Source organism: Chelonoidis abingdonii, chromosome 1 (genome assembly GCF_003597395.2).
Source record: "Chelonoidis abingdonii isolate Lonesome George chromosome 1, CheloAbing_2.0, whole genome shotgun sequence".
In the NCBI taxonomy this organism is placed as follows: domain Eukaryota; kingdom Metazoa; phylum Chordata; order Testudines; family Testudinidae; genus Chelonoidis; species Chelonoidis abingdonii.
The window spans coordinates 99,801,042-99,938,017 of record NC_133769.1 but is presented as its reverse complement, the minus strand read 5'-3'; the positions used below and the strand labels follow the sequence as shown (position 1 = coordinate 99,938,017).

At 48.4% G+C, this 136,976-nt stretch overlaps 6 protein-coding genes across 13 annotated transcripts; 3 read left to right on the top strand and 3 right to left on the bottom strand.

Moving 5' to 3' along the window:
- Positions 1–15,355: 15,355 nt before the first annotated feature.
- Positions 15,356–24,048, bottom strand: ANKRD54 (ankyrin repeat domain 54). Its single transcript, XM_032792113.2, is given in 11 exon segments — positions 15,356–17,138; positions 17,613–17,720; positions 18,628–18,752; positions 18,869–18,916; positions 19,371–19,442; positions 19,685–19,783; positions 22,054–22,101; positions 23,791–23,849; positions 23,851–23,887; positions 23,890–24,022; positions 24,025–24,048. Coding segments are annotated over 11 exon segments (828 nt in total). The 3' UTR covers positions 15,356–17,063.
- A 573-nt stretch (positions 24,049–24,621) lies between these two features.
- EIF3L (eukaryotic translation initiation factor 3 subunit L) lies at positions 24,622–38,663 on the top strand. Of its 2 annotated transcripts, XM_032791644.2 has the most exons (13): positions 24,622–24,746; positions 24,981–25,020; positions 26,091–26,301; positions 26,953–27,032; positions 28,109–28,170; positions 29,834–29,903; positions 30,394–30,467; positions 31,552–31,723; positions 32,524–32,678; positions 33,811–33,981; positions 35,892–36,389; positions 37,648–37,728; positions 38,431–38,663. In XM_032791644.2, the coding sequence occupies exons 1-13, from the start codon at positions 24,714–24,716 to the stop codon at positions 38,467–38,469; spliced, it is 1,686 nt and encodes a 561-aa protein (XP_032647535.1). In that variant the 5' UTR covers positions 24,622–24,713; the 3' UTR covers positions 38,470–38,663. The 2 variants fall into 2 exon arrangements, with proteins under 2 accessions (XP_032647535.1, XP_032647544.1); XM_032791653.2 differs by lacking the exons at positions 24,622–24,746; positions 24,981–25,020; positions 26,953–27,032 and having other exon boundaries at positions 26,140–26,301; positions 38,431–38,569.
- A 6,816-nt stretch (positions 38,664–45,479) lies between these two features.
- On the top strand, positions 45,480–72,991 carry MICALL1 (MICAL like 1). Its single transcript, XM_032791663.2, has 16 exons — positions 45,480–45,692; positions 52,943–52,991; positions 56,941–57,082; positions 58,262–58,365; positions 59,308–59,444; positions 61,438–62,036; positions 62,579–62,642; positions 64,623–64,999; positions 65,313–65,791; positions 67,276–67,410; positions 68,202–68,328; positions 68,782–68,872; positions 69,382–69,455; positions 69,858–69,972; positions 70,362–70,408; positions 71,071–72,991. Exons 1-16 carry the CDS (start codon positions 45,547–45,549, stop codon positions 71,184–71,186), a joined length of 2,802 nt encoding a protein of 933 aa, XP_032647554.1. The 5' UTR covers positions 45,480–45,546; the 3' UTR covers positions 71,187–72,991.
- Positions 72,992–73,540: 549 nt separating this feature from the next.
- Positions 73,541–80,130, bottom strand: C1H22orf23 (chromosome 1 C22orf23 homolog). Of its 6 annotated transcripts, none has more exons than XM_032791715.2 (7): positions 80,063–80,130; positions 78,113–78,233; positions 76,819–76,881; positions 76,174–76,362; positions 75,514–75,645; positions 74,640–74,740; positions 73,541–74,317 (listed from the first exon to the last, which is right to left on the bottom strand). In XM_032791715.2, exons 2-7 carry the CDS (start codon positions 78,222–78,224, stop codon positions 74,213–74,215), a joined length of 702 nt encoding a protein of 233 aa, XP_032647606.1. In that variant the 5' UTR covers positions 78,225–78,233; positions 80,063–80,130; the 3' UTR covers positions 73,541–74,212. The 6 variants fall into 6 exon arrangements, with proteins under 6 accessions (XP_032647606.1, XP_032647580.1, XP_032647571.1 ...); XM_032791689.2 differs by lacking the exon at positions 80,063–80,130 and adding an exon at positions 79,808–80,056 and having other exon boundaries at positions 75,514–75,636; XM_032791680.2 differs by lacking the exon at positions 80,063–80,130 and adding an exon at positions 79,808–80,055.
- On the top strand, positions 80,127–86,634 carry POLR2F (RNA polymerase II, I and III subunit F). 2 transcript variants are annotated; one of them, XM_032791731.2, is made up of 5 exons: positions 80,127–80,274; positions 80,917–80,986; positions 81,812–81,942; positions 84,071–84,142; positions 86,456–86,634. In XM_032791731.2, the coding sequence occupies exons 1-5, from the start codon at positions 80,255–80,257 to the stop codon at positions 86,544–86,546; spliced, it is 384 nt and encodes a 127-aa protein (XP_032647622.1). In that variant the 5' UTR covers positions 80,127–80,254; the 3' UTR covers positions 86,547–86,634. The 2 variants fall into 2 exon arrangements, with proteins under 2 accessions (XP_032647622.1, XP_032647631.1); XM_032791740.2 differs by having other exon boundaries at positions 84,521–86,634.
- Positions 86,635–91,076: 4,442 nt separating this feature from the next.
- Positions 91,077–102,508, bottom strand: SOX10 (SRY-box transcription factor 10). Its single transcript, XM_032791752.2, has 4 exons — positions 102,362–102,508; positions 100,801–101,259; positions 92,705–92,970; positions 91,077–92,206 (listed from the first exon to the last, which is right to left on the bottom strand). Exons 2-4 carry the CDS (start codon positions 101,208–101,210, stop codon positions 91,491–91,493), a joined length of 1,392 nt encoding a protein of 463 aa, XP_032647643.1. The 5' UTR covers positions 101,211–101,259; positions 102,362–102,508; the 3' UTR covers positions 91,077–91,490.
- Positions 102,509–136,976: the final 34,468 nt, after the last annotated feature.

The following is a 136,976-nucleotide window of genomic DNA, read 5'->3' as shown; positions in this document are numbered from 1 at the left end:
CACTTCTCGTCCCTTTCAGGACCTCCTCTCCGAGAATCCTCTGCAAGAGGTTGCAACGCTCCTTGACAAGGGAGCCGTGGAGGGTGCCGGAGGACGAGACGGGAAAGGGTTACTTCCGTTACTTTCTGATCCCAAGCCAAGGGAGGTCTCCGACCCATTCTCCGATTCCGCGGACTCAACAGATACTACTCAAGTTGAAGTTCCGCATGGTTTCCTTGGGACCATATCCCTTCCTTGGATCCCGGAGACTGGTACGCCGCCCTCGACATGCAGGGACGCCTATTTCCATATCTCCATCTTTCCGCCCCATCGCAGATTCCTCCGCTTCATTGTCGGCGGCAGGCACTATCATTCACGGTCCTTCCGTTCGGACTCTCCACGGCCCCGAGAGTGTTCACCAAGTACATGGCCGTAGTCGTCGCCTTCCTCCGTCGCAGTCGGGTGCACGTATTCCCCTACCTTGACGACTGGCTTATCCGGGGGCCTTCGCAGGGATCGAGTCCAGGAACACGTCCGGGTGGTCAGCCACCTTTTTTCCCACCTCGGGTACGACTCAATGTGGAGAAGTCCACTCTATCCCTACTCAGAGGATAGAGTTCATCGAGCCGTTCTGGACTCCACCATAGCCCGGGCGGTCCTCCTCCAGCACGGTTCCAGACGCTGTCAGCCATCATCCGTGGGCTACAGTCGGCACCTCTGACCTCCCTGTGCACTTGCCTGACGCTGTTGGGGCACATGGCAGCCTGCACTTTCGTCACGGGCACGCCGACTCCGCCTTCGGCCCCTACAATCCTGGCTCATCCTTCAGCTCCGTTCGGCGAGGCGCACCTTGGACAAGGTGGTCACGATTCCACAAGGCGTCCTCCTTTCTCTCCAATGGTGGCTAGATCAGTCCGTCGTATGTGCGGGGCTTCCATTTCATCAGCCCCAGCCCTCGCTGTCCCTGACGACAGACGCGTCCGATTTGGGATGGGGGCTCTCACCTGGGGACCCTCCGGACCAGGGGCGCTGGTCTCCTCCGAGCTCGCCCTGCATATCAACGTCCGGGAGTTGAGAGCTGTCCGCCTGGCTTGTCGCGTTTCGTCGTCAGATCCAGGGCCGCTGTGTCTCAGTCTTTATCGACAACACGACAGCAGTTTACTACGTGAACAAGCAAGGCAGAACGAAATCTCCTCTTCTCTCTCGGGAAGCAACGATACTGTGGGAATTTTGCATAGCCCACTCGATTCACTGATTGCTTCTACTTGCCCGGGGCTCGCATACCCCTGGCGGACCGTCTCAGCCGGTCCTTCAGCTCCCACGAATGGTCCCTTCGCCCGACGTCGCCTCTTGCTCTTCCAGCAGTGGGGACATCCCGCGTGGACCTCTTTGCACACGCAGGAACAGGAAGTGCCCGATGTTCTGCTCTTCCAGGGCCGCGAGCCGGGCTCAATAGCGGACGCCTTTCTAATCCTGGACAACGCACCTCTTCTATGCGTTCCCCGTCCCTTCCGTTGGTCCACAAGTCCTTCTGAAGGCACGCAGGGACAGGGCCCGCTTGATTTTGATCGCTCCGGCATGGGCCCGCCAGCACTGGTACTCTCTGTTGCTGACCTGTCGGTAGTCGACCCAGTTCCCTGCCTCTCCACCTGGACCTGATCTCACAGGACCACGGCCGCCTTTGTCACCCGACCTCCAGTCGCTGCACCTCTCGGCGTGGTCCTGAGTGGCTAACTCGGTCGAATTACATTGCTCTTCCCCAGTGAGACAGGTCCTTCTGGGAAGTAGAAAACCATCCACCAGGGCGACATACGTAGCCAAGTTGGAAGCGGTTTACGTGCTGGTGCGCGGAAAAGCGCTTTCATCCCACCGATGTCTCCATACGGTCATTCTAGATTACCTTTGGTCGCTCAAGGAGCAGGGCCTGGCACTGTCTCTCTCCGCGTTCACTTAGCGGCCATCTCCACTTTTCACCCAGGGAGTGAAGACAGCTCGGTCTTCTCACACCCAATGGTTTCCAGATTCCTCAAAGGCTGGAACGCCTTTACCCGCAGGTCCGCCCCCCAGCCCCTCCTGGGATCTCAACCTGGTGCTATCCCGTCTCATGTCTCTCCCGTTTGAGCCGCTGGCTACGTGTTCCCTTCTTTATTGTCTTGGAAGACGGCATTCCTAGTGGCGACACTTCTGCTCGGCGGCGTGTCGGAGCTGCGCGCCTCGTTGTGGATCCCCCGTATACCGGTGTTCCATCGGGACAGGTGCAACTGAGGCCGCACCCGCATTTCTTCCCAAGGTCGTCTCGGCCTTCATGTCACCAAGACATATTCCTGCCTGTCTTCTTCCCAAAACCGCACTTGTCTCATAAGGACCAGCAGTTACACTCCTTAGACGTGCGCAGAGCACTCGCCTTTTACATACAGCGAACCAAACCTTCCGTAAGTCCGCCAACTCTTTGTTGCCGTCGCGAACGAGTTAGAGGTTACCAGTTTCCTCAGAGGATTTCCTCATGGGTAACGTCCTGTATACGGACTGTTACGACCTGGCCCATCTTCCCTCCGGCAGAAGTAACGGCGCACTCTACCAGAGCCCAGGCTCATCGGCAGCATTCCTCGCACGAGTGCCTATCCAGGAGATCTGCAGGGCAGCGACCTCGTCCTGAGTGCACACCTTTGCTACCCATTATGCCCTCGTCCAGCAGTCAGGGATGATGCAGCCTTCGGCTCTGCTGTGTTGCGCACAGTGACCTCTGACTCCGACCCCACCGCCTAGGTAAGGCTTGGGAATCACCTACTGGAATGGATATGAGCAAGCACCTGAAGAAGAAACACAGTTACTCACCTTTGTAACTGTTGTTCTTCGAGATGTGTTGCTCATATCCATTCCACACCCGCCCTCCTTCCCCACTGTCGGAGTCGCCGGCAAGAAGGAACTGAGGAGCGGGCGGGCCGGCAGGGGTATATATCACCCGCCATGGCGGCGCACTCTAGGGGGCGCCTGCGGCCCGCTGGAGTTGCTAGGGTAAAGTTCTCCAGACGAACGTGCACGCGCGGCGCGTAAAACACACTACGCCTACTGGAATGGATATGAGCAACACATCTCGAAGAACAACAGTTACAAAGGTGAGTAACCGTGTTTTTTGCACTGCCCTGAAATGTTCAGTTTTTTAGCAGGCTGCAGATTTTTGTAGTGTTAATGCATAAATTAATCCTAGATGTTCTCAGGTTGGAAGCAAGAGGTTTTGGCAGCTTGGCAGGGGGCAGTTAGGCCTGTAGGCTCCCTGGGAGGCCTGGGGAGCAGTTGGATAAAGGTATCAGTTAGATGTTTTTGCTGAAATGATCCATTGATTGCTATTGTTCCAGGCTATCTGCAGCATGCACTGCCCTGCTTTATACTCAGTGCATATTTGGCCAGTTTTCTTTCCTCCTATAAGGCCTGGAGACTGAATCTGTTTGAAACAAAGGTTTAAATCCTGGTGCAAGGGGTGGATTCTGCAGTGGATGCCACAGCTGCAGAATTGCAGAGTACAGAGTGTCTTGTCTCATATGGTTAGGGTGACCAGATATCCCAGTTTTATAGGGACCGTACCGATATTTGGGACTTTGTGTTATATAGGCGCCTATTGCCCCCCCACTCCTGTCCCGATTTTTCATACTTGCTGTCTGGTCACCCTCCATTTGGTCAACGTGACCCCGGAGCACAGGAGAGCACACACGTAAACAAACAGGCTGGTCCTAGTGTCACACAAAGCAGTGTGGAATAGCAGTTGGCAGACTGCCAATCTAGTATGAAGGGGCAGTGTGTTCGCATGAGCATTAGTGCACACTAAATAACTGATGTGCTTAATATACCGTCAAAGTGATTATGGAATAGGTTTTACCTAGCCAGTTAGTACACTCTGAAGCATGGCATGATGCATCGTGCAGATGGAGGTCATTGGACTGCATACTAATTCAAGTTAATGCAGATGAATCCCGCTATGTAGACAACACCTAAATGAAACACTAATGGGTTAGTTAGTTAACTCTGATAAACACCTTTCAGAGGAGAAAAGTATTAGCATCAGGCACGCTGGGGTGGATGCTGCAGAAACAGACACCTGTGGTCTGGGGAATGGAGCATTGGACTGGCACTCAGAGCTCTTCTATTCCAAGCCCTGCACTGACCCACTTGAGCTTTCTGTGCTTCTAATTCCTCACCTATAAAAGTTAAATACTGATACCTCCCCACCTGCATAAAGCCCTTTTAGTCTTTGGAAGAGAAGCAATTTGCAAATGCTGAATATTCTTAGTAGCGAACGTCACTGGGAGCGAGCAGGAGGCAGAGGGACACAGAGATGAAGAATGTCAGAACAAGAAGAGCGAGAAAAGCAAATGAGAGAAACTAGTTTATGATTCATGGGCACCACCAGTTCGGGGATCATTCCACCTCACCTCATCATTGTGTGTCCACATGAACAAGCAAAGGGGACAATTAGAAAGAGATTCCCTGGGGAAGCTGGAGTGAGTGGCTCCCCAGGCAGAATGCCATCTACAAGGAGAGAATCATTAGTGGCTGGCCAAAGAGGAACCAGGGTGGATCTGGGATATGCTCTTACAGCCTGTGTGTCACCCACCAAGGGGTGTGACTCTTGTGTTGTCCCACTGAATCACTCCCACTGTGCCAGGTGCAGGGTCTAAGGGGGGTGGGAGTAGGAGTGGCTCACTGGGAGTAGCTATACTGAGGTTTGTGCTGCTTTTGAGTTACCAACATCAAGCCACATCACAGATGGGGTGTGTTTATATGCTAGCTGTGGTGATGATGGGCTGCAGGCTGAACCTGTTCACAATGGGCATGGAAATCCAGGGCTGGCTCTTCCCAGAGGGTGTAGCCAGCTTCCCTTATAGGGGCACAGGGATCCAGCTCCATCTCTGCAATGGTGAATGAGAACATCTTCAGAGTGTGCTGCAATATTAACCCCTTGGGTGCCTCTCTGGGATTGGGTAAGGATTGTTATCTCCATTGCACAGACGGATAAGGGCTTTGTGTCTTAGTCCCTGTGCCCACTGAAAGAAGGAAGGGCAGCAATGGGACTAAAACATAGATTCTCCTGGTTACTAACCCTGTGGTCAGTCCATTGAACCACATGACTTACCCTTTGAGGAGGACTGCTCCTGTGGGCTGTGCCAAGAGGGCACAAAAATAAATTGGCCCTTTCCTGCTGGGCTTCACTCTGAGGAAGTGTTAATTTTTTCTAAGCTATAACAGACACAACCATGATGCTGGATCATGGCATTGGGGTGAAAAAGACCACATGAACACTGGTAACCCTGATCTCCTTTCCTCTGTCCTGTCTTGCCAGACTTGTGACTGAGAGTTCCTTCTGATAAGGTGTCTGGCTTACTCCTCCCAAATCCCACCCCCACCCAGCTGGGTTGTGTTAAAGACACCCAGCCAATACCATCCCCAGCATCCTCTTCCTGGACAAACAGCTTAACATGCAGGAAAGAGTTCAACAGCTAGCAGAGAGCAGGGAATCCTTTCCTGCTGCCTCTCCAATCCCAGCTCAGCTGAGGGAACAGAGGTGGCCTATGGTTCCCCCTTGTCAAGGTGAAACTGCTCATTAAATTCAGGAAAGGGGGGGAAGTGATCTTTTGTGATTGAAATATGTTGTGGTACCTTCAAGAAAGGAGAGTTGATGACCTGCCACACCTGCTATTTACATGTAAGTTAATGAAGGGGCTCTGAAGAGCATATAGTCAGTCCAATAGTTACCTAGGGGGAGAAGGACTGGAGTAGTCTCTATTAACAACTAACAGAGCTGGTTGGACAAAGCTAAAAAGGAAACCCCTAGGCCAGGTGGTCCATTCCTCACCTCTGACTTGTGTGTTGTTGTCCTGATTGCATGTTTTAAGATCAGGCAGGAAAAAGCATGAACAAACTCCCAAACAATGCGGCATTCATAGCCCCTTGCGGGCTCTTCCACAGCCTAGTAGAACTGTCTTAGAAAGCTCTCTTCCTTGTTTCCAGCCAACCAAATTAATGGCTGTTTGGGATTATTTTTTTATTTGGATGTTTAATTGTGCACTTCCCCCCTGACCTTATGCCTCTGTTTATGATCTCTGGAGGTCCCTTGGTATTAATCCTCTGTCCTCACTAATGTCTGCAGCTTGTCTGAATTCAATAGCCACTGTAAATGCCATTAACACACTGCTTATACCCTCCCTCTGCCCACTAACAGAGATGGGATGCAGTTCCAAACCCCATCCAGTTTGCTATTTATTCCCATTATCCTTTGTTCAGGGCTACTTAGACAGTCATCAGTACATGTGGTCATGGTGATCTCCAAAGTGACTTGAATTAATTTTGAGTAAGGACCAGGCTCATCAGCCAGATGACTATGGGGGGAGGGGTCAAGTTATAACGTCCCAATTGTATTATAGCATAATAATACATAGCTCTTATACATAGAGCCCTTCAAAACCATTTTTGCAGATCAGATGCGGATCCAAATTTTGTATCCATTAGGGCTCTACTTATACAGCACTTTTCAACCCTAGATCTCACAGCATTTTACAAAGGAGTTCAGAATCCTCATCCCCAGATGGGGAACCTGAGGTGCAGAGGCACCCTGACTTGCCCAAGATGGGCCAGCAGGTCAGTGGCAGGGCTGGGAATAGAACTCCTGCGTCCCAGCCCAGTGGCTTGGTCATTCTTCCCTGTGTATACAAGGCCAGCCTATGTTTAAACATGTTTCCGATTTGTGTTACTTTACAGTAATCTGTGCAGGTTTGTAACTGTATTCTTGTTTGTCTAGATCCCTGTTTTCAGCCTGGAGTGCAGGGCTGGGTTTTCTAGCAGTCCTTCACGGTGCCACGGAAAGACAAGTGAAATGCATTGGCAGAGCTATTTGTGTTAGGAAACTCCCAGGTTTGGATTACAAAGCAGTGTTGCAGATCAACAGGGAAGGCTGTGGGAGGCAGGGGGTGCCACAGACTGGAAGGTTCCACACACCCCTGCACCTGTCCTCTAGCTCTGGCCAGCTGTACTCAGCCCTATCAGCTCCTTGCTTTCATGAACACTTGATTAAGAAAAGCAGGGAGTTTGGATGTTACATCCCTGTTGAAAGCAACAGATGCTCCAAATCTGGGGGATATAAGATGGTTGTGCAGACACAACTAGTGCCTGAACAGCATGGAAAATTCATACAGTCCTAAGAACAGCAATGATAAAAGATCAGCTTGGTGAAACAAGAAAACAGTGGAACTGGACAGAGAAGACCATGTCACTAAGACACAGCAGGGTTTAATTTAAGTAGAGCAAGACTGATTGCCACAAAACCAACTTTCCAATCAATTTGGTGCAGTCCCTCTGCAAAGCCCAGCCTCATCTACAGACAGGTTTGACATTCTGATATCTCTGCTCCCAGCTGCTCGTTGATATTAAAATCAGCTTGCTCTTTCACTTTGGTCATTTGTTCTGATTAACCCTTGGAAAACTGGCTTGACTGGGTGAATTTGGCATTAGGTACAGAGGGGAGATAGAATAGGTTTTGCAGGAAAGATCAGAAGCTGGGTTGGGAGGGTGTGTCAGCATTGTGTTGCTGTGGAGGGCTGGCTGAGGAACCCAGGCTGGCCTGGCTCTGCGAGGGGGTGGAGGTGGTTACAGGGGGGGTTAACACAGGAAGTGAGGATGGAACATTTGGCAGGGGAATTAGACAGCTGCTGACTTGTTTGGTGGGGAGCAGGGTTAGGCAGCTGTGAGGGGCTGCAGTGCATTTAAGGGGAAGGAGATGTAGTCAGCTGGCATGTTCCAGGAATTAAAGGGGCAGTTTTGCTGGTTTTACAAAGCCTTGAAAATTCAGCCAATATCATCTGAGGGTCTGGGTGGCCTGGAGTATGTGCTGGCAGGCAGGGAGATGAACTCTCTCTCCCCATCTTACTCTTGAGGACAGGTGCTGGCTAGAGACTAGGGTGACCAGACAGCAAGTGTGAAAAATCAGGACGAGGGGTAATAGGAGCCTATATAAGAAAAGGACCCAAAAATCAGGACTGTCCCTATAAAATCAGGACATCTGGTCACCCTACTAGAAACTGAAGTCCCCTCTGTGTTCCCTTAAGGGATCATGCACAGGCAGCAACTTCACAAGCTCTCTCACACCCTGCAAGAAGGTGCCTCTCTGCACAGCTCAGGGAGTGGGAGGCACTATCTTTAGGGGAAGAGGGGAGTTAAACCTCCATGGCCCACTTCTTCCTTGCCCACCTTTGCTGGTACTGCCATCAAGCAGGAAGAAAGGTGTTAGCACCACAGCTGGTGGTAGGGTTGCCAACTTTCTAATCACAGAAAATCAAACATCCTTGCTCTGTCACCTTCCCCCAGGCCCCGCCCCTGTTCACTCCACCCCCCTCCCTCCATCACTCGCTTTCCCCCACACTCGCTCATTTTCACTGTGCTAGGGTTGAGGTGCTGGAGAGGATGGGGGCTCTGGTTGGAGGTATGGACTCTGGGGTGGGGCTGGGGGATGAGGAGTTTGGGGTGTGGGAAAGGGCTCTGGGCTGGGCAGAGGGTTGGGGTGCGGGAGGGGGTGAGGGCTCTGGCTGGAGGTACAGGCCCTGGGCCTGGGATGAGGGGTTTGGGGTGTGAGAGAGGGCTCGGGGCTGGCGGATGGAGTACAGGGGGAAGGGAGGAGTGCTGGGGGAGGGGGGGCTGAGGGCTCTGGCTGGGGGAGCAGGCTCTAGGGTGGGGCCAGGGATGAGAGGTTTGGGGTGTGGGAGGGAGATGGGGCATGGGGCTGATGGGTTTGGAGTGTGGGAGGGGGCTCTGGCCTGGGACAGGGGTTTGGGATGCAGGAGGGGGTAAGGGCTCCGGCCAGGGCCGCCCAGAGGAAGAGTCCTTCACTTGTTCCAGGGGCCCCAGAAAACTCTCACAGGGCCAGGGCCCCCGGAGCTTCTTCCGCTCTGGGTCTTGGGCAGCGGGGGGTCCTTCTGCTCCCAGATGAGATCTGTACCCCATTAGTTTGTACTGCAGGGCCTGTGATAAGAGCCCTGACCCCAAACTGCTTACAATCTAGACAGACAAGATGAAGGAAGATTCCCATTTTACAGCTGGGGAGCCAAGTCACAGAATGGCAGTGCCTTGCCCCGGGCTATACCAGCAGTCTGCAAGCTGAACTCAGATCTTCTGGGGCCTAGTTCAGCATTTGGAACCACAAGACTAACCTTTTTAATAGCTCTTCTTCTTGTCTATTGACTTACTGTGACCATGGGTAAGCCCCGCTCTCTCTCTGCCTCTGCTTACTGTCTATAAATGAGGGTAGCATTGCCCTACCATGTGTGTTTGAGAGGCGCCTGCTTCAGTAAGGACTGTAAAATGCTTTGCTTTGAGATCCCTGGATGGAAAGTACTATAAAAATTCAGTATTGCTAGTTTGCGCAGAGACAGGGCTTTGTCTACATGAGAAAGTTATACTGCATAAGTGAAGGGGTGGATATAAACCTAGGTTGTTATACCAGTATCACTCCCAATGGGAGCACTTAGTCCAACATAAGTGCCTTTCTTGGCTATCTGCCTAAACCTTAGGGATTCCCCCTCGTCTAGCATCTTGGCAGAGCAAAGTTGGGATTTCTTGTTGGGCTGTAATGAAGAGGACCCGCCATGTTGTTAAATAGACAAGAGCACCGCAGCTGCTGCCCGCTCACTGAGAGGGAGACAACGATCTAGTCCCAGGTTCCCATTTATGAACCTGCTTGAGCCGATCACAGGAATCACGCTGGCTGTGTCCAGGGACTGTGTGACTGTACAGACTGCAGAAATATGCCTTGCCAGCCCCACCTTGCTATTGTACAAGTGCTTCGTCATTTGAATAAATTGCAGGCCTCAGAACATGCCCCAGGGGAGCCAGCAGTGTGTCTGTTGAGGGGATGGCATAAATGCCTGCGTCTCGTCAAAAAGAACAAGCACACCAAGGAAGAGAAGGACTTGTATTTATTCTGGGAGAAGTTCAAGAGTGACCCAGCCTTTGCAGGGGAAAGGATAGCTGTGCGGCTCCACCAAGGGCAGGGGAGTCACAAAGGTTTGTGTGGGGTGGATTTTAATGTTCATGAAAGGAAAGTCTAATAGCTGTGGACTAGAAGCAGGAATAATGCTAGCTTAACTCTGCTACTCTCTGCTGATCCACCTCAGTTCTGTTCTGTACCTCCCCGGGCAGGTGCATGTGCACACTGTGACGAAGTGGGGCTGTTCTTAATGTTTCCTCTGAACACTGTGTGGGTGCCTCAGTGTCTGGCTGACACTCTGTCTCCGTGGCAACTAATGGCCCGGGCCCTTCCCCCCTGCAAGAGGATGCTAAAGGTGTGGGAAAACAAAGTGACCTCCTGGCCCGGGAAAGAAACAAAGCCCAGAGGAGGAGGGGCTGGAGGGGGTTTCAGTTTGGAGCTGGCTGGGAAATGGAGAGGGGCGCGCCAACGGGGCTGCGACCTCCCTGGGGCCCCCAGATGGACCTAACTAAAGGGGACCTGTTGTCTGTACTGGCAAGACCTGTCTTGGACTGTGTTCCTGTCGTCTAAATAAACCTGTTTTACTGGCTGACTGAGAGTCATGGTGAATTGCAGGAAGTTGGGGTGGGGGGGGAAAGGCCTTGATTCCCCCACACTCTGTGACACACACACCTAGGCACCAGGTTTTTGTAGAGCTGTTCACAACCCTAGTTCTATTTCCTGCTTGGTTCCAGTTAATTTTGACCCCAGCAATGGGTATGAGTAGTCCCAATTGCTCTATGCATTCTGCATGGCTTTGCACTGATCTACCTTATTACCTGCTGTCGCCTAGCTCTGTCAGGTCCCTGTGGTGGACTTCCTCAGTCTTCTCTAGCCTTGCCTAACCTAATTAATGTTGTGTCCTCTGCAAATGTTGCCCCCTCACCTTTTTTTGGGATCACTGATAAATATATTGTTATTCTGAAAGGTGACAGTGGCGGCCAGCAGGTGGGTATTGGGATCCAAGACCCATTCATAGGCCTCCTTAAGCCAATGTCAACAGAAGCACCAACAAAGCCCTTTTATGTGGTTAAAAACAGCTGGAGGCTTTGTGGCTACAACCTGGGGAACTAGGCTGCATGACAGGTAAGAGCTAAGTGCATGGCCTGAGGGGTGGTCCTGGTTGCAAACGCAGGGACTAGAATATGGGTTGCAAGCTGTGTGTGTTGGAGGCAAAATGCTGGGTGAAGCTGATATGAGAGTGATCCTGAGAGGAAGCAGGAAGACCAGGCTTCTTGGGCACAGAGCCTGGTGGAGGGTTAGATTTGGGGATTTCTGAGCAATGAAATTGTCTGGAAGCAAACAACAACACTATCTTGAGGGAAACAGGACTTTGTGTACATATTTTTGTAACCAAGAATATACAGTAATTCCTCACTTAAAGTTGTCCCAGTTAACGTTGTTTCATTGCTGATCAATTAGGGAACATGACTGTTTAAAGCTGTCCAATGCTCCCTTCTAACATTGTTCGGCAGCCGCCTGCTTTGTCCACTGCTTGCAGGAAAAGCAGCCCTTTCGAGCTACCTGGTGGGGGCTTGGAACCAGGGTGGACCGGCAACCCCCCTATCAACTCCCCACTCCCCTAAGTTCCTTGTGCTGCAGCCGCCCAGCAGGCTATCAATCGGCAGTTCAGCTGTCCCTCCCCCCACTGCTATGTGCTCCTCCTGCCCTCTTCCCTGAAGCTGCTCTCAGAGACTCCTGCTTGCTGTGCAGGGGGCTGTCAGGGTGTCCCCCTGCTCCTGCACCCTGCTTACCCCTTCTCCATATAGAGCAGGGAGGGGTCACGGACAGAGAGAACTTGGGGCAGCAGCAGCTGTCTCAATTTCCTGATCCACTTAAAATGACAATGCACTTAAGAGCGGGTCAGCTTACTTAAAGGGGCAGTGTGCATCTCTCTCTCTCTCCCCGCCCAACACAAGGTGTGTGTCTGTCTCTGTCTGCTATGCTGTCTCCCCTCCCTCATGTTCCTGCTGCCTTGTGTGAGAGGCTACATTAACAATAATGTGTTAACCCTTGAGAGCTCAGCCGAATGCCGGTTCATCATTTAGCAATAAGGCATTCCCTGTGACAGGGCCGGCTCTAGCCATTTCGTAGCCTCAAGCACGGCGGCACGCCACGAGGGGCGCTCTGCCACTCGCCAGTCCCGCGGCTCCGGTGGACCTCCCGCAGGCGTCCCTGCAGAGGCTCTGCTGGTCCCGTGGCTCCAGCAGAGCCTGTGGGAGGTCCACCAGAGCCTGTGGGAGGTCCCACGGCCTGTGGGAGGTCCACCAGAGCCGCCTCCTGCCCTCCCGGCAACCGGCAGAGCGCCCCCTGCCGCATGCCACCCCAAGCACGCGCTTGGCACGCTGGGGCCTGGAGCCAGCCCTGCCCTGAGAAATATCCCTCCTTCTTCCAGCCTCTAACCTCACCACCTCAAGCAAGCTTCACAATCATCATAGCTGTGAACAGTATTAAATTGTTCGTTTATAACATATACTGTGTATATCTATATAATATATAGATTTTTGTCTGGTGAAAAAAATGTCCCTGGAACCTAACCCCCCATTTACATTAACTCTTATGGGGAAATTGGATTCGCTTAACATTGTTTTGCTTAAAGTCACATTTTTCAGGAACATAACTACACATTAAGTGAGGAGTTACTGTACCTGACACATAACGGATTTCCCATCCTAACAGAAAAAATCCTGCAAGGGCCTGAATACTGGCTAACTGCTTGAGCCAAATGGGCAACCCTATTTAAATACTGAAGCTCTGGGACAGCCTATTGTTAGCCGTAAACCACAATTAAAATTGTCCATAAGTTCCTAGCCTTTATTTTCTGTCTCTTAACCAGTTCCTGATCATGGTTTGTATCTCAATTGCCTACTTTATTTACGGACTCTCTCAGAAGCATTCAGACAAATCCAAATAAACTCTTTATCTGCCAGTTCTCCTTTATCCGCTTGCTAATCAAATTCTGGCTCCTCACTGATTCATCAGTGGGCTCAGAGCTGCCAAGGCTGCTCTCCCACGCTGGCCTGGCTCTATGAAGAGAAATTATGCTTGTTCTGCACAGATCTTTCTGTAGCAAGGAGGATAAAAGATCAGATGCAAGTACTGAGTGAGCAGGCAGAGGTAGATGAAAGGTTGGGTGGGGGGCAGCTGGAGATGATGGAGGATGGGAGTAATATAGTTTTCTCTCCTGAAGAGAGTTGTCCTGATACCCTAGAGTTTAATTATTTCAGCAGCTGAAGACTGAGAGGTATTTCTGTGTGGGTATGCACCTGCACGTGCTGGAGTGTATGTTTCCCATTCATCTGTAATCATACATGGGGAGCAGCTGCTTTGGAGTAAGTCCTTTTGTTCTTTGGCATCTAATATAATTTCTCCATAGTATCTGTACGTAGTCACAGATGTGCTCCAGTGCCTCAGTGCAATGCAGCCACATATTGGTCCTGTACATTGGATGTGCCTTGATAAACCCATTCCTCAAACTGGCTGGCACTATCCATGAGGTTATATGGCTTGTGTCCCAGGCACATTGGCATGGCCTTCAGTGTCGAGGCCAGTCCCCAAGGCTAGGTTCTGTGTGTTCAGTCACTGTGGAATTCACTCCTTGCTGAAGAATCTAAGCTGAAATTGAAAAATATCTTAGGCCTCATGATTGTGAGGAAAAGCTTGAAAATGGGAATGGTACGTAACATGCTGCCTGCCTGAGTGTGCAGCTGGCCTAGTCCAATAGCTCTGAATGGTGTCAACTGTGCCATTTGTTAATGAGTTAATTCTGAAACCTGCTGATGACAATTTGTGTGAGACCAATGTGAAGCTGAGTTCAATATCAAAGTAAACCGCACAGGGGAGATTGTATTGACTGGATTATTCATGTTCATCTTTAATTCAGTAAAAACCTAGATTTGTAAAATGTACCTGAAGCTGCCACAGAAGAATGCTACAAAAGCCTGCAGTAGAGCACATGGGGCCTTCCACCAAGGGAAAGCTCTGGGATCCTATTAGGTGATGTATAACAGGCAACGTGGGCAGGACAGCTAAAGGAAATCAGGTACTGCAGGCATGATGAAGATACGATTTCTACATTCATAGCCACCACTTCACTTTAATAGTAAACTAGAGTAACGGAGATCGGCTTCAGATGAGGACTGCCGAACTGAGCAGGATGGTAGGTTTGACTGTTTCCAGCCCAGGATTATGCATCACTGGATGATAGAAATGTGGTAAGTACTGCTCTCTGGCCAGAGGGAAACAGCCCTGTGGAATGTCACTGTGAGCCCTGGTGCCAGCTTGGTCTGTGGGTGTCTCATCCCATTGGACTGGCAGTAGAAAAGCAGAACTGCGAAGGGCAACTTGTACCATGTGATCGGTCTGCTCACCAGTTAAAAAGGATCTAATTCCCCTAAGGCATTTCATCTGCAACCAAGTGCTCTTACTAACCAGCAGCAGTGGCAATTTTCCCCCCAAACCCATCATCCTTCAGATGACATACAGCTGATGGCCCAGCCCATGGGTTGTTGAGGGAGAAACATAAAAAGATGCCCTCTAAGAGAGGTAGACATTAGTGGGTAGTTGCAGGGACTCGGAGCAGGCAACCACCATCATCCACACCCAGACATCACCCTTTATGACTCCCACCCTGTTTAGGGAGGAGGTGTAAAAGCTCAGCAGCTAACCTCACACTGTAGGGCCACGACACGCTGCATGCAGCAACTTCTCATGCTCCTAGCCAAAAGGGCTCTGATCTCAGGTGTGAACTGCAACAAAAGCAAACCGCAGTCAGTTCCAGCTTCAATACAAGCATCAGCGACAGCAACTGTGGCATTAAAGACAACCCTAGCTGCTCTTTCTTTAGCTCTTTTAATGGTCCCTTCTGTCTCACTTGGGGGATGCTCTTTCCCCTGTAATCTTTAGAATCTAGCCAATACCAGTCTGAGCCCCAGCACATTGTCGCATTCTTCATTTGGCAAACTGTGATTATTTTACCATGTTTTCTCCCCTCCTGCTACACACCAATGCTTGCTCTCAGACAAGTTGTGGTCAGACAGCATTGCTTTCCTCTCTGCAGAGTGCATGATAGCTCCTCGCCTGCAGTCCTAAAACACACTGTGATTTGTGTAGGTTCTATAGCAAATTCATGTATCTATGGTTTGGATTCGTCAGCAATGGGATTTAAGATCAGAAGGTGAATCAGCAGCAGGGTCCAGGGGTCTGCAAAGAGGCCAGCGTTTGTGCTCAAGGCAACTCGACATTGTCATCTTTAATTCAAGCACTGCTTTTTAAGAGAAGTTGTTACTGAGGCCAGTGTCAGGCCCCAGGCACAGGAGATAGAGGGAGAGATGTGAGTCTTGAGACGAAAGAACTGGTGGAGGACTCCAAAAAAGCTGACAGTATTTTAATGAATGTAAAATGTAGGAGTTCAGATTGTTGTCCACCCCCTTTCGTGTGTCTTTTAGCCAGCATGTCAGAACAACCTCTTAATATTCACAGTGACAGCTCCAGCAAAATCAAAACAGAGTCAGTCCCAGACTTCCCTCCCCAGAAGATCATACAGACCACTCTAAGCCGCACGCACCAGGGTGAAATCCAAGCTCTGGATACATGCGTCTAGTCAGTCTCCTCTCAGACAAGGGATACACCTAAACAGCATCCAATCCTATTGTCCTCTGGATCTAAAAGAACAACTTGGAATGTTCATGATTCAGGGAAAGTACTGGCTGCTCCTGAGAATCAGTACCTTAAACAGAATCCACCCAGCTCTTATGAATGACCACACCCCAACAGATGGCAAAGAACATGCTGTTCTGTGGCAACTCCCTGCATCCTTTCCATGTTCCCCATTTCAGGCCTCTTGTGGGCATCACAACTCATCCAATCCATTGAACTTACTTAAGATTCCTTCTCCTCACATGAATTTAGCACTGATAAAAATGTGTCCAATTGATAGGCCTTCAGACTGGCATTTATTTTAGACCCGGGATTAGTGATACGTGGGCAGAAACAACATAAGTTTGCCCCCATCCTAGCAACATGGCTCAGGTCTAAGTTACATGTCAGCCATGCTGAGGTGGAAAGATGAGCTGTTCTAATAGCTCAAATCAAGGCCTGATCTCCTGGCTGAGACTGCTAATAAAAGGGAAGATCGAAGTCAGCCATGGTGCTGTCTTGTGAGACATACATCTCTGTCCCCTTAGAACTGGGCTAGGAGTGGGGGGGTGTCCCCCAACTCTAACTGGGCAGCCATAATCTGGTGGTAACTTTATCTATATATTTATTTTTAACAAACCCATTGCTGTGGTCTCTGAGCACAAAGTTTTAGTGATTCCTTGAGGTGGGATCACATTGGAAGCAGCAAACTTGTGCTGAAAAGCTTTGTATCCCAGTCCCACAGTGACAGACTCTTTGCCCTTTGAGAGCAGACCCCTGTGGGAGTTGAGGATGAAGGCCCAGGCTCTGTTTTTTTTTTATCTTTTATTTTTTCCTCTTCCTGGTTCCACCTACTCCAACCAATGCTCAGTGAGCTCTGCTGAATTTCCATCTTCACTTCCTGTGACTGCAAGAAGTCAGAGTCTCCCACCATCTGAACAAGCCTACTCACCCTGTGTAACTAGATACGGTGACCATGTCCAGTCGTGCCTAGTACAGGCAGATCTGTACAAAGGCATGTCTGAGAGCTGTCCCTGCCTGAATGCACCTGGGTGTGGCTGGTGACCAGGGGCACACTGAGTGCCAACCACTCTGAGCTTGGGATGCTTTGAGGAAGGCTGCATGTTCAAAAGAGGGACATGCCACACAAGGCCAGCACATTCGTTAAACTATCTGATCTAGAGCAGGATGATATAAGAGGGACCCTTTGCTCCAAAAGTCAGGAGCTCCAGCATTCAATTGTCCTCCTAGGCGCCTCAGAAGGAAGTGGTGATGGCAGCACTGGAGGGGATAGTCTGAGAGTTGAGTGCTACACTAGGGGGGAGGGTCCAGCAACAGGGTATCTGGCAGTGGCAGCAATGTTTATAATCTATGCAATGCACTCCAGCTGCCCCTCCCCTGCGGCCTCTCCTGTTGAGCAGGGGAATGATCTGAAATCCTGTTACCTCTTCTCCATCTTCTGCATCTGTAGACTGAGTGAGGTGAAGCTGGCCAGGAGGTCAGTGACCTCATCCACCTGCCGTAGAAACAATGCAGTTTGTTATCATAAGACAAGCACAGGCTGCAAGGGAAGGAAGACTGAGCTTAATGGGGGATGTAGCTCTTCCTTGCCTGGAAGGGCTCACATATGTAGATGAGTGGGGAAATTCAATGTTCTCAGTCCATCTGGTCTTTGACCTCTCTGCTGAGTCTGCCGTTAAGGGTACCCTGGGCACTGGCAATGTTTTCTGTGTTGTGAATATCTACACACCAGAATACAGACATACTTTTCACTACCCACTCCCACCAAATGAGTTACTACAACACCTAGCTACTGTGAATTTTTCCGTCATTACATCTGGGCTCTAATGTGAACCAGTGACATGGAGGGGAATGTGTTTGTATCTTGTTCCCAGTCTTGGATGTTACCTTACTGAAGCTATCTATTCTCTCTTGGATGTATGTGTGAAGCCAGCAACGCAGTATGGGAGTCACTCTGGCTGCCTCTCACCTGCTCCTTAGTACTGGTCATCTGTAACCTGGAGCAGAGATCATCCAAATGCTCCCGCTGCTCATGCTGCCCAAGGTGCTCCAGGTATTCCCGCAACATCTGGATAATCTGAAACAGGCAATATGGTGAGATGCAAGCACAGGACAGCTGTAACCAAGGCAGGGCATCGGTGGTACAAGGACAGAGGGACAACCGCAACAGGCAGGCTATTAGCAGTACTGCCACAAGCACAGTGTCGCTTCTGAGACCTGGGGATAGGCACTCACACAGGAGATCAGAGCCATGCTCCAAAACAGCTGGACTGTGCCATTTGTAAAGGAGCAGTCCAGTGTGTCACCAGAAGACAGGCCACATATTAATCAGATACTGAGTTTTTTCAGAGGGGCTGGCCATTCAATTGATTCCTATCCATAGCTATTAGAACATAGTGATGAGACCAAAGTCCTCAAAAGGGCCAGCCTCACATCCAGTGGTTCCCTGGGTAAAAAATTCTTGTTGCTTTCTCCCCCTCAGGTCTGCGTTACCCAAATCTCCTCCCTTTCCTATCCCCTGTTCCCTGACTTGTGAACCTGGACAGGTGGGGGTTCAGGGCCTGCCAACCAGTACTCCAGGAAAGTGCATGGCTGTTCCTATTAGTCAGCTAGCCTGACCTAATGCCAGCAGTGGGAGAACACATAAGGGGATTTCTTAGGGGTCCCTCCTATAGCCATTTCTTAGTTCTCACTAGCTGCCATTCAGTGCATTTTAGGGCCCACAAGGCCTGGAGAGATCCTGCAACAATTCCAAGTAGTGTTTAGGGAGATGGTCTCCAGAGGGAGAGAGAGGTGGGTTATCAAAGTCTGGGAGGGAGACGGTCAGGAGTCCAGCAATTGCTAGCACGCTGGAGCAGCTGAGGTCCTCAAGCGAGGCACTTAAAGCAGTTACTAAACCTCATGTGTCCTACAGAGTGCACCGAAGAAAGGCAGTGCTTGGAGAGCAGATGCACACGGTATCAGAGAGCAGGAATGTTTCTCACCTGCTTCACTTCAAGGCGCACGGCCTCCAGGCTCTGAGAGAGTCCTTCCTGCAGGATGTTCAGCTTGGACTTGGCGAGGTGCAGAGGAGTTCTCCCGGCTCGATCCAAAGCATCGACTCTGGCTCCTGAAAGGTGCACATGCACAGGGAGAGAGAGGTTGGTTTAAAAGTGGCGGTGGCCCTGGGGGAAGGTCAAAGAGGTGGTGGTGGTAGCTTTATAATTTGTAAAGAGGAAATGTTACCTCCACGCAGCAGCAGGGTGATGACAGGAACATGGTTCGTGCAGGCAGCTGGGAAGGGAAAACACGAGACACACAACTCAGAGTAGAGCTACAGTCCAGGGAAAGGGATCCTGCTCAAGTCCTAAGCCCCCTGGGCAACACAGCACAGGCAACCAGCTCCCTACAGGGTTCTCTGTCAGAGGGTACAGCAGCACTCCCCTTTGAAGCCTGCTCACCGATCAGGGTTTACAGCCTCTGCCAGCAAGCTGGATAGTCTCTAAAACAGGCCTCGTGTTTCTCAGGGCCAGTAGGAGGAAGGAGATGTACTTCCTTCAGCTCTGACCCTTACGCCTTCAATTAAAGAACAAAGCTGATGGAATCCCAAGAGTCCAGAACAGGGATTGGTTGCCACAATACAGGGGAGGGAAGGAAGGAAGGAAGGAAACTAATGGAGATCTTCACAACTCTGGGCACAAAGATCATCAGGTTACAGAAGCCCTGATTTCAAGCTCCTGGCGCTTACCCAAGTGTAACGCAGTGTTCCCCAGTCCATCTCTCTGGTTCGGGTCTGCCCCATGGTCCAAAAGCAACTGCACTAGAAACAATTAAATGGACCTATTTCAGTCTCTTCCCTTTGCCCAGCGGATCTAAGAGGGAAGAGCCAGCATTGCCCACAATGAACGGTTTAGAGGATCTTGAGAGGCAGCACATGCACATGCTAGGGATTGAAGGGGAAATGCTGCTTTTAGCAAGGTGTGCAATTAAAGAAATGCAGAGATTCCTCCAAAACCCCTCCCACAAGGAAACTGGATCATGGAACAATCCCTTCTCACTCACCGATGCGATCATTGCCATTGCAGGAGGCGAAGTGCAGGGCCGTACGGCCTTTGTCATCTGCAGCACAGGGGTCAACCCCATCTTCTAAGAGTTGCTGCACTAACATCGCCGAGAAAGAGAGAAGGGGAGACGATGTTAATCGGGAGGGAAAGCTGATCAGAAGAGCAGCTATGAGACATGCAACCAGATGAGTGCTAGAGCCCAGATATGAGAATGATAGAGACTGATGATGGAAAGGGATCCCCTTGTCCCACGTTACTTGTTCCTCTCTGCTCCCATCCATCCAACTACCCCTCCAACGCCAATGGAAGGGAGACCCTGGTGCAACTTAGACTGCCTCCGTTCCTCAGCAGAGAAGGAAATGTTTCTTTATGGGGAGAATGAGTAACAAGTACAACTCACAGTCATAGGACATTATTGGAGCAAACAGAATTCATGGATTCCAAGGCCCAAAGGGACCACTGTGGTCGTCTAGTCTGACCTCCTGCATAACACAGGCTATAGAGCTTTTTTTTTTTTTTTTTTCTCCAAATCCACCCTTGATTTAACAATGGTCAGTGATGGAGAATCCACCATGACCCTTGGTAAATTGTTCCACTGCTTAATTACCCTCACTGTTGACATCTTATTTCCAGACTGAATTTGTCTAGCTTCCACTTCCACCCACTGGATTGTGTTATGCCTTTGTGTGCCAGAACGAAAAGCCCATTATCAAACATTTGTTCCACATGTAGATACTTACGGACTGTAATCAAATCACAGCTTAACCGCCTCTTTGTTAAACTATCTAGAGTCAGCTCTTTGAATCTATCACTGTAAAGCATCTTTTCTAATCCCTTAAGCATTCTCATGGCTCTTCTTCAAGGTCAGTGACCTTTGTATACTAGGAGAAGCAGTGAAAGGAGCGAGGTTAAGATTACAAGAGTTATCAATCCTCATTCTTTGGGGTATAAATTAATCCCCAGCTCAGAAGGAATCTCCCCCTGCATGGTTATTCAATTAGGGGGTTTTAAGTCTTGCTCTAAAGCATTCATTACTGGCCAGTGTTGGAGGCAGGACACTGGAGCGATCCAGCTATTGGTCTGTTCTAGTATGGTGGTTCTAACATTACCTTCCTCCTGGGTTCTGGGATTGGAACCCTTATTACAACTGAGATTCCTTCCCCTGCCCCTCCTGGATTGTTTCTAAATTTGGTGGGGAAAAATGGTTCAGGGTTAAAATTGGAAGTAACACCTGAAAAGATGACTTTGCCCTTAAAATAAGTGCAATTCCACTATCTTAGCCAGGGGACAAGGAGAAAGACAGACAGGCCAACTAGGAGGAAACATTAATGTAAAGTCCCACCTAATCATCTCCCAAGACCAGCCGGAAACAATTTAACCTTTCGCATTCTGACCATGTTTTGAGACGAGTGAAGATTTGGTGCAACGACAGAAAAGATCTAAGATTATTTCCAAGCTGAGTAACTGATTCAATAGCAATCACTTCACTGGCATGACAGGATATAAAACATTGCAAGATTTAATACAGGGATCTGCATATAGATTTAGAACACGTTTTACAACTATAATACAGTGGGACACATGGCTTTTAATACATAAGTCATACTGTAGAAGTCATTTCTGACTCAGTACCTCAAGCCGAGACGTGTTCATTAGCGCGCTGCATCAACAGATTTCAAAGCCCTTCACAAAAATGAGCAAGTGGCATCTCCCTGCCTTACAGATGGGAAAATGGGCACTCAGTGACTTGCCTAAAGTCAAAGAGTGACTCAATACTCAATATTGTTGCTTTGTTCTCCCCCATCTGTCTGTATCCATGGGCTGTCTCTTGTCTTCTACTTAGCTTGTAAACTCTTTTTGGGCAGGGATCATCTTTTTGTTCTGTGTACAGCACCTAGCACAGTGGAGTCCTGGTCTGTGACTGGGATGCCTAGGTGATATGGTCATACAAATAACAGTAGCAAAGGCAGGAACAGAATCTGCATTGCCTGAGTCTTGTTCTCTTATCTGGTGTGTCATGCTGCCTGACAACAGACTGGGGCTGTTTGTCCAACAGTGACTTGTCTTTCTTTCAAAAAGAGCTTTGCTCTCCTGTCCTGCTGCAGAGTGACATGTTACTATTGTTGGTACCCTGGCTGAAGTCTCTGTCACATAGAAAAAAAACCATGAACTGGAGAGGGTAGAAATGCTAGATTGAACGTTACACCCAGCTCTGTCCTAGCAGAACAAAACTATTTCTGCATGTGCAATGTCTGAACTGCTGGTTCTACAAACCACCTGCATTTCCCTTTCCTCCCCTCCAAAGCCAATTGCAAAACTGCCCTTCCAGGGAAAGGTTCTGAGTCGACCTGGCCAGTGCAGGCTCACCTGTTTCTAAGTCGTTAGCATTGGCGGATTCTCTCAACCGTTTCAAAGCTGTGGAAAAGACAAAGGATTACTGCAAAAAACATAGAGAACGGGGTAGTTCCATTATTAGAACCCTCTCTTCAGGTCAAGTCCCAAATTCAGGAGCTAAACCACACTGGAAGGATTGGCTTGTCCCTAGAGGAAGGGATATGTGAGATCAGGGCCCCAGGTAGCAGGAGACTTCATGCTTTTCTTCTAAAGGTGGTCATTAGCCTTTCCTGCCAGACAGCACTTCCCAAGGAGTCTCTTTGTAGTGTAACACCGACAGATCCTGGTCCTCAACCTCGGACCTCTGGAGCTAAGTGCATGAGCCTCTACTGCATGAGCTAAAAGTCATATGGCTGTTAGCTACGGCTGTAGAGCAGACTCATTAACCTCTCGAAGTGGTCTTGGTGCCCCAAGAGGGGACAGAACACCACACCCAGGAAGTGTGTGGGTTACAGTAGCTCAAATCTGAAAGTGAATGAGAACCTTTTCCCAACTCTCCCATGCAGCTAATCTTAGGCCTGGTCTACACTGGGGGAGGAATCAATCTAACTTACACAACTTCAGCTACATGAATAACATAGCTGAAGTTGATATACTTAGATCTACTTAACATGGTATCTTCACTGCAGTAAATCAATAGCTGACACTCTCCTGTTGAATCCACCTGCGCCTCTTGCCATGGTGGAGTCCAAGGGAGAGCGCTCGGTGGTCGATTTATCGTGTCTAGTCTAGACACGATAAATTGACACCCGCTGGATCACTGCCTGTTGATCCAGAGGGTAATGTAGACAAGCCCTTAGATTCTGCCATCTCCTCTCTACTCCACCAATGAAGGGTGTATGCATTCTAATAAAACATCTTTATTGGAAGGGTAGGTTATACAAGGGCTTCCACCTAGACTCGGAGAACTTAGCTATGTGTCTGTACCTGGTTACCCATCTCATGTCCCATTGCCAGCATTGACTCAGAGTCAGGTTGCTGCAATGCCATGCTATTACTACCATCCTTTTTCCTTCCCAGAGTGTTTCTTCCTTATATATTAATGGAAAGTATTGTGCTCCTTTGTATTCTTAGCAGCAGAGTGGGAAATGGCTCTTGATGGGGTTTGACTGGCACCAACTGAGTGACCTGTATTCCTCTTTGGTGGTTGCCATCCTGTGCACCAGAATAAGTCTCCAGCCCTTATGGTTGCAGAGGGCACGCTGTAAACAAAATATATGCCAGGACATCTGTCAGCACCTACAGCCAACTTGACCCAACAGTTTGGCAGAGTTTTAGTTACGAAGCCTAGTGATATGACTTATGCTAGCCATTTCATTGCTAATCAATTGTTTAGCGCAGCTCGATTTACGGTGAATGGACTCTCATAATAACGTATTAGAGGCCAGAGTTGGGCTGGGGCCTGACTGGAGGAGGGTACCACCATTAACTGTTTTCCAATCAGACGTATGGTCTTCGGGGGGACGGGGCAGGGGCCCAGGCTGGAGCAGAGTCCTAGATTGCATTTCCTGCTCCCCTGCATCAGCTGGACCCAGCAAGGCCCCTCCAACCGAGGGGAAGAGGTCACAGAGTGGGGCCCCCGCCTCTCCCCTTGGCCGGGAGGGGAGGGGGCTCCCTCCTCGCGCTCGAGCCTCACGCCAGCAGGGGGCTGGGTCCGGGCCCTCCCCTGCGGGGATTGCGCCCATATCCCCCCCCGCGCTCGCCCCTCACCGTGGATCTCTTTGCCCGTGGGCCCCAGGGCGCGGTGCAGCCGGGCGGCCCTGCGCGGCGGCGGCGGGGATCTTGCCCGCCGGCGGGTCGCGCTGCACAGGACGTGCAGGAAGCCGGCGAGGCCGGCCCAGCGGCTTCGGGGGCCTCGCAGCGCGGCCCCGAACTCCGCCAGCGCGAACCCGCCCCCCGGGGGTCTCGGCGCCTCGTCCGAGGCCGCCACGGCCCGCCAGCGCCAGCGCCAGCGCCAGCGCCGTCCATCCCCGCCGCCCCCGCGCGGCCTCCCGGCTTCCGTGGGCCGGGCCCAGACGCGCTGACAGAAGGCGGGGAGAACTGGTAACTATAGTAACGAGGGCGGGGAGTCAGAGGCGTGACTGCCTTCCCCAATCACAGAATCCGGCCCCACGCAGCCAATCAGAAAGCGGGGAAGGGGGGCGGAGGGGGGAAGGAGGGAAGAGCCGGGGAAGGAAATGAATGACAGACAAGTGCTTCATCCACCTGGAGGAGAAGCTCCAGGCAGCAGCCAATGAGAGACAGCCTGAGGATGACAGATCGGTATTTCACCCAATGAAATATCTAGCCAGTCCGACCAGCCGTCAATCAGAGAGGGGTGGGGCTAGTGAGGTAATTAAGGCTTTATTTGGGTTTGGAAACAGGAATGGGGGGCAACTTCCCAAGCTCCTCCCTGCCTGTGTCACCTCAACCTGCCCCAGACCTAGTCACCCCGCCCCCCCCAGCCTCGCTCCTGGCCCAGCCGAACTCCGGCTGTAGCCAACCCCTAAGCCCGCCCCCTTCCGAGCGCTGCTCGAGACTCGCCCGGCCCCGCCCCTTCCGGTTCTCTGCAGGAAGTGGCCGCGTTCCCGGCCGGAGCCGCTTGTCAGCTGCGCTGCCCGTGGCCGCCGCGTGCCGAGCCCCCCGCCCGCACCATGGCCTACCCGGCCGAGGACTACGACACGGAGGTACCCGGCCCCTTCCCCCGGGCAGCGCGGAGAGGCCGGGCGGGGGGGGCCTGGCCTGACTCACCGCCAGAAGCTGGTTGAGGGGCCCGGGGAAGGGCCTGCCTCCCTCCCCCAGAACGGGGCGGGAAAGGGCCTGGCTTCCCCTCCTGACCCGGGCTCGCGGGGACGGGGGTCCGTGGAGTATCTGAGCCCCCCGTGGTGACACCCCCCTTCTGTGTCTCTTTCTCCCCTCAGGATACCTACGCGTACCAGGGTGACTATGACATGCACACAGGTGAGTCCTGCTGCCCGGCCGAGCCAGGTGCCCACGCGTTGCCCTGCCCCTGCCCCAGATCACCCCCAGGAACCCCTTCCCGCCCGTGTGTCCCTGAGCTACAACTGGCACATAGAGGACACTCGTGTGACTATCCGACGGGAAGGGTCTCATCTCTGCCCACTCCACCCTTCCCTTAGTGGTTTCTCTGCTTTTTTGTGTGTTGGTAGTTGGTCAGAGACATGGCATGGCACTAAGTCAATGGTTCTCAATCTTTCCAGACCACTGTACCCCTTTCAGGAGTCTGATTTGTTTTGCATTCCCCCAAGTTACACTTCATGTAGAAACCATTTGCTTACAAAATCAGACTAAAAATACAAAAGTGTCACAGCACTTTATTGCTGAAAAATTGCTTACTGTCTCATTTTTGCCACACAAATATAAAATAAATCAATTGGAATATAACTATTATACTTACATTTCAGTGTATAGAATAGAATCATAGAATATCAGGGTTGGAAGAGGCCTCAGGAGGCCATATAGTCCAACCCCCTGATCAAAGCAGGACCAGTCCCCAGACAGATATTTGCCCCAGATCCGTAAATGGCCCCCTCAAGAATTGAGTTCATAACCCTGGGTTTAGCAGACCAGTGCTCAAACCACTTAACTATCCCTCTCCCCCTATATATGGCACTATAATCAAGTCATTGTATAAAATTTTAGTTTGTACTGATTTTGTAAGTGCTTTTTACGTATAGCCTGTTGTAAAATTAGGCAAATATTTAGATGAGTTGATGTATGCTCTGGAAGACCCTGGTTGAGAGCCACTGCTCTAAGGGGTGGGAATTCCCAGGGAAGGACTCTGACCAAGCAAGGTACTTCCTGAAATGTTACTCAACTCTATTCTGCTTTCTTGGTACTGGAAGTGCCTTCATCTCACCTTGTAGCCAGCTGGTTTGGATCCCAGATCCAGCCTGGTTGTGCTGTCTCTGGGCATCTCTCCGATCTTCCTGGCATTTTATTAAATTCAAGAAAGATACAGAGCTATGCTCATAAATCATATGCTGCATAGCTGTCCTTTTCTTCCACAGGAGACCCCAAACAGGATCTAGCCTATGAACGCCAATATGAGCAACAGACCTACCAGGTGATCCCTGAAGTGATCAAAAACTTCATTCAGTATTTTCATAAAACTGTCTCGGATCTGATTGATCAGAAGGTGTATGAGCTTCAGGCCAGCCGTGTTTCCAGCGATGTCATTGACCAGAAAGTGTATGAGATCCAAGATATCTATGAAAACAGGTACAAAGCTATCCCTCTTAGGGTGGGAATTGCTGTTGTAACTCTTCCTGAGGGGGTTGTGGTGGTGGTGGTGTTTTTTAATTAAAGGGAGCACCAGTCAGTTGATTTGATCCAAATTTGGACTTTATTTAAATTGTGGACTGGGGGTAGATTTGGATGCCTGAGAAGGAAGAGATCCTTTCACTTCTAGATAACTGGTTTGCCTCAAACCCAGGTCAGTAGTGATTGAAATTCATACCAAATAAGTCTCAATCCAGTTCCTAATGTGCATATTAAAAAAAATGCCCCCATTGGTGCTCATTATCTCACTTGCTGATAACATCAGAACATGCCAAGGGTCAAAGAGGCCATGGCATATCTGACTCTTTCTAGCGATGATCCGTCCAGCTCATGACTAAGTCACACTTGCACAGGTGGTGTGTGAGACAAGCTTGCATTACTTCTCTGTGTTAAGGATAAAATAGGACTTCAGTTTCCAGATCTGTTGAACTGGTCCCTCTCATACTAGACTCATTTATAAATCTGTGTGTGGAAATAGTTTTGATCTAACAAAGCATGTCTTCAGGATTGGAAATCTTTAACTTGATCCTTCTTTCACTGATTAATGAATAGTTTAATTTGTAATCTCCTCTGCATGTGTTTTTTTTACAGCTGGACCAAACTGACTGAAAGGTTCTTTAAGAACACCCCATGGCCAGAGGCAGAGGCCATTGCACCACAGGTTGGAAATGGTAGGTATTTTGTTTATTGGAGGAAAGAGAGAAGCAAACTGCTTTACTTTGGAAAGAGACCCAGCTGATGTCTCTGTCCCGTCCCTTCCTGTTACACATCTACCCACTCAGTTCAGAAGCAGGCTTTCTAAGCATCATATTGAGAAGTGGAAGTGCTATAAATGTAAAATGTCAGGGGAGCTGAAAGTCACTGCTTTCTTTGCACAGGAGATATTTGCAATCTGTTCCTTTCTGTTGGAGCCTTCCCTGCTGATTTGGCAGCTGGGCCCCCAATACCTCTTCACACAGTGCCATGGCACAGATGCTGTCTTTGCTGCTTCTGTCTGTTTTCTTTCTTCTTCTGTCTCTTCTTCCCCTTCCTCGCCCCCAATAGGGATAGCTCATTGGTTTGAGCATTGGCCTGCTAAGCCTAGGGTTTTGAGCTCAGTCCCTGAGAGGGCCATTTAGAGATCTAGGGCAAAAATCTGTCTGGGGATTGGTCCTGCTTTGAGCAGGGGACTGGACTAGATGACCTCCTGAGGTCCCTTCCAACCCTGATATTCTATGATTCTGTCCTTTGCTTTCTGTTTGTTTAGTTTTGTCCCCTTTCCTCCCAACACACCAGATTTCATGCTCCTCAAAATGAGCGTTGGCTATTGCTGGTGTTTGCTGGGCTTTGGAGCTGAATTCTGTGATGAGAGCTTCCCAATCTGCAGCTTCCCAGGCCTTTAATTGCTGAATGCTGTTCCTGTGGCCATCTGTTTCAGGAACTGCCAAAGAAGAATGGTGGGAAAGTGGGCTTCAAAGAATTGCCCACTGCTTTATCCACAACAGCACATCTGTCATTGGCAATGGGAGTGAATCCAAAGCCATGCAGCTTTCCCTATGCTCTGTTCCTTTCCTCTGTCCAGTGTCCCCAAGGTTGGGAAACACAAGTTCTTAAATGTTTTCCCTACTCAAGCCCCATAGGGGGACCCTCTGGCTCCTCTTTCCCTTATTGTAGCAGGGAGAAGACCACCAGTGTACCTGAAACATCTGGCTATGTTGACCACTTGGCCAAATGTCTTGCTAATGTCCAGTTCTGCCATCTCTTCCAGATGCGGTCTTCCTGATTCTGTACAAGGAGCTCTACTACAGGCACATCTACGCCAAAGTCAGTGTGAGTATTTGCCTGTGTGGTCCTGCTAATTACATGAAGGCTTTCCTATGGCTGTTCTGTAAAACTTGCCGTTTCCTCCCTCTGGACCACACTGTCTGTGATTCAAATAACTCCTGCAGAACAAATCTGTTCATGCTTCTGATATGCTGCCATGAGATCCTGATTGGATCTTGAGAAACTTGTGCAAGCTTATGGTTGGTAATGCCTCATTTGAGTTCTGACATTTTAAGACTTGATCTTCCATCCTCTGCTGAGGCTTGTAATCTGGCTCTACTTCTTGCTAGTGACTACTAGCACAAAGTTCATAATAATTTGTTCACGTGAGAAGACAAGGTCTTCGAGAAATCTATGATCTAAATTAGGTAACGCCTCCTTGGGGCAGTGGCAGTTTTTTTGTTCTGTGTTTGTGCAGCACTGAGCACAGTGAGGCCCTGGCCATGACTGGGGCCTCTAGGTGCTATGGTCAAACAAATAAATAACTACAAATGACACCTGATTATTGTGGTGGGTGAATTAAGGAAAGAAGAGACAACAGAAAACAATTGGATTCTCTCCTTGACAGAGCTGTAATTCCAGGAGAAGTGTAGCTTGTTTTGTGTCTTTTTTTTTTTTGTTTAACTTTTACAATTGTCAGATGGGTGGGTGTAAGAAGCAGTGGAGTGGAGACTGGTGGTGGAGTGCTAAAGTGAAAATGAAACTGATGTGCAAGAAAATGCAGCCTACCACTCCAAAGAGGAGGAGAGTGAAAGAGTGTTTTGAATCCCTAGTGGAGAAGGAAGATGGGGCAGAGTAAATGGTTCAAGAGGTGGGAACAGGAAGGAGGAGAGAGCTGAGACTTAGGGAGGAATTAAGCTAATTAGAAAGGGAGGATGTGAGACTTGACATGAATGCTGGAATAGGAAGATGGTCAGGTGATGGTTCAGAGCGGGTGGAAGAGGGAGAAGATCTAGCTGCACTGTTTGAATAGACTTGGAGAGGGGAGAAGCAGGGAGATTAGGAAAGAGATGTTGCATTAGTGTGAGACGTGATCCAGGGATTTACTAGTAGGAATAGATTGGGCAGGGGGTGGGAGGGCAGATTTTACAGGCATAGCATGGTGATTGTGTGCTGTGGAGTTCTTAAAAATGAAATATTGAGGAATGGGGGTGCTTCCCTGACACGCTTGCTCATTTTACAAAGTGGTCAATAGTGAAACACTTGAACTACCATGAAGAGGAAGAATTGACAGGATTTGTCAAGAGCCTTCATGTGAGGGGAGGACAGAGAGCTCTTTAAGATAATCTGAAGATTTTGAGTCTGAGTGGTGATAGGAGGAAAGGGGAGAAGTTCCATTTGTGAGATGTTCATTTTGGGAAAGCTGCAGGACCTCTGGAAGGAGTTCATTGAACATGCACAGTCAAGACTGCTTCTTGATAACAATAGTCACAGTCACATGGTTGTGATGGTGGGGTGTATGATGATTGGCCTGGTAGAGTATAAAGACGTTGGCAGCTCTACTGTCAGTGAAAGAGTGCCTCAGCTACTCTAGATTATGGTTGCACAAAAGGCATGATGATAGCCCTGAACCCATTCCTGCCACACTTGGGGGCCCTAAGCAGTTAGCAGGTAAGTGAAGCTAAGTAGACTGTATTGACTTCCCCACTCTCTCTACTTTTCATTACAGGGTGGCCCCTCTCTGGAGCAGAGATTTGAGTCTTATTACAACTACTGCAATCTCTTCAACTATATTCTGAGTGAGTTACTATGATCCACTTACTGGTGTGTGAATTTGGGGGGCGGAGGAGGGAGAGAGGAAGAACAGAAGCAGGCTTGTTTATGGATTATAGTGGAAAGAATCCCATGGTCTTGCCCAAGGAAAGAAATTGTTGAATTGATAGCATGTCACATTCATCCATCTGAAAACACATACATTCCAAATCCCTCCACTAATCTGAACTGCTCTGAGCAAAAGAAGAGAATGGGCCTTCTTTAGGTCTGCCAGTGGTCCGTGGGTTATTGGAGGTGTCTTCTCCTTTTTCCTGGAGCCAGAGCACAGCTCCAAAGCCCTGGCCGGAACCATTGCATCATCTCTCTGTTGGGGACCTTGCTCAATGGGTGAGTTCTGCTCTGTCTCCACCCTTGAAGGGGAAAGCTACAGTGATGCCCATATTTCCCCCTACAGCTTCATGTCACTGTCATCCTACCCCTTGATTGTGGGTGATTACCTGTGTTTTTCTCCTACAGATGCGGATGGCCCTGCTCCTCTGGAACTGCCCAACCAGTGGCTGTGGGATATCATTGATGAATTCATCTATCAGGTACATGGCCTGTTGCTGGGCCTTCTGGTAACACAAGTGCTTAAGGCTGTTCAGTTCTCCATCATTTCTCCTTCCGTCCCATGTGATTCCTATAGCTGAGATCTCCCCACATGCAGAGCATCCAAGGGGGTACTCAAATTTGAGGTCCTTAGGAAGCAAAGACCTTAACCTTTTCTCAAATTATAACAATTCCTTCATGTTATTGGGGCATATTTGGGAAACTCTGGCATTTTATCCATATTTCCATTTCAAGTTCCTGCATCCTGGCCTATTTTTGTAAAGTGCATCTTCCCTGACCCCAGCTCTCCCACATCGAAATGTTGGGAAGCTGCCTCGCTAAAATCATTTAGAGTCACAAAGAACTTATTAGAATGTTTGTCCATCCTAGCTGGCCAGTGCAGGATTGTTTCTTATATATTGTATTTTTTCCACCTTTTAAATTTCTCAGTTGATGGTGCTTGTATGGCTTTTATTTGGAATAATCTCCAAGTCCAGACATGCAGGGCAATGCAACTAGTCTATATTCTGAAATCTTGCTGTCAGGAGACATTTCTTGATACCAGTTGTAATATCCCTTATTTTCCCCTTCCATTAGTCCACTCTCCCAGACCTTAAATTACATTTGTATTTCTGAATTCCCTTCTGTTTGATGTCTTGGTGTGAAGGTGCCTGGCACTGTTCACACTATTCCAGGTGTTATCTTGTCATGTGCATATGGAGATGGACTGTCACCTCCTTGCTGTGTGATACAGTGCTTCTGTGTGTGCATGTGAGCCACTTTTTCGCTGCCACTTCCGTCATGTCTAATTGTCTGTCCTTCACTTACCCCTTGGGTTCTTAGTGATGCTGCTTTCTAGGTTCTCCCTCATGCTGAGTATCTGCTTCACATTAGTCTTGCCCTAGGTGCATTGTGTTTGTAGAACTTGTCCTCTTGACCTGCCAAGTAATAACTCAGATTAAGTTGCTGTTGAAACCTGTGACTTCTTGTACTTCAGTCATATGATAGAACCGTAGGGCTGGTGTTTAGATGAGTGTTTCCATGCTAGCTCCTTATCTACTTACCTGTCCTTTCCTCATCCCATAGTTCCAGTCATTCAGCCAGTACCGCTGCAAAACAGCCAAGAAATCTGAAGAAGAAATTGATTTCCTTCGGTCAAACCCTAAGATCTGGAATGTCCATAGTGTCCTCAATGTGCTACACTCCCTGGTGGACAAGTCCAACATCAACCGACAGCTGGAGGTCTACACCAGCGGAGGTAAGGGGTCAGGGTTCCCAAGTATGCTGTCCTGGCCAAGAGAAGTGATCAAAGGGAAAGGGAGATTAGGAATGGGATGCAAAATCTTTCTCCTTGAAGTTACTGGTTCTAGTCTGGGGTGGAAGTGACTGGGGACTGTTCTGTGAAATGAGCTGAGGTGTCTCAATTGTATTTAGCAAAAATCCAACCCATCACAAGTGACGGTAATTGTCCCCCTTGTTGGCAGCCTCAGCTTGGAGGCCCAGGATTGAGTGGGCCTGAGATGTAACTCCCTTCTCATCCAAATGCACGTGGTAGATTGGTGTTTGGTTACACTGCTGCTGTCTGTGCTGAGGAGAGAAAGCTTGAAACTCTAATGCTATTGGTCCTGCACTTCTCAGCTGCAGCAAACTCCCTCTAAAAATAGGTAAAAGCAGGCAATGAGTAGCTGCTGTCCAGGCTCTTCAAGTTGAGCTGTCTGTGCCCCAAGTAAAGCTCAGAGAATGTACATGTACCAGAGTGCTGCTGTTTGCTGCATGGATGAGATTGCAGCATTTTAAAGATTGGGACAAATCCTTGTTTAATGCCCTTTGACTTCCTATTGGTTTCATCGGCAGTTGAACTAAACCCTTAATTCTGGCAAGTGTTACCATGGGAAGGGATAATTATTTGAGGTTGATTGGGAAACAGGGTGGGAGGAGTGCTGAAAGCTGCATCTCCTGCTTACTCACCCCTCTGATGTCCAGGGGGCTGATGTAGTTGAGCTGTGGGGAGAGAGCCCATTCCCCCTGTAGAAAGTGTGACACTTCCTCTCTTTCCAGGTGATCCCGAAAGTGTGGCTGGAGAGTACGGTCGTCACTCCCTCTATAAGATGTTGGGCTACTTCAGTCTTGTGGGGCTGCTGCGCCTCCATTCACTGCTGGGGGATTACTACCAAGCCATCAAGGTTCTAGAGAACATTGAGCTCAACAAGAAGGTAATAAGCCACAGCTCTTAAATGCTCCCTTCTGGGTTTAAAGTGCCTTTATTTGAAAGGGCAGCAAATGCTATCTAAAGGTGTGGGAGCCCCAATCATCACAATGAACTGCCCAATTACGGAGCTATTCATTCCTGCTCTGAATGTCAGGTGGGGGGTGTCTACTTCCACCCTCACTAGGGGCTGTAGTCACAGCATAATGCAACACTTAATGCAAATCCTACACACAGAGCTGTCCTCTGGCTGTTGTGGCTGTTCTAGCATGTATATGTGTTCTTGGGTGTTTGCTTTCTAGGGTCTAGGGTGCGATTCCATGCTGAGGGGAATGTTGATTGAAGCATCATACGCTAAAGTGATGTTGCAGTGCTAGTTAGTTGGGCTGGATAGTGTTCCTTAACAGTGTGGCACCCTGGTCCCATCTTGGCCCTGTTGGTACCAACCATTCTACCCCACATATCTAATGCTTTTTCTAGGATCATGCACCCCCTGTGATAGTTGTGATTGATGCAGTCCAGCTGCACCAAATCAAGATGGTCACTGGACTGGTTTGGAGCTCTGCATGTTATCCATCTGTGTGCTTGTAATGTGGGGTGTGGAATGGGCTACTTACACAGCTTGCTGTGGAGTGACTGCAAACACCCTGCAATGTGTGAAATTCTATCTACTGAGCCTGTGGCCTGTTACCAGTGGGAAGGCATGGGATGTGTTTAGTGTGACACACAGGTAAAACTAGCATGTATGGGATGAAATGAAGAGAAATTTTAGGCTGAATATTAGGGGGGAAATCCCCAACAGTGGTGTCTGTTAGCCTGTAAATAATCTGTCCAGGGAAGGAGAGAACTTTTAAACACTAGCTTGGACAAGAAGAGATGAACATTGTGCTGGCAGCAATCTTCCATTGCCAGGGAGATGGAAATGATCTGTTAGATCATCCAGTCTGTCTTCTATGATAGCTTTCTCACTTCTCTGTACAGAAACACAGAGGGCAGCAGGTCAACCCTCTCCTTTCTCTATGGTAGGACTGGTTTGGAGACTGATGGAGATGGGTTCCCTGAAGGAAAGAGGTGTTAACGGTTGTTGGGGGAAGATGTCTTTTCTAACTTTGCATGTTTGTGTATCTCTTCCTCCCCAGAGCATGTATTCTCGGGTGCCGGAGTGCCAGGTCACCACCTATTACTATGTGGGCTTTGCGTACCTTATGATGCGGCGTTACCAGGATGCCATCCGTGTCTTTGCCAACATCCTCCTTTACATCCAGAGGACAAAGAGCATGTTTCAGAGGACTACCTACAAGTATGAAATGGTAAGGGAGGCGAGGCCAGTGCACTATCCTTCTCTTACTATCTTTGACCTCTCTGCTGCTGTTGATGCTGTTGATAACTTCCTACTTAACTTCTGTCCTCCCTTGGCTTGTGTGGTAATATTCTCTCAGCAGCTCCTTGGGTGAGTCGTCCTTCCCAGTCCCACAGTGTTAGCTCCATGGCCCCTCCTTCTCCCTCTACATCCTATTTCTGGGCACCCTTATCTATTTACATATTTTCAATGGCATCTTCTTGCTGACAGTTCACCAGTCTGTCTCTCCATTCCATGACCTGTCTCTTTCCATCCAATCTTGCATTTCAGCCTGTCTCAGTTCTTGGATGTCTCACTGACTGTTAGAACCAAGCACCTCGCTTTCGTCTTAATTTCTACTCTCCTGTTCTTTTACTGTTGACAACATCAGGTTCTGTATCCGGATGGATCATTTGACTCCTCACATGTCCAGATCCTGCTGTTTCTGACTCCGCAACACTTCAGAGATTTGGCTCTTCCTCTTTAGCCAAACAGCTAACTCTGCTCTCCACAGCCCGATTCACCTTTCAGCTACTGTGATCACCTCCTTGTTGGCCTCCGTGACACGCACATCTCCCACCACATGCATTCAAAATGTGACTTCCTTGCATATTGATCTAAACTTGTCCCCCGGGTCTCTGTTCCACCTACTATCAGTTTTTAAATATGTTCTCCCCTTCAAGGCCCTGTATAACTCTGCCTGTGTTTACGTATCTGACCTTGTGTTTTATCACATCATTCCTGCACCCTCTGCTTTGCCACTGTTGTCAGTCTTGCTATCTCAGTTGTCTGCTTCTTCCATAACCGTCTCCAAGATTCCCCTTTCTCCTGGTACACCTCAATTCTGGTCTGCCAAGCCAATACCAACTTCTCCTTCAAGTCTCCTCCATTAGACCAGTGGTTTTCAAACTGCAGGTCATGACCCACTACTGGATTGCGGAAGGTAAGACACTGGGTTGCGGCGACTCCGGTCAGCACTGCCAACCGGGGCGCTAAATCCTGTCAGCAGTGCTGCCCGGCTAAAGCAGGCTAGCCGCTACTTGTTCTGACATCATGCCACACCCTGGAAGCAGCCAGCAGCATGTCTGGCTCCTAGGTAGGGGGGCCATGGAGCTCTGTGCGCTGCCCACACCTTGAGCATCAGCTCCGGACTCCCATTGCGAGCTGGGGAGGGGAAGGGGGGGTAGTGACTGCGGATGAGAGCCATGCAGAGCTACCTGTGTGCCACCACCTAGAAGGTGGACCTGCTGCTGGCCGTTTCCGGGGTGCAGTGCAGTCCGCGGTGCCAGGAAAACCAGAAAGCCTGCCTTAGCACCCCTACTGCACTGCTGACCCAAGGTAGCCCTGAGCCCCCCCAAACCTGGTGCCCCCTCCTGCACTCCAAACCCCTCATCCCCAGCCCCACCCCAGAGGCTACACCCCCAGCCCAGAGGTATGACTCCCTCCCATATCCCAACCCCAGCCCAGAACCCACTCCCACACCCTGAACCCCTCAGCCGCAGCTCCATTGGGTCATGGGCATCAACAATTTTCTTCAACTGGGTTGCCAGAAAAAAGTTTGAAAACCACTGCCTTAGACTCTGCTCTTCCACAGTGCATACACTGAGTGAATAGTAGGTATTGAAAGAGAGATCTTTGTACTACCAACAGAGGCGTGTGTCTAAACTGATTAACCAGGCGAGCATTAGTCGCATTTCTGTAACTCATGTCTTACCTTATGCCTTCCCCTCCTGTTACTCCACGCTCACCACATGGTGTCCCAGGTTATAAACGCTTTGGGGAAAGGACATGTCTCTGTACTGTGTGGCACCAAGCTCTCTCCTGGGCACTGTAAAATAACAATGGAGGGATGGCTTCTAATGACTGTCTTCTCTATCTCAGATTAACAAGCAGAATGAGCAGATGCATGCCCTTCTGGCCATTGCTCTCACCATGTACCCTATGCGAATAGATGAGAGCATCCACTTGCAGCTGAGGGAGAAGTATGGGGACAAGATGCTGCGCATGCAGAAGGGTGACCCACAGGTGTATGAGGAGCTCTTCAGCTATGCCTGCCCCAAATTCCTCTCCCCCGTGGTCCCCAACTATGACAATGTGCATCCCAACTACCACAAGGAGCCCTTCCTGCAGCAGCTGAAGGTATTCGCCGATGAGGTGCAGCAGCAGGCCCAGCTGTCCACCATCCGCAGCTTCCTGAAGCTTTACACAACCATGCCTGTGGCCAAGCTGGCTGGCTTCTTGGACCTCACGGAGCAAGAGTTTCGCATCCAGTTGCTGGTCTTCAAACACAAGATGAAGAACCTGGTCTGGACCAGCGGCATCTCAGCCCTGGATGGGGAGTTCCAGTCAGCCTCTGAGGTTGACTTCTACATTGACAAGGTCAGTTTCTCTTTCCCTCTGCCCCAGGCATGAAAAACCATGATCAGAAATTCATCCCAATCTCTGGGGTATATGCCTTCTCTCCTCATTTCATATTTTTAATTGGGAGCTCATCCCCAGATGTGGTTCAAAGTGCTACTGTGATGCCAGAATCTTGTTGTTCAACAGTGTCCTTAATGGAGAAGTGGTAGTGCCAGGAGCATGTGTCTGGTCAGGCTCTTTGCCAACCTTTAGGCCTGTGCCACTAGAAGCTCATTATACCTATTGGCCTGAGTAAACAGGCCCCAAATACTCCTGTCCCAGACTGGGGGAGCCTTCTCCCTGTCACTGATCCTGGGCAGGATATGTTTCAATAATAGCTTAAGACTTCAGTTTAAATGCAGTGTCTAGATTTGCCAGCTTTCAGCGCCTCCCCTGCCCATCTCATTTCCCCACCAGGTGGGAGTCTTCCTTGGGCACGCTGCTGTGTCACTAAGTGCTAAAGCCTTTAGCTCTGCCCACCCTCAGTTCTTAGCTAGCACCTGCTGTGCTGGAAATCCAGACGCAAAGAATGATCAGACTCCAGCCTGTCCCTGAAGCTCAAGGCCAGCAGCTGCGCACAGGGAGGAGAAAAGAGTCCTTCCTGCTAAGTGAGGGCCTCCAGGTACATTGCCACTTGGCTCTTCAAAGAAAGTGTCTGTCATCGTCATTCCTCTTCCCCCCTCCCTCCCCCCCCAATCTTGTCAGGGAGCCTGGTAGATAGAAAGGATTGTTGTTTCTAGCCTCATGGACCTTGAGGTAGCCCCCTTCCTGCAAGGCCTGACTCTTGCTTTGCCTGCCCCACCCCCCCACCCAAACCAAGTGGCACTGCCAGTGACTCCCAAGCATTAGCAGGAGCCCTGCTCCTTTGCTGCTGCTAGAGAGAGGCAGAGAGTGAACCAGACCTTGCAGGGGAAAGCTACCCTGCAAGGCCTGAGAGCTGGGATGGGGAGCCTCCACCATCAAATTGATTATCAGGGCTGAATGGAGACACAGCCCCATTAAAGCATTGTGACTTGGAGTCCACCATGTGCAAGAATAAATAAGAGCCTACCCCAAAAGGAAAAATTAAATTAGAGTGTTGTGGCTTAATTTTGAGCTCTTTCTGGTGACTGCTGCAGCTGAGGGGTGTCTCTGACACTGATCTCAGGCCTCAGTGGGTTCTTTCCCCCAGTAATGCTACTGTATACCCTAGAATTAACTCTGCTCCTTTCCTGATTGCTCCATGTTCTCTTGGCAGGACATGATCCATATCGCAGACACAAAGGTCGCTCGGCGTTATGGGGACTTCTTCATCCGCCAGATCCACAAATTTGAGGAGGTGAGCTGTGGGTAACTAGGGCAGGGGACTCTGAATAATCCCTGATAGGGAGTCAGGGGAAGGTCTAGGACTAGTGGGAGAGATGTCTGTGTGGATAGGGACAACTTTAAGCTATTCCCTGGGGTATCCACCTGTGATGTGTTCTCCTCTCACATCATTCTGATATGTTTTGCTGCCACCTTGTGGGGGCTCAGTTTTCGTTAGATGAGTCTAACAGATTTCCATTAGTAACACCAGTGGGAATCCATTACGGCCACCATCCTATGTAGGGCAGGAGGGACCCTGCTGAAGGCCTTGGGACACTGCTCCCGCATCTTTATAGGATGGCCCTGCCCTTTCTTGCTGCTGAATGCTCAGCAAGGAGGAACACACTGTCTCAGCCCCATTCTTCCAGCAGGGGCCACTGCAGAACCAGTCGTATCCAAGTGCTCGCTGCAGAGCGAATGTGAACTGTCTTCACCCCATTCCTTGCCCTATCATTTACTGAGAACACTTATACCTTCTTGTCCTGGATCTCCCCTGTTGTGGGGTGGGGAGGTTTTTACTATTTTTTCTCCTTACTGTGGACTATGCTTGCTACTGCCTCAGGGCATTTGCACAGTTGAGTGTGGGAGTATTTGGGAAGGTGCACTTGTGAGAGCCCCAGCAGCGAGTGTTTTCTTGAACTCCCTCCTCTGTAACAGGCTGCTTCTTTTCTTCCAGCTGAATCGAACTCTGAAGAAGATGGGTCAGAGACCCTGAAACGTCTGCTCAGGCTGACCAGCAATGTGGAGCGGGAGGGGAAATTATTCTATTTCCTGTGGGAGAGGGGAGTTAAGGATTGTGGCATTTCTCGAATCTCCTGTGGCGCTGACATTTCTTACTTTGCTAAGCAGGTTGCTCAGATCACACCACCAAACAAAGGACTGAGATCATCTAATAAACAATTGAAAATCTCCCCTGTGTTTTCAGTACCAGATACAATAACTTCTTTTTGGGAGAAGGTGGTTGCATTCTGGGCGCAGTTGCTAGCAGTGTTCTCCCTTCCTCAGTCTCTCTGGGTAACAAGGATGGGGAACAGACCCCTTTCCTGCTTTCTAAAACTCTATGGACACTGTGAACCCAGAAGATTGTAGGGTTGATTGACAGGCAGGAAGAATGCTAGCAATCACACAGTTGGGGGCTGGAGGAGGTTAGAAACCAAACTGGTCATCCATTCACTTTCATCTATTCACCTCTTTAATTAAACTGAGCTGCCCATGACTCTGTTAAAAAGTGGACTTTTTTTAAAATTTTTTTTTATTTTTTTGCTGCTCTGAGGTAAAAAGGCCTGGCATCTGGCTGAGGGTTTTTAAAGGAAGGGGATCCTGCTTATTTTCACCTCAGGAATATCAAGTCTGCTCTTCTGACCAGATCTGGTTTTGCTGGAGACTCAGCTGGTGGTCTTGTAGACAGTGTGTGGTGTGAACCCTCAGACCTTAACGGAAGGTCCAGGAGTGAGACTTCCTCTCTCCCAAACATTCACAGGGGTGCGAGGAGGGATTTTGCTAATATCAATTGACAGTTTTACTTTGACTAAATCTCTTCTCAATATTTTGACCTGTGTCAGTTTCCCTAGTTCTCCAATCACCTGTGCATCCCCCTAGGCTAGACAAGACCTGAATTTCTGATGTGAAAAAACAGTCGAAAAGCAATTTTATTTATCTATATCTATTTATTTGTTTGTTTGTTTTTTTACAGAAATTGCTTGGGCGTTATTTGATTGAGCTAATGCAGCAAAAAGGGTCCACCCCTAATTTTTTCTGCTTGCAGACAATCTTTAAATAGTTCTGAATGTCTGAGAGGAAGCAACAACTGTAAGGGGAAGGCCTTTGAGTGATCAGAAAGCATGTGCCATATAAACCAACTGTTAGTACCCATTCCTTTCTGTTGAGAGGGGCTTTGCTTGTTTCACACACTATTTTCTGTTTAATTAATGTTCTAGAATAATTAGACTTCATTTTTGTGCCTTTATAACCATGCTGACTATGTACTAGGCACTGTCCAAATATAAGCTGCACTTTCTGCTCCAAACACTGAGAAGACAGGCAATTTGGCAAGAGTGGATGGGTGGGAGAAGAGATTGCATCAGGCCTTTGTTCTGGTCCTCTTCCTAGCTTCTATTAGGTGGCATTTTCTTGTAGGCATCACACTACAGCTGGGTCTTGAGGGCTTCAAGGAGGAGATGGCAGAGATCTCATGGACTAGCACAGGGAGGGTGCTGTGTGGGAAGAACTAGACACAGGTACATGAGACTGGCAGGTTTGACAAGGTACATCTGCCGCAAGTAGCAGAGTAATTATGGCAGCAAACAGTGCCCCTTCCATGATCACTAGTACACCGCATCCAACACTGTCTTTCTCAAAACGGGCTAAGGTAGAACAGTGGAGTTACTGAGCTACTCTTATTTTTCCAAAAAGTGTAATGAGATCTTAACTTCCATCTGGCCAGCACCAAACTTGTTTCAACATCTCTTCTGCAGGGAGACAGCTAGCAGGGCAGGTCCTCTGCTTAGAGTTGCAAATGAATGCATTAGCTGTTTCCTGTAAGGCAAGGGTGCTGCTCATGGGACCCAGCCTACTCGTAATCTGTCACTGGTATGTTAGGATTATAGACACTTTAATTGCACATACACCATCTTAAACCTTAAATAATTACAGTCATGTGCATTGTTCTCAGATAGTCAAACAGGCCAGTTCCTCAGCTCGCATCTGTCAAAAGATTTCCTCATGCTACACACAATATATGTTACACATTTGCAGCCGGTATGACTGGCTCTGTGCCCTGCGGTAGAGGCTGCGAAAGGTTAGCTGAAAAGGGCTGGCTTTGTGGAAAGAAGCCAGAGGCGCTGCAGTTCTTGCACAGGATGGAAAGATGGGCTCAGTTAGATGTGGTGCCTGGCCCTGGCTAAAACTGGAGGAATGCAGGGCATTCAGCAGCAGTCAAACTGTAGGAATGTCACTAATGCTGTTCCCAAGGCAGGGGAGATGGTTCTGTTATAATCCTTACTCCCAACCTCATCTGAGGGGGCAGAGTCTGACTGTGAAAGCCCCCTCTGGCAGTCCTCGCCAAAGTGGTTCTGATCAATGGGCCATCAGCACAAGTTGCTGCCACTGATGACTTGTGGCAGTAAGCGAGCTGGTCCTACTTCAAGCATAGAGCCTGGCAAAGAAGACAATCCAGCTGAAGAAACTTGTCCAATTCTGACTGAGTGTCACATTCACCACCGACTACCATGGGGCATACACTGCCTAGACGATACAATGGTGTTGAATAGTCATCCTGGTCGTACAAAAACTATCCTTGATGCAAAAGGTGACTCCTCTCCTTCCCCTATGCCATGTCATTTCAGGATACCTGCTCAGCAATTTTCCCTGTGTTCCTCAGATTGGGTCCTGGCAGCTATAAAAGTACTTAAAAGGTGTAAACCCTGAAGAGGAAAGTGGAGATTTAGCATGGTGTAATGGGATGAAACTGAGCTTGGGTAGATGTAGGGAATGAATGTTAGCACAGAACGTGACAACTCATCTCAGCAACATGGGCTACTGTGAGCACATCACAGCTGTCCTCTGCTTCCTCCACTGGCTACCCATGGAAGACAGTGTCCAGTTCAAGGCCTTAGCCCCTATCTTCAAAGCATTCAATTACAGTTGAGTGAATTCATGATTTTTCAGTTTGGTGGCAGTTCTGAAAAAATTCTGGTTTGGGTCTAACTGAATTTGAAAAATGCTCATGACTTGAAAAAGGCCATTTTGGGTTGAATGAAATGTTTAATTTGGAACATCTTGGGCAGAGTGCTTTTAAAAGGCTAGATCCAAAACCAAGATGAGGTAATGCAGCCCCCACCTCCTTGACAAGTTTTAGAGCATTTAGGGGTGAGGGCATTCAGCTGGGTTGTGGGAAACTTGGGTACAATTTTCCCCTCTGTCTTATATGGAGAATAGATTTGACACTTGGGTCTCCCATGTTGCAGGTGTGTACCCTAGCCTCTGGGTTTTATTCTTACCTGTTGAAGCTGTTCCATTTTGTATAACTCATTACAGAGTAGGCCAGAGTGACTACCTCTATGGCCTGGTGGTTTGGGCACTCACCTCTGGGAGATGGGAAGCCCAACTTCAGGGAAGAGCTTCAACAGTAGAGACTGAGAAAGGCCCACATCGGAATAGCCCATAGCACACTCCTGCAGTGTGGGAGAGCTAAGTTTAAATCCTGTCTCCACCTCAGGCAGAGGGAGGAAATGCTCCTGGGCCTTCCACAACCCAGCTGAGTATCCTACCCACGGAGCCAGATTTTAAGGGAGGCAGTAGCACCACCTACTCCAGCTGTTGTGTGAAATGGCACCTTAGTCCACAAAAAATTTTTTTGGCTGAAACAGTTCAGCAAATTTGTATCAAATCCATGCCTTTTTTGGCTAATTTACTACTTGCAAAAAAAAAAAAAAAGTCCAGGCTACCATAGCTCAGAGACAAAGACTGCAGGCAATTGCTCCACTCCTTAGCAATAACAAAACTGCCTGCAGCAAGGGTGCAGTTTGTGCAGAGCTCTGCTGCTAATTCAAGATTCGGACCAGACTTCCACAGGAACTAAGAATTATCACAAACGTCACCACCTTCCGCTCCAAGGGCAGAGCCCCCTTCTTTGATCTCGCATTTACCAATCTAAATATATAATATGGTGTATGTACACATTTAAAATATCCCCACACCATTTCCTCTCAGGGAGCGATCGAGAGACAGGAAGAACTACAGGGAGAGATGTTAGTCACGCTGCTTAATGCACTGCTGGAAGATGTTCCGCTACCACAGTGATGAGGGCTGTACAAGAGCCAGGACAGAACATCAGGAAGCATTTACTAACAGTGTGGTCTATTAGACTCTGGAATAGTATTGCCAGAAAAGCTGGAAGCTCCACCACTTCAGCAATTTAAAACAAGAAGGGACAAAGCTCTGGAGAGTATACTGCAGTTAATCCTGGGCTGGGCGGGGGTGACAGAGATGATGTGATCCAATGTGCAACCCCACGCTCTGAGTGTCCTTAGCCTCTGTTTGCCAGAAGCTGGGAATGGGCCACAAGGGATGGACCATTTGATGATTGCCTGTTCTATTCATTCCCTCTGAAGCATCTGGCATTGGCTATTGTCAAAAGACAGGATACTGGGCTAGATGGACCATTGGTCTGACTCAGTATGGCCATTCTTATGTTCATTCCCATCTCGGATTCCTATAGAGTGCTGTGGATTGGATAAATAGCAAAAAGCTCATGGCTGCTCATTCCCATGACTGGTGTGTAGTTCTACAGAGGGGTCAGACAGTATTGAATGGAAGACAGCCAAGAGACAGAATAAACTCTCCCAACCCCCACAGGGGAACTAGTGTCTTCGTCAGTTTCTTCACACTGATGTTTTGAAAGTCAGGAGCTGTGTTTACAGTTTCAGCATGGGCTCTGTTTGCATTAATTTGAGCTTGAGGCCTGCATGGCATTCCTTTGGTGGAATCCTCATGCACTATCTGGAAACATGTCTCAGCAAAAAACACCACTGAACAAAATGCTTCTGAGAGCCCTGGTAGCCCCTAAAATTCCATCTAGTTCAGTCCATGACTAGTACATTTTGCAAACAGGTTCTGAAATTTCAATGCAGAATCCGTAACTTACATTTTCCCCAAAGGTAGGGGGTATCCTATATAGCGTGCATAAGAAGGAAGATTACACCTATTCTGTTGTAGGATTTTCCAGTATCCATCAGTGAGTATCCAAGATACCCTGTTGGGACTCAGGAGATCTGAGCTGCATTCCCTGCTCCGCCATTGACCTGCACTGTGACCTTGGATAAGTCACATCACCTCCCTGAGTCTCAATTTCCCCATCCATAAAATGAGATAACAATACTCATCCTCCTTTGTGAAGTGCTTTCAAATCTATGGGTGAGAAGTGCTACAGAAAAGCAACCTACGATTAAACTCCGCCACTGTTTTTTTGTTCACCCCGTCTGTGGAGTATGGGCAATGAAATATTTCTAGCACACTGGAAAGCACTGGAGGCAGCACACAGAGCAGGCTCCAACAGATTGTTAAAGGAATTGTGGCTTGCGGTGGTATGCTTTATTAATACTAGGTTAAGGCCAAAAACATGCTCAATCAGGACATTCCATTCTTAGGTAGTAAATGCCTAGAGAGCTGGAAGAACAGGCCCGAAGCATGGAGGAGGCAGGGCTGGTAGCTGTCTAGGGCAGCAAAATGTTTAACAACTGGCTGGCTGGATGCAGCCTGAGCCCAGTAAGAGTGTGGGAGTTCAGGAGAGTTACTGGTTTGCTTATGGCAGCAGAACCTTTCAGGCCCTATGAGATGTGCAAGGGGGGTACATAATACAGTGTGGATTTCCAAGCTACCCACTCTCCTCTCCCTCCTTTGGCGCCAAATCCACCACAGTATTCCTTTTGTTTAGCCAGAGCGCCTGTTACACAAAATCCTGCTGTTCTCTCCAGCTGCCCTGGGGAAGGAGCTCAAATTAGGCCATCCCTGCCAGGCTACTGAGTAATGGTTGCAGCCCATTTTTCTCCGCTGGGTTAGTACAGGCGAAGGGAGGGATCTGCACAGAGCAGCACCAATAAAGCACATGCCCTACCGCACCCAGTCTGAGTCACACCCTGCTCCAGTCTCACTTATCTAACCAGTTTCTGATTTGGTTTTCAGGGTCCCTCCATAAGAATACACAAATGTGCTATCAGATACCCAGGTACACAGTTTTAACTAACTGTAAACTCCCTGGGTTGGGCCTGTGACTTTATTAGCTGGTAAGTACCAGTGTATACCTAAGGGGCTGTATACAGAGGGTAAATAAAATATCATTCTCAGTTTTGCCCTCATCCTCAAAGGAAACCTGCACAAGACTTTCAAAAGACAAGCCTGGGAGCTTAAATTCAATACTCTGCTAGACACTAAAAATGATGGCCTGAACAGAGACACTGGATTTATGGTTTATTACAACAATCTGTAACCCACTAGCCCCTCCTCCCCTTTTCTGTCCTAAGACTGCAGAGAGGTTAAAGGGCCAATCTACCTTGAATGGTCCCTTCAAATACAAGTGCTAACTGCTATCCTTAAACATGTTGCAGGCAGCTGAGCTGCTGCAGGCCGGGAGACAGGGGAGTACCTTTCCCAGCCTTAAGAGCTCCTGCAGCTCCAAAGCACGTCTCCTCCACCAACAGAAGTTGTGCCAAGAAAAGCTATTGTCTCACCCACTTTTTTTGGCTCTATTATTGTTCTCAGTGCCAGGATTGCTGGCAGCCCCCCGTGGCTAATAGCAGGCACTCGGGGGACCCCTTGGCCCGGGGCAGGCAGCGAGCCCCCTTGCCTGCTCAGACAGCGGACATGCCCAGGGCCAACCGGCTACGAGGTACCGGCCGGCAGTGCGAGACACTCCCCCTTGCTCCGGGGTGCGCCGAGCGCCCAGGCCCTGCCCCATGGCCCCTGGCCCGTGCCAGGCTGGGACCCTCCCCGCCGCGGCTCGGGACAGGTCTGAGCAGAGCCCGGCGCGGGGAGGGAGGCGCAGCCGGCGCCCCGCAGGGGGGTTAGAGGGAGCCGCGGCGGGCCACGTAGCGCAGCGGAGCCCGCGGACCGGGTCCTGTGATCCCCGCCCCCAGCGGAGCCCTGCCCGCCGGGGCCGAGCGGCAGGGACAGGAGCTCGCAGGCTGCTCCGGGAGCCGCCCAGGCCCAGAGTGCCGAGAGCGTGGCGCGCGGAGCCCGGCCCGCTCCCCATGAGGCTCCCCCCGGCGGCGGCGCCCTGACCTCCGGAGCCGCCCGGATGGCGGGGCCCCGGGGCGCCCTGCAGGCCTGGTGCCGCCGCCAGTGCGAGGGCTACCCCGGCGTGGAGATCCGCGACCTCAGCAGCTCCTTCCGCGACGGCCTGGCCTTCTGCGCCATCCTGCACCGGCACCGGCCCGACCTGCTGTGAGTACTGGGCCCGGAGCGGCACCAGGCCCCGCAGCGCCGGGCTCGCCTGAGCGCCCATCCGGCCCCCGGGGGCGCCGCCGCGGCCCCTACGCGGGGCGGGGAAGATCGCACCCGGGAAAGCGGAGGGACGGCGGGGGGAGGGGGCCTGGGACAAAGGGGTAGGGCCACTGGGAAACGCCCTGGGCTAGAAGAAAGGGGGCCCAGGGCCCCCCGCTCCTTGGGGCAGAGGCACTGGGCAACCATCCTCGTACCTGGGCTATAGGAGAGGTGTCCCTGACGCCCAGAGGTGTAGGGATTTAGTGCAGGGAGCTCCGGGACCCTTCCTGCCTCTGGGGTTTACAAAGGGCGTTAACGGAGTGTCTGTTAGTGTCTTTTAGTTCTGAGATTTAAGGAGAGTTGGGGGAGCTGGGGCAGCGGGAGGAGTGGGGTGGGATGTTTGGAGACTGGCTCCTGGGTGTGCCTGTGCGGAAGCACCTTTAAAACATTTCCTGGATTGCAAGTGCAGTTTTTTCACATTTATTGCATCTCAATAGCTGCACCCTTGGAATGTAATAATAGGTTACACCTGTCTAAGGTCATTAATCCATGGATCTTGAAAACACTTTATCAACCCTATGAATTAAGTTTCGAATATCTATTAATTATTATCCACGTTCTACAGAGGGAGAAACTGAGGCACAGAGAGGTTATATGACTTGCCCACGTTATCCAGTCAGAGTTGGGAATAGAACGCAGAATTCCTGATTCCCCGTCCCCTGTGCAAATCACAGGACAAATCACTCTGTTGTTTGAAAAAATAAATAAAAATAAAAGTGAGACTTGGGGAAGGAGCCCTAACCCCTGTCTCTGGAACTGTCACTATCAAATCTTATAGAGTGGTCTGATGAGGACAGTAGGAAGTAAATGGGAAGTGATGTTCCTAATACCATCCTATATACCTTGTTCCCTCCAAAATGGGCCTATACAGTATTACCGCAGCTTGTGCCTGATATGCTCTATTCTGTTGGCTAAGGCATTTTTGCATTTATTTTGAAAATTCCCAGCACTGTCTCAGTCAATAAGATTCTTCCTTTCCAACAACTGTTTATAAATGCAGCATGTATGGACAAAGCACCGGAGAATATGCTGTAGGAAATGATCCTGCATTGGCCAGCAATGAGGGATGGACAAATGTTACTTAACAGGTGTCCTTCCTAGGCTCCTGTGATTCCATATATATGCATATTTTTCAGTGGAGGAGGTTTGTGTGCTGATTCAGTTTCTTCCTGGCCTGATTAAGTGCCAGCGAGGAGGGCATGCTGCTTCAGTGGGGGACTTTCTGATCTTGGGTTAGGGGAGTGCCAGGTGCAGGCGTAACTAGTATAATGCTGCGCTGAACACCAGAAACAAATGATGATGACAGTGAAAAATAGCCAGTAAGGCTTCCCACCATGCTAATGGCTTGGATTTTAGTTTCTCAGTCTGCACTCCTTTTGCAGGAGGCTCTTGGTTAGAAGGGGATGGACTGACAGACAGATTAATGAGAGGGACAGAGACAGGTGAGTTTGGGAATGGTTTTGCTGGGGATGATGCTGTTCTCTTGGAGAAATCATATACCCAGATAGGCAGCTGAGATGATTCCCACTCCTCCCCCAAGCTGCATGCTGTGGGCAGCTCAGAAATCCACCATCTGTCGGTTCCAGTCTTTGCTGTGGCTAGTGATCTGATGCTCTCCCCTTGTCCCTAGTACACACATTTCTTCTCACCCATAGGCTAGACTCTTAAATCTGACATACAGCAGTGCATGTTCCTTCCACTACCAAGGCATTTTTCTTATCACCCCAGTTGAGGTTGCTTAGCACAATAGACTTCTCTTTTGTTTAGGTGCCCTCTGGAAGACCTTCTATCCCAATAAAGATTACTACCCAATTAACAAGAGAGACAGTTTTAATATTAATGTGGCTGAGGAGCTGCAGCACACATCCTATTACAGAATGGGCCCATGTAGTTAGGCGAAGGTGCATGGATGGTGGATATAATAGGCCCCTGGTGCTGCGGTGGCCGCTGGACCCCGGTTGTGGGATTTTGGGGGGAATTTTTTGATTTATTATGCCCTATGCAGGTTCCGGGATGGCTGAGGAGGCAGTACATGCTATTCAGCTCCCCAGGTTCATCAGTAATCTCCCTGGACTCTGGCCATTGGGGGTGGGGTGGGGTGATTGGGTCTCTGGCTGACCCGGGGCTCCTCTGGCTGGGGAGGGGCACTTGGGGCTCCTCCAGGTATAGGGGGGTGTCTCAGGGCTCTGGCTGCAGGGGAGGGGGAGGTGCGGGTGGAAGGGGCGGAGCTGGGGCTAGCCTCCCTGAAGCGGGGCTCCATCCACCACCCATGAGAAGGTGCTATCTGAACTGGTGGGCTAGAGACTAAGTCTATTGCCTGCCTATTTCAGGAGCCACTTGCACAATGCGCAGCATGGGTCACTGGTGTGGAAGAGGCAAACTAAAACAGGAACAAGGAGCAATTCATACCGTTTTTATTTTTGCATTTATCTCGACTATTAAGGGGCTGAAAAGCAAACCAACAGCCAGTGTGAAAGTGAGATACCCAAAACCCTACAGTAACCACCCCTCAGTCCTCTGAAGGCTTCCTCATTAAGTGGAATTACCATCCCCTTAAGCTTGCTCTTAGTATCAGTGGGCTCAGATCTGTTCCCTGGCAGATATCTTAACTAAGAGCATCTCAGTTAAGTGGAGTGAACTTTACTTTAAAGACAGACCTAGGGCCTTACAAGGACATAGCATGTTACGGAAGGATTTTTCAAGGGGTGGCCGAAGGGTGTGCCATCTCCTCTGATTGCAGTCGCTTCAGCATGTCCTGTTTTGGAAACTCAAGGATATGGAGTAATAAATCTCTCAGACAGCGGAGCAAAAACATTCCTCCTATTCTTCTAAATTGTGTTTATAAAGCACCTTCAGTCCTCTTGGTAATAGTATCTGGCTGGTAATTGTGAATAGCCTTCTACTACAGTTAATGGGCTTCCAATGTGATGGGCCATTCCAGTAGCTCTCAAACAACTGTGCTGCTGCTGCTCATGCCGATTGCAATGGTGCGAACCCAAGAGACCCTCAAGTTCTGGATACACACGCGTTTATAGGCTGTCATGTTCCAGCTCCATCAGGGTGTGAACGGCATATGCATGCAGCAGCTGGATGGTGCTCGGTCATAGAACTCACTTCTGTGTAATAATACTAACCCAGCGCTCTGCTCCTTAGCGTTTCTCCTGGTTCTAGAGTGTCTCAGTTTGTGCCTCTCCTCTTTACCTACCAGTTATGTGTAAAGCATCTAGCCTGTCTATTCTCTGGATGCTCTTGCTGCCTGGAGTGTCTGAGTGTTCAGTCCAGAACAGCTGCTGTGCCCCCCAGTGAGATGTCCTTGTCTTGATAAGTTCTTGGATGTGAAGGGGAAGCTGTTTGAGAAGAGGGGTATGATGATGCCTTTTCATGAAATGATGCAGAGACCATAGCCCGTCTCTTACTGTTGTTGAAAGTAAAGCTAGTTTCCATTCTTGCTCTCCTAAGTCCTCTCAAACTAGTCCAATTAATTTGAAATTCCACAGGTGGGATCTCATTGCTGGGTGTAGATACACTGTCCTGGAAAGCTTCAGGCAAATGGGACAAGACTTTTGGAAGCAGCGAGAGTCTAAAAAAAGCAATGAGAGCTGCAAGAGCTCAGCACCTTTAGGATCTGGCCCAAGGTAGCTCAAGTTGGGCACCCAAACACAGAGGTGTTAAAAATATGAGCCTAAGCAATTTGCTGCTGGGGTACTGTGGTCTATGAGGGTAGGCACAGGATTGGGAGTCTGGAGATGTGGCTTCTAATTCTGCTTTTGACCCCTACTGGATTTGTGACCTTGAACAAGTGACTCAGTTTCTCTGTGCCTGTTTTCCCCATCTGTAAAATGGGGAACAAAGGTCAGTCTCCTGGCTGAGACCTGGACTGAGATTCTGGAGGTTTGGGTTCAGTCTGTGTGACCTTGGGCAAGATGCTTAATTTCTTTTTTCCACCATCTGTAAGACTGGAATAATATATCCAGGCCTACTTCACAATAAGCTGAGAAGATTAATTAGCTAATGCTTGGACAGTGCTTTGAAATCTAAAGCACAATGTAAAAATTTAGTGGGCTTCCCTTGCAGCTTAGTGAAGCAAGAAGCAGCTATGGACGTGGGAGAATGAACATCTCTTCCCATGCCCTTGCACTGCTGTCTTGCACAGAGCCTGTGGAGGGAGATTTCGGGGTATAGACACCGAAAGAATAGGACAGTGTCTGGCCTTGGCATTTTCGGTGGAGAGAGAGAAGCGGATGTACACCGAAAACGAGAGGAGAAGGAGGGACACACCCTAGCACCATCAGATCTAAAATATTTAGTCTGTTTCGAGTCATCGGTTCAAATCCCAGCAGGTCAGCTCAACTATTCCTCTCTGAGAGAGGTAGATTTCTGTGCACTATGCTGTGTGGATTTTTCGGACAGGGTCTTAAAAGCTGAAATCCTCCCTGCTATGTGTTGCCGTTAAAGAGTCCACAACGTATTTTGGAAAAATATATGTTTGCTCTAGTTTTTGCTGTACAAAATGCCCCATGCCTCCCAGTATTTTGTGGGCTTGTTGGCTGCTGTCCTAAACCACAGAGGCCACTATTGCTGCTGCATCTGTGTAATTAGCAAAGCACTTTGGGATGAAAGATGCTATATCCATGGAAATTCTGACTCCAAGTGTCTTCTGCTTTGTTGGGACTTGCTGAATCAGGGCAATCATTCTACTGGGATGTCTTCCAGGAAACTGATTTAATAATGAGGAATGGTAATACAGATGCTTCATCAGGACAGTATTCCCATGAATCAGTATTATGGGACTGCCTTAGGCTGATGCCAAAGTGGTGATATGTATTTAGCGAGGTGCTGAATAGTTGTGAAATTCTAAATTCTGTTATTTCAATCCAGGAGTCACCAAATAAAGCTAACAGGGTGTATTTTCCTGAAGGCTTACTGACCTGCAGCACCCAAATGCACTGGAAGGCTCCACCCCAATGCGTGTTAGTGACTCCCTCCCTGGGTGCTGTTGTGTGCCCCATGGAGTAGAACTTGGGCTCCTTAGGGCCAGATGGAGCTGTGAAAGGAGTGTGATGGACAGGAAGAGGGAGATGGGCTGAAACCTACCCACCATTTGTGTGCTATGTTTCCCACCATGTAGATCTGAGGGAGGAGACCAGGCGGAGCACAGTGTTTGTGGAATTTATTCTCTACAGTCAAAGTAAAGACCCTTCTACCCTACCTTACTAGCAAAGCAACCTCTATCTTTGCACTCCCAGTCACTTGGTAACACTCATCATCATCTTCTTTCCACATGCACACCCCACCCATCCAAGCAGAATGGGCCTGTCTGAATAAAGTGGTTTTGGGTTGGCAGAAGAGATTAGGGATAGGGGTGAAGATTATTTTGTATTTGGTCTGGCTTTGGATGCTCCTCATTGGCCAGTGCTATGGTTGCTACAAACTCCACCAAAACCAGTGCTCAGTTTCCAGGCCAATCATGTACACAAGGAAAGCTAGGAAATTCAAATGACAGTTATTTTTGAAAAGGGAGACACAAGGTTAACATACTCCAGTCAGCCATCACTCTGATCTCATATCGCTTCTCTCGTGTTGCTGAGCTTCTTGTTTTTAAGAAAAACAGAACAAACAGAATTCTCAGGCCTTGAGTTATGATCATAAATCTGTACAGGGAAAACACTTGTACAGACCCTTGTCTTTAAAAAAAAAAACAACACACAGCTGTGAGCCATTAAATCCAAAGTTAAGGTTATGGATAATAGGAAAAAAATGCCAAATATGGAAACGAAGAGTTAAGATACATCGAATAACCTTAACTCAGCCCTTGTATTCCCACGTGCTCCCATTGCATGGTACAGTGCTCAGCATACATGTGTGTGGGTGTGTGTGTGGACACATCTATATGTGCCACCTACTTGACCAGGGTCTAGCCTCAAACTCCACTGGTCTTTGGTGAGAACAGCAACACCAATGTTTTGCCTCTGAACAGAGGAAGTATATTCTTGCTGTGTCAGAGACTGTGACTGGGATTTATTTCAATGTCTCACAGATTTCCTGTGCAACCTTGGAAAGGTCACTGAGGGACTTTCTTTCATCCTTCCTCATGCTGGGAGTAGTCTTATTGGCTGTCTTTACACTGAGCTTTGCTGCGAAGCTAAACTGGGACAGTAAAGATGAGGACATTTTGTTTTTAAAGTAGCCACAACCAGTAACACTCCTCCTGGGTTAAAGTACTAAATGTAAGTAAGAGTGGCCCATTCTGACCTTTAATTTCTGGGCTTGTGTCCTCATCTGTAAAATGGAGATGATACTTATCTACCTCACAGGTATGCTGTGATGCTGAGTTCATTGTTTAGTATAGAATGCTGAGGTCATCAGCTGGACGGTGCTGTAACAAGCACCAAGTGATGCTGTCATTACACTTCGTATGTACACCACAGACAGATCCAACTCCTATCCCACATTTTCCTCACACAGAGAACTGGAAATCTTACAACCGTTTTAACCCTTTACTCTCCACACTGGTTGGGCCTCCCCTGGCACAGGATATTTTAAACCCTTGCAGATAGGCTACATATACGCTCCACTGGCTATGATTTAAGTTATCTGCAGCTGCATGTGAAATGCCAGAGTATGTTGGGGTTTAAAATGTGCACAGATGCCTAGATTCTTGTCTGAATCCGGAAGGCATCCAGTGTTTAACGTTTCGTCTAGCTGCAATACTGTATGTGATTGATCATCTGCCTCAGGCCGGGGTGTGGGAGAGATGAGGGTAGAGTTGGAATAGTCTGAGGCACTTTTTCTGTATTTCTCCATGTTTGGGGTGTTTTTGATACGTAATCTTAAATCTTCTACTCTGTCACAGTGGGGCTTCGATACTGGCTGAAATCTTTAGGTGCTATTGGAATACAGATGATGATAAAGTCTGAATTTCCTGGCTTTCAGCCCTTTGTGTATTTTCAAATTGCAAAATTCTCTTACGGTCTCTTGCCCTGTTTGCAGTCTTAAATCTACTTTAACAAAGGTTTTGTTTGTCTGGGAATTTGGCTTTTTGTTGTTGAAATGCCCTTGTAATATTGGTTGTCCTGTGAACCTGTTTGTGGTGTCTTGTGGAGCCATTCCTCCCCTTTCTCATATCACCCCTCCGTGCTTTCTTGTTCCAGAGATTTTGATTCACTCTCCAAGGACAATGTCTACGAGAACAACCATCTGGTGAGTCCCCGTGACACATTGCACTGAGGGAAAGAGGGAGTCATGGACAATGGAAATAACATGATTGAGTACGCAATGTTGACATAAAGTGCACTTGAGGGCTGGGGGATGTGGTGGCAGTCATCTGTACAAGGCTAGAAAAATCTATTCACTCTGGATAAGACAGAAGCTTACCTGGGTGAGTGAGGGGACCTGAAGTGTCTTCTTCCACACATTCTAAGCTTCCATAAAGTGTTCTGAACTTTGCCAAACAGCCGAAGACTGAATCTAACAAGAGTCCGGTTAGTTTCACAGCTGCTGTTCCCAACCTCATAGGTAGCAGTGCAGCTGTCTAGATTCATTGCAACTTCATGGCGCTCCTTGGAAAAGCTATCATCTGCAGTAGAGGCAGACACTGGAGTTACTGACAGGGGAGGAAGGCCCAAAAACCAGAGGCTGGGAGTAGAGTAGATCAGTGACCTCATCTTCTCTGTCTTCCTTGCAACAGCCAGGAGGCATTCCTTGCAACAGCCAGGAGGCATGGGTTGGCTTAAATTAGTGGAGACCCTCCTCCTTAACAGCAGCCAGGAGGCTCTGGAGGAGAACAAAGAGAGAGAAAACTCCTGTCTCTCAGCAGCTAAAGGTATGGCTGAGTGGGAGGTTCACATTTATCAGACACTAGCCAGAGACTGACATAAAAGATGAAGCCCCGGAGCATGGTCTAGGGACAGCACCCTCACCCTTCCCAGCAGCTGGTTGCAGGAGAGCTGGGTTTCTCACAGGATGGACTTTCATGTCTTGACAAGCAAACGGCTGGTAGATGTTTTCAAGTTTTGTTTGATGAGATGCACAGCAAAGGTGCTAGATACACACAAACCACAATTAGAGCAGCTCCTAGTGAAGTATCACGCTTGAGAAAGGAGCAGTTCCTGGGGATTGGTGGCCCAAAGGGCAGTATGATCCTAGGGAAGGGACATTCCTGAGGCCAGCAGGAATGTCCCTTCACCAGCAGTTTCTGGTGAAGTAATGGTCCCAGAAGTGGTATGGTGCCAGGTAGAGCTACTGCTCTGGGAGAAGCCATGATCCCAGGGGTGCCCTCTGTGGAACAGGACTGAATATGGTGTCCTGGGGACGATAGTGCTTCAGTGAAGCAGTGTTCCCTCACCGCCCTTCTGCCCAGCCCCATCACCTCCAGCAAGTCCCACTCTTTGGTGCTCACTGGGGTTGGAGAAATATGCTTATTTGTTCTCCTTTGGCCTGAGAGGTTAGTGGTGGAATGTGCTTGGATCCCCTTGTGGCTACCAAGTGAGTGTAAACAGGAATCCAGTGAGAATGGAATGGTGAGGTTGTCTGAAAATATCTGATGTGAGAGGGAGCTGGAAAGACAAGGAGCCATGGAAGGTAGGCATCACCAGGGCTCGTGGAAGGCTTGGATTCAAAAGAAAACAAATCAATGGAGCAGCTGGGGATCCCAGGGGTTCCCCAAAATAATCACACACTCCCACCCAAAGGGAACTGAGCTACAACATTTGAAGTTCATTCAGTCTCAGGGCTTCCCATACGCTATGCTCCCACAATGGGATCCTAGCCCTGCTCTGTCTTCCACAGTCAGTCCATTTAGACCCTTAGCCCTTCTGCTATCTGGCTCTGCCTGTAGAGTATTTGTGAGCCCCTTTATGTTCTCTCAGGGTTTATTTTGCCAACTCTGTTTGAGACACTTGAGTGGCAAAGTAGCAGGCCTCAGCAATCTTACCTCAGGGCAAAGGTGCAGTAGGTCAGCTACAGACATCTGGGTTGCCCTGCCAGAAAAGCAACAGCAAGCGCAGAAATTTAGCTGCAGTGAGGGAACACGTCCCTCTGCTGAGCAAGCTTAGGTGGCGCTGCAGAGCCCATGTCCTGTGCACTGTGCCTCATTATTCCTGGCTGGCAAATGTCCTGTTTGACCATGAATTTATTGTCCATGTAGGCACCCCCATCCCAGTAGTATTTGCACACCCTTCACATATTAACGGATATATCCCCATAACATTGCTGTAAGGTAGGGCAGTATTATTGTCCCCATTTCGCAGAGGGGGAACCCAGGTGCACACAGATTACGGGGCTTGCCACAGGTCACACAGGCAGTCTCAGATGGGGCCGGGAATTGAACCCTCAGCCCTCATCCAGTGCCTTAACCACAAGATCATTCTTCTTCTCTGGAGATGAGACCGGGATCTCGGCACGGTTCCTAATGGGGCAAGTGCCCACCTGGCTAAAACCATCGTCCCTCATAGTACTACTGGGGCATGTTATTGGTGGGATCGTCCCTGGAGACTGAACTCCTTGCTTTCTCTCCCCTCAGGTCATAACTCTTGGGAGACTTCCTGGAAAGAGTAGGGAACATGGAAGAACAAGCGCACTGGGTGGTATAGCAGGGGTGAGAGGAGAGGGGAAGGGTGGCGGCTGGAGGTTCACTGAGAACAAGAGCACCTCCATCACTAACCATCCCTGCTTTTTGTTCCTCTGACATACAAGTGTGTCCATTGGGCCTCTGTTCTCCACAGGGTGGATTTGATTTAAATCTTAAATCACTAGTCAGGAAGACTTGATTTAATCATGGATTTCTACAAAAAAGTGCATTCTTGTTGGTTGTTATAACCTTAATACATATCCTTCACAACTCAGATAGATGTAGGTTTCATTTTTAGAAGGTACACCCTATACATTTTTAAACAGTAATCTGAAAAGTTTTCAAAATAAATCAGTTTTACAGCTATATCAGAAGATGAATGATTGGTTATTTCATTTACCAAAGGTAATTGAAGCAGATATTTATGAAGTCCTTGGGAGGTGAACTATCTCTAATTCAACAGGTTAATTGTTAATATTTGGAGGATTTCCTTGCCATGCTGTGTTAGGAGGCGAACATCACCAGACAGACATTTAAATTGTTTTATTTAACTAAAACAACAACCGTTAAGTATTCTGGATTTTTTTCTTCAACAGCAAACATATAGTATTTTAACAAAACAAGTGTCCCTCCCTTCTCATATTTATCTCCAGACTTCTTCTCCTTGTCCAGATCTATTCCACCTCCAACAATCTTCTATTCATTGAACTTTTTGAAACTTTGCACTTTTAGAGAGGTAAGGGATTGACTCTGTGTACACAAATTTGCAGAGCGACAATAGAGCTGAGGTCTGTTATTTCTCACCTCTATGTATTATTTATTTATTTGCTGTTAACAAGCATGGTATCTCTGGAGACACAAATCCACAGTTAGAACTGCAAAACTACACATCTCTGATGGTATCTTCTAGACCAGTGGTTCTTAACTTGGGGTGCATGCACCCCCTGGGGGTGTGAGATGCCCTTTCTGGGGTGCGAGACATGCCAGATTTTTTGAGAAGGTTAAATCATTTAAAACACAAATTAAACACAGGCACGTAAGTACAACTACTTCGTTTCATGTATTTATTAACAGTATACAATTCAAAATTATTACTGTAATATACAAACAAAAATATATCTAGGTTTAAGGGGTGCGAGAACTTATTTTGAGAACCAAAGGGGTGCAGGCTGCAGTAAAGGTTAAGAACCACTCTTCTAAACTGAGCACTGAGTCCCATTGGTAGATAGAAAGATTAACCTAAATAATCTATACAGAAGCCTGTGGAACCCTATGAGATTGGGTCCCTAATCCATGAACTACTGGAACTCATTTACAAAACTTTAATATACATTTACAAAACATGAATATATTGTCTCATACTATAGAATTAGAATTTATAATCCCTATTTCATGGTGAGATATCTTTGAGCTATAATGTATCTTTAGATAGGTTTTTTCCTCAAAAAGCATTTTATCAAAAAAATCCGATTTAAAAAAAAAATTGGATTTTTTTTATTTAAATCATTGATTTTTATCCAACCTGGTTTTCCAGTGGGCTTCAGTTTTAACTCCTGTCCTCCCTCTCTGGAACTCTCACAGGCCTTTGAGTTGGCAGAGCGGGAGCTGGGGATCCCCGCCCTGCTGGATCCCAACGACATGGTCTCCATGAGGGTCCCCGATTGCCTCAGCATCATGACCTACGTGTCTCAGTATTACAACCATTTCACCAACCCCAACCAAGGTGAGAGCTACGGCCTATCCTTCCAGCTTCCGCCCTGACCCCCGCTGTGTTATGTAAGGGAACTCAACCATACTTTTGCAATCTCTCACTGTGGCCGTGTCATCATCTGTCCCTCTCCACTCAGGTAGTGAGCTCATCACAGCTTCCTATTTCCAACCCAGTGCTTCCTTTTCTCCCTGTGGAACGTACTGCTTCAGGAAGTGACTGGAGTGTGTGTGTGTGTGATTTGGCATCCTTGAGTTAGCAGAAAGTATTCTTGAGTTAATCACCATTCTCATAGCCCAGCAACACCTGGGAGGGCAAGTAGGTCTCATGGCCAGGAAGTTAGTGGGGAGAGAGCACCCAGATCTTCCCTTGTTTCCATCTTCCTTTGGGGATAGGCGTCACAGCTGCAGGTGCTGTTGTACTTTAGGATGCCTTGGATGGTACCTGGTCCCACTTGAACAGTGAACAAAGGGTGTGGGGAACTGGAGTGATGAGAAGCTTAGTGCCAGCTGCCCAACAGAGCATCTTTCCTGTAGGGAGCTGGGCTTCCCACTCATCCTTCCCTGCTCGACTCCCCTGATCTAACCCCCCAGGTGCAGCCCATTACAGCTTATAGTAAACCTCCTCCTGTGTAATATGCACACCAGCCCTTCTAAAGACAGACCCCGTGTCCAACTACAGGTGCTCCCCTTCCTCCAGGTGTTAGTGAGTGTCAGCCCTGGCCATGGTAGGAGTTTTATCATATCCTGCGGTCTGCACTCAGGAGCATAAGCGCCAGGGGGCTGTAATAATACTTAGCACTTACCCAATGCTTTGCATGCTTTACATGTTATCTAGCTGATCATCACAACACCCTGTGAGGTAGTTAAGTGGTGTTATCTCCATTTTACAGATGAGGAAACCGAGGCACAGAGGAGGTGAGTGATTTGCCCAGGGCCACAGAAGGGAGTCGTTGTCAGAGCTGGGATTAGAATGCAGGGTTTCTTGATTGTCAATCTTGTGGCTAACCCATTACCCCATGCCTCTCCCTCCTTCCTGGAATAGGTACCAAGGTGTAAAAGTGGTCAGGTCCCATCTTGGGTCACAAGGCCAGATGATTTTCCTACGCCATGTGCTTTGCATGAGTCATCCTCTTCTGTCAATGGCTGATTCCTCTTTTGCTCTGTCTCTCTCTCTCTCTCTCTCTCTCTCCAGCTAGAGTCCCTCCGCCCATGAGGCACCCGGCTGCTGCCTCATCACCCCCTTTGCCAGCTCCCAAGAAGCCTGTGCCTGCAGCGGAGAGCACCACGGCACCACAGGTACTTCATCTATTGTAGCAAAGTTAACCCCATCTTTTAATTTTCTGTGCACTCTGCTCATCACTGGAGCCTCTGAGTGAGCATCTGGCACAATGAGAGGAATCCAAACAGACAGTCTGTTGCATTCTCTGGGACATGAGAGTGTATGTGTGTGTGTGTTTTGTAGTGTGCTTTGCTTTGTGGTGGGTATTGGGAGAAGGGTCCAGCTTGAGGAATTCTCTCTCTCTAGAGGTCTTGGGTATTAAGTGCTGCTCACCACCTGCTTCATTCGGTGAAGAGGGGAAAGAAAGTGCAGTCTGCAATGCAAGAGGGCTCTCTGAGAAGCCAAAGGTTCCTGGGTAACCCCAAGGCCCTCCCCTTTGGGGATGATGGAGTAAGGACACAATTACTGGGATGGATGTGGGCAGAGGATTCCCCTTCACTTCCCAACCCTCTGCCTCAGGATTCAACAGCTGGCAGGGATGGACCAGGACTGTGACTGCAGCCCCTGGATTCAGTAGGGGTTAGAAATGTCCCTTTCACCTCTTCCCTTCTTGGATCGGGCAATGGTTAGGAAGGGGGATGAGGATGTCCGTTCTGTGCTGGGACAGGGCTCAGGGAGCCTTCCTGAGGATTGGGCTGGGGGATTGGGACAGCCCTTTCTCCGGGATTGGCAGGGGTTGGGCTGCAACCTGAATGTGGAGGGGTGAGATCATTGCTATTTCTTTATATTGTCCTGTTCTTCTGAGTGGGGTTACACCCGAAGCTCAGCTGCTGAGCAGATCTCTTTTTTTGTACTGCAGTTGCGCCCGTGGCCCCAGTCAAGATCAGGACCCCATTGGGCAGAGTACAGTACAGATGCTAAGTAAAAGACAGTCCCTGCCCCAAAGAGCTTTCATTCAAAATACACTCTGTCTTGATTGCTGCCCCTCCAGTCTGTACTCTCCTTGTGTTCTGCCTCAGGATGATGTTGTTGAAGGCCTGGCAGAGCGATCCCAGCGCAACACACTCAGCAGCACCTGCGCAGCCTGCCACCAGCACGTCCACCTGGTTCAGCGCTACCTGGCCGACGGCAAACTGTACCACCGCCAGTGCTTCAGGTAAACCACCACCAGGCCCAGAGCAACACCCCACCCCACCGCACCCCTCAACACTGCAGGCAAACTATACCATCACCTGTGCTTCAGGTAAAGTAGCCCCAGCCCCAAATTAACCCCTCCCTGCCTGAGTTGACCTGTAGCCACAGCCAAGTGTTACCACCAGATTAATGTTGTCTGTCTGTTTGAGTGTATCAGAACACTGACACTGAGGTGTTGAAACAGACCAATGGGGCAGTCCAGGAGTCTGTCTGCAACTGTGACTAATGACAGGAGCGTTTAGAGGAAGGCAAAACAAACTCTAATACATGTCCCTGTGCAATACTGTACGATGGTAGGAAGAGGATTTCTACCTGTTGCTGTTTTATACCCTGAAGACTGAGGATTGAGACCTTAGTAACTTACCCTACATGTTGTATCTCCAAATGTTTCCTTTAGCAACTTCTCATTCTTTATTGATTGTTTTGAGTGATTCGCCTCAGTAATATCCTGCAGCTGTGAGTTCCGTGGGTTAATTGAGGTAAAAATAGCCTCTTTTCTCCTTGTTCAAACTTGCTGCCTTTTATAAGAACATAAGAACGGCCGTACTGGGTCAGACCAAAGGTCCATCTAGCCCAGTATTTGTCTACCCACAGTTGCCAATGCCATGTGCCCCAGAGGAAGTGAACCTAACAGGTAATGAGCAAGTGATCTCTCTCCTGCCATCCATCTCCATCCTCTGATGAACAGAGGCTAGGGACACCATTCTTTACCCATCCCGGCTAATAGCCATTTATGGACTTAGCCACCATGAATTTATCCAGTTCCCTTTTAAACATTGTTATAGTCCTAGCCTCCAACTCCTTCAGCTAAAGGAGTTCCCAGGCTAACTGTGTGCTGTGTGAAGAAGAACTTCCTTTTATTGTTTTAAACCTACTACCTATTAATTTCATTTGGTGACCCCTAGTTCTTGTATTTATGGGAATAAGTAAATAACTTTTCCTTATCCACTTTCTCCACATCACTCATGTTTTATATACCTCTATCATATCCCCCCTTAGTCTCCTCTTTTCCAAGCTGAAGAGGCTAGCCTCTTTAATCTTTCCTCATATAGGGACCCCCTCTCCAAACCCCAATCATTTTTACTTGCCTTTTCTGACCTTTTCTAGTGGCTAGAATATTCTTTTTTGAGGTGAGGAACCACATCTGTAATCAGTATTCGAGATGTGGGCGTACCGTTGGATTTATATAAGGGCAATAATATATTCTCACGTCTTATTCTCTATCCCCTTTTTTAATTATTCCTAAACATCCTGTTTGCTTTTTTGACTGCCTCTGCACACTGCGTGGACATCTTCAGAGAACTATCCACGATGACTCCAAGATCTTTTTCCTGACTCGTTGTAGCTAAATTAGCGCCATTTCATTGCATCCCTGCCTCAGCCTTGGGCTTATTTCTCTAGATTTCAGCATAAACAATGATAAACCAGATGCCACTACAAGAGTCCTGAGTGCCCTGGCACCTAATTAATCTTACAGCCACCAGCTGCATTGAAACAAACAGGAATCCACCAGCTCGGCTCTTGTGGGAGTGAGTTCTTGAGTGGGCTTCTCTGTGTGGCTCTCACTGTACATAGTAAGGATGGCCCTGCTCAGGCTGCTATAACTTCCTTATTACTGATTTGTATTACAGTAGTGCCGAGAGGACCCTGTTCAAGCACGTAATGAGACAGGCCCTGCCCTGAAGAGCTTATGGTCTAACTAGATATGGCAAAGGGTGAAAGAAAGGCCCGATTATTATTCCCATTTTTATAGACAAGGGACAGAGGCAAAGAGAGATTGAGTGACTTGCCCAAGGAGTCTATGGCAGAGTTGGGAACAGAACCCCAGTCTCCCGAGTCCCAGTCAAGTGCACTAACCATATGGCCCTCTTTCCTCCCTCAGCCTTTTAAATCTCCCCTCCTGTAGAAGGCACTTTCCCCACCTTCTCAGGACGGTTTGTGCATCTCGCTGGCAGGTGTAAGGAATGTTCCAGCACACTACTCCCTGGAGCCTACAAGCCTGGGCTGGAGTCGGGCACTTTTGTGTGCACCCAGCATCGGGGCAAGCTGGGCCTGAGTGGGAGGACGGAGTGGAGGCCCAGCCCTGACTTGCAGCACCCGGGCAAGAGGACTGAGGCTGGGGCAGCCACTGTGGGTGAGGATGTCCCCCCCTCAGAGGAGAAGGAGGGGAAAGAGGACAGCGTGCAGACATCCCTGGTGATTGCATCAGAGAGCCACCCACCAGGAGAGAAGGAGGCAGGTGCAGCAGAGAAGGGTCAGGCACCCGCTGGAGTGGAGATGGCAGCGTCCCCTGTCCGTGCAGAGAATGAAACGCCCAGCTCTGAGCCCTGCTCCCAAACTCCACCCAGGCCTCCTCTCCCCAGCAAACCACCAGTGCCCAGCCAGGACAAAGCCAGCCCACTGGATGGACAGCTCAAGGACACTCGTCCCACCCCCGCCCCGAGGCGGGGCGCAGAAGCAGCAGCCCCGTCACCACCAAGCTCTCACCCCGTCCCTCGGCCTAGATCCAATGTGCAGAGTGAGGCCTCTGAGCCAGGGCCTGGCCTGGTGAACGGTAAGAAGGTGCAAGGATGTCGTGTGGGGTGGTCCGCATTTCCCCATTGCAGTGCAGCTTATGCTCAGCAAAGCCTCTGTCCCTGATGAGGCTCAGCAATGCCCTTCCCCCGCCCCTCTCAGACTGACACCCCCAGATTTCTGATCGAACCTTGGTCTTGATCGCTGAGCCTCACTCTGCCAGCTGTCCCCAGAAGGGGCAGATGAGCGTGGATGGGTCTGGTGCCCTAGTGCCACGCTGTATTTGGGCCTGACAGAGTGTGTCGATGGCAGGCAACACTGTCCCCAGCGCTACTCCACAGCTACCAGGAGGCGGGAGTGAGGGCAGCTGCAGGGGGTGAGTTTTGGTTAACAAGATTACCCAGGCTGAAGTCTGGCCTGGGTGCTGGGACTGACACCCCTACGCCAAGGGGGAAAATGCTGTGGGACCTGCAGCGAGCAGCCAGAAGACAATAGGAAATCCATCGAGCTTTTCATCTGCTTCCTAATGGCCTTTTGCTGTTCTTACCATGTGTCCTGTATCTTTTCCCATTGCCTGTCTAGGTAGGGTACCTGAACCTGGCCTCCCAGTCCCCAAACCAAGAGGGAGACCCACCTCCTCAGATCGGTAGGTTCTTTGGCTTGCCCCGAAACCACATAGACCAGGAGGGATTGTGCGTGTGGTTAACTCATGAACTCTCCTTCCAGCCCTCCCTGGCTGATCAGCTAGCAGTGGGGAGGGAGGGCCTTGTGGCTAAGGCCTGGGGAGCCTCCAGTTCTGTTCCAGGCTGGGACTCAATGCGGGGCTAGAGCAGTGCTTCCCAGACATTTTACTGAGCCCACCCACCAATTCCATTTGGTCTTTTTTGCAACCCCCGCATTGCGGGGAGGGCCAAAATCATACACCAGTGTCCTTTGCCACCTCCCTGCCCCACTGAGGGGGCACCACCTACCCTCAGCTGTTCCATCTGCCCTGGCACCATGACCCTAATCCCAGCCTGGTGTGGAGGGGAGGCCTTGGCTTGAGAACGTCCCATCCCTCACTCATTCTCCAGTGGTGGCTCCTGTCCCGTGGGACTGGACCCAGCTCCCAACCCCAGGCATTGCAATTTGGGGCTCGGGGTTGCAGTCCACCCTGTCCTGAGTGGGCCAAACCTGAGTGGTGATGAAACCCCATGCGGGTTGCAACGGCTGGAGTGGGGAGCTGGCCCCAGCCCTGTAGGACTGAAGCTGCTGCTGTGTGATGAATGCGGGGCGGCTTTGCCCTCCAGACTCCCTCTTGGGCCCTCCCCTCTGCACTGGGCCACAGCCCATGTTGAATCTTCCTGCAGTCCACTGTTTGGACACCACTGGCCTAGAGCAAGTCCCTTCTCTCCTTGTGCCAGCCTTCCCTCATCTGTACCTGAGGGTGGATAATGCAGTGTCTGCCATTCAGGAAGACTTGTAAAGTGCTTGGAGATCTTCATGTGGAAGGGGCTGTGGAAAGGCAAAGAACACATTTTGTACTCCTATCGCAATGTCTATACTTTGACCTGTTAACCTGTTACCCCCAATCTGTGGGTATTGCAGATTATGTATTCCTTACACCATCCGATCTTAAACCAAACTTCGCACCCCTTGATAATCTGTCTGTTATTCCCTGATAACCAGAAACTTCTACACTTAAACTCAGTACTGTTCACTTTTTTAAACATCGTCTTAATAACATTTTTAAAATTTGATTGATGTATTCAGGATTCCAAGCCACCCTGAATTGGCAACACCGAACAGCTGGGGAAGAGGAAATGCTTGGCTGCCTGGGGGAATGTTCCACATTCCTGGGCGGGGGTTTCTGTGGTGTCTGTCTGGCTGTAATGGGTGATACTTCGCACCTATACAATGCTTTTCATCCAAAGATCTCCAAGCGCTTTGCAAAGGCTGGTCTGTATCATTGTCCCCATTTTGGAGAGAGAGAAACAGAGGCACGTAATGAGTAAAGGCGCCTCACCTGCCTCAGTGAGCAATGGGGCAATTGGGCACCTGAGACATTTTCTTGCATTGATTATTGGGTGAAAACGGATCCAGTGAACTGCTCCCAAATGCATTCCCCTTCCCAACTCATTGTGTAAAGAGAAGTGACTTGTGCTGGGGGAGGAGCAGTTCTCCAGCTCAGCCAGGGTGCTCAAAGATCCCAATAAACAGCTCAGCTGGCTGGAGCCATTTGCTTATGATCTCCTCAGCCCCCAGGCATTAGCAGCATGTCCACTAAGCGTGGCAGATAGTTTAATCTTTTTTGCTGTGGTGCGACATGGGGGATGGGAGAGAGGCCACATTTCCTAGGAATGGCCAATTAATATTGTTTGCCAGACAGTGAAATGAGGGTACAGAGCTCTGGTTCCCAGCCTCATTAGGGAAGCTGGAAGGTTTGTGCTCCCCCTGCCTGTGAACCCACATGCCCAGACCTACCCTCAACCTGTCCCTGGGGGTGAATGCTCTGCAGAGAGAAGGAAGGGGCAGCCCTGGCCTGACGATTTCCCCCCTTATGGGCAATGTTCTACCGGTTTGTCATGAATTCATGCAACCTCCTCATCCCCTCTCCATCCCTGACACCACTCTTCTCTTCAACTAGAGCGGGAGCTGCTGTGAGACCAAAGGACCCTCCGTGGATTGCGTTGGTCCAGCCAGAGCCCAAGAGGAAGCCGGCTCCTCCCCCGCCAGGCAGTGGCCAGGAGATTCCCATGAGGGCTTCAGAGGAAGAGGAGGAGCAGGGGAAAGGGAGGGAAAGGGAGAGCAGTTCTGCCAGCAGGGAGCCCAAAGCCTACAACCCCTTTGAGGAGGAGGAGGAGGAGGAGGAGGAGGAAGGTGCAACACCAAAGAGCACGCCAAAGCAGGACGAGAGTGAGAGCATGACAAAACCCACTCATCCCTGGTACCGCATCACCCCCACCAGCAGCCCCAAGACAAAGAAACGTCCGGCTCCACGAGCACCCAGCGCCTCCCCCCTAGGTGAGTCCCTCCCACACCGTTCTGTGCACACCCATCCTACACAGAACTCCTGCCTCTGTTGCCCTTGGACACCAGGGGTTGGCAGCCCTGACGCTTTCACCTCTCCAGCAGGCAGAGCAAATACTAATGTCTACGCCAGCTGGGCTGGGCTCTGTGCTACCTAATCCTGCTTCCCACCCAACCTCACAGGGTGGGCGTCCGAGAGATCTCGCTCCTGAAGGTGCCTCCAGCAGTCTCCATCTGTAGCTGGTACATGTGTGTGGGGGTATTTGTTACTTTCTGTTCCCCTCTGACCTCTCTCTTTCCTTTGTAGATCACCACCCCATCTCCAGGCTCTCGCACTCAGAGCCGTCCTCCTCCACCCCATCACCTGCCCTCAGCCTTGAGAGCATCAACTCCGAGTGTTCAGCCAAGGCCGCTGGTGACCCAGATGAGGCGTCAGTGCCCAAGAGCTCCTCCGAACCCACGGTCCATGTGCCGGCTGCTTCCAAGATCTCCTGTGCAGACACTCCGCTCACTAGTGTCTCCTCCAGTGAGAGGCCCGCAGCCCCAGCCAGCCTGTCCGCCAGCTCCTCCTTCTCTTCCTCCAGCGAGCTGGCCAGGTCCAGTGGGGAGGCACAGGGGGGAGGTCAACAGACCAGCAAGAACCTTTCTGCCAGCAATTTAAAGACCAGCCCCAGCCAACTGCCCCCCAAGCCTCCTGCCAGTGCTGGTCCCACACCCATCCTGTTGGCCTCAGACACGGGTGAAGGAGGCCCCAAGAATTCCCCATCGCCTAAGCCTCAGCTGAAGGTAGGCTGGTGCATTTCTCCTAACCCCTCCTTTTCTCCCACCCCTCCCCGACCCTCATCACAACAATCATCTTGTCCTCCAAAGAGGCCCAGAGGAGATGCCCTTCAGTGCCCTTTGGGAGGGGAAACCCACCCCTACCAGTAGGCCTCTGGCCTTAAGCTGCTTGCTGTTTTTCCACCTCTCCACCTGGAGACATCTCCACACTGGAGCTGAGGGTCAGGCTACCAGTCTCCAACACTCTGCTATCATATGGTGATGTCTTCACCCCAAAGCAGCTCTGGTGCCACCAAGTGGTGAGACTGTGTGCTGCAGCTTTCAGTAGTAACATTCTGCTCTCCACCCATTTGTGCAACATTGTTGGCAGGGCCGCCCCAAGCGGCGAAGCAGGGGGGAAAAAAGAAAGATAAAGCTGATCGGTGGCACTTTGGCGGCAGCTCAGTCGCGCCGCTTCATTCTTCTGCAGCAATTCGGCGGCGGGTCCTTTGCTCCCTCTCTTCCTCTTCGGTGGCACTTCAGTGGCAGCTCAAAGAGGAAGAGAGGGACTGAGGGACCAGCCGCTGAATTGCTACCAAACACCCGGATGTGCCGCCCCTTTCCATTGGCTACCCCAAGCACCTGTTTCCTTCACAGGTGCCTGGAGCTGGCCCTGATTGTTGGCACAAAATGTGACCACCAAGAGCTGGTCAGGCAGAGCCAGAGCTAGGATTCTCACAGTCTGGTGGGGTAAATGGTAATCATGCTCTTATTCACCCTGCCTCAGGGTACAAATCAAAACAAATGAAAATGCTGCTCAGAGCAAAATAGCTTTCCACGCTGTTTATAATTAAGCTGTGGAACTCACTGCCACATGACATTACTGAGGAAAATAACTTAGTGTGATCAAAAAAAGGATTAAATATTGATACAGATAAGAATAGTATCTGCAGTGACACTGGCTAGGATAAAATAACCAGGGCTATAAATCCTTATGCCTCAGGGGACATGCTAATCACTGGCTAGAGTCAGGAAGACGCACCTCCCGTAGTTAAGTGAGGTGGATTCTGGGGGTTTATACCTCCCTTGGAAGCATCCAAGGCTGTCTGCTGTCATAGACAGGATACCAGAGTATCCAAAGGGCAGTCTACACTTACGAATTTTGTAGCTACAGTTTCCCACCAATGCAACTCCAGCAGTGGAAGCAGTAGTAAAAGCTATGGTGTAGACAGGACTTGGGTTCTTTTAGCACTCTGGTATCAAACCATGCTCTGGAGTTGCACCGGTGGGGAATTACACCTGCAGAGTTTGCTCCTGTAGACAAAGACTGGTGGACCAGCTGTCTACTCCACCATGGCAGAAGTGGGGATAGTGGCTTAGGTGGACTGTTACTCTGCTCCAGTATGGCAGTTCCTATGAGAGGGCATTTGCTCAATGTTCACACCCTCCCTGGGATCTGCTTTATTGCTCTCTCCTGGGCACCAAATCATCTCCTTGGTTGTTTTCCCCAGTCTTCATGCAAAGAGAATCCCTTCAACCGGAAGTCGTCACCTGTCACCTCCCCCTCAGCCCAGAAACTCCCCAAAGGATCCAAGCCAGCACGCCCTCCTGCACCAGGACATGGCTTCCCGCTCATCAAACGCAAGGTAAAGAGGACAGAGGAGCATAGGGGCAAATGTCACCTCCCCACTGTCGGCTGGGGCTGCAGCTCTGCTTGCTGAACCCCTATGTCCTTTTCTAGCTTCCAGCGGCGGGAGGCATGTGTGGCTGGCTGTTGAGGGATCTGGGGGATGGGTGGAGAGCCTCCTTGTGCACGCATACTCCCTAGAAGGCTCTTCAGAGTGGTGTACATTGTCTTGCGTCACTAGTGGCTCCTTTAGGAGCTGCAGGTTGGCCAGACTGCCTAGAACCAGCCACCCGGGGCCTTGCCTTGGCTCTCGCTCTCTTCTCCCCACCCAGTCTCTGCCCCTATGCGTGTCCTGATTCACCGTATGGTACAGCAGTTGCCATACCTCAGGAGGGAGTTGTCTGAGCAAGAAGGGTGTGCTGAACAAGTGGGGCAAAATGTATTCACACCGCTCCCCCAAGATAACTGGGGGCCAGTTTGAGCTGTTGATGGAGGGAGATTTTAATGCATGTGCTGCAAGTGCATCTTCCCCCAGCAGTGCCATTAGTCTATGTGTGATGGAGCAGGGTGATTTCCCCCAGGAGAGCTTTGATTTCTTCTGATGCTGTGTTAGTCCTATGGGAGGGAGTTGGTCACTCCCATTGCTCTCCCTCCTCCACAGAAGAGTGCTAGTCTCCCCTGCTCTTTCCACTGCCCACCAGGGATTGCCTTGAGGTCCCCAGGCAGGATGCTGGAGCAGACCAGTCAAGGGCTGCCCAGAGAAAGCGGCTGCCCATAGCAGTGGGTGTTCCTGCTTGTGTGGTTTGGTAGGTCCAGGCGGATCAGTACGTTCCAGTGGAGGATATTTACGGAGAGATGGACACCATTGAGCAGCGGCTGGATGAGCTGGAGCACCGAGGGGTGGAGCTGGAGGAGAAACTCCGCAGTGTCGAGAATGGTAATGTGGATTATGCCAACCGTGGGGGTTGGGCGGGGACGGGAGGAGGGGAAGAGAAGATGTGTCATAGAGAATAGGGAATTTTAAGATGTAAGGGCTGTACCACCCCTGTAATGGGGGAAAATGAGGAAGGAGAAGTAGTGATAATATGCTCTCTGTTTAAGGTTAGGGGGATGAAGGATCAAGGGAGTTGAGTGGGGGAAGGGTGGGGCTATGCCAACGGTCTTGGCTATGAGGAAAATGGATCAAAACCATCAGTTCTCCATGGGAGGCTGAGAACTGTTTAATTCACTCCACTTCCCATGTGTTCAGGAGCTGGATGAGGTCAGGTTGATTATAAGTTAATCTCTCCCTCCCCAGCATGGTAGAGCCTGTCTTGGCCTGCTACGCTGTGTGGGCAGGAAGCCCTGAGGAATGTCTCTGAATTCTCTTTCTGCCTGGTTTGACTGGTAGACAGCCCCGAGGACAGCCTGCTGGTAGACTGGTTCAAGCTCATCCATGAGAAGCACATGCTGGTGCGCCGTGAGTCTGAGCTCATCTACATGTGAGTAGGGGGAATGCACTGACGCTGCCTCCAAAGCTAGGGAGGACGGAAGAGCCTCCCTATTCCCACTTGAGACGCTTTACCAGAAGGCCCTGATAGGCTTCCTAGTCAAGGGGTGGGGCTAGCGATCTATGAAGATGTTGACTCTTTGTCCAAGTGTACTTGGAACTACTCAGAGACTGGAGCTACAAGAGCTGTGGGCGTCCCCATAGCCAGTGCTCCTGCAGTGTTCCCCATGGCACTTCCTTCTGTAAGAGGCTGTGAGCACCCTGTAGCCACCACTCCTATATCAGTCTTTACTGGATGAGGCTGGGTCTAGCATTGCTAGGAGTACAGCCAAGGCTCCTGCGCTTTCACTACAAGTCTCCTGGTAGGTAAGGCTAAGGTCACAGTTGTTACTTTCAAACCTGACCCCATGGAGATGGCTTCCCAGAGAGGACATCTGCTTTCCGGAGGGGTCTCTCTGAGCCTTGCAATGGGTTTTTGATGGTGTTTCTCTTTCTTTGCAGTTTTAAGCAGCAGAACTTGGAGCAGCGTCAGGCTGATGTAGAGTACGAACTGCGATGCCTTCTCAATAAGCCAGGTAAATCTCTTAGTACGGTGAAATACCACCCTGAGCAGGTTCTTTGTCCTCCCAATGCCCATTATACCTTCAGTCATGGCTAGTCCCTGGGTAAAAGGGACCAAATAGGACTTACCTTTGATGGATATTAATATTCCTCCTTAACTGGCTGCAGGGTGGCTGTTGAGTAACATGAGACAGTCCCTCTCCAGCACCATTTCCTGAGCATGCTGTCTACACTGTATTCCCAGTCCCCACATTGAGAGGCCATCATTCTAACCTAGTGTGGAGATCCACAGAGTCATCTGCTAGGCTCAGGACAGGAATCAAACCCAGGTGTCTTGTATGACACTCCGGACCCCTGAACTCCTTGCGCAAGGGAAACTTAGTCATTTAACTCCCTGTCTTTTCTGGCGTGGCTAGCTAAGGACTGGACGGATGACGACCGAGAGAGGGAGACGGTGCTGATGCAGGAGCTGGTCACCATTATTGAACAACGTAATGCCATTGTCAACTGCCTGGATGAAGACCGGCAAAGGTAACACGGCGGAAAGGGGGAGATCTGTCCAAAACCCAGCTGCCTTTACAGCCCTGTCTGAGTGACACAGCGGAGAAGGTGGTGCAGACCACCAGTATGGGGTGAACTTGTACTGTGAAGTGCAACACCACGATGCCACTGTTACTGACAGACCTTCCCGAGGGTCCCCCAATCCTTGTTCCTGTCAATCAATGCTAATGACTTGTGGGGATGGTGTGTGTATCTCTGGATGATGTCTGTGTGTATGGGGAATATGTCATAACTGTAGCAAGAGATTATGGGATACCAGTGACCATACCAGTCATGAGCAGTGGGGAGCTCTTCCAACTATGTTGTGGCTGTTGTCCTGAGAGTGGAATCTCTCAACAGTTTCCAACTGTTTCTTTCAGAGAGGAAGAGGAGGATAAATTGTTGGAAGCCATGATTAAAAAGAAAGGTAAGAAAGTGAATGGGAGCCACATTCCAATACTGGAGGACTTCAGAGTCCTGGCTGCTCTCTCACGCTCCCAAGAAGAGGGCAGAAGAATAAAGGGCATTAGTACAAATACACATGAACATGTGTATGTGTTTAGGGATTTATTCTATTATATGTAGGTTCTTATATCACACCCACCACCTCTGAGCATCTTCCACAAATGCATTATGCAATCTGACTAACCCCCATCCCCTTTTCTCCTCTCCTCCTGTTCCCATAGGGAAAAGTGTGTTAGAATGTCTAGATAATATACACACACTTTGCTATGTGTTTAGGTTAGAAAAGGCAAAGTCAAAGAAATGTGCTTTGCACTTGGAGCAGAAGGTGGTGAGGTTTGTATTGGTCCTTAATTCATGTGGGAGTTCATTCCACAGCCTGGGAACAGCTCCTGAGAAATCTCTGTCTCCTGTGTCTAATCTCAGTGACCTGCATTGAATGTGTGTGTGTTTTCATTCAGGCACTGGTGGCTCACACAGATGTATGCATCAAGTAGTTTAGCCCCAGTCTGCATACATCACACAAGTGGAGGCATGTGTCTATTGAGTCTATAGGCACCAGTATGCATGCTTCACTCCTGGGCTCTGTCCTTTAGAAAATAACCTCTCCTTGCAACGCTTCTGCAGAATTTCACAAGGAGTCTGAGGGCAAGAAGAAAGGAAAGTTCAAGCCCATGAAGGTGCTGAAGCTGCTTGGCAATAAACATGAATCAAAGAGCAAGTCACCCAAGGAGAAAAGCTAGAGCAGGAGAAAGCCAGAAGCAAGGATGGATGCATTGCTGTCTGATTGCATCAGCCCTCCCTGTGGCTGGCTGGATACCTGCCACTGGGGCTTCTGCCTCCCACTCCTCTCCAGAAGCTGTCTCTCTCCTCTCATCAACCCCCACATGCCAACGCTGATTTCTCCCAGGGAAACTCAGCTTTCAGCCACAAACATGGAGTTGCCCAAAAAAGAGGAGACATGGCGAGTCTGATCAACAATACTCCCCCTTTCTAAGGCTGTGGAGAGCCTGATCAGAGGGGAAAGGATACTATCCACAAGCATTGGGGAGTGGGGAGGAGGGGAAATAGCTTTAGGAGATATTACCCAGTTGTGTGTTTATTATTATTATTAACTGTCTGAGCAGTAAGTAAAGGATTTTGGTGTTTGTGGGAAACTTGCACTAATTGCCCCGTCCCTCATTCTAACTGTGATAATCACATGTGCCTCATACCCTCTGCCTTGGGGGCTGTACACAGTTGTCTCTCCCCAACCTCCAATTCGTCCCCTTGCAGTCTGAATTCCCATTCTTAACTTTGGTAAAAGACTCTGGGGCTTATAAAAGGATTATTTCATTGGCACTAAATTCACACTGAAAAACTAAATGAAAAGGAAAGAAACCCCAAAAATTTCCATGCCTCAGGTTCCTAAAAAAAAAAAAAAAGGTAACCACTGTCCTGTTTGTGGAGAGATTCCCCTCCCCCTGATGACACGCACCCCATGAGCTTCAGGGCTGGGCAGGGTCAATGACAGGGCCAGGCAGAATGGCTAAGGAAAAGGGATTATGGGGAGTTCAATTGGACATGTCCAAGATACCCCACCCAGGACATCTAACCCTCGCTGCAGCTGCTAAGTAGACCCACGTTTATGCTTTTTGGGGGGCAGGGAGGAAAAGAATGCAAGACTTTATTCAGTGCCAGCAAGGTTATCCTGTTGCCTTGCTTGCTCGTGCTGCCCTCTGCCAGCTTGGGAAGTGGGAAGGGAATCTCAGCTGGCCCTTCTCCAGCTTTGTCTGTATTTATATTTTTAAAAGTGCAAAAGGGGGGATATGATGTTTTTTTTTTAATAGTTTCATTACTAGATGGATTCAACCCCACTCAGCTTTTTAAACCCTTGTTTTATTTGTTGCGTGTGTGCGTTGGGGGATGGGGAGAGCAGTCTTCCCTCCTTCCTTTCTTTTTTCCACCTTCTCCAAGGTGAGGAGCTATTTATTGAGCTGTTTGATTGGTCTGAGTTAGACACTGAGTTTTGTGGGGGTTGGTTGGTCAGCTGTTGTCTTGCCTTGTTAGCAGAGTAACTACCAGCCCAGAGCAAACTGCTGCATTCCCTTTATAAAAATATTACAGGTTTGATCCAAACCATCCTTGCTGGAGTATATTTTTATACAGGGATCCCTGTTTACAAAATCATTGAGAGAGGTGAGTTTATCATCTTGGTCCCAAGGGTCACCAGTACTGGTTGGGGCAGCATACTCAGCCCCTAGGAATGGAGGGCCCCATCATACTCTTGCAACCCCCAACCGGCTGCTCCAGGAGCAGTGGCCACCTTTCTATGGTCATCTCTGGAGACGGGAGATCCCAAAGCACAACTTACCCTCTCCAAAGCAAAGCAGTCAATTTGGCCTTGTGGCGTGCAGGTGAGCCACTGTCAAAGGCCATTAGAATCGCTGCAGTCTGACACCCCCAGTCCTACTCCCGCCAGTATTTTGATTTGTAAACTGTTACACTGTACTAACTCTGGGATTGCCATTCATCTGCAGAAAAATAAAACCAGTGGAGTTAAAAAAAACTACTGCCACCCTGTGTTGCTTATCCTGACCTGTGCTTGGCTCACAGTAGGTACCTGGCTAGCTCAGTTGGTAGCACCTGCACCTCTTCATCTCAGGATTATGGGTTTGAGCCCAATGTTGGGTACTTGCCTGGCTTGGGGAGGTTTGGTGGAGCACTGCTGACAAATAGTTCAGCCGCTGAACCTAAGAAAAGGATGAGATTGGGGATTCCAGCAGCCTCTTGGTTCAATACAGGGGTAACTGGGTGAAATTCTTTAGATTGTGTTATGGAGGAGGTCAGACTAGTAATGATCCCTTCTGGCTTTAAAATCTGTGAATACCTTGGCCCCACTGCCTTTGGCCATATCAATCCTTGTCAAGATGCTCCCAGGGAACAGAAAACAAATGATCAGGGAACAGACTCTCCTGCACTGTGAACCCCAAGGTGAACTCCTCCCCTGGCCCAACCCACCGTAGCCATGTTTCTAAGCCTGCATGTTTTAGTGCATGAGCAAGAGACAAGATCCTAAACACGCGCGCACACAAAATCTCACCAAGATGCAATCACATTAAAATCAAGGCTAATATTTATGTAAGGCAGTGTGGTTGCTCCTCCCTTACCTGCTCTGGAGTAGCAGCTGACACAGTTTCCAGGGCTGTGCTGACATGAGTGATGATATGGATCAGTGACGAGGAAGTAAACAATCCCATTAATTTTCAGCTTCCACCAGAAACAACTAGAATCCCCAGAGTTTGGGCCATATGGAAAAGGGGGAGAGATTTTCCTTCTGGATGTCTGTTGTGCAGGTCAGCTTTGTTCTCACACCTTAAGACATGTCATAGGTGGAAAGAGACCTTGCGTCACCATGTTTCAGAGGCGACTGGAGCATGCTGAGGTCTTTTCATCTCCTCCTAGTCCCTCCAGAGGAGGGAACCAGGCTAATTCCGATTTGGTTCCCCCAACCATCAAGTTCACCCAACCGTGAAACAACTGCCTGAAGGGAGACTAGTCAGTGTTGGTAGGATTTTGCAAAGATTTTCTCTTGTTATGTATTATGCATAAACATTTACTGCCCTCTTGGATTTAAGCAACAGGTGCTACTGACATTCCTCCGAGAGGATCTGTCTTAGATGAATAGCATAGACCAGTTCTGTGACCCTTCTATGGTGGAGGCCCAGCCCTACTGGAAGGGCAAGGAAAGAAGGGGTGGGAATGGTCTGCTCTGGTGTCTGGTCTTGGTCTAGCTATTGAGATCAGATTTGTTTCCCACAGGGAGGATTTTTGCCATTGCCTTTCTCATGTCCTTACTCCTCTTCTTATCGATGATCTCCATCTCCCGCAGTTTCTGTAAAGAGCAGAACAAAAAGCATGAATTGGTGAGAGTGCCAGAAACTCCTATTTTCTGCCAAACTTGAGAATGAAGGATCCTCTTCCCCAGAAATTACATACTGAAATGATAGAGGGGCTGGAGACCTCCCTCCCGCCCCAACCTCCTAAATTCATCCCTCTTTTTCTACCTCATCTCCTGAGAGAAAATGCTGGACTCTCCTCCTTCCAATTCTAGGCCACATCTAGTTATTGGATAGAAACCCTAGAACTCAGATCCTCCAACACCAAAGTTCCCTCAATCCAACATGCTGCAGAGGCCAAAGGGGTTCCGAAGATACCTGTGAGATTTCAGTGAGGACAATCCCTCGATACTGCTTGCTCTGGCCCAGAGCCTCCATCTCTGCCAGGAATTCCTTCCGCTCCTGAATTTCATTCACCACTGAGCACAAGAGAAAGAGACATGGACAGAACTAGTCAAAGTGGGGATATACCAGCATTGCCTGAACTCTGACCTCCCCACTTCTCAGCCCTGTTAGAATATGGGTGTGTGGGGGGGGTAATATCGAGAATGACACTGACTTTGCCCTCATCACCACAGTATCTTAGCACCTCCTGCATTTAAGGATAGAAATAGCCATCTCTTTATTTCTCCCTCTTCCCAGCCTCTAGGAAATACAGCTTGATTTGGGGCTGGGGAGTGTTTGTAAAAGCTTATTCAGTGCAGTGGGATGTTGGGATTCACCCCATAGGATTTTACACGCCAAAGCAGAGCAGTGGTCCAGCGAAGGCCCAGTCTACATTAAAAGTTTTGTCAACTTTATTGGTTCAGAATGTGAAAAAAATCACATCCCAAACTGACATAGTTATGTCAGCAAAAGCCCTACCGTAGGTGGAGATATACTAGCAAAAAAGTGTTTTTGCCAGTGTAGTTTTTTATTTGGGGGAAGTGGTATAATCTATACTGCCAAAAGCACTTTTCTGCTGGTATGAGCTGCATCTCCACTAGGAGGGTTTGCTGGTATAGCTATGATACCATACTACTAGTATAGCTATATCAGCAAACCTTTCTAGTCTAGATAAGGTCTAATCCAGCATTCCACCTGCCACAACAAATCTCAGCTCACTAATGCATGAATCCCCCCCCACCCTGCCTTTTGTAAGGAGCCTGTATCTAAGGCCTTCCTTTGTGCCTTGGCCTATTTCCATACATACGTTCTTCAAACCGGTCAGGTTCAGGTATTTCTTCCTCTGTCTGCACTGGCTTCTGCTGTGGCTTCTGTTCCACCATGTCCTTTCCAGTCGCTAAGATATTTTGGAGCCTTTGCTTCTCCCTCTCTAAGTCGCCTGTGGATGATAAAGAAAACAAATCTTTGTCAGACTGAGGCAGAAGTAGTCTCCCCACCAAGGCCCTGCTGGCAGCTGTGCCTGGACACATGCAGCTGGAGAGTCTATATAAGTAATTGCACAGGAAATATCTATTGCGGTACATCCCATTCGCATCCTATATACAGCATAGGCACTACACGTACTGTACCGACGGCAACAATCCCAGCTACATTTACATCAGTAGTCTGATACCAGTCTATGAGCCATAAAATTATGTGAGAATTGCCTTGTCACAATAAGGTCAAGTGAAATCCTGTTCTGTCAATGAGCCACCCAGCCAGCAGGCAGGGTTGGGATGTAATCATCAATGAAGGGAGGCGCTGTCAGGAGTCCCCTCACAGCCCTGGTTTTTGTGCATCTGCCAATGGATTAGAAGGAAGAGGGAGGTTGGAAAGCAAATAAGAGTCTTCTGGAGACTGGAGGAAAATCGGAGGGAAGGAAAGACGGGAGGCAAAACTGATCCCTTAGCAGAATTTGCTCACTTACGAGTGGCCCGGGGTTTGAATTTCTCTCGGGTGTAGGCATCGCCTGCCTGGCAGATCTCAGCAGGTCGGAGATGAGGTCTGGCCAACAGAGTGACTGAAAGACAAGGCTTTGGTGGAGAGGGTGCAGGCTGTGCAAGCTGTGGTTCTTTGCTGGATGTTGGGTTGCAGTGAGTGGGCAGGGAAACACCTCCTGGGAAAGGAAGGGAAGACAATGGCAGGTTAGGAACAGCCAAGTCTGTGGCGTGGTGATTTCCCTGGACCACATAATGCAGTTCCAGTATTAGTCTCAATCCCATCCAGTCCTTATAAAGAATATGAATAGCTACCAAATTTAGCCTTAAATGATGGACATTGGATGCGAGGTTCAAGAGATACTGTTGTATGATGAAAGAGATGAGAACAGCTGCAGTGGACCAAATGCTGAGGAGAAAGAAATACTCCCCAATTTCTTCCCAATCCTCCAGGCTATAGGCAAATACCCTCTGTAAAAAGAATGATCTATGTATCTGGGCCATGTGAATGCTTCACCACAGCAGCTGTAAGGTGTACACGGGGGTTAGAAGCAGAAGATCAATAAGCAGCAACCTGCACAAGGCAGAGTACATGTGTGGGGGTTGGAGGGGGACAAAGCTGAGGGATCACTCACGTTTCATGCAGTCCATGAGGTGGCGTTGCTGGAAATTGGTAAGTTTGGATTCCTCCATCATCACTGGAAGGCAAAAACCATCTGTAAAGACCCCAGCCTGAGAACTCAGCAGAAAGAGCCTGAGGAACTATCTATCCACTTTAGCCAACCAGAACAAAAGAGGGGAAGGGCTGTGGAAGAAACTCCATATTTGTAATCGAGATCCTTTAGGAAAAGACCCAACTGATTTAGGCTGAGAATTTCAAAGGTGGGTGCCTAAAATTAGGTTACTAGCTCCATGTTTATGCACCTAAATAAGCAGCCTAATTTACAAAAGTATTGGCATTCTCCTCCATATAAAAGGAAACACCAGCTTTAAAAATGGTACGTAAGGGCTATGGTGGAGGTAAAACTGTTCTCCAAAATTTGAAAGCAAATGAGAAAAGCATTTGCAGTAACAGTAGCAAAGGAACTAATTATAAGAGCTATTGAGCCTAATCCTTTAGCTGATCACCAACTGGGGGATCAGGATGGTATTACCCACATGGCATAGTAAAGTGGAATTAGTACAACAAAGGGGTTTTATGTCTTCAACTTTGGCAATGGTTGGAGAAGAGAGACAGAACGAGGTTATTATTCAGTATGTTGTAGAACCCAGAAGTGTGCTTGGCAATAGGTGTTGTGTAAAAATCTAGAGAGACTGACAGGTAGATTGGATTAGACAGGCACTTTACAGGAAATACATAGAAGCAGGTTTCTGCCCTGAAAAGCTTATACACTAAATGATGGATTTGAGATGTGAGAATATAACAGAGAGCAGGAAAGGGAGGGGTGAGGAATGGCACGGGTTTTGGTGATACAATGATGGCTTTAATCAGTTTAGGCAGATATACAGTTTAGTGGTTCAAAGTGTGTATGTGGGGGAGAGGGGGCTGCAGAAGGGGTCTTTAGGAGTTATTTGAATAAGGTGAGGAAGGAGGATGAGAGAATGGATTTAGGAAGAGCATTCCAAGCATCAGAAGCAACGTGGACTGCTAATGTTCTTTCTATTCTATGTAGGCTCTTTTACCATCCTAATCACTGTGGTACCTGCGCACCTTCCAGTAGTGCTTTAAGCGAGGTGACTAACATCTGTTAGATGTGCTTCATTCTCTCTTTCATCTTCTCCATGGGGAGAACTGTGTGAGTGTTTTGGTTTGGTCCTTTAAAATGTTCATACTGCTATTATACAATGATCCAGTGAGGCCAGAAGCATAATATGAGTTTAAGGGGGTCAATGGCCTTTTCACTGTTCTCCATTCAATCTTCCTGCTACCTTTAAGCAGTTCTTTTGTTTCTTGGCCATAATGAGTTGTCCCTGGAGAATGCCAGAAACCGGTTCCTTTTGGGACAGCTGGCGCTGCTCTTCTTCCGTCCTGGGAAGACATTATGAAACCCTGAAAATGACAGTGAGGCAAGGAGTCAGTAAATCATATTCAACTTCTAATGGTTCAACTCAAAAGAACATTCTCTCTTCACCACCCTCAGTCATTCTAGGATTCCATTACACAGTCTCTACTACCTCAAAAGCAACCTTAATACTTACTTAAATATAGCTAATCCATTGAAGTCTTGATCCTTGAAGAGTTACTGTCGTGTTTGAGGGACTGGCTGGAATCTCCCATGCCCTCTTTTATTCTCCCCTCTGTTGCAGTCACAAACCTGCTTCCAACTAAGAAAGGCTGTGAACCCCTAAAACCCACCACAGTCCTACTAAGCACTGCTCAGACTGGAATACCTTGACACCGCAAATTAAGGTGCTGTAATAGTAGCACAAGTAGACATACCCACACACGTTTTAATCTACAGAGCACAGGTAACAATGGTAGTGAAAATGTGGGAGCATGGACTTCAGCATTGTTAACAATCCAAGTAGGTACTAAGCATCCCCTGCAGGCTTGTGCTGGGATTGTTAGCCTGTGCCGAAGCCCATGCCACCACGTCTGCGTTGCTACGGTTACCGGTGCTAGCTCAATTAAAGCTAGTGTTGGTATGCTTACCCACACCACAATTACACCTTACTTTGCAGTGATGGATGCATGGACTCAACACATTTACATGCTTGATCTCAGAACGTTGCATCCACGGCACTTCATCTCCTGGGAAGATAACAGGTTTTCTGCCTGTCCTGAATATACCTAATGTAATCTGAAGAAGAGCTCTATGTAGCTCAAAAGTTTGTCTCTTTCACCAACAGAAGCTGGTCCAATAAAAGATATTACCTCACCCATCTTGTCTCCCTATATAATTTTCATTAAAGCTGGTTTGATCTATAGCAGGGGTAGTCAATTATTTTTGTCAAGGTCCAGATTTCTGGGTCAAGGTATAACCAAGTTCCAGGGGAAATAATAAAGAATACTGACAATAATGATAATAAGTAAATAAAAAGATTTTGGGGTCTGTTCAAAAGCATCTGGCAGTCCAGATTTGGCCCACAGTCTGCCTATTGACTACCCCTGGTCTATACTCTTCAAGGACTTTTAGCACTGCCACACACAAACACCCCCCCCCTCCCACCACTGGCTGAAGGAAAAACACCCTTTTCCCTCCACATGGCATGCAGTGATGTAGGTTCAGTTCACATCTGTGACACCGCAGATGACACCACCATCCAATGGCATAGACAAGACACCATGCTCCACAGTCCGGCCGGGGGGACACGCCTCACACCTTGGCACAATACTCCTCTCTCACCCCACTCTGCATTGCCACAGGACAGTGCCCCACCACAGTGCAATGCCATGAAACAACACCCCACCCACCCCATTGCATAATGCAACAGGATGATGCCCAAGCCCCCCCGGAGAAATGCCGAGGGGCAACACAATAATGCAGCAAAGCAAGTCCCATGACCACACAGTGCAATGGCACCTGGGGTCGCCTCCATGCCCCCCACCGTGCACAGTAATGGCCCCACTCATGCCCAACAAGGTGCAATGCGGCACAGGCCCTCTCCCACAAAGGGGCGCACCCAGGGCGGTGCGATGCCGCCTCCAACGGGGCCTCGCCACCCAGCGCCCAGTGGGAGGGGAAGCCTATGGGGTGACGTCACATCGGAGGCTAGGATGCACCAGATGGAGAGAATGAAATGCCAAGGCCATCTTCCAGTCTCCATGGCAACCCGTGCTGGTCCCTGATTGGCGGGTGGCCCGGCCCCGTCTCGGGAAGCGCGGAGATTCGGGCGTCCGCAGCGGTTCCTCCTGCCTCGCTCGAGCCTCTCACTCACCCGACTTAGCGGCTCCCATTACCATGGGAACCCGCTCCGCCGTCCGCTTCCGCTACGTCAGCGCCGACCCCGGAAGTGGCTGTTTGGAGGGCAGTCGCCGCACTCGTGGGTTGCTTGTTCTGTGACGACTCCTTGCCGCTGGGGCTCTGCGGGTGGTATCGCGTCGCGAGAGTCTCGCGCCGGGCCAGCAGCATGTCCGACAACGAGGACAAGTGAGAAGGAGGCGGGGGGGGCTCGTGTCCGGCCCGGGGGGAGGGGTCAGGCCGGGGGCGGCCCAGTGAAGGGGTGAGGGAAGGGGGGACTCCAGGGGCGGCGGCACAGTGCGGGCTGGTGGAGTTGGGGGTGGGGAGCGAGGGGAGCGGCGGTGCTGGGTGTGGGTGGGATGAGGCCGAGGGGGCGGATGGATGGGTGGGCGTGGCGAACTAGGAGGCCGAGGGGCGGTGGATGGGTGGGGGGGGACTGGGGGGCCAGGTGGATGGATGGAGGCAGGGAAGGTGTCGAGGGGGGCAGGTGTGGCATTGCAGGGGAGAAGCAGGGAGCAGTACGAGGTGGCCCAAAAGAAGTGGGGTAGGGAGGCAGCAGGGCTGCATTCAGATCTCCAAGGTGGGCAGCAGTGGCCTACAGGCTGGGATCTGGCTGTAGGGCGATAAGTGACCTTGTGTCACTTTCATGTATTTATGCCTGCTCCTGTATTTTCCACTCCGTGCATCCGATGAAGTGGGTTCTAGCCCACAAAAGCTTATGTCCAAATAAATTTGTTAGTCTCTAAAGTGTCACAAGGACTCCTCATTGTTTTTGCTGATACAGACTAACACAGCTACCACTCTGAAATGTGTGTCTTTTGTCACCCACAGCTTCGATGGTGACGACTTTGACGATGTGGAGGAAGATGAAGGGCTAGATGACTTGGAGAACGCAGAGGAGGTTAGTGCTCAAACCCTTCCTCCCCTCAGCACTCTGCATTGTGCCCACATGGTTCACCTAGCCTCCTTTTTTATACAGCATGTACATTTTTCCCAGAGTACTCCAAGTTCCTGTCATCCAGGGAGCTAGGGACTGGAAATAGCAATTCAACCAAAGTCCCTATAATGACACTGCAGAGTGCCGGCTCCTAGAGCGCTCAGCTGCCATAAAAAAGATGGAGAAAAGTTGTTCTCTTGTCACAGAGGGCAGGACAAGAGTCGCTGGGTTCAAGCTACAGCATAGCACATATAGATTAAATCTCAGGAAACACTTCCTATCTGTAAGAACAATAGGACAATGGAACAGACCACCTAGGGAGGTTGTGGAAACTCCTTCACTGGAGGTTTTCAAAAAGGCTGGGTAGCCATCTGTCTTGGATGGTTTAGACACAACAAATCCTGCATCTTGGTAGTGGGTTAGACTAGATGACCCTTGCGGTCCCTTCTAACCCTATGATTCTATGCTCTTGGTCCTATCGCGCTCTAGAGAGTGAGACACTGGGAATGGATTAGAACCCAAGTCTCCAATATGGAAGATCAGAGAACCAGCTATTAGGGCACTGGACCCAGAACCTCAGAAAGCCACTCTTGGTATCTCTGTATATTAGTTAGATAATTACACTTCCCAACTGAGCTTTCTACTCTGCTTTACTCAAAGTCCTTGGCTAGAATTCCGTGTAGACTTTAAACCTTCATTTTCGATGGTTCCAACGTCTGACAAAATCTGTTAAGGACCTAGAGCTCCCTCAATGTGCTTACAATAGTTTATATTCCTTTATTTCCTCAGGAGGGTCAAGAGAATGTAGAAATCCTTCCATCTGGAGAGAGACAGCAGGCAAATCAGAAGCGGATCACAACTCCATACATGACCAAATATGAGCGAGCCAGAGTCCTGGGCACTCGTGCACTCCAGATAGCGTAAGTACATTTGTTCCACACCTCAGCCTTGGCAATGGCATTTCAAAATGTTTTTTCCATGTTTAAGTTAGTTTCTTACTGTTTGGGATCTTCCATAGGTCTGATGATTCCCCACCTGCCCTGTGAGGTTCTGTGTCATAGCTACTGCCAGCTGCAAAGTGCAAGGGCCTGGAAATGGAAACTGGAGCCCCTAGACGAGTCTGCAGCCTTCCTAAAGCATTATACCCAGGATAGTGCTACTGATGGCTTATCCTTTATGCCATCTGTCTCAGTTGCTTCTGAAGTGGCAGGCATTTCTCATCTGTAATCAGCCCTCTGCTGAAGACAACGGGAGGGTAGGAGTAGTGTGCTTAGGTGTATCTCCTTCCTTACCCAAGGGGAAACCAAACTCTGCTGAGAAACTCACGATATTTACAAAAGCCAAGACCCCAGGGGAAATTCGAGGTCTTCATCAACAAATATCATAGGACTGTAGAAAGTACGGATGGAAAACATATACCTAAACTTTTAGATTGCAATTATTTTGAGGGCAGAGACTGTCATTTACTTGCTTGGACAGCAGCTGGGACAATGGTGCCCCAGCTTGGCTCATTTCCCAGCACTAGTGCACTACTATTGTTCATGTACTATCTCACCCACTGCTCGTGGAGGACTGCTCTCTGCTTTCTCTGGTGCTTTGTCCAGTCTAACTTTAAATTATGCAAGCCGATGGGACTTGCACTCCTTGGGAAACTGTATCACAACCTAATAATCTCAGCCTTAGGAAAGTTTATTTATGTCTATCTGAAATAATGTCTTTGCTTGTTTTCATCCTGTTACTCATGGTTATATCCTTTCAATTCCTCTCCCTTACACCTTACAGATAACTGTAGGTGGCTATTGAGTCTCTCCTTAGTCATTGCTTTGCAGAGATATTATTTGCCTAGCCATTATTTGGCAAAGCCATTCTTAGAATGTTCTTTTAATTCTCTGGAAGGCAAAAAAAAAAAAAAAGTTCTGAGCAATGAAGTGGGTCCCCCATGGCTCTGAATCCAAGAAATGCTGGTGCCTGTTGCTATATTATCTACTCAAGCTGTCTTTAATTCCAAATCTAGGCCAGCAGCGTCCCCCAGTGGCCAAGTTCACACATGCAGTAGAACCTCAGAGTTACAAACACCTTGGGAATGGAGCTTGTTTATAACTCTGAATTGTTCGTACCTCTGAGCAAAACATTATGGTGGTTCTTTCAAAAGTTTGCAACTGAACATTGATTTAGTACAGCTTTGAAACTTTACTATGTGGAAGAAAAATGCTGCTTTCCCTTTTTTTTAGTAGTTTGTTTAACGCTATACTGTATTTGCTATTTTTTTTTGTTCTCTGCTGCTGCCTGATTGTGTACTTCTGGTTCTAAATGAGGTTGTGGTTGACTGGTCAGTTCGTAACTCTGGTGTTCGTAACTCTGAGGTTCTACTGTAATAGCACACGCTTCCCTTCCTGCCATCTCTTAAAAGGAGGGTTACAGATAATCCTCATCTTTGACGCCCCACTCTCACTTCCCCTCCAAAAAATACATTAAATTTTCTACAGTCAGGAGTCCTGATTAAGAAAATCAGCCCCTCTCTTTTCCCCAAAACAAGATCTGCAAGATATTGAGCATCTCAGCCAAACAACAAATCCAGTAGATGTGGAGGTGAGAGGATGATTTCACTGTGCTTTTATTGGCTAATAAATGATACTTATTACTGGGTTAGTTTTAGAGTCACTGTTTTCCATCCTCACATTAAAATATGTAGGGAAGTGACCTGTGAAAGGGATGTGGGCTTCATTGTGAATCTTAAATCCCAGCTTGTGAGCAAAACTGAGAAAAGGGCCATGTGGGGCATTCAACTAAAAATTCTGCCTGTGGCCACTTGCACCCTGTCACTAACTGCCAGACATGCCAGGAAAGGGTTTTGGGATGAGAGAGATTCCTGAAAAGCTTTGTAGAGACCTTACAAATCAGAATTGCGCCTGTCATTCCATCCTTCATACTCTGCTGGACTTTATCTTGGTAACAGACATGTTTGGAAGCAAGTATCTCCACATGATTTAGCATATTTCTCCCACTTCCTGCTGCTCCCCTCGTGATTGTGAATATTCTTCCTCTTAGGATGTGTGCTCCAGTCATGGTAGAGTTGGAAGGAGAGACAGATCCTCTGCTGATTGCAATGAAAGAACTCAAGTAAGTCCTGGAGATTTTGGCAGTGAGATGTCCTTAGAGTTACATTTTTCTCGTCAGCACTCCAACGATGAGGGTTTATTTCCATTAGTTCCCGAGGCTACAGTTTGTGTGCTCTTTTAGTAACAGTGGGGGAATACAATCTCCATGTTCATTCAGGCAGTCTGTCCTTGCATCTGTGTCCCTCTAAATCAGGTTTGTGGCTGGAACCGAATTTCTGGCCTGGCCCTTCCTCTTTTCAGTTCGGAATCTGTTCCTAGCAGCAGGTAGCTTGGGTGTCTGTATTCTCCAGTCCTAGGAACTTCTGCAAAATCCTACTGGTTAGCAACATTTTCCTGTTTTACTTATTGTATATTGGAATTCATATTTTTTCTTTAACAGGATCCTAAGGGCCCCATCATGAACTTGTTGGGATCGAAGAAGTCCCTGATTGGAACTGATTCAAATGTAGCCATTTGGACAAATTCATATTTTCACATATTTCCACTGAAAAAATGTGGCTTAATAGATTAAAATGACTACAAACACATGGTGGCCATATTAAGAATTCCCTGACTCCCTCCACCTGTTCCCTCCTGTGTTCTGTTTCTCCCTCCTACCCAATTCCTTGTACCACAGCTTCTGTGGCATGAGAGAGAGAGACACGCATACACACCTACCAGCTGCCTAGCCTGATTCCCACCACCTCTCTGGCAGTGGAGCTTTGGAGTTGTATCTGGATACTGACACACATCATTTGAATTTCAACATACTCCAAAGAAGTAGATTTATCCCATCCGTTTTCATCTCCTGTAAATCATCTCACCTCTGGCTGTGTGAAAGTGGTGGGTGGAGGCTGTTGAGTGGGTGACTGTGGGTCACAACTCACCCTCCATTCAGAACTCCCTGCTGGCCCCGAGTTCCTAGCACAGCCTGTGACCTAGCAGACTGGCCCATCAAATAGCAAACGATCTCCCCACTTACTCATTAGAGTGGAACTGGTGTTTTTTGAGTGGAACTGGTGTTTTTGGTTGGGATTTTTATGCTTCAATGCACTGTAATTTGTCCTGCAGACTTTACACCCTCATAAGAAAGCCTTATCTTAACTGCATTCCTTCACCTTTATCAGCAGCCAGTACCATTTCAGTTGTGCTCCTGGAAACAGCCAGAGTTCGTTCTGGTCAGCGCTGGAGTGCAAGACCTGGGAAATAATCAGAGGTGTTGTAGGAAGGAGTGATAGTTTCTTGACAGGGGGCACTCTGCTCTGTCAATACCAAGTCAGTGCCTCAGGATGGTGCTAATGAGTGCTTTGTTACTGGAGAGACCACCTTTTGGTTAAGACTTAAAAACATTATTCTGAATGCTTGTGACCATTAAAGATCCCATGTTATTTTCCACAAACTGTAGGGTTGTAAGCCTCAGTTCCTGGCCCAGTTCCAATCTGGTTAATTACATTCTGCTGACTTAAAAATGCCTCATGTAGATTAAATTGAATTCAGTGTTTTCTTACTTTTTGTGTCAAACTGTGGTGGACTGTTGCTGGGTACTGTTAGCAGCAGCTGCGTTCTGACTTAGAGGTAGCCGTTTTTGGTGGTGGTGGAAATGATCTCTGTTCTGTGCATACTTAAAATATACCCCAACCCCATTATAACGCCACCCGATACAACACGAATTCGGATATAATGCGGTAAAGCAGTGTTCCAGGGGGGCGGGGCTGCACACTCTGGCAGATCAAATAAAGTTCGATATAACGCAGTTTCACATATAACAAGGTAAGATTTTTTTGGCTCCCGAGGACAGCGTTACGTTGAGGTAGAGGTGTATATCAAGTGCTTTGGATGAAAGATACTATGTAAATGTTAGTTGTTTTATGAAATTCTTCACAACTCTCATTGCGCTATCTGAAGTGGTTTGTGGAGAACTTATCATTGTGGGTTTCCTGTCTGTCAGAACAGTAGCTTCATTTTTCAGTTCCATTGGCTCTCCCACATGCCTCTTGGGATGTGCAGTCTCTTATATTGTGATGTTCAGTGGCTTTTGATAGTTTCCAGTGTAAGAATTCAGCACTGCAACATGCTGAGCTCCTTTTTTTTTTTTGACTTCTTTGGGGTTGCACAGCACCTTTATAGGATCTGGGATCTGACCTTCCCAGGGAAAGAACTTTCACTGTAATTCCGAATCATGAGCACCCCACCACTACACCAGAAATCTGCTAATGAAACAAAACCAGTGAGTTACTAGCTCTCACCAGCATGGCACATCTAAACTCCTATAGCTTGCTGAGAGGGTGTAATTACAGCTCTGGCATTTTCATTTACCTCTCTGTCCTCCCTTCAGAGCTCGGAAGATTCCCATAATCATCCGCAGGTACCTGCCAGATGGAAGCTATGAAGACTGGGGCGTGGATGAGCTAATTATCACAGACTGACCTGCTTCCTGTCATTGTCCCTGGTTCCTCCTTCACTTGCAGATGCTTTTATTTTTGTTTATATTTGTGTAAATAAATAATAAACCCCCATTTTTAAACAAATTGTTGGTTTTTTCCCCCCTTACACAGTTCAGTCTGCTGTTGCTGGGGAGAGACGGCCTCTTTCTCCTTGCCATCAATTTAGATCTGTAGTTATTCCTTCCCTCTGCCTCAGGCAGCTCTGGCTTCTCTCTTTAGAAGCACAGTGCCTGTTAACTTGCTGTTAAGCTCACTGACCAGTGTGAAGTGTCTTTCCCTCAGTACTTCCACCTCAGAAGCCCTATGCTTGTCAGCTAGTGTAAAGATTGAGGGGAGCAGCTGTTTCCCCCTACTTAGTGGCCCCTCATCATATTAAAACTTTGCTCTGTAAAAATGATCCTGCAGCTTCCTGGCTTCCAGAAACCTTCTGAAGCGATTAAGAGCCCTCTGCCCACACCACTTTTTACAACAACCAAGGGTTGGAGTGGAGGAGACACCTCCATTGCCTTCCAGTAGACAGCAGGGCCTTTGTGCCCTGGAGCAGGTTGCCATGGAAACTCCCAATTTCCTCTCTGATCAGGGCTGGCTCTGGGGGCTTCTCAGGAGTATCATAGAGCAGCTCTCATCAAATCCCCCATTGTTTCTCCACTTCTGCCCCCCACTTCTTATCAATCACCAGGATCCCCTTTCAGTGGCAATGCCCCAGCAGGAAGCGCAGTTGCCGGCCTGAATCCCCACCAACTGGGAACCTGTTCAACAACTATAGGTGCAGTCTGTACTTCTACATATACAGTCATCCCTTCTCCCCATAAGTCTACCAGTGCCTTAGCCATTGCCCTACTGTGTGTACACACATATCCCTCCCTCCTCCCCATCACTACAATAGCTAGAGAACCGTTAACAGCTTGAGTTTTTTTAAAACAGTCTGACTGGTTGAGAAGTGGTGATGATGTTCTTTAAGACAGCAGTAGTCACGTTAACCTCCACTGTTGACATGGTCCAAGAGAGGAGCACAAATGGGGCCCACTCCTCTGCCACTAAGAGAAGTTGTTTCTCCATGGTAAAGTCCTCATGGGCCTAAACACTGCTGCTGCCTCTAGATTTTGCCCTGAAGCCTTTGTGTGTGTAAGGACTTCAGCTCTTGGGGCAAAAAAGCCAACAGGAGCGTAAAACAGCTAGTGCCTTTCATTGGGGCCAATTGTATTATTAAAAATTGCTCTTGGAATTAAAAAAACAAAACCACCACCAGTCTTTTGTTGTGCGTGCTGCCCTCTGCTGTGGGTTCATACCTGAAGCACAGGAGCTGTTTTGCCCTTGGATAACATTTCAGTGCCTGTGCTCTTAGAGATAATTAACAACTGTAAATATATATCCCCGACACACTGTGCGTGAGTGCCCACTTTCCCTAGGGGTTTATATCCATCTGCCTGTAGAATTGTTATACAGCCCTACAATATACCAACCTCTGTACATTACTCATATAATCACTTAACAAATCATATAGGCACCAGTTAATCTCCCTCTTGTGTGTGTAGGGACATGAGACATAAATAAGGGGATGGCATCTGAAGCAAGTTTAAAATTGCTGAATAGGTCATTGGCCAAATGAGGTAAAGGGGGGATATATACCCAGCTGCATCTAGGGGAAGGGTATAAACTCCCAGGAAGCCAAGTATTTGCTGTCCATGCCATCCTTGCCAAGAAAAGGTTAATCCACAGAGCGATGGCCTTCAGCCCTGTCCCCCACCCCTCCATGGAATCCTTTAATCACGTTGGCGCGGTGAAATTTCAGTCATGAACGGTGTCTTTGTGCAATAGTTTTGGCGTCCGCAATGGAGCGCAGGGGTCGTTTTCTCGGCCCTTCTTTTTTAAATGGCTTCTTTGTTTCATACCCGCCTTCTTCCCCCCACCCCACCCCCCAGCATTGCATCTGTATCAGATACGATTAAAGGGATAGCAAAGGACTCTGGGCCAGTTCCTTCTTGGCTGCAGGGGGGGTATTTAACTCCTTTGTTCCCAGTCCAGAGGCTAAGGGTGGGGTTGTTCTGGATCCTGTATCAGCTGGGGGTAGAGGCCTGGTGATACTAGGCCCCCCTCCCACTAGATGCTGATCAAATGAGAACCCCACCTCCTTCCTTAAACTGGAGAGATATGGGGGGACATTTGTATCGTGAGTAGGAATTTTCTTTTCCCACTCCTCACCTACCCTTCACCTCTTGTGCTCAGCCCCCTTCCTCCCCACAGTCAGTCTCTTCCCTCTGAGCTGTCAAACAATGTCATTGATCGATAGTTCTGCAGACCCTTCCCCCAGTCAGTGGTTTGTAGTGAGATTTCCCTTCTCTCCTCCCTTTGCTGACCACCCTGGTTCCCTTTCATTTCCCTGCACCGAACGGACTAGTCTATATGTTTAGGGCCGAGTCATTCCACTGATGGTGCTTGTGTGCTGCACACCTCTGGGGCACCTGAACTGAGTGGGCCTCATAGATGAGGTCTTCCTAAGACTCCCTTTGACTTCAGAGGGCTTTGGGTCTGGTCTATAGTTCCAAGAACATATACATATCCTGCTCACCCACTGTGCACTTTGCATACACAAACACACTGAACCAATCACATGCCTCTGATTAGGAAACCTTGGATCTTCCTAGCTCTTGTTGTGTCCCTTTCCTAGCTGTGCATCCTCTGGTTCTATCTGGCCAGCACTGCCCTGGGGAGACTTTGTTCTGAAGTGAGGCAGGCTCTATCATGTGTTATGCTCGTGGAGGGAAGTAGGTTGGTGTTCATGTGTGCAGGATCCACGCAGGCAGGCAGTAGGCATTGCTTAGTGCGTGCCAGATGTTAATTTGCAGGTCAGAAGATATTGATAGTATTCAGGAATGTATTTGGGGAAAGAGGGCTTCTGGTGTGGAAGTATCATGATCTAGTGCTTAGAGCTGAGACTCGAGTTGAGGAGAAGAGAAAGGAGGCCCCTAGTCCAGGCAACACTATTAACTCACTGTCAATATCCTTTCAGTGATGAGAATAGAAGAAATGTGTACACGCACCCAGGGTCTGTGTCATATAAAGGCCCCCCTTCCCTCTTAGTGGGGAGGAAGGATAAAATGTGTCTGAAAGGGGAAAAATATTAAAATTTGAAAAAATGGACACACACAAATGAAACCTTTAAGTTTATTATTCCATACATTTAATGCAGAGTTAATGGTGCTAGGACAGCATATTCTGGGGGCAGGGAGAGAGGCTTGGTGGGAGGGGAAGGTGTAATGGAATAAATAAGGGGAGGGAACTGCAGTGGGTTACATGCATACAGGGGAGCAAACATACTACATGCTCTTTTCAAGCACGACAGAGGAGGAGTCAGCCAAAGCTAAGGGTGGAGAGAAAGATGTATAAAGGTCATCCTCAGCGATCTCAGTCGAAGGAGAAAAATGGTATTGAGGATCACAAGTTCTGCTTGGTCAATCTGTCTCATCTTCCCAGACCTGAATATCAGCTGGGCGTTCCATCGTGTGTTTTTGGTGGCCAATGGGAGGGCATCATCTTCTCCCCACCTTCGGTTATGACGTCCTTCATGTCAGCATGCTCTCTGGCACCATGAAGCTCTGCTAGCCCTGAAGATGTAGGACAGGCAAGCAGACCACCCAAGAGAGCAAGGGGGGAATGAAGATGAAGACAAGAAGGAGGGGAACCAGTCGAACCACTGAGGATTCCAGTTTGAAACCCAAAAGGGAAGGCGAGTTCATTTTCTTTTCACATGGGCTAATGGTCTTATCCAACACTGAGAGCTTTCCCCCCACTTGGTGCCACAACAATATCTTCCCCTTCTTTATGAGGGTAGGCCAGAGGTACTGGCAAATTGGAACAAGCAATGAACAGGCAGGAGGGGATGTATTCTTTAGTTCAGCTCTGCTTGGAGGCCCAACCTTGCAGGTTTAAGGTGATTATTTTCTCAAACTGTGTTTGGGCAAGTGGGATTAATGCTGATGCTTCTGTTTGCTGCAATATCTTCAGCTACTCTTCCCTCACATCCAATGCACGCACACACACACGTGCCAGAAGGACAAACACTGCCTTGGCAGTGTATCTTTTGAAATATTAGAGGGTGAATGGAAGGATTTAGAAGGGACCAGAAAATGTTTGAAACAAACTAGCCATACAAAATAATCATAAGAAGGGAGGATTCCGTCCTTGTTGCCCTAACAGTCCAAGAGGCCACACACGCATACACCCCCACCCCCACATGTATGTTGTGACATGAATAAGCTAGAACCAGCGATATGGTTCCTGAGTCCAGTACAGTGCGGTACAGTACAGTAAAGAGAGGGTGGGTTGAGGGGAGGATAGGATGCAGATGTGGAAGTCAATAGGAAAGCAAGCATAGATTGGTCTTCCAACAGGGATCAAGAGTCATGCATGTGTGAATTTTAGACGGGAATGTTGCAGAGCACCGATCACAAGGAAGTTGACTTTACTGCCCTACCTCTCCTACCACAACATGTCCACCAGGATGCCCAGCCACAACAGATGACAAAGAGTTGGCCATTGCGGCCTATCTGAAACACTTGTTAAATCACTGAAGCAGTTGGGGGGCAGTTAAGGATGGGGGTATCTCTTATTTTACAGTCCAGGGTGTGCACAACGAAACCCAACATGACCAGTCACTCCATGTCTAGAATCATCCTCATCTAGAAGGCCAAAAGGGTTTTGCAAACCAATTGGGTTGGCATACATTGAATTTTGGGGGGGAAAGGGGTAAAACCTTCCTCTAGGCGGTGAGCCAGCGATAACCGGGGTCAAGATAGGCATGTCTAGATATTCAGTGGGTTCTGATGGCTGGATTACACTGAATGACCTCGGAGTTCGGAGGCCCTCCTGCCTGTGCTGATTCTTCCGAGCCTTTCTGTTGCTGCTTTGGTCACTGTTCCCCTTTTCCTACGGTCTGGAGAGAGTTGTATACACGGGCTGTTCCCAATGTGTGGGGCTGTGGGACTGTGGCACAGAGGGTGCAGGGTCAGAGATGGCAGTGTATAGGGGACGTTGTGAGGGTCCCATATACGAGAAGGCAGAGTAGAGGCCAGAGGCTTGGCTGGAGTGACTATAGTAGGGTCCTGAGGGCTGGTGGTCAGGGTAGTCAAACTGGGGCCTGGAGATGGAGGGGAAAGCCGAGCCATAGTGGGGCAGGCTCAGGGACGTATATGCTATCTGGGAAGTAGAGGGCTGGTCAGTGTAATGGCCTCCAGGGGCAGAACCCTCTGTTTTCACCTGTGCCTTGGAGTCCACCACCGATGACGTGCCAGCAGACAAGGAGACTCCATGCTGCTTGGAGATCCAGGCAGAGTGTCCACTGGCTGCAGCCAGGGCACTCCCAAGGCCGTAGCCAGCGGCCGCTGCTGCCGCATAGCCCCCAACATGGCCTGGATGGCCAGCGTGTCCATTGGGTGGCAGGTACTGGTCGAATTCATTGACATCAAAAGTCTCCATGTTGGACATCACTTCATGGCTGATCTCCCCGATATCCACGTTGCCAAAGTCAATGTGAGGCTTGCCCCCTTCCCCAAGAGAGCGCCCTTCCCGCTTGGAATCAGCTTTGCCTGCCTGGAGTTCTGTCTTTGGAGTTGTTGGAGGAGTGGGGGGTCCATGGCTTTGACCTGTAAAGTGAAAACCATTTGGGGGAAAAGAGAGAGAAAATGTAATACCAGTTCACAATATAGCCTCGGTACAGCCTGACAGGCAATAAAATAGCTCAGCCAGCTACATGCAACAGCTCTGTTCCTCCTACTGCACAGACTCGATACTGCCAGGCCTCCCTGGGAACCTCACTATAGAGGGACAAGAAGGGAGGAGGTGGCCATCCGTAACCAAAATGGCAACTGTGCATATGAACCCTGTGGGAGATGATTTCCCACCTTCCAAAGGGATAGAAACACCTGTGCAGTGCAGGTTTCCCCAATGCTGGTGACAGCACCGAGCACATAGGAGTCATGCTCAACTACTGGGTCCCACCATGGAGAGAGGATTCAGCTCACTAGGTGGTGTCCCAAGACTTTTAGAGAGCCATCGATTCTCCAGATGGCTTGGGGGACTCTCCTTGGGAGGAGGATGAGCTGGTAATAACCTGCTGGTGTAGCTGCAGACATGGGACTGACCTGAGGAGTGCTCGGGGTGCCCGTCAGACATGGGGGATCCTTCCCCAGGGTGTCTGTGATCCAAGTGGGCATTCTTATAGTGGGCCTGGATAGCTGCAGCCCCGCCAGCTTCTCCCTCGGTTTGGCCCTCACCCTCGCCCTGGGAGGCCTTGCCATTTTTCCGCCGGCGTGGCTGGTACTTGTAATCGGGGTGGTCCTTCTTGTGCTGCATCCTAAGTCGTTCTGCCTCTTCGATGAACGGCCGCTTGTCGCTTTCATTCAGTAACCTACAGAGACCGGAGAAAGAGGAAGAGATGGGAACAGGGATGTCAAAATCCTACTGTAAAGCATCATGGAAACTAGAGATCCACTCGATTTCAGATACTGCCAAGCATCATAGAGAAGGTAGAGAAGTATTTAAATAGAGTCCTCAAAGCTTCAGCCCCTTTTTTATTGTTGTTAATGATTAAGCCCTGACACTGTGCTCAGTGCTGTTCAGAGCCAGAGGAAGACATGGTCACTCCCCCAAGTGGATTACAATCTACAACCCATATAAATTCACCTCCTCCCGTTCCATGCTTATACTTGCCTTAGAGGACAAAGTAATCATACTGTGATGACTGAAATCAGTGCAGGGCTTTATAGTTACCAGACAAGCTGGACTAAAAGAACTTGCTACAGACGTGAAAATTGTGACTGTTGCTTGAATTACAGAAGGGTGGCAAATCTTTGTTACCGATAATGCTTTGTCATGTATCTCTGTCTCTCTCAAATCAACTTGTCTCCGTCACCTTAGCTTCAGAGTTTCTGTATCCTGTCCTAACCTTCCATCTTTGCCATTTTATAGGTTTTGTTCTATCAGCTTGAGTGTGAGTGATCACTGAGCACAGAATGGCTATTGCATTTGCCAGCACAGTGGCTGTGCTGCTGGGATCTGCCCCTTAAAGAACCCTGGTATCTCCTAAGAGTGAGTTACAGAAGATGCTGAAGGAAAAACACATTTGCTTTGCTTCTACTTTGAGGATTCTTGATCACACAGCTGCCATTTTCCATCCCAGAGGTGGTTGACGTGGTTCCTGTGCTAAGGATTGGAGAGTTGCAAGTGCTGAGACACAGCCAGGATCAGGCTTGTAAATCAGGATCAGTTTGTAAATCATCTAAATACTATGGTGCTGGTCACTGTAACAATAGATTACTCTTTGGGTGAAAGACTCTATGGAAATGTAAAATCATTCCCCAAATACCTGTCAGATCTAGGGCTGCTCCAGTCAAGACAGAATCACCTAGGAAATTATGTAACAGAACCACTTTGGATGATGGAAAAAGAGATGAAACCCATTTGATCAGTCATTTTCTTTTAATTTTGAAAATGTTTGATTTAATTTTTAATTTCTTTTTCCTACTTTTCATGTGACCTCCAGGGCATTCTGGTTTCAGCCAGAAGAATCCAGAACACTGAAAAGGGTCAAGACTGTTTTTATGGGTATTGCAACCCAGCCAAAACTCTGAGGCCACAGAAATCTCAAAAGCAAAAACTTGTTCCTTTGAGATTTCCAGCCTTGATTTTTCCGGCCTAAAGAGAGTTGGACAAAGCTTTGGGGATATTCAGCCAAATGTTGAAGAGGAGTCTCTGACCCCCCCACAGCCTTAGAGGCTCTGCTTTTGCAAATTCCACTGATTAGATTTAACCCTTTGCAGAGCAGAGGATTAAAAACCATGAATCTGCCTTAGAGAATTTAGGAGGAGCAGCAGTTGGGGTTTGAGGGGTCTGTTGGTAAAAAATGGTGAAGAAAATCAATAGGATCCAAGCAGGTCCTGACCAGCATTGAAGCACCTCCATTTTTCTCCTTCTGTCCTGCCAGCCAATAGCCAGAGAGTGTGATCTGCTTTGGAACCTCTTAAGGTGCTGATCTGGGTTCACACCAAGCAGCCCTGAGAAGGTCATGGCCGCATATTGCATTCCACCACTGCCTTAATCCAGGAGATTAAACAACTGAGCTGCCATGAGTCCAACACCAGCTTTCCTGTCTCCCTCCCGCCGCCATACACCACGCTCACACATCCCGAAGAGCTCTAATCCTCCACCCTGAATTGCTCCACACACAGCCTTCCATCACATCTAAAGGGACACGCATAACCTCAATCTCCTGCAGTGCCCTAGCGAGAGACCTGCATTGGGAATTAAACATGTCCCTGCTAAGCACTAGCCCCTGCATCTCCCAGACTCCATTGGCTGTTGAGGGCAAGCAAAAGACCAGCTGTGGGAATGGAACCAAGCTTTCCACCCTGACCGTACAGGGCACCGTCCACGAAGGAACCAGTCACCAGCTCCTCAGCACTCCTAGCCCCTCCTGTTGCACAGCAAGCAAGACTCCAAGACTGGGAATGGAACCCACATCTTCCACATGAGCTCAGCCTCTCAGCCCCTACTGATTCCAAGGAGTTCCAGTATCCTTCACCTTTATTTGTGGGTGGCACCAAGCATATAGGGTTACTGAAGCTGAACTGCCAAAGGAAACCTGCAATGGAGAGAGAAGCTGAGACCTCTATATTCGTCTTACTGATGACCTAAATGACAGTGATCTTAGGAACTCTAGGAGATGAACCCTGGGTCCACTGAGCTGTTGCATGCCCTCCCCATCTTCCTGCCAGCATCCTGTAACCCTGCAGACAGCAGAATTGCACAAAGTCCATTCCCTCCATCCTTGTCTTCTCTCTCCCAGTCTCTCTGCTCCCTCCTCCCTCCCTGGGATCAGAGCTCAAATCGGCTTTAACAAAGTGAAACCGGTGTGAGCAGGCAGAGGCCAGGAGATTTAGGGGATTTAGATTTCACTTGTTTCTTGCCCCTGCACCCCCTGGTCTACAATGCAGTGGAATCTTGCAGGGACACAGAAGGCAATGGATCACATACCAAAGCTCATGGGCTTAAGTGGGTCTGAACTGAACCTTCTTCCCCCAGTGAGGAATGCTCAGTACAGAACCCATTGGAGACCCCCGTTTTGGTGGGAACGGAGAGATGAAAACTCTGTCTCCCTCTTTTGTTCTTTTCTTCACCACCATATCTCTACTTGCACAGGGCATTGTGCTGAATGGTGGTGGGGAACCTAAGCCCGGTTTCTTGCATGTCAGGTGACTGGAGCAGCCTGATGCATGGCCCCTCCCTGTCACCCACAAGCAGCAGCTGCAGATGAGTCAGTGTGGCATGAGGGTCTCAGTAGCGCCAAGTTGATGCAGCACACTCATGGGTGAGGGAAGGACTGAACAGGAGGTTAAAACATTGGGGGGTTGGGGGGGGAGATCTCACACACAGAGGCCCTGATCTTCCAGGCATGGCTCGGCTCCCGGGGCCCACTGCCTAGCTAAAGTGCGATGCAGGTAGAGAAAGGTTCTGCTGCTGTCCAGATACAAAGATCCCTTCACCCCATAGTCAGCTCTTTGCTGCCCCTTTCTACCCATGTCTCATCTGTTTCTGGCACTGGAGATATTTCTGGCATTTGGACTAGTCTTCGTGCTGACCTTTTCAACAGTCATTGCATCCCACTCCATTTGAGAACTGTCCCCTGCCCTGTAAGGAGCAGGAAGTGCCCCACCCAGATGAGGAAAGGGGAACCTTTGGGCAGGACAAGTGAGGAAGTCCCCCTTCCCCCTGCATCCTCAGGTAATCATGCATCGTTGGGATGGGGGAGGGGGTCAGCCCAGCCTGCAGTGCAGACCTGGCTGTGCTGGAGAGAGGAATAGCTTCTCTCAGCACACCCACCAATGGGAGGCTCAGAACAATCAGTGAGTGTCTAAAGCCAGCTGTACCCATAAGAGAGCCATCAACCCACCGTCAGTATCACTCAGACACACACGCACGTGCCAGTTATGCTGGGGAGGTTGACAGAAGCCCATGGCCTTGCTGAGGCATGAACACCCACTGCCCCAGGCTGGGCCATCACCTTGCCAATTGTCCCAAAGTGTTTGCAAATGAAATTGGGCACTAGGGTCAGATTTGAGAACGGAAACCTTCATTTGGGGCCTAAGGGGACTCTACACTGAGGGTAACACCCCTTCCACCACTGGGTAGCGTAGTCCTGATGTCTATCCCTTTCCCAGTGCGTTCCTAGGACTCGCACACAAGCTGTGCTGATGCATCTCTCTCCTGGCCTACACCACTCCTACTGTTCTAGTCCTGCCCCTGTCCAGCTCAGCCAATGCACCTCAATCCTGACCTGGAGCAGTGTCCATTCCATCATTCTGTTCATCAGTGATTTCCTCCCTGCCACTCGGTGGAGCCTGGCTGGAATCTGGTCCCGCAGGTGGTGCTCCACTGTCATTAACATTCTGTTTGCCTTTGCCCGACCAGCAGCTGCAAAGTCTGTAGTCTCCCACACTGTAGCCCAGTCCTGGCAGTTTCTTTGTTATTCCCCAAAGGGTGAGGCTCCTGATTCTAACCCTCTCATAAGCGGAAAGAGTTGGTGTAGGTGTGAGGGGTCAGCCTTGACACCCTGCACAATCTCCCAAAGGAACGTTTGTCTACATAGCACTGATCAATTTGGCATGGCCATCTGCTTCCGTGGCTCCCTCTTTCTCCCTCGTTGCCTCCCTCCATCTCCTGCAGAATGGCATGTTTCTTATCCTGCAGATCCCTAGTGCTTTACACAGCACTTGGTTTGAGCTCAGCAGCACAGTGGTTGCATGAGCAAATGTGGCAGCCATCCTCCATGCAGCGATCACTCGCACAGAGCTAGCCGAGGGGCTAGATTCCATTTTGTAGAAAGGATCATGTTGGATGGGACCCTGAGGTTGTTTCTCAATCTACTGGACCCTTCCAAGAAGACACACAGGATTTTTAACTATTCTGTAGGCAGCATCTCCTTCCCCACCCACCAGAGATGGCCAGAAACAAGGTCAGTTTAATGTTGCTTTCAACTGATCTCTCTTTCCCTCTCTGTCGTACAGAGCTTATAGTGGATTTCTCTCTGCCTTAGGTATTTCTAATGCACCCATTAGCACAGCATCTAAGCATCGATATAAAATCAGACTCACCTACATGGAAGTATATCTAGATGGCCCAAATTTTCAAAAATGACTGGTGATTTTCGGTGCCCAACTTGAGACCTTAAAGGATTCTGATTTTCAGACATTCAGGCCTCTCTTCAGGGATCTCAAGTTAGGCACTCAAAATTGCTAGCCAATTTTGAAAGTCTGGATCATGCTGCGTAGTGTGGAGTTTGGAGTGGGAGGAAACTGGCATCAGAAAATTGTCTGGAGGACAGTGGAAGACCATAGGGGCTATGATAGTGTAGTAAATTTCCTATGGGACAATCACCCTTTGGGTGACTTCCCCTGGCTTTTGTGGTTTCATTTTATTTTCCCACACCTAACAATGCCAATAAAGGCAGTGCAGACACCGATCCTGCCCATACATGCATGCCCCCAACTTGCTCTGCTGCATTGCCCAACACAGACTGGTAAGAATATCTCCGAAGGCAGCAGGCTCCCTGCCAGTCCATTAGCAAAGACAACACAAATAGCAGACATGTGGGGGAAGGGAGAGACTTTTCCCTTTTAAAAAATGCAAAAGTATTTGACAGGTACAGTCCGAGGCCCTGTCAAGCTGCTCTGTACAGACCCCTGTGCCCAGGCAGAGCCCTATTGACTTCAGTGGGCTGCCTGTGGGCTCTGCAGTCTGCCTGCAGGATCAGGAACACTACAGCTCTCAATAGTGTTAGGACAGCATCTAAGGTCTATCACTGCAGCACTGTGTGGGGGAACAGTCATGTACAATGCAGTCGCATATCTGGACAGTGGAGCACTCTGGTCTCTTAGGGCTGTTACTGGAGTATTTAAGGGCTCATATACCTCAGTCTTGTATCTTCAGGCCAGAGCAGTAATATAGCGCTTAAGGAGGTCATTGCTACAAAATCCTGCAGGATCCTTGGAACGGTACAGTAGCATTTTTTTTTAATAATACTTTTGAAAATTAGAATGAGGGTCTTGCTTCTCCAATAGAATAAAATGTTGGGGTGGAGGTGGGAAGAGAAATCAGGAAGAAATCAGAAGGAATGGTTAGGAGCAAAGCATACAGGAGGTAATTGTTAGTAAAGGAAAGAAAAGTGAAAGTGCAAGGAGAGAGGCAAATAGACAGCATAACGTGACTGTGTTACAAAGTGGGAGAGAGTAAATAAGAGCAATGATAAATGCTCAGTACAGTCACTTTGCTACCAGAAAGGAGACAACAGGAATGGGTTAGTGCAATGTGAACTAACTGGGAGCACCATTCTGCATGGTATCCAGAGGTGAGCACAAGGTTGGAGTAATCATAGGAATGGCAGAGGGAGAGGGGAATGGGAAGGGTTAAAAAACACCGAGGCATGGGAATCATATTTGAGGCCTACCACAATTCCCTGCGTTAACTCTCCAAAAAAATCATTTTGTTTGAGTTCCATGAAAAACAGAGGGGTTTGGATAAACTTATTGATGTGATCAAGGCAGAAGCTAACACCCAGGGGCTCAATTCTCCCACACAGGTGGAGCTGACAGAAGTCAGTTGGATAATCGAGCCACAGGTGGCAATGGGATGGTCAGAAGGGTGGGGTTTGCTTCTGTTTTGGAAAAGAATCTGGTCTTCCTGCAGTTCTCAGGAGACATCCCACCCCACCCAGTGGTTGGGGGTCTCCTGTTAAGGGTAGCACCGGGGAAGGGAAGGGAAGGGTATGAAAGGGGGCCCATTTCTATCTCTGTGGAACTTCAAGGCCATTTACATGAAGCTGAGGGTTTTGATTTGTGGCAGGAGGCCCAAGGCAAGGAAGTGATGGCCGCGGAAAGGGGTGTATCTCGGACAATCCCAGGGAGGGGGGAGGCATTTATAATAATTTGCTGGAGTTATTCATGGAAATCAGGCGGAAAAGTGGAACCACTGGCCTTGTGTCACATGGGTATTACGTGGTCCCTCCACCCTCATCTCTTGGCAGAACCCAGCAGTTCCAATGGGGGTGACTTCCTGTAGGGACCCTGGGGGCAGGGAGGATGGGGAAAGGACCCAAAATTAAAATGGCTTTTACAAACTGAGGGGGTAGTGTGGGTCCGAGGGCTGAGCATGTGTCTGTGTTAGGAAGAAGGAAGTGTGTACGTGTGTATGCACAGTGGGAGTGGGAAGCCTGTGTCAGCCTGTACAAACTCGCTACAGGAATGGCTGCTGATTTTCTATTATTACTTATTTATTCCACGCCACAGGCCTGCAGACAGAGGCAGAGTTGGAGCCCCTGCAGTCTGAGGAGACACAAACAATGCTGTTGAGCCATAAAAAGCTGGGAATGGCAAGGCAGGATGGCATACTGGGTGCATCGGTTGGAGTCTTTTTCTAACAGCCCCCTCTCTCCACCATCCCTCACCGTCCTCTTTTTTTCACAACTTTATGCTGGGATAACCCGTTCTCACCCCCACTTATGCAGTACCTGTGCTGTCAATGTTAGATTGACATCTCATTGAGCGGGATCTAGAACCAGCAGTTGGCCGGGACTGTGGCTGGCCATCAGAGAACACATTCTTTGGGTGGGATGTGTGATTGGGTTGCACTGCTTGACTACCTGTTCTCTCTCCTCTGTCCCAGACAGGAGTCCAACCCACTAGGTGGAGCTCTGGGAGTTAGGGTCATCTAGCCGGTGATCTCTCAGACCTGGTTCAAACAGGCCTGAGGAGATCATGAGTGTAATGAGTTTGGTGAGGGTCAGCCTAGTTAACCTTTCTGGGCCTTGGTTTGCCAAACAAACACACACAAACGGAGAGATTGGGCAGCTGAGCCTCAGGAGAGGACCAGGACTGGAGTGGCACAGGCCAGGCATGAGGTATGCTGGCACAGCCCGAGTAAGAGCAGGTTAGAATGGAATAGCCAGGTGGGGGTTGCAGGTCAAGACTGGCAGAGCTTTGCAGAGGAAGCTCCCCATATAGCTGATACTAATAACCATTGTTGGTTCTTCACTTTCCTGAGCTTTTCCTTTACCCCTGTGATCTTTCCCCTTGAGGAGGAACTCCCTTTAATAGATGCCCCTTTAATCTCATTCTGTAGCCAGCCTCCAGTTTGAGATGCAGCCTCTCCATGATTCCATTTGCCCTCACCCTTATGCCCTCCTTACCTCCAGAGCTTCCCGAGGGTCTTACTGAGCTCTGCATTGTGGAGGTGAGGGTACTGGTCAGCCAATTTCCTGCGGGCCGCCTGTGCCCACACCATGAAGGCGTTCATGGGCCGCTTGACATGGGGTTTGCTTTTGTTGCTCCCATTGACTCGCACAGGCATGGGCACCAGGGTCCAGTCGTAGCCACTCAGCACCTGGCTCACTGCCTCCCGGATGCACACGGGGAACTTATCGTCGTCCGTCTCTGAGTCTTGCTGTTCCTTCTTGACCTTCCCCATCTCTCCGCTCCCAGAGCTGGTGAGATGAGAGGGGGTATCTGATGCCATGGATGGTCCCGGTGAGAGGCAGTGATGGTCTTCGGAACCCACGGGGCTCATTTCCACCTCTGAAAGGTCTTGGTCATCTGTCATTATATCTCTTGTTCTTGCTCTTTCTTCCTTCTCAATATCCGTCTTTCCACTGGGGGAAAAAAAAAGAAAGAAAGAAAAAGCAAACACCAAAACTAAAAGACTTGAACCTCTCCCAGTAACCGACCACGAGACAGAAGACACTTGATAAAAGTGAAGCAAAGGAGCTGCCATGCGTGCAGCTTACGGGACCCACAAAACCCATGATCAAGTGGGGGAGGGGATCCTGATTAATTGGAGTCAAGTATCAGAGGGGTAGCCGTGTTAGTCTGGATCTGTAAAAGCAGCAAAGAGTCCTGTGGCACCTTATAGACTAACAGACGTATAGGAACATGAGCTTTCGTGGGTGAATACCCACTTTGTCGGATGCATTGGATGTATTGATTAATTGGAATCTCCCGATCTATGCTCTATTCTGGAGTTTAACATGGGCATGTAGAGGGATCTGCTGCTGGCTAAGCACATTGATGACATGAGTCAAAAAGGAGAGAACAAGGGGAAATGGACCCCATTCTTTAAGAATAACCTTACTCAGGGCCCTCCCCAACATTTGGCCCTTGCGAATGACATTTTCTCTTTAAAACTTGCCTTGAAAGTCTGACCAAGAACATAGATGGGAGGAAATGAGTGGCTTCATTATTAATAAATCAAAACGAAAAGGTCACCAGGTTGCAAGAGAAAGTTTAGCAAGAGTCGCTGAGTAGAGGCAAATCCCGAGCGCACCCCTGAATTGCCAGGCAAGGAATCTGATGCAGACTGGGAAAATGTGTTTGTGAGCGGAAACGCTAACACTTTGTACATATGCATATATTTCTTTTTAAGCCTCTTTGGCAAAGTCAAGTCTTTAACTTGCCCGTTTCACTCATCCCCCCATCTCTCTCTCTCTCTCTGCGGTCACCTCCAAATGTCTCTGCCACCACCCACCAGTTCCCCCACCTTATTAAAGAAATGCTGAAAAAATAAAGCCCCACCCACCACAAAATGGTTAGAAAAATGCATCTTCTTTGGTTTAGTTGCAAAAGGGGCCAATATGGAGCAGGGATTGTTATCCCCCCAGTGAGGGAGGCAAGGATTTTCCTGAAGAAGAGATTGAAAAAGTAATTGAAGGTAGAAAAAGAGCGAGCGAGCGTGTGAGTTCAGGTAGGAAAACTTACGTTGGCTGGTCTGCCTGGTAAATCCTGAGAGGGCTGTAATTTGTATCCCAATAGCCCCTCTGTTCTCCTCTCAGAGCCCTGGCAGCGTAGGGAGCCCTGCGTGGAGGAGACTCTCAGACGAGTGCCATTCCTAGAGGGAGGCTTGGTTTTTACTAATCCCCTGGCTGGATGTCTCTCTGACTGGCTTGCTGCTAAGCACCGGGGGAGGGAAGGGCAGAAGGTGGAGCTAAGCACTCCTTATAGCTGGAATACATTGATTTGATGCAGGAAGGGAGGGGACCCTGACAGCGCCCCCAAACTCCACCTCAGCCACATGCACGCTCCTCGCTTTCTCGAGTGCAGCCTTCTCTGGGAAAGGTCCAGTCAACTTTTATTTTATTCTTTTTTTCCCCCTCTCGGGGATTTAAAATAGGACATTGTTCAGGGCATTGGGCATAGGTGGTGAGGGGTCTGCATTGTTATCTAAGTGGACTGGATTTAAGTCCCTGGCCTGGTCTCTCTTGCCCTCGACCAGCAGGGTTTGTTCTACGGGCCAGACCTGGTGACTTAGGAGTTAGCATGGAGAGGTGGGTTCTAGTCACGGCTGCTTGCTGTTCATGGACCAACAGGACCTGAGTGCACTGCAGAGGGCAGGCCTGGTGTTTTGGGGGTAGCGCTGTCCTATGAAGGAGACCCAGATTCAGTGGCCACTTCTGGTCTTTCACTCTCTAGAGCTAGTGGGGATTGGGAATAGTCCAGGGGTTACCTGGGGATGATATGTACTGGATACATTACAGGGGTTGGGGGATTTATACTTTGTGGCCATGCAGAAGACATGAGCTTGATTCCCTTTCCTGGGCTCTCATGCCCCCAAGGTGGGACTGACACACACATGCCAGTGAGGTGTCAGGAGTGTTTTGTGTCTCACCCATGCTGCTGATAACCCAGTAATGTATCCATTCAGGATTCCCTCTGCAAAGTTGTCAAAACCAGGAACCAGCTTTCCCATATCCTCCAATGGTACCAACCAGACTAGTACAGAACTCTTGGCATGGAGTCCGAAGTGGAGTGTCAGCTTGGACATGTTTCTGTGCCAGGCGAAGAATCACAGAGTGAAGAAAGGATGAATTGTGGTAAGACTTGGGGAAATAATTCCATCAAAGGAGTTCTAAAGACATCATGAACCCCTGGATCAGAACTTGACTCACTAGAAGGCCCAGTGATGGAATGACAGAGTAAATAATTGCTGGGTCTACCCAGAGAGACAGGGAAATAATGCCAAGGACAGGTGGTAAGCATTTGAGCTACGGTTCCCAGAATGAACCTGGAACTGACAACTAGGATTGTGTTATCTGATTGACAGAGTATAACCATTTTCCCTCCATAATTCTCAGTGGTTTCTTTCACCTCATGCGTCTCAGTGTGGTGAGGGCTGGAGCCACAACATGGCACCAAGGACAGCTGCATTAGAGCCCAAACAAGAAGTCTATGTTGGAAGCTTAATGAAGCCAGGTTAGGGGTGGGGTTCCATGGTGCTGATGGCAAGCACAGGATCACTGGCACCAACTTGGCATGCATGTAGTATTCAATGCACCAAAGGGCAGCTTTCTAGGGAAGGCTTGGCACCAAATAACCCCCTACAAGGGGACTGACTTTAACCCTCCCTTCTTCCTCCAGCACCGTCTGTCTGTCCATGTGATAAAAGGCCAAGGCAAGGGTCTGTTGGTTCTCTCCTACCTGAGAAACACAACGACTCATGGCACCTATCCTAGTACTGTCCCATCTTCCCTGGGAAGGTGAGGTGTGTCAGCTCCACCCTCTCTCTCTCTCTCTTTCTCACACACACTTCCCAATGGAAATCTCAGGGGAGGAATCTCAGGCCCTGATTCCTAGATTAAAATGGTGTAGGTGCTGGTCTGGTGAATCCTCCCAGGTGTTATCACACAGGTGTGTTCCCCTATTGGGAAGAAATCCTATGTGTGTATTCCCAGCAGAGATTCTGGTTGGCTGGTAGGGAGAGCTCCCACTGGTCTTGCAAGGGTTGTTTGGCATTTTTAGCCTCTCTTCATTGGGATTTTTGTGACCTGCTAAAACTGCCCTCGTAAAGGGAAAAGAACTGGGGCAGGTAACCTCTTCCCAAGAGCCATACTAATAAGCACATGCTAGATGCAGTGTCGCTGTATCACACAGACTTTGCTGAACTGCATGTCTTCTTTAGTTTGTGAGGTTCATCATTAGGCTGACAAGAGCCTGTGTGAGGGATACAGGAATCTCCATGGAGAAGAGGAACAGCCTGAGGGAGGGGGAAGGGGTCGTCTCCTGGTCCCACTGGGAGGTAGCCACTGCTGAGAAACACTGGCCTGATTGTTCCCCTGTCTGCGGCTAATACCAACCTGGGATGGGGGAAGGGCAAAACAGGATACAATAAGATGGGGCATTCGCTTTCCATCCCTCCAGGTGCAGGTTCCTGCTGACCTTGGGAGACAGAGAGAATGGGGTAGGGATGTTTTTTTCCCAGGAGTGGGATTACAAGGTCCTGGTGGCCAAGTGGAAGGGAATAGGGCATCCGAGGATTGAAGTGCCTGCTCTAAGAGAACCACACTTAAATCTGGGGGGAAGGTAGGACTGGTGATCCCACCTCTTCAATGCATATGTGTCCCCTGGGATTTGAGGGTGGAAAGCGTACGCTGACCTTTCCTAGTGTTGGGACAAAGAGACAAAATCAGAATGAAGCAGTTCTTTTAAAGCATGAAGTTGTGGACCATCACTTGTTTGTTTGTTTATGTTGCAGTAGCACATAGGGGCCCCTGTCACAGACCAGGACTCCAGTATGCCAGGTGCTGTACAAACACATGAGAAAAAGACAGTTCCTGCCCCCTTATCTTGCTGTAGCACCTAGAGGCCTCAGTCAAGGATCAGGGCACAATTATGCTAGTCATTGTACAAACACATCCCCAAAAGCTGGTCCCTGCCCAGGGGAGTTTACCATCTAGGTAGTTTCTGCTGAAATGACGTGTGAGGGGCACCTCCTATTAAACTGGAGAAGGAATTTTTCTTCTTTCTTCCTCTCTCCATTCCCCTCCTTCTTCTCTTTCTTTGCCCCATCTCTCTTGGTCCCGCCTTCTTTTTCTTTACCTCTGTGTCTTGATTTCCCCTCTCTTCTTTTTCCGTCTGCTCTTGGAATTGGTTTCCAGTTCCCGCCGTGTTCCTCAAAGACTAGAGGGCAGCACAGGTTTTGCAGCCTAATTTCCTGTCCTGGTAACTTTTCCTGTTGCACCAAGGCAGCATGGTGGGAAGTAGCCAATGGAATTTTCTCTCGGTCATTGTGGCTGAAGGTGGGGCACCATTTCTCCAGTTGAGAAGAGAGGATGCAGAGTGAGAGAAGAACAGCGACTGCCTCTCTGCAAGGAGTTGTGGGTGGCACTTTTCTATCTACAGATGAAAGTTGTTGCCTCCTCGAGGATCTCTGTAAGGGTATGTCTAGACTGCAGCTGCAAGGTGTAATTTCCAGCAGGAGCAGAGATACTCACTTTAACTCTGATTAAACAGAAGTGTAGCTGCTACAGTGTGAGCAGCGGGATGGGCTGTCAGTCCTGACTATAATCCCATCCAAGACCATACGTAACGGCTAACCTCTCCGACCATTTACTTTGCCGTGGTGACACTTCTATTTTTAGCACTCTAGCTTGATCTGGTTTCTATTCAAGCTGGAAATGACACTTTTGAGCTCCTGTGTAGACCTACTGTGTGGTTGAGAAGCCTCCCAATGTATTTCAGCACTGATCGTCTTTCTAAGGATAAGAGTCCCTTGGGTCGTGCACTGGGTACTATGGTACTCCAGCAACAATCTCTTTAAGGCTTCCATCCTTTTTTCCCAGTTAAATTATATTTTTTGCATTATCTCTGTAAAGCTACGATCTCCGGGTCCCAACCTCAGGTTTTAGACTAGAAAGTATAGTCCAATGGTTAGGACAATAGCCTGGGACACAGGGAACCTGCTGTGCCACATACTTCCTGTGTAACCTTGGGTAAGTCACTTAGTCTCTCTGTGCCTCAGTTTCCCATCTGCAAAATGAGGATACTAGCACTTCCCTGCCTCACAGAGGTGCTGTGAGGATGAATACATTAAGACTGTGAGGGACTCGAGTACTACAGTAATAGGGGCCATATAAGTACTTAAGATAGATCCCAAATGAGAGGATTTTCAAATCCTCCCATGTAAAAATGTATAAAGCCAGTGGTTCCTGTGCCATAATCTTTTAAGTGTGAGGTCCCCCAGAGCCAGTACTGGGCACCCATCCAGTTATACCTCTTTAATAATATCTCAACACACACACATATCCCATTGTGGGCAGTTTGTTTGGGGCACTTCTTGATAACCTCCAGTAGCATGCAGCTCTGTCAGCTTGACAACTCCAGGACCTAAACCTGTGACAGTCAATGACACCCTCACTCTGTGACCTGGGCTGGTTATATGTTTCATGCTCTTTACTATTACATACAGTTCTCTAAATAATGTAGGACTGATCTGTCTAGGGGACCTTCAACCACTATATGTCCCATTGCTGCACTTAGGATTGTCAAGGTAGGAATTACTGGCTGACCTGCAGTACAATCTCAAAGAGGGAGACAGGCAGGCAGGCAAATGTCTCTCAAGGGCCCATGGCTTTGGATTGCTCTCCCATGGGCTATGATTCTATTATTTTAAAGTGTTCCTTCGCTCCTCTTCTTTTCATCCTGTCAAGCTCTCTGTGCAGGAGGAGGCTCCATGGGTGAATTGCCTAGCACTCCAAGCTCCTATTACCTTCCATTCCCACTGCAAGGGGATAAGGTTAGGCACCAACATGGGATCCTGCTTTTAGCCGAGCATTCAGGGTCGAGACAGGAAGAATGAGTGAGCCACCAGCAAGCCGTCAGGAAGAGTGAACCTTCCTAGAAGCAGTCTGCAGGTAGGATCTAGGCTCAGCGTAACTCTGAAGAGTTACAGTGCAGTAGTATTTCAATGAGATACCAAGAGGCCAATTCATCTCTGGGACAACTCCATGGAAGTCACTAGGGATTAATTTGGCCCAAAGAGTCTATCTGGTGTGTGACTAGGAAAGGAAGGTCAAGAGTTCCACTGGAGTGTGATTCAGGAAGGAGGAAAAGTCTATCTGAAGGAGGGCATGGGAAGGAAAAGTATCCTTGCAGAAAGGAGGTGAGGGGGAGAAGCTCAAGAAGTCTAGGGATGCCTCTATTTTGAAGAAAGCTTTGGGTGCTCCAGGGCTGCACTTATTCTTAACCAACCTTTCATTTGAGCTCCATAGTGAACTTGTGCGTGTGACTACGTACGCACCACAAATACCTGAGCTGCTTTACCCCAGCAGCAATCTGGGTAAGACAGACAGCGGCTGCTTTTGTGCTATGTCCCTTCTCGGGGGCACAGGACTGGTATTGTCCTGGGACCACATGGGAAAATGGGAGGGGCTCACAATGAAATCTTTCCATACAGTAAAACAGCGTCAGAGTGGGGGGAACAGACACTGGAAAACACAGACACACAACAGCCAAACAATAACGCCAGTGTGCCGAGGGAAAGGGAGACCCATGAATTGGAAGTTTGATAAGGGTTCTCTCTCTCTCTCTCAACAACCCCTTCAGTTTCCCTCTACACCCCCCTCCTTCCCTTGCCTGCTTTCTTGTTTGGGCCTTTAACAGTGCGCTGTCTTTGTTTGAGATACAGGTGAATGACAATCATGTGATTAACGCACACACACACACATAAAAAGCTTTTTAAAAGCGTCCAGCTTGCCTCAGACCCGAACAGGAGAGAGGAGACAGGGCTAGCCAGAGCAGAGAGAGCAACAGCCGGACTGCAGGGCAGGGCAGGGCTCTCTTGCTGGGAACCGACTCCTCTTTGAAATGGCCAGACCCGGTCCTGCAGCCATCGTTGGTGCGTTCCCTCTGGAATTGAGGATACATGCTGCTTTTATGCGAAAGAGGTGGGGAAGCAGGAAGAAGAGTTGGAGAATGTAGGGTGGGCTGGGTTTTTATTTTGGAGGGGTATCTTGCTGGGTTCCTCTCCTGTTATTTTTGTTCTCCTTCCCCCATGCTACCCTCCCTCACATCCCATTGCCAGGGGTGGTGGATTGGCATGGATTTCGGCTGGCTGCCTCTCTCTCCAGTGATATCAGGAAGCCGCGATGGAACTAAAATGAGGGACCTTTCCAGTGCCGTATTAGGGGGGATAGCAGAGACAGCTGAAGGTTTGTCCTTTCCTTATGTTGCTAATCTGGTTGAGGGGGACCTGGGGAAATGGAGATGGTAAGGTCTCTCCACCTTGCCTCTGAGGGGGCAGCAGCGCCTCCCTCCTGTTTCCCCCTTTGCCTATCCAGGCTCCAGTAATGCTCATGACCTGCCCCAGGTGCCACTGCACACATCAACTCTGCCCTCACAGGCGTGCGATGCGCTGCCTTCTGACATGACAGAAGCGGGTGTAGAGAATTCCACCTCTTCCAAGGTGCCAGGTACGTGAGGAGACAGGGCGGGAATCATTCTCACTAGAAAGAGGGGAGGGCAGAGGGGATGTGAACCCAGTGATCATGGGTGGGAGGAGAACTAAGAAGTAGATTCCTTTTGTCTTGTGCCCCACTGGGGAGAGAGCAAGGGCTGGATGGCTGGAGGGAAGATCCTAGACAAAGGGGACGTCAGACATACCCTGGATATCCCATTGCCTCAGGCAGAAACAGGGTATCCAATATACACAGTGAGAAGTGAGAACTGTGTCTCCCTTCCGGTGTGAAGATGTCACAGGGCAGTGCCGTGACATCACCTCGCACCATTATGGAAATGGCTGTGAAGTCAACCACACTGCTCTGTGACATCACTGGAGGAAAAGGAGGCCAGGGAGAGGAGTGTAGAAAGAGAGCCAGAAAGGTTTCAGTGACACACAAATAGCTGCATAATCATGAAGGCAGTCAAAGGGGAATGCCAGGAAGGAACCCAACGGATTAGCAGGGTCTCAGCAAAATATGCTCTTTGTTTAAAGCTGGTCTGAGTGTGACAGTCAGAGAGAGGGAGGGAGGGGGAGGAAAAGAGTCTCTTTATTATTCTTGTAAAATGACCTGGTAAAATTTATGGATCTGATTCTGCTCTCACACCAGTTTGACACCAGTGTAACTCTATTGACTTCAGTTAAGTTACTCTCGATTTACGCCTGTGTGAGATCAGAATCAGGCCCTATCCATTTATAGAGCCCATCACCACAGTATCTAAAAACAGCCTCTTGCTACTGCCCCAACACCATCTTCTTCCCAGATCCCTCCCTGAGCAAAGGCCACAACCCCTCATAACATTCACACACTGGTTCTGATTTTCAAAAGTCTTTCCCAATCACAGCAGACTTTATAGCATCCCCATGTTTATGTTGGGCTCCAGGATGATGCAAACATTGCCATGTTGTGAGGTGACTCTTCTGTTCCAATGGACAGTTCCAGAGTGGTAGCCAGGCTGGAGTCTGATCAACCACAGTTTGTGACAGAATCAAAGATATTTTTCACCTGACATTGGGGTCCCTGCAGATAAAAGGCAGCTGTAAAAGTGACAGACAAATTCTGGTTTGTTTCATTCCACATAATTTTTGGCAGAACCCACTGGTGCCAGTCCCAGAGCTTCTCAAAGGCACCATTCAGTTCAGCCACTGGCCAAGCGTCAGTAGTCTCAGAGGATTCACCACAGGAGGGTCACCCAAACAGGCAACAGTGGAGGGGTAAAAACAAAATCCTTGACCTGGCCACAACTACTCACTCTATAACAGTTTCTGGTTGTTGGCTCTAGGTGGCTGAACTGCAGCTGTCTGTGGTGTTCCCTCAAGGGAATTGCAGTAACTGTTGTCATGGGGAATCAGGGGCAAACTAAAGGCATCTTAGGCATGGAGGTTGTTTACCATGTAATGAGTTAGTTATTTCCTTCTATTAGAAAGAGTTCCCTTCGTGCGGCAGGCCCAGTGGCTGAGGGAGAACCAGATTGCATTCCCCATTTGAGTCTCTCACTTTCTGAAGCACCACAGGGTCTGGGAGGTCAGTGGTTCCTGGGCCCAATTAGCAGTTTGTACTGCCCCACTGATCAATCAGGTTCAGGCCCCAGTCCCATTCTCTTACTAATGTGAGGCAGGCTGGTGGTACTGGGAATGCTATGGAGCAGTGGTCCCCAGCCTTTTTGTGGCCAGTAGCACATTCATGTTTTCAGAAGAGTGTGGCGGGCGGCAACAATTTTTCAAGGCTTATTTTGTATTTGTACATTAAATAATATGAAAAACATCGTATTTAATATTACATAATATATTAATCCAGAGAGAAGCCACGAGGACAGAGAACACCGGCACCTGCAGCCCCGGAGTTCTCTGTCCCCGGCAGGTGCGAGGCCGCGGCTGCTCTATCCTGATGGACACTGGGCAGGCCCTGTGCCTGCCGGGAACAGAGAACACTGTGCTCGCAGCCTGAGTTCTCTGCTCTCGTCAGGCGTGGGGCAGTGGCTTCTCTCCCCTGCTGGGCACTAGGCGGGCGCTCACAAATGCCCCAGTGGGCGCCATGGTGCCCGCAGGCACCGCGTTGGGGACCACTGCTATGGAGTCTTTTTCCCATGGATTCATGAGGATTGAGGGTGGGATATGGAGCCTTTTACCTTTAGATTACTGATTCCAATCTAGCCCTGGGTTATTAGAAACTGAGAAATGTTTATCATTTTGGATTGTTCACTCAACTGTGTGGAATGAATAGGGGAGGAAAGCGGCAGGGGTTTTCAGCTCAGTTACTACCAGAACAGGTGTCCCCATCACAAAAGCATCGTGTCCAGTGACACTAGTTGTTCTCTTTGTTACAAGTCCCACCAGATCAGCCAAAGATGGAATGGGACACAAAGACAAACCACCCTCCTAGGAAGGGCTGAGGTACATTGGTGGGGCAGGATGTGCAGGAAGCTGGCATGGCTACTGCCAGTGCTGTACCTGCTGTTTTGGGATAAACAGAGGACTTGATTCTCCGGTGCTTGCAAACTGAAGGGGTGGGTTGCTGAGCAAAATACTTCGGAGAGAAGCTGTAGGGGACCCCACTAGAATGGGAAACAAAAATCAATGTGGAGATCACCATAAAGACCCCAGGCTCTATATCCATCACCTTGGTTATTCTCACATTGTTTTGTAGGTTGGTGAAGGTTTTACAATTACTAAATAGGACAATTTTCCTGCATTACTAGGGTCTGGGAAGATCAAAGAGGGAGCAAGGCAGAGCATGTCTGTCTGCTACCTGCTTTGACAGGTGGCTCTCCGCCTTTCATTCCCTTGCTATTAACCCCCTCATGTCCTAAAACAGAGATATGGTTTCCAGGTATTTGTCAAAATGAAGCATTACAAGGGTGGGGACTTGGGGGAGAATCCCCAGTTTTGCAGTTGCACTAGCTGCGGTTGGGTTTTCTGTATCCAATCTGTTGTACCAGAGAGAACTTTGGGGTTCTTGGAGGTGATATTTCTGTGAAACACAGGGAATTCTTGGAAGGTGGAAGAAAGGGGTTATCTGGTAATGGATATAACATAGACAGTGGGACCCTCCTGTCTGAGCCTCTTGTTGCAGTATCTTTTGGTGAGCACAGGGGGTTCTATTGAAGGAGGATGATGGGGTGCTGGGGTGATCTCTCTCCCACTCTCTGATTTCTCTGCTGGCCCTCTGGCTGTAGGGAGACTCCTAGGAAGTCAGGGGAAGGGTTAAGTTGAGAACTCTTCAATCTGCTGCCTTGGCCCCTGTAATTTCTCAAGGAGAGTAGGAATGGAAGAACAAGGAGCTCATTCTGTACGCAGGAATTAATAGCAAAGAGTCATCTGGGGTGTCATTCAAGCCCTGATCAGCTCCCGGAGGAATGTGAGGGAGAGAGCAAGAAAGAGAGCAACGCCTGAGGCTGAGACGTCAAAGCAAGGGCAGAAACGGTTCTATTGGTAACTAGAGCTACCAACTGGCATTCAGACAGTGCGACATTCCTCCCTTTAACCCCCAACCTTCAGAGTCCCCTCTGCCCTACAGGGCTATTTCCAGTCCTTTTGCCCAAAGCATTACCACACCAGAAGGGGGCTGTTTACATACAGTAAGTCCCCAGTTTTCTGTCAGTTTCATACGAGGAGGGGGATGTCTCCATACCATGAATCCAGACTCTCCTTTGCCTTGGGCTGGGAGGGGCTATGTCTCTCTGTCTTGAACCACCAGTGCAATACCAAAGGGGATCTTAATACACACCAGAATCCCTTCTGGCCCTTCTCTTTACTTGAACCACAGTACGGTGCCAAAGGGGATCTCACTTACAAGTCATCTCCTATAACCCCAAACTCAAGCATCCAGTTGGAAGGTTGGGCTTGTTTCCTTCACCCCAGACTCACATGAGAGACTGAAGAGGGATTTAAATGCAAGTTTGTTAATGGAGAAAGTCCTCTAGAATTCAACCCTCAATGATATTCATCAGAAATATATCCATCCTGGGAAATGGGATAGCTATGGGAACTGAGAATGCAGTACAGAGTCTTTCACCTCTTGAGCATTGGTTCCAAACTGACATTGGGCAAAGGCCAGGCTTGCTACCCAGCTGATTTTTTCAGAATAATCTGTTTTGAGGCAACTGTTCCACATCCTACAAGATCCTCTTAAAAGATGATTAAAAGGTCAAGAACAAAAATTCAGGCCAGCAAATCAACGTATCAGGTCTTCACAATATTGCACCAGAACCTCATGAGACGGCCTTGTGATGTTGCACTGGGATACAACAAGCTTTGGCTGAAGTGGTACACATAACCGATGAGAGAGCAAAAGAGATACCGAATCAGAGAATCATAGCACTGTAAGGCTGGAAGGGATTTTGAGATGTCATTGAGACCAGTCCTTCGTGCTGTAGCAGGACCAAATAAACCTGACAGCTCTTTGTCCAACATGTTTTTAAAAACATCCAGTGATGGAGAGTCCACAATGTCCCTTGGAAACCTATTCCAGAGCTCAACTATCCTTATAGTTAGTAAGTTTTTCTAATGTCTAACCTAAATCTCCCTTGCTGCAGATGAAGCTGATTACTCCTTGTCCTACCTTCAGTGGACATAGAATACATTGATCACCATCCTTCTTATAACAGCCCTTAACATATTTGTAGATCGTTATCAGGTCTCCCCTCAGTCATCTTTTCTCAAGACTAAACATGCCCAGTGTTTTTTAACCCTTCCTCACAGGTCAGGTTTTCTAAACTGTTTAACGATTTTGTTGATCTCCTCTGGACTCTCTCCAGTTTGTCCACATCTTTGCTAAAGTGTGGTGCCCAGAGCTGCACATGATACTCCAGCTGAGGCCTCAGCAGTGCTAAGTAGAGTAGGACAATTACCTCAGGTATCTTACATGCACCATTCCTATTAATACACGCCAGAATGATTTAAGCCTTTTTGCAACTGCATCATGTTGTTGATTCATATTCAGTTTTGATCCACTATAACCCCTAGATCCTTTTCAGCATATTACCGCCTAGCCAGTTATTACCCATTTTGGAGTTGTGCATTTGATTTTTTCTTTATAAATGTAGTACTTTGTATTTGTCTTTATTGAATTTCATGTTGTTGATTTCAGACCAATTTTCCAATTTGTCAAGGTTGGTTTGGATTTGCATCCTATCCTCCAAAGTGCTTGCAACCCCTCTCAGCTTGGTGTCATCTGCAGATTTTATAAGTGTACTCTCCACTCCATTATCCAAAATGTTAATGAAAATATTGAATAGTATTGAACCCAGGACAGACCCATGCAGGACCTCATTAGATATGTCCTCCCAGTTTGGCAGCAAACTGTTGACTACTACTATTTGAGTATGGCCTTTCAACCAGTTTTCCCCTCACCTTATAGTAATTTCAGTTAGACCACATTTTCTTTGTTTGCTTATAAAAACGTTGTATTGGACTGTGTCAAAAGCCTTATTGAAATCAACATATATCATGTCCACATCTTTCCCCCTCTCAACTAGGTTAATAACCCTGTCAAAGAAGGAAATTAGGTTTGTTTGGCATGATTTGTTCTTGAAAAATCCCGGTTGGCTCTTACTAATAACCCTATTATCTCCTAGGTGCTTACAAATTGATTGTTTAATAATTTGTTCCAATTTCTTTCCAGGTATCAAAGTTAAGATAACTGGTTTATAATTCCCTGGGTTCTCTTTATTCCCCCTTTTAAATATAGGAACTATATTCTCCTTTCACCTCTAGCTCACTGGTTCCCCTCTATCCCAGGCTGATAGTGAACAAAAGTTCTATCCAATAGCTGGTGGATCTAATCTTCAGTGGCCTGTGTGAAGTGAGATTATTTAATCTATCTATTATCTAGGTATTTCTGATTCATAGATTTCAAGGCCAGACGGGACCATTGTGATAATCTAATCTGATCTGCTGCATAACACAGGCCAAAAAATTTTACCCAGTAGTTCCTGCATCAAGTCCATACCTTGTGGTGAGGCTCAGCACTGCAGTATATAATGCAATCATCATAACTTAGTACCTGGGCACCAATAACCGGTCTGATACCCAACCCAGTTCCTAGCAGATGTCCACATCACAAAAATACCATCAAAAATGGCTACTAATTGGCCTCCTTATTGGAAGTCTCAGCAGAAATGGCAAGAATTGATTGAGGAATGAAGACCAAATTTCACTCTCACCATTAGAGGAGCTCCATTAAAGTTCCCCTGACAGCACATTGGCAGGACAGTGTTAGAGAAAGCTCACTCATTGCTTTTGCTAGTGCTGCACTGGTTCTATGACCAAACTGGAGTCTTCAGGGCTATTTATCTGGCACCTTCACGAGCACCAAATTCACTTAAAACTACAGCTTATCATCGGTTAATATTGACTATCAACACGTGTTCGAGTGAAGAGAGAGGTCTACAATGTAATGTGTATATTCCCTCTCTCAAAGCAAATACTGTGTAAACCCAACACTGCCACCATGATAAGGGTCCATTGTCAAGGAAGGGTTAATAAATGATGCAAGGAAGGAGCCCTTTAAGAGCTGATGAACTTTGACCTTTCATAAATCACACTGGCTGGGTTGTGAGTGTGTGGGGGGCTATATGCAGCTGCGCGCGACGTTGACATTGTTCCCACCATCTCTAAGTGCAACAAATCCCTCTATTGTGTTCCTGGTTTATCTGGTTCCTCTTGTTTATTAGCAGAGGTTGTTTGGCACTGGTTCCAGCCTTGGGCGGGTGGAAAGAGTGCTGGCACGCACCAAAGGAGGGCGGGGGGACGGGGGATGGAGGATGAGAGGAGTGCATCAATGGCTTTATTGTCCCCTCTTTTTTGTTTCTCCTGTAATTATATGTTCAAAAAAGGGTATTAAAAAAGAGAGTGAGAGAGAAAGAAAACTGCGCAGCGGACTTGGTAAGAATTGTTGTCTGGGCCCGAAGCGGATGCTGCTGCAGCTGGGGAGGATGGGCCAGGACAGAGCCGCGACGGGGCTGCAATGCGCCTTTATGCTGCTCATTCAGGTTCTGATCTGTTAGCCCAGTTACAGAGGCTGGAATCCACAGGTGCCAGAGCTATTCATGGGTGGGTGGGTAGGTTTGTGCACATGCGAGGTGAGGAGGGAGCAGTGGTTTTCTATCCTGACCTTCATCTAGTCTGAGCCTGAGATTGTGAGAGAAACGGCTCCTCCTCAAAGCACTAGGGGCTCTTTAATTCATTGCGAACCCCTTTATGAGCAGTATTGGGGGTTCCCTCTCAAATTAGTGAGGCATTTTACACCTAAGCCATGTCTAGGCATTTTACACCTAAGCTAGATTTTTGCCCCTAAATTTCCCACCATTTCTCACACTAGTGCAGCTCCACTGGTGTTACCAATGGTGGTAGTGGTAATGTAAGCAAAGTGCTGGTAGCCACTGGCATTTTTACCACCATCTTGGCTAGCACTGTTATGTGCAGTGTTAGACAACAATGTAGTAGAAACTCCAGTGGCCACAGGAGCCTTGTCTACATTAGTGTTCTCACCATTACTACCACTGGTGCAGCTGAACCAGTGGGAGCAATGGTAAGAAATATTCAGCCAAAAACCTAGTATAGACCCAGCCATAGCAAAGTACTGAGGAGTTCCTTCTCAGGCTACCAGGGCACTTCTACCTAATCGGAAACCCTCCTCAATTACCCCTGTGAATCATGAGAGGTACCAGTGTAATATAAAGAGTGGAACTGGAGAAAGAGGGTCAGGTTCCAGGAGGCACTTCATTCAGCCTGACACCTGGGGACTCAGGAATGCAAGATGAGTCCAAACTTCTAACTCTCAAACTCTAGAGCCCCTGCATATAACACGGGCCACTCAGTCTCATCTTACTTAATAAAGATCTCTTTCCTGCAATTCTGCCTGAGGCCCTCTGCCACATCATTTATTGCTAGTGAAGACTTCCAGGTATTCTAGCACCCAGGCTAAAACTATCTCTCATTGCTTGCTCTCCTGCGCCTTAGTAGGATATACACAAAATACTGGAGTCTCATATCTGAAGTCTGATTCCACCTTAATCCCACCTCACCATGAGTAGTATCAGGGGTTCATTCTCAAACTACTGGGGGCTCTTTCATCAGTGTATCCCACCCAGACCCCAAAACTATTGGGAATGAAGCTTAGCTCTGACATCATACCAGCCCTGGTACAGTAGAATTTCGAGTAAAGATAATGTAACTCTGTCTCATGCATTCATGGGGCTGTTTCTTGGGGAGCATGGGAAGAGTTTTGGTACTGGGGCTTGTACCATTGTAATGCTATAGGGGATTCAGGGTTATAGGGGACCCCTTCACACACACACATTATTATAAAGCTCTGGAATATGAAATAAGTAGTATCTAATAGATGTTTCTTATTCAATTAAAATTAAACAGATTCTCCTCCCCAAAGTAACCTTAACATGGAACAATGAACTGTCCAGGTGGGAACAACGAGATGATCCAAATGGTGACAATGGACGAATCCAGTAGTGATTAGCTCTGTAACCTGAGGCACTCTCCCCCGATTCTGGTATTGGAACATTCAGGTCAGCCCCGTGACCCACCTCTCCCACCCCACACTGGCTGCTTTTCTCACAATACTCGTCTGTTCTTCTTCTCCCCATTAGGAGACTCCACCTGAATATGACACTGGCTTCCTCCTGCAGTGTGTTCTGTGTGTTCAGCTGTCCCTCTCTCATCAGCTTGACCTCACAGACATGAGGGAGGTTTGGATGGGCAGAGAGTGAACAACTCATGTCTCCTACCCCTATGCTGCCTTCTCATATAGACATCCAAGGGAAATTGCCCTTGGCTTACCGACCTCCAACTCAGTGACAGAAGGTTAATGGGGGATTTCAGAGTTCTGATTTTGGGGAGTTATGGTGTTTTCCAAGGAAGTATCTGGTTTTGTGGGGAATTTAACAGCAATCTTGAGATGGAGTGAGATTTGAATGGGTGGAGCAGCAAAGGGAAGTGTTGCTTGGATAAGCTGGAACCAATGAAAATCCCTTATTACGAATCAATCAATAACCAAAACGGAAAATTAACACTCAATATGCACATGAAGGAGAAACACCTTTCTCTGCCCAGATAAAATGTGAAAAACCCTCTCTCAGTCCCCTGGCTCGCACGATTAGTTGGGATAGGTTCAAATCTAACCTTTCCTACTATAGTCTTTTGGTGCAGAAGCAGGGTTGAAGACGACTCCAGGAACTTCCTGATGGAGAGATATTTAACCTCTCTGTTTGGCCAAGTTTTCTCTGTCTCTGTGGTGATGTTTCCTCTGCTTTTCAAAGTGTTTGTCCCGCGCCACAAGTTCCTGTTACTCACAAAAGAGAAAATCAACACAAGGTTCCTTCTAGTGCTCAGGAATTCAGCAATGAACCACCATTTGAGCACCAAACTCAACAGGTTCTAGCAGCTACGGTGAGTAATCATTGGTAGGTGCTCCCTGGGGAATGCTTTGTCGAACCATGCTGTTTCTGAATTTTTCCAGAGCCTATGGCACTGACACAACTTCGACAGCTTTCAAGTGTCCCACTCCTATCACTATATTTTGCTTTCTGAATCTAAGGGAAGTTCACTTCCTTGCTAGCATTGATCTGGCAGTCCTTAAATCACTATTGGCACCAGGCTGTAAATTCTTAACCAGAGACTGCCTGAGAATTCCTAGTTACTGATCACACCATCCTGGACATTTTAAATCAAAGAAAGCACTGGCCTTGAAGCTCTTTCCTGGAGACAGTGCAGACTTCAGAGTTCTTAACCAGAGACCACATCGGCATCAAGAGAACACAAGACTAATGGGGATTAACCCCTAAAGCTGTTTAATTAGAGGAAGTTTTCAGAGGACTCAGCCATCGTCACTCAAAGAGACACTTGGTCCCCATGCTTGTTACACACAGGGACTAGAGGACCAAAGAGAATTAGCTCAAGGATTTCACTGGTGGTGGGTAGCACCCACTTGAGAAACTCAGCTTGAGTGGTGCAACTGGACTGACCCATTGCAGGTGCAGGACTCCAGACAGAGGAGGCAACGGGCTGCTATTGAACTACATTCCTTCGAGGTCTATAGGAAGAATATCTCAGTATTAATTTTAGTTTGTGCTCCCCATCATCTGTCCCGGCATTCATGATTGTATGGTCACCCTACAGGCCCAAAGACAGTGGTCTATCACCCACTCCCCCTTTTCATCATCTGTTCACTTTCAATTTGAATAGACATATGAACATTTCCTTCTTTCACACAATCCACTCTCTCCCCCCACCCTCAGCAAAATCTCCCTCCCTCCCCCTCTTCTCTCTCTGGAACTTCCCTGCAGCTGCAGAGCTGGCCAGACAATTGGGTGTTTTACAGAAATACATTTTTGGGCTAATTTGCCATGCATAAGTGTTTCTCTTACCCTTTAAAGGCAGAGAACAAAGAGCACATTCTCCAGGCGCTCTGCCCTGTTGTGAGCAGCCCAGCAGCTGTACAGAGCTGTGCTACCCTCCGCTCTCCTGCTCCATTCTCTGCTAGCTTTGTAAGGAGACGGGGCACTGCTTTTACCAGTCCCACCAAAGACCATGCCATCTCCTACCCGCTGTTGTGTATTTATTTTTGTTTGGAAAGCCAAACAGAGCAGGTGGGGAAGGAAGGAGTGTGGTAGCATCATCTCTCCGCATACGGTGACCACATAAGCCTTTATTTTAAAGCGAAATCCTTATTTTAAGAGACATCCTTTATTTGAAGGCATATCCCTTACTGGTGTCTAATGTCCCACATCCTGTACCAGGTTAATATTAGATGCATTTTGCCTCATGTATGTCAACAACAATCATGCAAAGGATCATATACAGTCATACAAATGGACGATATTATGCTGCATATGATTTTGTATCATCAGTGAGTCATAGTGAGGTACTGACCATTAAAAATAAGCTTTGTCTTATATTTATCAGTATTGCCCTTTATTTCCTTAAAATGCAGGTAGACGGTCACCCTACCCCCACCTTGTTAGTCTGCAGGGGAGGGGAATTTTTCTTCTTCATGTTAGGATGCTGACTGGTGATAGGAATTGATCCAGCAGATTGGCATATGCAGAGGAAGAACAAGTTCTGGTTTGAGTGCCTCACGATTGGCTTAGCCCACAGGTGGGGAAAGGGTGAAAGTTTGGATTAGTTGGGATCTGAAGGACCAAATTCTAGATCCAAACCTATTGTCAATATTTTGGGGGTTCATTTCAGAACTTCATATCCCTAGAGAGTGGCTTCTGACAAATGCACTCTGACCCAACAGGGCTGGTTTGATCCAAGCCAAACAGCCCCACTTTCTCCCACATACAGCCAATCCAGCACAATTCAGTTCAACCTCACTGTCCCCAATCCAACTGTGATCCATTCCAGCCCATTCCAGTCCAACCTACATGCACTCAATCCAACCCAAGCCAGTGCCAATTTCAATTCAATCCAAGCTGACCCAGTCCAACCCAGTTTAACCCACCCTGACCAAACTGTGCCCAATGCAAGCTGCTCTGATTCCTCCTAAGGGCCTCATCCAAAGCCCATTGAAGTTAAATTATGCCCAAGTCAACTAGATCAAACTCAGTCTAATCCAGTCCAAAGCAACTGTGCCTAAAGTATTCCAACACAGCTCATTGATCCTACCTAGTGTAATGCATTCCAACCCCATCCTGTCTAACCAATGCATTCCAACCCCATCCTATCCAACCAAGTCCAACTCAAAAGTCCAATCCAATAAAAATATGAACTGTGGTGATTGCCCTGGTTGAAGGACTAAAGCCAAGACTGGTTCAAACTCAGAGATGTTTTAATGTATGTTTATTTATTAAAGTAAACACTTCCATCAGAACCAGGATCTGTCCTGCAGGACTGGATCAGCATGACTGTTACAACACAAGATATCTAGAGATGTTCCTCAATCCCTGTTATGTTCAAACACAGCAATATGGATCCTCCAACCCCTGCTGGTTACTGCGCTGATACAGCACCCATCACTTTATCTGCAATCCTCTCTGATACATTGGCACTATTGTTTTTCATGGTTTGCAGAAGAGCTCATAGACTCAAATCAGGAGCAGGGCCACATTGTGCTGGGCATCATAGAATCAGGAAAATGTGGCCCTTGCTCCAGAAAGTTTACAAACTAATTTAAGAGAAGAGGCAAACAGTGAGTGAAAGAAACAAACGGAATGAATGGGGGAGGGATGAGAAAGGTAACAGCAATAAAACCAGGGATCTACATAGGCTGGCAATCTGCACAACCTGGTGTTTTGTAATTATTAAAAAGGATCAGGGATTTGGGGAGTTGGAGGAAGGAGGGGAGTTGAGTGGTTTTATTTTGCCCCAGTGAAGCCATGGTTAATTGAGAGGTTTCAGGTTGGCATTACAGCAGAAATGGGCCTTGAGGAGGTATCTGGCATTGGAAAGGGTAGTGGATTTATGGACTAGATCAGAGAGCGTGTGCCATGCATAAGGGGCAGCATGGAAAACAGCACAGAGACAGCTGGACAAATGGACAGTCAAGACTGGCATCAGTAACAGAGCAGTAAGTGTGCAGGACAATACAATAAGAGACACAAGCGCAATGGGTTGTCAATTCCTCTGTGATAGTCTTGGGCAGAGTACCTTGGAGCCTGCCAAGCTCTCCCCAACCAGCTGTGTCACAATTCCACAGACAGCATGACTAGATGTCCCAATTTTATAGGGACAGTCCCAATATTTAAGACTTTGTCTTATATAGGCTTCTATTAACCCTCACCCGCTGTCCCAATTTTTAACACTTGCTGTCTAGTCACCCTAGCCCCAGAGCTCGCTGATCCTTCTCTTATCATGTCTCACATAGTCCCACAGAGCCCTTCTGGCCACTGCCATCAACAATGGCCAAGGGCCCACCAATCACTCTGTGATTAGCTCTGGAACTGAACCATGGTATTGGCCAATTTCTCTGTGATCATCTCTGGTATAATGCTACGGACCTTGCTAATCCTTCTGATCAGCTCCAGCATGGCGACAGGGAGCCTGAGGCACTTTCCCTGACTGGTATAAAGGAGCTTACCAACCCCTCCCCCATCACTTCTGGCACAGCAGTGTGAGGCCTGACCATCCTCCCTGATTATTTCTTGTATAATACCATGGTTTCCAGCATGTTCTCCTTGATTGGTTCTGGCGCAGCATCACAGAGCTTTCCCGTTTCCTTCCTATTAGTCTTGGTACATCACAAAGGATCTGTCAATCCCTCTCTGATAGCCTTTAGCACAGAGCCCATCTACCTCTCCCCGATCAGTTGTGGTACACAGCCACAAAGCCCACCAATCCTCCCCAGCTGGTACTGTTACAGCGTAAGGCATCTCATCAATTCCTTCCCTAACGACTCTAGCCTACCCTCATGTCTCGTGCTGTAGACATTAACCCTTTACATTATATATGCATTTGGAAGAGAGCTTTTTTTGAACATAGTTAATAAATGGGAGGTAATCACTTAGCTGCCTCTGGTTTTATAGCACATATGGCCTCACTGAGAGTCTGAGGGGGGAGTGTCTGAATCAGAGGGATCTTTCAGGGGAACTGTCACTGGATTGCAACCCAGAAGGTTCATCTGGGTTCAGTTCCCACTCTTCCGCCTCACCCACTGGATGGCTGTATCTGGGCAGCCAGCACTGAATTAAGTCTGTGTGAGACTTTGATCCACCAGAATCTCAGAGTCATGACTTATCCCAATTCCCACCTCATCAGACTCCCTTCTAGGCCCCTTGCTCCAGAGGGATCCCTCCACACTGTTCTGTCTGTTAGAAGGTGGTGGATGAATACTGCTGTCTTCTTTCTGGCTGCAGGAGAGGTGAATGGGATAATAACCTGGTCCCCTGTCATGCAACCTGTGTAACTGTGACTCAAGTCATGTGACTGGGACCAGGAAATAAAGTTCAGCAGCTCCCGTGTGTGTGTCAGACCTTTCCCTCATCTCCAGAGTTCCTTCTGTTCTTCATCTTCTCTTACCCAGCTGGTCTCCGTGGCTCCTTCTTCTCCCCTCTCCCATCTGACTGTGCTTAATTTCTAGCAGAGGAAGCCAAGTATTGACATACTCTGCCACTGACACAGACAGACCCTTGCGTGAGTTGTTGATGCTGGCAGTGGATCCCGAGAGTTCAATGCTGAGTATGTAGTTCCCAATTCTGACACCTCTGAACTCAGTGGGGTTGCCTGGCCCCATTTCCTAGTGGTCCCTCAGTGGAGACAGGGCTTAAAGTCAGGCAGAATTTTCTCAGTCTTCTGGGTGACCTCTGTACATGAAGGGAGCACCATTGTAGGCTTGTCCTGGAACACAAGATCTGGATTTTAGTGATCTGAGGATCCTGCCTTAACCTGCCACTGTGAATGGATTTGATGAGGGGTCTTTGGGCTGCTGGAGATGCACTGGGACATGACATTTCTTCGTTTCCTAGCCTGGATCCCAGAAGACTGGTGGCACAAAGAGTGGAATTTAGTGGCCTTGTAAGTGACTCAACTAAATGCCAGTCAGGTGTAAACAGGCAGTGCAAAGAGAAGGCTGATCTCTGCAAGAGTCATAGAGGCAATCCCCATCAAACAAAGATTTATCAAATTCAGCATCCAAGATAGGGTGCAGTGGACAGGAGCACCTTACATCACTCTCTGACTCACCAGAGCATCATGGATTTCAAAGAGTCATTGAACAGTGTCCCCTTTGTGGCTGTTGTGTTGACAAGTTGAAAAGTTCTGAAAGGGAAATTCTGCCTCATCCTCCTAGGGAGAGCAGCCAGGAGGCATAATGTAAAATTGTAGGATGGGAGATTTTCAGGGCTTCAACGAGGTTTCCAAGGTGGGAGTGGGGAAGGAAATGATGCAGCCCAGGTGATCAGAGTGGCACAGGTAGGGCTGATGCCAGCTAAGAAGTGCCAACAAAAACACCCCAAGGCCCAGTACTAAGTTAGTAAGAGCAGAATGCCATTTCAGTCTTTGTGGTTAGAGTCACAGAAAAAAAGAGAGCAACAAAGCAGATCAAGGGTGGGGCAGGGAGAGGGAGCCTGCATATTTATGTTTCCACATGATTTCCTTGGCTGTTTTCAAAGTGATACTATAACACGCGCATACAAACACACCAGTCCCATGTGATCTCTCATTTACGAAAGCAAAGTCGTAACAGTGTGCAGCCTGCATGCTCTCATCATCCCACCTGATCAACATGTTTCAGGGACACAGACTGTAATGCTACAGTCAACTCTGCTGAGGTTCCCTGCCTGGTCTGTTGCTCTCCTAGGACGGGCAGGGCACAGAGATTCTGGTAGACAGGAAGCTATAGCTCTGCACTGTCATGTGGGAAATGAGGTTTTCTTTCTTGTCTGATTGTCTCACTTCCTGTAAGGGACAGATAGCCGGGAGTCAGGCTTACCCAGGCTTTCTGAGGGCGCAGTGCTCAGTGGTGTCACATGACCCAGGTTCCTTTCCCTCTCACTCTCCGGGGCTGAGAGTGCTCTTTCTGGACCTGTACTCATGGTCCCAACCACATCTCCCAGTGTCCACATGTGGGCTATCAATACGACTTCAGCTTACTCTGATTTGTTCTTTGGATTGTCGGTCTCCCCTCTAGAACAGCATGCGATCGATAACACCTAATGAAAGAGGAAGCTTTGTTGGAAAGGAGTATTGTGGGGTTAATCCACTAGCCTCTCACTTCTGAAGATCTGGGAGTCACCGGTGAAATAAGTGGTTTTGGCTTTCAGTCTTGTTCCAATTTATGCATATCACAAACCCACAACACTTGTGAAATTGGTCATCTCAGCTAACTAGAGGCCCAGGACACGCATAGCAGAAGGTGCTGTGTGTCAGAACTGAGGTGTGTTAGCAGAAGTGTCTGGGAGCCCAGGACTGGAATAATGGAGACTGGAATGGGACAGATTAGCATAGAAATGTAGGATTAGCAGGGACCTCGATAAGTCATCTAGAACTAGCGCAGTCCCCTGCACTGAGGCAGGACTGAATATTATATAGACCAGTGGTTCTCAAACTTGGGCTGCCACTTGTTTAGGGAAAGCCCCTGGTGGGCCGGGCCGGTTTGTTTACCTGCCGCATCGGCAGGTTCAGCTGATCGCAGGTCCCACTGGCTGTGGTTCGCCGCTTCAGGCCAATGGGAGCTGCAGGAAGTGGTGCGGGCCAAGAGACATGCTGGCACCCTTCCTGCAGCCCCCATTGGCCTGGAGCAGCAAACCGCGGTTAGTGGGACCTGTGATTGGCCGAACCTGCAGATGCGGCAGGTAAACAAACTGGCCCGTCCACCAGGGGCTTTCCGTGAACAAGCGACAGCCCGAGTTAGAGAACCACTAATATAGACCATCTGTGACAGGTGTTTGTCTAACCTGGTCTTAAAAACCTCCAGAGATGGAGATTCCACAACCTCCCTATGTAAATTGTTCCAGTGTTTAACTACTGTTACCGTTAGGAAGTTTTTCCTTATTTCTAACCTAAATCTCCCTTGCTGCAGTTTAAGCCCATTGCTTCTTGTCCTGTCCTCAGTGGTTAAGGAGCACAATTTATCACCCTACTCTTTATAACAACCTTTTACGTACTTGAAAATTGTTATCCTGTCCCCTCTCACTCTTCTCTTGTCCAGACTAAACAAATCCAATCTTTTCCGTGTTTCTTCACAAGTCATGTTTTCTAGACCTTTAATCAATTTTGTTGCTCTTCATCAGATTTCCTCCAATTTGTCCACATCTTTTGTCTCATTGGCAGAGCTGTTTTTCTCTGAGAAAGCAAGGACTCCATCATCCCCAGAAAGAATATCCCAAGGAGGGAAAGCTGAGACACTCCCCACACTGCCAAGATGTCTCCAGTCACCTTGCCAAGACTTCAGATGGAAACCTTCCTAAAGAGAATGGCTAGCTCACATTTTTAATTTTGTTGTGGTCAAACCACCAACCTCCTCCCTACCTCCCTTTCTGAGATAACGAATCCTGTATTTAAAGTGCTGAAAAAATAGCGCTGCTGCCATCCTTAAAATTCTCCTCCCTCTTCAATGTCTGTCCTGCACCCTCAGTGAGTCACCTTCATGAAGGGTTAATTCAGCCAGGGCATTTCACTCCAAGTTGTTTTCCAAGAGGCTGCGATAATAGTTCTCTTGTTACAAACATGGCTTCTGGGCATTTGGTGATGCTTTCCCTTTTTTCTCTCTAAACCACAAAGGAATCTTTTGTTCCTTCCTGAGTCTCTCTTACTCCCCGAACCCTGCTCCCGCCTTTTCCCCCATTGGCTGCCAAGTGACTAAGGAATGGCAAAAAATGACCATAGCACGGTCATGGAGAATATTTCTCCAGCTCTGATTTGATTGGGACATTAAAGAGCTCTGTGAAGGGCCCTACACCTTCCATTAGGCTTCTTCTAGTGATGAGAGGAGGGCAAAAACCTCAGACACACCAAGGTAGGCGATAGGTTGAGTCAGTCCAACATGCTTACAGGAATTTCAGATTTATAGTTATGATGCCTGTCTCAGAAGAATCAACAACGGGGACTAAGAACTGGCAGGAGTCCAGTAGTGGCCACATAGAGTCCAGATTTCTACAGGAACTTTGCATTTATTAAAACACACTGAATGCACACAAAAGTCATTTTCTTTGCTCTATACTTATTGTTCCACTGCTTGGAAACAGGAGCTGCCACTCTTTGTTAAATGGATTTAAATGTCATCTATTTTTCTCAGAACTCCCATTGGCATCTTTGAATCCCTGGTTGCAAAGCTATTGTGTACAAGAAGTCCCTACAGTGAAACCCTCAGTGGCTCCCCACAGATATATCTTCCTCCTGCCTCAGGGTTAGCCCTTCCATGGCTTCTTATAGATATAGCACCACCCCCAAGTCAATAATCCCTCAGTGATTTCCCAAAGTTATCCTTCCCCCTCCCACATCGATAATACCTCAGTAACTCATCATGGAGATCCCTCCACCTCCCACAGTGATAATGCCTCAGTGACTCCTGAGATATATCCCTCCACATCCGATGGCAATCTCAGTGATTCCGCACAGATATTCCTCCATCTTCCACAGTGATAACACCTCAGGCATTCCTTAGTTATATCCTTCCCCTTCCCTTGGAGATAGTACCATAGTGACTCTCCATATATATTGTTCCACCTCATAGGGTGATCACGTCTTCGTCACTCCACACAGACATCCATCTGACTCCCACAAAGATAACACTGAAGGGTATGTCCACACTACAGAGTCTATGCTGGCAAAGCTATGCCAGTAAAGCTGCCTAGTGTAAACACAGCTACATTGACAGAAGTCGTTTTTCTGTTGGTGCAGAAACCCCACCTCTCTGAATGACATTAACTATGCAGACAGAAGCACTCTCCTGTTGACACAGGGCTTGGCTACACTTAAAAGGCTGCAGTGATGAAGCTGTGTCACTGTAGCGCTTCAGTGAAGATGCTACAGGTAGGTAATCCATCACCCCAAGAAATGGTAGCTATGTCGGTGGGAGAAGCACTGTCAACATATCATTGTCCACCCCAGGAGTTAGGTCGGTGTCACTGCATCGCTCAGAGGTGTGGATTTTCCACACCCCTGAATGATGTGCTTATAGCAACATAAGTTGCTAGTGTAGACCAAGCCACAGCCGTTGCATTTTGTTGGCATAGTTATGTTGGTCAGGGAATGTTTTTTTCTCTTCACTGTTATTGTCTCCCATATGAAACCCAAATTTCTCATTCTTACCCTAAACTACTTTGCTCCTTTCTACCACACTGTTCCTGTTGCCTCTCCCTCCCACAGTCACCCTCTTCACTCATCTGACTCCCCCTTCTCTCATGCCCTCCTCTGTGCCTTCTGTCAGATAGTTAAATCAGTGCACAAACTGCATGTCACATCCCTTATTGTAAAACACCATGCCCCTCTCTATAAGTAATTAATAATGACTAAATAATCATCCTCGTCCTTGATCTGCCTTGATACTGGCTGAGTGAATGGCTTCCCAGACAGAGCTAGAACTCTCTCCATTACAGGGATGCCTCAAGGACCCAGCCCAGTGTGCTGGACGCTGGACGAACATAAATCAAGAGGCAGTCCTTGCCAAGAGCATATCAGCTAATAGATAAAGGTGTATTCTCTCCGTTTTATGGATGGGGAAGAGAGACACACAAAGATGAAGTCATTTGCCTGAGGTTGCACAGGGAGCCTGGGGCAAACCCAGCTCTCCTGAGTCCCAGTCTAGTGCCATAACCATAAGACCATCCATCCTCTCTAAACTATGCCCTTCATCTCCACTGCTTGATTCCTCATTGAATCTTCTGAGCTCTCCCTTGTCTAGGGATGGTGAAGCAAGGAGAATATTTTCTCCCTTGTCTAATTCTCCTCTCACTTACGCTGGTGTAAACCAGGGGTGACTCAGTGAGAGGCCAGTTAGGCCGTCTGTTCAGTGGCAGAAGCATGCTGGAGTGCCAGGGCTGTGCTCTATAAGGCTGCTCTCTGCTCCTTATGGAGAGTGATGGGTAGGACTGTTCAAGTCACTTTCAGAAGATAAACTGCCATCATTTAATTTCCAGAGGAGGTGGATTATTGATTCCTATTTAGATAATTTTAGATGAATCAAGAAAGGTGGGGGGCTGCGGGGGCTAAATAAAGCCAATGAGATCACATGGTCCGTCTTTTTATTTGCTGTTCTTATTCCGCTTTCGGATAACAAGGCCTCCTTTCATACAGAATGGGAAGGGGGTAGGGCGGGCAGGGAGAGGGGGTGTCACAGTCACCCCAATGGCCCCCGGTCACTTCTCCACGCTCCTTAATGTGATGTTCCCACTGTTGGAGAGAAAGAGAGAGAGAGGGAAAAAAACAACAGTGATCTCATGATTCCAAAACTGACTCGTGCAAACAACACCAGGGGGATGGGATGAAGGAGACAGGAAAGGAGCATCATGGGGGTTGAGAGGATAAGTGTGCAGGGAAAGGGGCAAAGGGGATAGACGTATAGAGGTGAGAGGGATGTGGGAGGGAAAGGGCAGAGGTGATGGGGGACAGAGGCAGAGAGACTGGAAGGAGCTAGGATGGGGCAGGAGAGACAGGGAGAAGGGCTGGGAGGACTGGCGTGGATGTGGTTTGAGACAGGGGATCAGAAGATGAGGAAGGAGGTATGGAAGGACGGTGGGGGCAGGGTAAACCAGAAGAAACTGGGAGATGGAGGCAGGGCAGATGAGGCAGACGCACTGTGGGACAGGGTTAGAAATGTCATGTGGAGGAGTTGAGGGCAGGGACAAAGATAAGGAATTGAGTGGTTAGGGATGGAAGGAAGAAGGCATGGGGATGTGGGAGGCACAGAAACAAAGGGTAGGAGGAGATAGGGTATAGGGATGAGGCATGGCTGAGGTGAGGTGAAGTAGATGTGGAACAGTAGGGACAGGAGCAGAGGGGTAGATTAATGCCGGCTATTTCTTTCTCTCCATTAGCACTACAGCATGTAATTAAAATCTGCAAGAGAACAAATTTGCCTCATTCCCTCAGGGCTGGTGAAGCCTGGGAACATTATGAAGACTAGGAGTTATTATTACCTTAGAGGACCTCACATTGTCCTGTGGGGGGCAGAGGTTCTGGATTCCATTCCCACATACACATCTTGCTCTGGGTGGAAGGAATGGTTTGAGCCTCCATTAGGCACAGACAAGAACTGTGGTGTGTATGGCCCCCCAACACTCCCACAACTGTCTTCCTTGCTTTTGCAGAGAGAAAATGAAGAAGTGGAGCTGCGTAGAGTCAGCAAGAGATGTCCTGGCTCCAGTACTTACTGTTGCCTTTGCCAGTTCTCATCTGGGAATCTGCCACCCAGCAGAGCTCATCCTGCGCACTGAGCGATCACAGCAGGGCCTGTGCGTTTCATCCCACATTGCGGGGTCAGTGCCTAATGATGCCACATCACGAGGCCCATTTGGGGACTGTTTCTTTGTCCCCAGAGCTGAGACTGGCTGCACACAGGAATCCACCCATGAAAACCTGAGAACATCCTGTGGATTGTGGGACAGAGGTGAGCCCAGCTCAGCAGGGACCAATGGCTGAAAGAAAACAAGGTCCTGCTGAGCAATTACCTGGCATGTCCAGGAAGAGCATCCCCATTTGAGGCTGAACTGGCAGGGAGCACATACACGGGCACCCCACCCATCGAAGTCGCAGCTGGTCAGGCCTTGGACAGCTTCATTTCTGTCAAGGATAGAGGTGTAGGGGTGAGGAATTACTCCTCAAAAATGAAACTCCCATCAGGGAGGAAATCCCTGAACCTTCCCAGTCGTGCCTTATTAAGGGAATTCATTACACTGAAGCCCTCCACCCCCGCAAGGCAGCTAATAGGTGACCCACTGACAGTCTCTGTCCATCACTCATTTCTGTACACAATGGGGTAATTAAACCCTGACCCTTTGCTCTTTTTATCCGCTTCCTCTGTATGGAGGGGGCTCTGCTAAACCCTCCATCTGTAATGAGGATGTAAAGCTCAGGAAGGAATTGCTTTAAAACAAGAGAGAAGGAGAGCAATGAGGAGAGACTCAGAGCATTGATGGGAATGAGGCAGAGAACAAGCTTCCCAAGCACACAGCTCTGCTGGGGCACCCCAAGCCCAGCCCTTAACCCTCCCTGCTATCCCAGCCCTGGGCTGCCCACCCGCACCTGTGCTGATGCGTCTCAGTCCTGGGCCACCAGCACCACTGGTTAGTCTAGTCTTAGTTCCTCCCACCCCCATGCAGTTCTGCCAATGTAGATGATTCTTGTCTAGGCACATTGCACAGCTCTGGCAATGCACCTGGATCCTGACCTCAAGGACACTTTTTTCTGCCTCATGAAACCTGGAAAGAGGCAGAGAAGGAGGGAGTGCTGAGAGTTCCCTGCTGGGACGCTGGGGTGTGTGTGGCCATTTTGATGTGTCTGCATTGGGAAGCTTTAGGTGGTTAGGGTGGCGGAAGGAAGAGTTTCACATTCTGAAGCCCAGATGGGTGAGATTGTCATCTTGACCATAAGTGATGCATGAGATGACAGGAAGTGAGGATTTGGGCCACCCCCTGAAATCACTAGAAATGTACGAGAAACCTCCACTGCTTGACAAGTGCGCTGAAATGACATAGAAATAAAAGAGACTGGTTTCCTTCCTACCCTGAGTGGAGAAGCCACCTCCCTCCCACGCACAAGCCAGAGGGGCCGGGGCCACCAGGAGAAGGGCATGATGGGTAGAGCAATGCCCCTGAACAATTGAGCACTGTCCCCAAGCACTGCACACTCCAGCCATCTGAACAAAAGACTCACACACAAGAGACCTGACTGTGAAGCTTCCATCCGCTTTCATCACTGACCCCCAGGGCAGCCAGGTCATGGGGTCAACCCACTTAAATGCCAAACTCAGCCAGAAATAGAGGCGGGAAGTGGGCAGGGGTGGCCAAGTGCAGGGGTCCCAGGCATTTGTGGGGTTCTTTGACTAAGCCATTTAATTTGCTTTTTGTCAAAGACACATTTCCTCTGTAATAAAAATGGAGGGGAGGTTGCGGTGAATTACAACCCACACTCAACAAGAGTCTTTTACAATCTGGAGGTGAAAAAGGGCTGGAGTAATCAGACAAGTTAGAACCAGACAAAAGGAGGGCAAGCACTCTGCCTGCTTCCCATCACCCCCCAGCTCTGCCAGGGCATGAATCCTCACCTGGAATACCCCTCACTATTCCAGTTCTGAGATTGACAGACAACTCTGCCAGTGAGCTCATCCCTGTCCCACAGCACTCCCTGGTATCCCAGTCCTGGACTCCCACACAGCTTTGCCAATGCACCTCCATCTTGATCAGCAGATACTCCAGTCCTGAGCCTTCTCCTGAGCCATGCCATACAGTGCAGTGGTTTTCTGAGCTACACACATGGAGTGCCTATGTTGACAATCACCAAATTACTTTTGTGACTCAAGCCAGGGCCTGGATTTTCCACCTGCAGGATTTGAGTAACTCTAATTACATTTGGGACCCTGGTTTTTCAAGGCGATGGGTCAATGTACTAACTTGCTTCATCATGCCCGTCCCTTCTATACCACGTTTTCCTTCTCCCATCTGCCAAAAAAAAACCCCAAATACCACCAGAACAATTTGTAATACACAAATCCTTGCCGTTCAGGAGAGAGACAAGTGCTCTATATGTGAAGGAAAACGCCAGTGGTTTGGTATGATCATTTAGGTAGCTTCCTTGTTGGTAGATGAGTGTGTAGATATCTGTATCTATCTACACTACTTGAGTAGATTTGCTATCCATGTGATAAACTGCAGACATGTAGATAAAATACATCTATCATGCATCCACTTCACCTCCATTCTGCCCATTAAACCATCTCCTCTGGAAAAGCTTCTGACATTCAAAACCCCAGATAGCTTCAGAGAGATAAAACTTAAAACAAAAGATCATACTTCCACCAAAATACCCACTTCTCCCAGACAAATGTGAAGTTTGCTTCCCTTCCCCACATCCCAAAAATTACACTGGTCTGAAGCCCAGGACATCAATATTAAGTTTCAACTGATCTTGTGACTACAGAAGCCTAGAAATGGGAGCATCACATGGTTGGAAAGGAGGAATTCCTAGCTTGCAAATGGGACACACAAAACTTGCTTCTAACCTTGGGAGGTCTTGAGATAGTCTTTGAAGTCACAAGATGTATATGTTTAGGAAAGATTGTTTAGATTCTTTTTAGAGGTAGTTTAAATGTATTTGTTTTATTTGTTTTTCTTCTTTCTGAGGTGGCCTCATAAGCTTACATTATACACCCATGAGGGCTCCCCTCCAAATGCCACATTCTGCACTGAACAGGACAATGTCACCTTGTCACTGGCTGATTCTTTTCCACACCTTATAGAGGCTTCTCTATGCATCTGGGGCACACTGGTGGGGCAATGCAGATACGGGGGTGGAGGAATGGGTGGATTAGGGCCAGAGAGGATGATAATCGTCCCCTCTCCAGCCCCCGAGAAAATCCCCCAAGAGGATAATACAGCCTCAGAGTTGAGAATTTAAGTGCATAAGTGAGATCAAATTTGGCCAGGCTGACTTTGAGCTGACAGACTCAAAGACTGAGGTATTAGAGAGGCAAAAAGAAATGTGAGACCCAACAGAGAGGGATGGGTTCACTGCAGAGAAAGAGATCTGAGGAGCTAACTAGTTTAAGGCTAACTAGTTTAAGGATGTGATTTGCTTGCAGAACCTTTATTACTGGTGATTAAGTGCAAGCTGAAAAGAAGCCAGCTTGCTTCTCAGAACCCAGTGTGAGTTTGCAGAGCTGACAGCATGGGAGTGTGTGAAAACTGCTTTACTTGTAACCTAACCTGAGCCCGTTTGGTCTGGAAGCTATTGAGAGACAATAAAAATGGAGCAGAGCTGCATTTTAAGTCTCTGTCCCTACAGTTAATAATCAGGCCCAACCTTAAGCACAAGCAAAGCAAATGGTCACTTGTTGGGACTCATTATCGCATGCAAATTCTACAACTTGTCTTCCCTCTTAGTAGCAGGACAGTGGAGGAGGGAACCCCATACTACCTTTCCGACCCCCTAGTCTAGCAGCAAAACTGGGGTGGGAGGGAATTTGTGCTCTGATCTCTCCTTCTGTCAGTTTGGTGCCCTGCCAGTCATAAGGCCAGCTGTGCTAAACATCCAGAAATGCCTCACAAAATGATTTCCACCAATGCGTTGTGCAAGAGATATTATTCCTTTTGCAATAAATAACAATTATATACCCACAATCAGCAAACTGTATTTCTTTGCTATTACATGCTCATTTGTCTTCATGGCACCGGGAGTTCTCAGCAGTGTCCACAAGATGGAACTGTTCCCATAGAAATGAAACACCAACCCCATCAGTCACCTTTTTCTCTCTGTTATTTGGCTATGTTTCATGGAGCAAGAAGCAACAGGGATCTTATGTATGTAATATAACTTCCCAGTTCACTTCTCTGTAAACCAGGAAGTGTCAAGAAAAGTTCTGAATCATCTCTCTCAATGCATACTTTTTTTCTTTTTGCAAAGGGTGCAATTCAGATCCCCTCCAGCCTTCTTTGTAGCCCTAAATTTACCTCTAGTCTTCAGATGCCAAAAAAGTTCCCTGCAGTGGGCTTATTGACTAAAGAAAATGGCCTTTACAAAATGGGTTTGCATTACTAGAAGCTAATCCCACACCCTTGCAAGCTGAGTTCTCTATTATTTTATTATTAAGAAAAATTCAACTTTGCATTTCTGTAGCTCCTTCTATCCTTGTATCTCAAAGCACTTTACAAGCATGATTCAATTAACCCTGCCAATCCCCCAGTGCGTAAGGAAGTACTGTTTGCCCCATTGTACAAAAGTGAAAAGAAACAGACAAGGAGGTGAAGTGACTTGCTTGGTCGTTGATCTAAGATTGAACAGCAATTCGGTGACAGAGCTGCTAATAGTAGCCAGATCTCTTGACTGTTGTAACAGGTGTGATCATACCTACTACTAGGCAGCCAATTCCCTGGGAAAGGTATGATTCAGTGTTTCCGAGGGGGACAGGGAATTACGTGATTCTAATGGTATGAAATAAAGCAGGGTCCAATGGATTGGGCACTGGATTGGGACTCAGAAGATCTGGATTCTATTCCTGTCTCTGCCAATGGATCACTATGTGACGTCGCACCTGTCATTTTGCCCCTCTTTTTCCCATTCTCCTGTCTATTTGACTGTAAACTCTTTGGGGTCATTAGGTGGTGTCCCTTCTTATGTATTTCTGCAGTGCCCTCGCAGATGGGGTCTCTCTTTGTTACTGTAATATAAATAACTACAGTAACACAATTAGCCCCACTGGTCTTTACTGGGTAGGGTGACCAGATGTCCCGGTTTTATAGGGACAGTCCTGATTTTGGGGGCTTTTTCTTATATAGGCACCTATTATTCCCCACCTCCATCCTGATTTTTTACACTTGCTTTCTGGTTACCCTATTAGTGGGGTTACTTTCAAGTTAAAAAAAATCAAGTACATTGTTAAACTTCATTAAACGTGATCAGTTATTTTAACCTAAGAACTGAAAGGAATTAGAGTGGTGAGATTTTAATAAGAAAACGCTTTCGCAAGTAGAATAGATTCCTCTCACAGGGCCATAGTTTCAGCTGCAGAACATTGAAATCCATGGAGCTATGCAGCTTATTATCAGTTGAACATTTCACCTTTAGACTCTAGGGGTGAAATCTTGGACTCATTTAAGTCAATGGTAAAATGCCCATTGATTTCAGTAGGATCAGAATTTCACTCTAGTTATTTCTGAGAGGAGAGGATGTTCTGGTCAGAAGTGTTGAGGATCTGCTCATTCTGGTTAACTTGGAAACCAAATCACTTCTCTTACACCCAGAACAGCAAACTCATTCTTAACCTCCACCTATTGTCACAAATTTACTGCAGCAGTGTGAATGGCTTCACCTTCAGGTGTTTTGATCAGTATGGTTACCATGCTCAAGTAACTGCAAGAAAGACATTATACACTCAGAGAGAGTGAGGTAATTGTTATCAAGTCCTTGTTCCTTGTCAGAGAGGAATTTTCGGATCAAAGACTGTTTCTTCTTTGCTGTGTGTCACAAAGTCAGGCTTGGTGTCAGAGTCATTTAGTTCTTCAAAGTTGGTCAATGGCTGGAAGAAATGACATATGATGCAACAAGTCACTGTATTCTACAAAATCAAAGAATTCTTTCAATTACTGAACTCTCTCTGCAGAGGTAGATAACTCATTGAAACATTTGACGGTTAAATCCTTCTGCATCCTAGAGAAGAACCTTGTATGAAAGTTTGACAATTGCCATTCTACACTTGACAGTTGCAGTAAGTTTGCATACAGTTGTGCTGACTGGCTTTCAAAACGTTTCTCTCCATAGGTCACTGCTGCACTGTCAGCAGCAGACACCGTCGTATTAACCAGTTTCAAAGACGTCTCTCCTAGTTTTGACTTACTCTGTGGGGAGATGGCATCTGCACTTTCATCTGCAGCATCAATCTAGATTTTTTTCACAATCATGATCATCTTCTGAAAAGTACCTCCCTGTTAAAGAGAATCATTTTAAATTACCTTTATCTGACATGCCTTGCAAGTGAAAATGGCTTGTTCTCTTGTTCTCCCACATCAGAAGTAGGGGAAATCATTTGCCACACTGTTCTCACACACTGCGTAGCCCCAATGAATTTCCTTATTGATTTTGGATTCCACAGACACTTTGGTGAAAGTGCAGTCCATTGATAAACAACTGTGTTGAGCAGAAAGAGGCCAGTCCCAGTTCTGCCATAGTCACTCCTTAGTGGAAGGAGACGGGCAAGGGTGGAACCAATTTAAGGATGTGCTTAAGCACCACCTCTTCCCTTTTTCCAATGGGGAGCAGCGAGGTTAGAGGTGGGAGCTAGGTTCCTTGAGCTCTCAGCAGCCATGCTTGCAGGCTCTGCAGTTGCATTGAGGTTAAGCCCTTGAGTGCCACCTGTGCTGTGTGAGAGATGGTGGCAGAATAGGGCCTACTGGCCAAATCCACCCAGATCTATCTGTCACTGACATACTTGGCAGTATATTTTACTGCAGACAGAAACATAACGTACCTGATGTTAATTCTGTTATATTTTAAAGGAGTAGGAAGTGACAGAAGTAACTTCTCATGCACAAGGGATATTTTGACATCCCACCAAGATCAATCAGGGACAAGGGACATTGCCCTAGAATTTGAGACAATGACAATCCTGCAAAATTTGCAATGGTTGGTAACTCTAGTCTGTATAAAATACAAGGACGTTGTTCCTTCAACTAACTGGCATGGCTAAGACAGACATAGGGAGGAATTGTGTTGTATAGCTGAACTTATTTCACTTATTAGACCAGTACTTCCCAAACTTCTGAAAGTTGTCCCTCCTTCAGGAAAGAGAAAACCTCTCTCCACTCTGCAATTCTGACCTCTATTGTTAAAAAGCCCACATATCTTAATTTATACATTTTCTGTCCCACTGCAGCTACTCTTTTGTTCTCCCACTCCATACACATGCTTTGGAAAATGCTAATGTAGAGCTTTATGATATTACTTCGTCTTTCGTACATGCTTTGCTGAGCAGTGGAACAGGGTGGAATGTGATTTAAATCA

Coding starts and splice junctions, on each gene's coding strand:
- EIF3L (XM_032791644.2), top strand. CDS start 24,714: ATGGCCTACCCGGCCGAGGACTACGACACGGAG. Junction 27,033..28,108: donor TGCACCACAGGTTGGAAATG/GTAGGTATTTTG, acceptor CATCTCTTCCAG/ATGCGGTCTTCCTGATTCTG. Junction 37,729..38,430: donor AGATCCACAAATTTGAGGAG/GTGAGCTGTGGG, acceptor CTTTTCTTCCAG/CTGAATCGAACTCTGAAGAA.
- MICALL1 (XM_032791663.2), top strand. CDS start 45,547: ATGGCGGGGCCCCGGGGCGCCCTGCAGGCCTGGTGCCGCCGCCAGTGC. Junction 62,643..64,622: donor AGACCCACCTCCTCAGATCG/GTAGGTTCTTTG, acceptor CTCTTCAACTAG/AGCGGGAGCTGCTGTGAGAC. Junction 65,000..65,312: donor ACCCAGCGCCTCCCCCCTAG/GTGAGTCCCTCC, acceptor TTTCCTTTGTAG/ATCACCACCCCATCTCCAGG.
- C1H22orf23 (XM_032791680.2), bottom strand. CDS start 79,951: ATGGAGACTGGAAGATGGCCTTGGCATTTCATTCTCTCCATCTGGTGC. Junction 76,363..76,818: donor CCTCATGGACTGCATGAAAC/GTGAGTGATCCC, acceptor TTCCTTTCCCAG/GAGGTGTTTCCCTGCCCACT. Junction 74,741..75,513: donor ACCTGACCGGTTTGAAGAAC/GTATGTATGGAA, acceptor TCTTGTGCTCAG/TGGTGAATGAAATTCAGGAG.
- SOX10 (XM_032791752.2), bottom strand. CDS start 101,210: ATGACAGATGACCAAGACCTTTCAGAGGTGGAAATGAGCCCCGTGGGT. Junction 92,971..100,800: donor ACCCTCGGGAAGCTCTGGAG/GTAAGGAGGGCA, acceptor CGGTCTCTGTAG/GTTACTGAATGAAAGCGACA. Junction 92,207..92,704: donor GCACCCCGAGCACTCCTCAG/GTCAGTCCCATG, acceptor TTCACTTTACAG/GTCAAAGCCATGGACCCCCC.
- POLR2F (XM_032791731.2), top strand. CDS start 80,255: ATGTCCGACAACGAGGACAA. Junction 80,275..80,916: donor ATGTCCGACAACGAGGACAA/GTGAGAAGGAGG, acceptor TGTCACCCACAG/CTTCGATGGTGACGACTTTG. Junction 84,143..86,455: donor ATTGCAATGAAAGAACTCAA/GTAAGTCCTGGA, acceptor TCCTCCCTTCAG/AGCTCGGAAGATTCCCATAA.